General features: G+C 44.3%; 3 protein-coding genes across 6 annotated transcripts; 2 read left to right on the forward strand and 1 right to left on the reverse strand.

The window, feature by feature from the left end:
- Positions 1 to 6,337: 6,337 nt before the first annotated feature.
- Positions 6,338 to 14,297, reverse strand: LOC311109433 (inositol monophosphatase 1-like). Its single transcript, XM_084152325.1, has 9 exons — positions 14,231 to 14,297; positions 13,723 to 13,797; positions 12,532 to 12,665; positions 12,070 to 12,174; positions 11,726 to 11,771; positions 11,443 to 11,551; positions 10,917 to 11,025; positions 10,463 to 10,614; positions 6,338 to 8,733 (listed from the first exon to the last, which is right to left on the reverse strand). The coding sequence occupies exons 2-9, from the start codon at positions 13,783 to 13,785 to the stop codon at positions 8,615 to 8,617; spliced, it is 837 nt and encodes a 278-aa protein (XP_084008451.1). The 5' UTR covers positions 13,786 to 13,797; positions 14,231 to 14,297; the 3' UTR covers positions 6,338 to 8,614.
- Positions 14,298 to 24,103: 9,806 nt separating this feature from the next.
- On the forward strand, positions 24,104 to 44,451 carry LOC311109434 (uncharacterized protein). Of its 4 annotated transcripts, XM_084152327.1 has the most exons (18): positions 24,125 to 24,197; positions 24,389 to 24,610; positions 24,891 to 24,962; positions 25,115 to 25,345; positions 27,603 to 27,740; positions 27,980 to 28,216; positions 28,423 to 28,527; positions 28,922 to 29,173; positions 29,370 to 29,459; positions 32,651 to 32,875; positions 40,631 to 40,745; positions 40,833 to 40,856; positions 41,146 to 41,189; positions 41,285 to 41,524; positions 41,734 to 41,859; positions 43,543 to 43,791; positions 43,881 to 43,985; positions 44,160 to 44,451. In XM_084152327.1, exons 2-18 carry the CDS (start codon positions 24,602 to 24,604, stop codon positions 44,187 to 44,189), a joined length of 2,292 nt encoding a protein of 763 aa, XP_084008453.1. In that variant the 5' UTR covers positions 24,125 to 24,197; positions 24,389 to 24,601; the 3' UTR covers positions 44,190 to 44,451. The 4 variants fall into 4 exon arrangements, with proteins under 4 accessions (XP_084008452.1, XP_084008455.1, XP_084008453.1 ...); XM_084152326.1 differs by having other exon boundaries at positions 24,104 to 24,610; XM_084152329.1 differs by having other exon boundaries at positions 24,104 to 24,610; positions 25,124 to 25,345.
- A 7,782-nt stretch (positions 44,452 to 52,233) lies between these two features.
- Positions 52,234 to 70,929, forward strand: LOC311109148 (cyclin-dependent kinase 13-like). Its single transcript, XM_084151970.1, has 14 exons — positions 52,234 to 54,192; positions 62,095 to 62,670; positions 62,777 to 62,947; positions 63,104 to 63,243; positions 63,466 to 63,636; positions 63,836 to 64,025; positions 64,240 to 64,296; positions 64,922 to 65,023; positions 67,093 to 67,170; positions 67,841 to 67,957; positions 68,078 to 68,209; positions 68,359 to 68,558; positions 68,710 to 69,162; positions 69,358 to 70,929. The coding sequence occupies exons 1-14, from the start codon at positions 53,057 to 53,059 to the stop codon at positions 70,050 to 70,052; spliced, it is 4,218 nt and encodes a 1,405-aa protein (XP_084008096.1). The 5' UTR covers positions 52,234 to 53,056; the 3' UTR covers positions 70,053 to 70,929.
- Positions 70,930 to 144,179: the final 73,250 nt, after the last annotated feature.

A 144,179-nucleotide genomic window follows, 5' to 3' on the forward strand; every position in this document is an offset into this window, starting at 1 on the left:
TAGTCACTGGATGCTGTTATCCTCAAGTAAGGTGTACATTCTCGAGGAGGAGATATTAAGTAGCTGGCATGAGACAATGCATAGGAAAAGTACCAGAACCACCCCTGCACACATTTCCTCATAGGCAACCCATGATGGTTACCCATCTGAAAAAACAGCTCTCGTAAAAAGAAGACTTGCAACAACATGATGAGTAACGTGAGTAAGCTACTGAAAAAGGTATTGGTGGTATGGAAAATTAGGTAACACTTTACTATACTTAAAGCATCCAGGTATAATGAATTATGATGCAGTTATAATGCATTGGAAACCATGTCAAGAGCATCTACGATCCCTATATAATGTCTAGACTTCCACGCATAAGCCAGACACACCCAGACATGTAACCTGTCTTTTCAAAAGCGCTGTTAGATGGTACTGCTGGACGGTATGAAAAAACTAGGCTCCATTCTAAATGCAACATGCATGTTATTAAACCCAGTTGGAACTTACATCATATTACTATTTTATAATACATTACTTGGGGGATTCCATGTTCAGTTCAACTGACTTGAATTGAAATGGAATCAAACCCAACTTTGGTCCACACAGGTTTATGTATTATTTGTACCATTATGCTGTCTGTTTTCTGTATAAACCGTGGGATTTGTATGAATTGGACCCTAGGACGTTTTCTGCTTCCTCACTGTGTGCCAGTTACAATGTAAGACATTTTGTGTATTGTCTTTTGTGTGAACATCAATACATGTAAAGAAAAAATGATTGGTGCCAATAAAAAACAAATCCTCTCCATCATTCTCAATGTGCGGCGCTATTGTTATTGTTTGAGCAGGAACAGGCATGATCAGACCCAATAACTGTGAAGCAGATGGATTGTATAATTGAATTCTCGTGGCCTGTTTCTACAGTGAGGGGAAAAAAGTAATTGATCCCCTGCTGATTTTGTACGTTTGCCCACTGACAAAGAAATTATCAGTCTATAATTTTAATGGTAGGTTTATTTGAACAGTGAGAGACAGAATAACAACAACAAAATCCAGAAAAACGCATGTCAAATATGTTATAAATTGATTTGCATTTTAATTAGGGAAATAAGTATTTGACCCCCTCTCAATCAGAAAGATTTCTGGCTCCCAGGTGTCTTTTATACAGGTAACAAGCTGAGATTAGGAGCACACTCTTAAAGGGAGTGCTCCTAATCTCAGTTTGTTACCTGTATAAAAGACACCTGTCCACAGAAGCAATCAATCAGATTCCAAACTCTCCACCATGGCTAAGACCAAAAAGCTCTCCAAGAATGTCAGGGACAAGATTGTAGACCTACACAAGGCTGGAATGGGCCATCGCCAAGCAGCTTGGTGAGAACAGTTGGTGCGATTATTCGCAAATGGAAGAAACACAAATAACTGTCAATCTCCCTCGGCCTGGGGCTCCATGCAAGATCTCACCTCGTGGAGTTGCAATGATCATGAGAACGGTGAGGAATCAGCCCAGAACTACAAGGGAGGATCTTGTCAATGATCTCAAGGCAGCTGGGACCATAGTCACCAAGAAAACAATTGGTAACACACTACGCCGTGAAGGACTGAAATCCTGCAGCGCCCATAAGGGTCCCCCTGCTCAAGAAAGCACATATAAAAGGGCCGTCTGAAGTTTGCCAATGAACATATGAATGATTCAGAGGAGAACTGGGTGAAAGTGTTGTGGTCAGATGAGACCAAAATGGAGCTCTTTGGCATCAACTCAACTCGCCGTGTTTGGAGGAGGAGGAATGCTGCCTATGACCCCAAGAACACCATCCCCACCATCAAACATGGAGGTGGAAACATTATGCTTTGGGGGTGTTTTTCTGCTAAGGGGACAGGACAACTTCACCGCATCAAAGGGACGATGGACGGGGCCATGTACCGTCAAATCTTGGGTGAGAACCTCCTTCCCTCAGCCAGGGCACTGAAAATGGGTCGTGGATGGGTATTCCAGCATGACAATGACCCAAAACACACGGCCAAGGCAACAAAGAAGTGGCTCAAGAAGAAGCACATTAAGGTCCTGGAGTGGCCTAGCCAGTCTCCAGACCTTAATCCCATAGAAGATCTGTGGAGGGAGCTGAAGGTTCGAGTTGCTAAACGTCAGCCTCGAAACCTTAATGACTTGGAGAAGATCTGCAAAGAGGAGTGGAACAAAATCCCTCCTGAGATGTCTGCAAACCTGGTGGCCAACTACAAGAAACGTCTGACCTCTGTGATTGCCAACAAGGGTTTTGCCAAGTACTAAGTCATGTTTTGCAGAGGGGTCAAATACTTATTACCCTCATTAAAATGCAAATCAATGTATAACATTTTTGACATTCGTTTTTCTGGATTTTTTTGTTGTTATTCTGTCTCTCACTGTTCAAATAAACCTACCATTAAAATTACAGATTGATCATGTCTTTGTCAGTGGGCAAACGTACAAAATCAGCAGGGGATCAATTACTTTTTTCCCTCACTGTACAAGAGAGATACGGTGCAACCACTCCAGAAGTGAATGGGAAATAATTATCTCAGAAATCCCATAATCTAATGCCAAAAAGCCATGCAAGCAGTCTTTCATTCCTGCCCCCTTTGACCTCCACTCCTCTGCTATAGGTGCCACCTGAGTCATCACAGATGGCCCCTATAGCACAAAACTGTGGTACCATTTATTGCACAATAGTTCCACTAATTCCAGAGCATTAGGCTCTATTAAGTGAAAACTTGTGCAGTCATTCCATGCGGAGTACACAAAAAATCTCAGCTCTCATATTGAATCATTTATCCTGGAATGCCCTGCCTGGTGATGGAAAAACACAAACAAGGTGAAGCTCAAACAACTGAGTAAAGCCTGTATTCTTTCAATATCTAATTGCAACTGTGTGATAAACTATCTTCATGAATGCAAAATTATCTGTGCTGGTTGTCACACTAGTTGTGAAGAAACAATGACATTAATCCTCCATTAAAGGGGAAATCTGCAATTGATACATCCATTTTTTGACTTATAAATTAATTATAGCCAATGATTCTTGAATAATATAACTTACAAATGCTTCATGAACTTAGTTAAACTGTCTAACCCCATCAGAACCCAAAATATACAGTGGGGAAAAAAAAGTATTTAGTCAGCCACCAATTGTGCAAGTTCTCCCACTTAAAAAGATGAGAGGCCTGTAATTTTCATCATAGGTACACGTCAACTATGACAGACAAATTGAGGAAAAAAAATCCAGAAAATCACATAGTAGGATTTTTTATGAATTTATTTGCAAATTATGGTGGAAAATAAGTATTTGGTCACCTACAAACAAGCAAGATTTCTGGCTCTCACAGACCTGTAACTTCTTCTTTAAGAGGCTCCTCTGTCCTCCACTCGTTACCTGTATTAATGGCACCTGTTTGAACTTGTTATCAGTATAAAAGACACCTGTCCACAACCTCAAACAGTCACACTCCAAACTCCACTATGGCCAAGACCAAAGAGCTGTCAAAGGACACCAGAAACAAAATTGTAGACCTACACCAGGCTGGGAAGACTGAATCTGCAACAGGTAAGCAGCTTGGTTTGAAGAAATCAACTGTGGGAGCAATTATTAGGAAATGGAAGACATACAAGACCACTGATAATCTCCCTCGATCTGGGGCTCCACGCAAGATCTCACCCCATGGGGTCAAAATGATCACAAGAACAGTGAGCAAAAATCCCAGAACCACACAGGGGGACCTAGTGAATGACCTGCAGAGAGCTGGGACCAAAGTAACAAAGCCTACCATAAGTAACACACTACGCCGCCAGGGACTCAAATCCTGCAGTGCCAGACGTGTCCCCCTGCTTAAGCCAGTACATGTCCAGGCCCGTCTGAAGTTTGCTAGAGTGCATTTGGATGATCCAGAAGAGGATTGGGAGAATGTCATATGGTCAGATGAAACCAAAATAGAACTTTTTGGTAAATACTCAACTCGTCGTGTTTGGAGGACAAAGAATGCTGAGTTGCATCCAAAGAACACCATGCCTACTGTGAAGCATGGGGGTGGAAACATCATGCTTTGGGGCAGTTTTTCTGCAAAGGGACCAGGACGACTGATCCGTGTAAAGGAAAGAATGAATGGGGCCATGTATCGTTAGATTTTTAGTGAAAACCTCCTTCCATCAGCAAGGGCATTGAAGATGAAACGTGGCTGGGTCTTTCAGCATGACAATGATCCCAAACACACCGCCCGGGCAACGAAGGAGTGGCTTCGTAAGAAGCATTTCAAGGTCCTGGAGTGGCCTAGCCAGTCTCCAGATCTCAACCCCATAGAAAATCTTTGGAGGGAGTTGAAAGTCCGTGTTGCCCAGCGACAGCCCCAAAACATCACTGCTCTAGAGGAGATCTGCATGGAGGAATGGGCCAAAATATCAGCAACAGTGTGTGAAAACCTTGTGAAGACTTACAGAAAACGTTTGACCTGTGTCATTGCCTACAAAGGGTATATAACAAAGTATTGAGAAACTTTTGTTATTGACCAAATACTTATTTTCCACCATAATTTGCAAATAAATTCATAAAAAATCCTACAATGTGATTTTCTGGAATTTTTTTCCTCATTTTGTTTGTCATAGTTGACGTGTACCTATGATGAAAATTACAGGCCTCTCTCATCTTTTTAAGTGGGAGAACATGCACAATTGGTGGCTGACTAAATACTTTTTTCCCCACTGTAACCTTGGTTTACTCCTTTGTTTGTAAACAAAAATGTGGAAGGCTGAACTCCAGATTTCCCCTTTAAAGTAAATAAGCAATCTACATCACATTTTTACATTTTAGTAATTTAGCAGATGCTCTTATCCAGAGCGACTTACAGTTAGAGTGCATTCATTTTTCATACTGGCCCCCCGTTGGAAACGAACCCACAACCCTGGCGTTGCAAGCTTTACAATTATGGTATGTATTACTATGGTATATACATATACACTGAGTATACAAAACTTTTTCCATGACATAGACTGACGAGGTGAATCCAGGTGATCCCTTATTGATGTCACTAATTAAATCCTCTTCAATCCGTGTAGATGAAAGGGAGGAGACAGGTTAAAGAAGGATATTTAAGCCTTGAGACATGGATTTAGTATGTGTGCCATTCAGAGGGTGAATGGACAATACAAAATATTTAAGTGCCTTTAAACGGGGTATGGTAGTAGGTGCCAGGCGCACCGGTTTGTGTCAAGAACTGCAACGCTGCTTGGTTTTTCACGCTCAACAGTTTCCTGTGTGTATCAAGAATGGTCCACCACCCAAAGGACATCCAGCCAACTTGACACAACTGTGGGAAGCATTGGAGTCAACATGGGCCAGCATCCCTGTGGAACGCTTTCGACACCTTGTAGAGTCCATGCCCCGACTAATTGAGGCTGTTCTGAGGGCAAAAGGGGGGGAGGGGGGTGCAACTCAATATTAGGAACGTGTTCCTAATGTTTGGTATACTCAGTGTATATTTTTTTGTATTAGTAAGAGAGGGGATCACAAAATGGAATACCTGGATGTTTAGTAAAACCCAAACTTGTGAAAATAGCTGATGAAGCTCTTGAGGTTTGAAATGCTTGGTGTATTCGTTGTTGAATAGACTAGAGATTATAGCCTATAGCTTGTGTCAAGTAAAAACCCTACTAGGCCTAAATGAAGCTAAATGTAAACTGTTCAAATTCTAATTCTGAACATAAATGTACTTATTTTTAGAGAACATTTAGTAGGGCCCATGTTTAGACTGGTTCAGACACACAGCGTTGCCACACCTTGCATAACTCAAATGCCTGCATGTCAAAACACACATGCCCATCTCTCCTTTCTGCCATGCACAAAGAAGATATAATATTCACACCTACTGTTAGTGATATTAATGGTCTTTATAAAATAATGTATTGACACTTGATAAAACATTCCAAAATAATTAAATGTAAACCTACTTCAAAGAGCTTATTATCAAGACCTTTGAAACGTTCTATCCTCAGGTTGGCTGTAAAACTAATTGGTTTTAGCTATAAAGTCACAGGCGACAGTTCTGGCAGACAACGTGGTTCTTAGCCTTCCCCTGTGATAACTAACCATGGCTACAGATTCTCGTCTCTTGTGACTTTCCTGTTTGGGCATTGGCTTCTTTTAAATTACTGATTATGTGATGTGAAGATATTTTTTCCACCTCACAGTTATCACAGACAACAGCTACTATATAAGGCACAAAATAAATAAATCTATACACATCAGTTATTCATGAAGAAATGTGTGGCAATATCATTATTAGTATAGCAATGACTTCCCTCTTCACACATCCTAAGAAAACATTACTTCTCAAAACATGTCTTTATTTTGTCATTAAACCATACAAAGCTACGCTCATAGTAAGATATCTGCAATACTCTTTATGGCTTATAAGTTAACGTCAGGTAGCAAACCAACATGGTATGTTCTCTGGGAGTGAGGCTTCAATGTATGGTCACTCCAAATATAAGAGGTTGGTTAAATAATAAATGGGGGTAAAAAGTTATTGCGAAAGCTTGTGTTTACATTTACATTTACATTTTAGTCATTTAGCAGACGCTCTTATCCAGAGCGACTTACAGTTAGTGAATGCATACGTGTTTGTTTTTGTCATACTGCCCCCCCGTGGGAAACGAACCCACATCCCTGCCGGCCAAACCCTCCCCTACCTTGGACGACGCTGGACCAATTGTGCGCCGCCCATGGGTCTCCCGGTCGCGGCCAGCTGCGACAGAGCCTGGACTCGAACCAGGATCTCTAGTGGCACAGCTAGCACTGCGATGCAGTGCCTTAGACCACTGCGCCACTCGGGAGTTCAAAGTAAAACATTTATACCTATACTTGCAATAAATAAATATACCTCACAACACATAACATATACAGTATTTAGTACTGTAATAGAGTAGGAAAACAATTACAATTCAAATCTAAATAAATACAGATATTCCTATATATTTTGTGAAAAGTCAATAGATGTCTTTGTAACTCAAGATTCTAAAACAGTCAAGGAAGCTATATACTGATGAGGTTACTTAAATTATGCAACTTACACCACATGACCAAAAGTATGTGGACATATGTTGAACATCTCATTCCAAAGTCATGGGCATTAAAGGGGGGACCAACTCCATTAATATGGAGTTGGTCCCCCCTTTGATGCTATAACATCCTCCACTCTTCTGGGAAGGCTTTCCACTAGATGTTGGAACATTACTGCAGGGACATGCTTCCATTCAGCCACAAGAGCATTAGTGAGGTCGGGCACTGATGTTGGGCGATTAGGCCTGGCTCGCAGTCGGCGTTCCAATTAATCCCAAAGGTGTTCAATGGGGTTGAGGTCAGGGCTCTGTGCAGGCAGGTCAAGTTCTTCCACACTGATCTCGACAAACCATTTCTGTATGGACCCCACTTTGTGCACAGGGGCATTGTCATGCTGAAACAGGAAGCACAGAATCGTCTAGAAAGTCATTGTATGCTGTAGCATTAAGATTTCCCTTCACTGGAACTAAGGGGCTTAGCCCGAACCATGAAAAACAGCCCCAGACCATTATTTACAGTGGCACTATGCATTGGGGCAGGTAGCGTTCTCCTGGCATCTGCCAAACCCAGATTCGTCCATCGGACTGCCAGATGGTGAAGCATGATTCATCACTCCAGAGAACGCGTTTCCACTACTCCAGAGTCCAATGGTGGCGAGCTTTACACCACTCCAGCCGACACTTGGCATTGCGCATGGTGATCTTAGGCTTGTGTGCGGCTGCTCGGCCACGGAAACCCATGTCATGAAGCTCCCAACGAACAGTTATTGTGCTGACGTTGCTTCCAGAGGCAGTTTGGAACTCGGTAGTGAGTGTTGCAACCGAGGACAGATTATTTTGGCGAGCTACGCGCTTCAGCACTCGGCGGTCCCGTTCTGTGAGCTTGTGTGGCCTACCACTTCGCGGCTGAGCCGTTGATGCTCCTAGACGTTTCCACTTCACAATAACAGCACTTACAGTTGACCGGGGCAGCTCTAGCAGGGCAGAATTTTTACAAACTAACTTCTTGGAAAGATGGCATCCTATGACAGTGCCACGTTGAAAGTCACAGATCTTCAGTAAGGCCATTCTACTGCCAATGTTTCTCTATGGAGATTGCGTGGCTGTGTGCTTGATTTTAAACACCTGTCAGCAACGAGTGTGGCTGAAATAGCCGAATCCACTAATTTGAAGTGTTGTCCACATCCCTTTGGCCATGTAGTGTATCATTGAGACAGAAAATGGCTTGGTCTACAATGACCACATTTCCTAATCTTGTTCTCACTTAAATGCCCAAATAAAATGAGATGCAAGTCAAAGCCTTTGAGTGGCTAACAGTAAATTAAATTAATAAAGTTGGTCTTCATTGATAGGTTTTCGCAAATCCACTGAGGTGCATTCAGAGAAAGGTTAATACCACCAGTTTAACAGTTAAGACGCAGAGAGGATCCCGACCTGCCTTATCTAAACGTGTGTATGTGTGTGTGTGTGTGCACGTGCTTCCGGCTGTGTGTGCATGCATCTGCAGCCGTCCGTCTGTCCATCTGTGTGTGCGTGTGATGGTACTCTAGACCTCGGTGTCGTCCCTTCCTACGGGGAATTCTTTGATCACCTGGGAGAGGCGCTCTGCGATGGTTCTGCTGCTGGCAATGATCAGCCTCCTGGACATCAGGTCAAACGGACCTCCTGGGTAGGACAACAATAAAATAGACCCATGTTATAGCAAGTACCCAGTGTTACTCATTTTAACCTCATTGAGAACTTTAAGATGGTGAAATATAATTCCTAAGATCAATAAAATGATTTACTCATGACCTGGAGGCCTTGATCATGTACCATCTACAATGCACACCACTTCTTCAGAAGCCCGCCACTTCCTGGTAACAACTACAGTACCAGTCAAAGGTTTGGACACACCTACTCATTCAAGGGTTTTTCTTTATTTTGACTATTTTCTACATTGTAGAATAATAGTGAAGACATCAAAACTATCAAATAACACATATGGAATCATGTAGTAACCAAAAAAGTGTTAAACAAATCCAAATATATTTTAGATTCTTCAAATAGCCACCCTTGCCTTGATGACAGCTTTGCACATTCTTTGCATTCTCTCCACCAGCTTAATGAGGAAGTCACCTGGAATGCATTTCAATTAACAGGTATGCCATCTTAAAAGTTACAGAAGATAGCCCTATTTAGTAAAAGACCAAGTCCGTATTATGGCAAGAACCGCTCAAATAAGCAAAGAGAAACGACAGTCCATCATAAAGACATGAAGGTCAGTCAATACGGAACATTTGAAGAACTTTGAAAGTTTCTTCAAGTGCAGTCGCAAAAACCATCAAGCGCTATGATGAAACTGGCTCTCATGAGGACCGACACAGGAATGGAAGACCCAGAGTTACCTCTGCTGCAGAGGATAAGTTCATTAGAGTTACCAGCCTCAGAAAATGCAGCCCAAATAAATGCTTCACAGAGTTCAAGTAACAGACACATCTCAACATCAACTGTTCAGAGTTAACTGTGTTGATCAGGCCTTCATGGTCGAATTGCTGCAAAGAAACCACTACTAAATGACACCAATAATAAGAAGAGACTTGCTTGGGCCAAGAAACACGAGCAATGGACATTAGACCGGTGGAAATGTGTCCATTGGTCTGGAGTCCAAATTTGAGATTTTTGGTTCCAACCACTATGTCTTTGTGAGACGTGGTGTGGGTGAACGGATGATCTCTGCATGTGTACTTCCCACCGTAAAGCATGGAGGAGGAGGTGTTATCGTGTGGGTGCTTTGCTGGTGACACTGTCTGTGATTTATTTAGAATTCACCAGCATGACTACCACAGCATTCTGCAGCGATACGCCATCCCATCTGGTTTGGGCTTAGTGGGACTATCATTTGTTTTTCAACAGGACAATGACCCAACACACCTCCAGGCTGTGTAAGGGCTAATTTACCAAGAAGGAGAGTGATGAGTGCTGCATTAGATGACCTGGCCTCCACAATCCCCCGACCTCAACCCAATTGAGATGGTTTTGGATGAGTCGGACCGCAGAGTGAAGGAAAAGCAGCCAACAAGAGCTCAGCATATGCGGGAACTCCTTCAAGACTGTTGGAAAAGCATGCCAGCTGAAGCTGGTTGAGAGAATGCCAAGAGTTTGCAAAGCTGTCATCAAGGCAAAGGGTGGCTATTTGAAGAATCTCAAATATAAAATATATTTTCATTTGTTTAACACTTTTTTGGTTACTACATGATTCCATATGTGTTATTTCATAGTTTTGATGTCTTCACTATTATTCTACAATGTAAAAAATTGTAGAAATAAAGAAAACACTTGAATGAGTAGATGTGTCCAAACTTTTGACTGGTAGTGTATGTAGATAGCATCGCTGCAGTGCACAGTGATTCACCTGAGATGTCCATGATGACACCCCCAGCCTCTCTAATGATGGCAGCTCCTCCAGCCATATCCCAGCAGTGGATTCCCATGTGGTAGTAAGCATCAGCCGCTCCGCACGCCACCAGGCACATGTTGACCGCCGCACTCCCCGGCGAGCGGATGCTACGGTAGCAACATTTGCCTGTTAGCCTTATACATATCTAAACCACTGTAAGTCATCAAACAACATAATGTGTGGCTCAGTGGGTAGAGCATGGCACTTGCAATGCCATGGTCGTGCGTTCGATTCCCACTGTATGGATGCACTACTTACTGTAAGTCGCTTTGGATAAAAACGCCTGCTAAATGGCATATATTACTATATTAAACAGCTCTCTTTCTGTGGCCTCGTTGATGTTTGATGCATTATAAGCTCACAATATTGAGATGATGTTTAAACAGAGACTGTGGGAAGTAATGTTTACCCGTGTACAGGGATGGTGAGGATTGTCTCGATGTTGCCCATCATGGTTTTGAAGTGCTCTGGATCTTTCTTAAAGCCCATCTCTGTCAGGACCAAGGACTTGGTGATGTCTACACAGAGAGAGTGTCATGAGTCATGACCACTCATTGAATCCATTATACACAACAAACTAGCATAATGCTAACCAAACTAATTCTTATACAACAAAATGAGATACAATTAATCTGTATATCTTCCTAATGTTATCATGATCAATTGATTCCTAATAGCTGTTCTGACAGACCATTTTGAAGGCACAACGCTCAAATTAAGAGTAGTGATGATCTAGGATCAGTTTAACTAACCTTTTAGATCATAATGACGACGATTAAATGGACGGGGGGGGACCAGACCCTGGATCAACACTCCTACTCTAGAACGCTTTATGAATACCGGCCCTGATGTTTGGTGAATGACTCTACCTAGTGGATATTATCTCAACTGCAACACATGGGCTCAGCCAGACAGACAAAGGCTGTAAAACATACCTTCCTGCCCAGACACTTTGATGGGTTCTCCGTTACAGAATGACCCTTTCCCCTTCCGTGCTGTGTACATCTTGTCCTCTTGGCAGCTGTAGACAATGCCAAACTCTATCTGAGTCAAAGACATAGCAAAGAGAGAAGTTTGACTTAAAATGCAAAGTTGAATTTTCTACAAAGTCAAAACTTCTACTGCAGAAATAAGACAACAAAACCTACTGAATTCCTGCTACTCAGTTATTACTGTGTTGTAAATCTCATGACGTTGCCAAACACAGAAAACCTTTACCTCTTTCTTTACAGCAAAGCCAATCGACACAGACACAAAGGGGAATCTGACTTAAAAGAAAATAGAAAATGTGTTAAGGCATTAAATAAGTGAATTCCTAGAGGAACTAAGCAAATGAGAATCCATTTCTATTAAAACCCTTTTCTCCAACCCTTGAGGTTACTCCAGGAAAAATCTTGTTAAAAATAGCTATTTTAATATGGAGCTAACTATGGCAAAGAAAAATACTATTGATGTAGGAGGCTATAGCTTTTCTGGTTATGAGGACATTCGATGCTTTCTTCATATGTTAGGCTATATGATGGGGCATGTGTGCAATACAGAACTGTAACACCGTGCAGCACCTGTGGACAAAGTTGGTGGTCCCATCAATGGGGTCGATGATCCAGGTGGGATTATCAGTTAGGATGCTGGGTGCTCCCGCGGCTACAGACTCTTCACCTATAAAACTGGTGAAAGAAGAATTCAAGAGAAGATGTTGGATAATATCAGAAACAGAAGCACAGTACAGCACCTTTCAGGAGCTTAGGAACAAGACCTGGATCAAATGCAAATACTTTCAAATAATTGACATGTGCTTGATTTAGCTTGACCTGCATGCAAGGTGGGCATAATTTGCACTTTTGGGACTATTGAATTGGGTTCCATTATACCACACAAGCTAAATCAAGCGCAAGCATTTTATTTATGTATTTGATCCAAGTCAGCTGGGAACACTAAAGAAAAATACTATTTATCTCTAAAGCAGCAAATGATAAAGGTGAGTGGTGGTCCAGGCTTTGAGGCCCCGCAGTGAGCTACTGTACCTGTGTGTGGGGAACCTCTCCTTGATGGAGGAGATGATGACCTGCTCCACCTTCTGGTCGGTCTCAGTGACCAGGTCCACAGGAGAGCTCTTCTGCATGATTGAGATGTCCTTCTGCAACGCTTCTCGGATCATCTGACAGAGAGAGACGAGAGAGACATGAGAGAGAGAGTGTCAGCCAGCTAGTCTCAGGAGGGATTAAATAAGGATGATAATAATCACAATAATTGTTTGGATCTACATACAGTACAGTGCTCAAAGCGCTTTATATAGTAAGGCAGGAAACTCACCTCTTCCACCACCAATTTGTTGCACCCACTTGGGTGATGACAGATCATTGTTTCATTACTGTAATGTTTTCATTATAATGGTTTATATAAACACAACACCCTGATGAGAGTATGATAGCCCATTATGATAGACTACAAGGCATTGATAGACCATAAGGCAGGGTTCCCCAACTGGCGTCCCACGTGCAATTTTTTTTGGCCACACAAGTCTTCTGGGCAAAATAAAAAAGTTGAGGGAAAAAATGAAATTGTTGGACAGGAAGACCGTAAAAATCAGCAAATCAGCTCCAAGTGATTTTTTATTTAGGACATCTGTTCCAAAGTATTCCTACGCATAATAGTGCCTTCAGAGAGTATTCACACCCCTTTACTTTTTTCACATTTTGTTGTGTTACAGCCTGAATTTAAAATGGATTAAACTGAGATTTTGTTTGGTCACTTGCCTTCGTACAATACCCCATAACGTCATAGTGAAATTATGTTTTTCGAAATATTCACAAATTAATTGAAAATGAACCATTTTTTGGTTACCACATGAACCAGACAGTGATAAAGGTAACGTCCTCAACATAGGAATGACCAATATCAATATTCAGACTATGGTGTCACTGCACAAGAATAAAAAGGAAGGTTCTAAGTAACATCATACCAACGTTTGCAGTATATTTTATAGTTTTGATGTCTTCACTATTATTCTACAATGTAGAAAATAGTAAAAAATAAAGAAAAACCCTTGAATGAGTAGGTGTTCTAAAACTTTTGACCGGTAGTGTATGTTCTGGCCCCCTGACTATCCGCTCAAGAAAAAATCGGCCCGCGGCTGAATCTAGTTGATGATCCCTGCCATAACGTAATATTATTCACTGTGACCTAGCTAGTAGGGTATTATGCTGTTTTCTCACCTTCCCAGCCTCTTTGGTCACCTCAAGGCAGTGGTCCATGCATTCTTTCCAAGGGTCTGCCATGATGACAACAACCTAAACAAACAAGTAACAACACCCATATGAGAATTAAACAAAAACCAGGGCTGGGTTTCCAAAAGCATATTAGCACTAAAATCATATTCATTCCATTGAAACTAAATGGACAAAATATGTTCTTAGTGCTACGATGCTTTTCGGAAACCCAGCACTGGAGAATAATTTGCAAGATGTTCACAAATTGTTCTAGCTAAATAGAAACGGAGATAATCAATGTCGAACATTTTAGACGTAACCTAGCTAACGTTAGCTAGCCATAACCTAGCTAACGTTAGCTAGCCAGCTGACAGGCTATGAGGTGTTCCCGGCATTGATCACTAGCAAAATCAGCAAGGATTCACAACAGCTAGCTAGTGACCAGCTAACCACCCTATAAATTGTAACAATAATCGATTTGCCAGCAAAGACAGTTTGAAAACCGAATACTTACTGTATTGTTTCCCTTTTCTAATGTCTGCACTACTATTCTGCCAGCAGCACAAATTATGACATCTTTTTCGTATAGCAATGACAAAACCTTCAAAATAAAAGCCCACATTTGAACACATTGTAATATTCGCTGTTTAAAAGGATATTGCAATTTAATCAAGGGCCACTTTTATTTTGGCATCAAGAAAGGCAATTAGTAATTGATGAAAACGAATTTAAAGATTTGTTTAAAGATTTTTTTTAAACCAAAAATGAAAAAAATACAATGTTGACACTGGTATGTTGAGAATATTGGGATGTAGAGAAAAACTACTTTACTTCCTGTATCAGCTTAGTGGGATGGGAAATACTCAGTAGGCTCTCTACTAACCAGATAGGGGGCAGAGAAAAGCCAGCAGCAGGCCATGTAACACAGTCCACCTCAAAAACTTAACACATTTGGTTAGTAAAGACCCTACTGAGTATTTCCCGATCCCACTTAGCTGACACAGTTACAAAAAATGTCTCTCTACAACCCAATATGTATCCCATGTACAGTGTATTACAGTGTATTGCATTGGGGGCTATGGAGGGGTGGAAAAGGGGCCAGCAGCATGCTGTGTGACACAGTCCCCCTCAAAAAGTTAGTAGAGACCCTACTGAGGATTTTTCCACCCCAGGCATGTTGGCATTTATTGACATGAATCTTGCCCTGGTGGCAGCTCTGCTCAGTGGTCACTAGCTGTCACAGCCACAAAGTCCTTTTAAACCTAACCCTAACTGATTTGAAACCTAACCTTAACCACACTGCTAACCTTAAATTAAGATCAAAAAGCTCATTTTTGTTGTCATGAATTTTACGATATAGCCAATGTTGACTTTGCAGCTGATCTATCTAGCGGAAATCGCTTAGCTCTGCCTGCAGGGCAAGATTCATGACAACAACTGTCAACCTGTGGCTAGCGAGGGGGCGGAGTGAAAAAAAGCCAGCAGCAGGCCGTGCGACACAGTCCCCCTCAAAAAGTAACCATGTTTGGTTAGTAGAGACCTTACTGAGTATTTCCCACCCCAGTTTATATGAGATGGTAGTACAAATAAATCTCTACAACACAATAAGTATCCCATTTAGCAGTGGAGGTTGCTGAGGGGAGGACAGCTCATAATAATGGCTGGAACAGAGTAAATGGAATGGAATACCATTCCACCTATTACGCTCCAGCCATTACCACAAGCCCATCCTCCCCAATTAAAGGTGCCACCAACTTGTGGTCCTCTGTAGCTCAACTGGTAGAGCACAGCGCTTGTAACGCCAAGGTAGTGGGTTCGATCCCCGGGACCACCCATACACAAAAATGTATGCACGCATGACTGTAAGTCGCTTTGGATAAAAGCGTCTGCTAAATGGCATATTAATTAATTAATATTATTAATTATTAATTAACTTCCTGTGATATACAGTATATTGCATTGAGAGCTATGGTGGGAGCGGAGTAAGGTGCCAGCAGCACTATGTATAATGCCGCGTTCACGTGCTAGTCGGAAGTAGGAAACTCTGAAATTTCTGATTTGCTAACTCGTTGTAGAAAGATGATCCTGAGTTTCCCACTTGGAAAGTATCAGAATCATCCAATAGGAAGCTCTACGCAAATATCTTACTTTCATTTTAACTTGGAGGTTCCGAGTTTCCGATAGCATGTGAACACGGCATTAGACCTGTTGCCCACCAGAAGAGATCTAGTTTAATTCTACCGATTCTATTGAGTAATTACATTAATATATATTTAAATGTATTATTAAAGGGAAATTCCTTAAATATATTTCCATCGTCTTTGCAGGGTGACTCTTATTTTGAAGGAAAGAAAACCGTGTTTGCAATGCCAGCATAATGAGCTGCTGCCAGCAGAACGGGTAATGACTACAAAACGCAAAGCGAGAGCGTTTACTCCCCCGGAATCTGTCCACGAAAATAAGACCACGAAGCCAATGAGAGTGTCAATGAGTGTCAAATTTGGTCAACAAAAATGTTAATTGCTAATTTGCTACATGAGGCTTATTTTATCGAATATAAGTTGGCACGTGGCATTTCGGCAAAAAATAATAAAAACGTTATATTGGAGTTGTGCTGTTGTTTACAAGCGTATCTGCCCTCTCATTGGCTAGAAGGGTCCCATCTGATTCTGCCTGCCTTCCATGTATTTCCATTGTTAGAGCGTTCACGCGAATACCTTGTCAATATAATAGAAACTCTTTGATAATCCCACAGATAGAACAATGAGCCTGAGACAGACGTTTCGCCACATGTATAATTCTGAAGCATCCGTTTGGATTTTGGACAAAATTCAGCAAATTTTATCATCGGTGAAACATTTGATCTCAATACAGTTTTCTGTTCCCAAAAATACAATCTGTTATGAACAGATTGGACTAAGTTTTGTGGACTTTGTCCTTTGCCAAAGTTTTAAAAAATTATGTTGTTTGGAAGGAGTACAAGGGCGAATGTAGTTATTGCACACGTGCACTTCAGAGTAGACGTTTCCTAATTGAAATATGCAAATGTTGCTAGAACGAGCCAATACGAGAGATCACCATGATGTCACAATAGCAAGCAAATTTAGTTCTGGATGGAAAAAGTTGCGTTCTGTGCATGGTTGTGCTCTGTATTTGCAAATCAGTAATTGCATAATGACATTACAGTAAGGAGCCGGCATAATCGACTTTCCAACTAACATGAATCATTGTAAATGCACAGTGCTATTTCATGGTGTAATCTCGAAATTCACCGAGCAGATGGCGGTAGTGAGCCACTAGATCTATTCATTACCTGGCTATGTGAGGTTAGTCAGCCACGTCCAAAACTGTTAGTTCGCAATCAACGAGCAATATGATAGACCGTGCTTGTTCATTCATAGATAAAGGATATAAGTCAAGCAATAATATCGTCTGTTAAACAGAGGTTGTTATTTTCTGTGTACAACATTAACCAGAAAACTGTATTGAGATCAAATGTTTAATCGATGAGAAAATTAGCAGAATGTCGGCCAAAATCCATCTCGTTCCATTTTCTCCAACTGCCGGCCACTCGCCAAGCGGATGCTTCACAATTATACATCCGGTGAGATATCTGTCTCATTGTTCTATCTGTGTTTCCGATGCTCGCAACCCGGAACTACCAGAACGGCTTGATTTGGTTGCAGCTCCGTCACGTCATGCCATTGTTACGAACGTTCTCAAGCAGCCCTCCGTGGTGTCTGAAGTCGTGATAAAGCCAGTCATTCTGGACGGTGGCTAACGACTGTTTAGTCAAAATTACACTATAGTGCCTGGAAATACGATGACGTTGCTAAAATGGTCACATTTAGTAGGAAGGAACTTGGCAGCATTATCATGACGTCAAATGTACTTTAGACAGATGGCAATGTCATCAGCTAGCAAAGTTTGTCAAAAATAGCTAGCAATGCTAACGGTGTCCTCCCCTCAATCTTAGCTAACGTTATATTGCATCTAAAGTCAATCTGACGACGACAAAAGGTTTTGTACTAATTATTGTGTCATTGTATTTCCAAGCCACTGTAATGCACTTTTGATGAAAACTTCATCAGCGCTTATTGATGATGCATTGAGTAGAATGCTCATTCGGGCATCAGTCCAAAACGAACGTTCAAAACAAACAATATTGTGACGAAACATGCAACCCAATAATAGGATCTCGCTAGCTTGTGCTTGGCTCTGCCCACGTCCTTGCTTGTTCTGCCCACTCTGATTCATTTGCTCCCATTTGAAACTACAGGCTGTGGTCTGTCTTGGGTTAGTTATAAACAATCTTCGGTAATACTGTCTGCAATCAGAACCTGGCAAAACTGTTTAAGGGGAGGGACTACCTGGATAAAAGCCCACTATTGGTTCAATGGAATTATTGACAGTAAAAGCACCACTGAAGTGCCGAACCGTCATTCACAGCATGAATAAACTCCACCTACTAGGAAGTAGCTAAGCCTTCCTTACAATACCAGTGGCAGCAGAAGGAGCACATCAAGCTAAATACCAAATTAATGGTGTCTAATTGAGCAAAACAATTTTTTTTCTCCATGTTATGACTAAATCAAACATTGTTGCAGTGTCATATCTATATTTTATTACTCGAATTAAGGCCTGATTACTATTAAAATATGACTTATGTTTGTAAGAAGCCAGTCCCTCTCTCACCCCCAGTACTTGACTTGGACAGAAGCTCACCTGAGTCCAGTACCGGCACCTAAAATGTTCTGTTCCTCTAATAGAAAATGATCTCAAAAGTGTTGTGGAGCTCCTGCACCTAAATATAAACAGTACTGGCACCCAAAATGAGTACTATTTCAGTCCAAGTCAAGCACTGCTCACCAGGCTTGTCAGGTCAAGCTAAAATGTATAGCCCAATGACCACTCAAAACCCGCCCAAAAGGGCTGAAAACTAGGCTTTTCTTTTTCTTCTTTTTTTTACAGCAAGAGAGGAGTTGCCATATCTATACAATAAACCCTTTTTCCATAACGTTATCCAGCCAATTAAGAAGCAATATCATAGTAACTTGTAACGACGTTAAAAGCAAAATGTGGGTTTCCTCAAAATAAAATGTATTGCAAGCTATGACATGGCGTAATAAAGGAATTAGAATATGTGACAAGAGAAAATATTATTTTCCCTTATTAAACTCGCCAGATCATTTTCCATCAATGGATGTCGATTTAACTCGATTGACTGCTATGATTAAGCAATAAGGCACAAGGGGGTATGGTATATGGCCAATATACCACGGTTAAGGGCTGTTCTTATGCGCGACGCAACACGGAGTGCCTGGATACAGCCTTTAGCCGTGATATATTGGCTATTATAAACTGGTTACCAACGTATTTAGAACAGTAAAAAGTAATGTTTTGTCATAACTGTGGTATATGGTCTGGGTGGTTCGAACCCTGAATGCTGATTGGCTGACAGCCATGGTATATCAGACCGTATACCACGGGTATGACAAAACATTTATTTGTACTGCTCTAATTACGTTGGTAACCAGTTTATAATAGCAATAAGGCACCTCAGGGGTTTGTGGTATATGGCCAATATACCACGGCTAAGGGCTGTATCCAGGCACTCCGCTTTGCTTCGTCCCTAAGAATAATATCGTATCCTTATTCTAGTCCTCCTCTGTTCCTCTGGTGATGTAGAGGCTAACCCAGGCCCTGCAGCCCCCAGTATCACTCCTACTCCCCAGGAGCTATCATTTGTTGACTTCTGTAACCGTAAAAGTATTGGTTTTCTGCACATAAATATCGGAAGCCTCCTTCCTAAGTTTGAGTTATTCACTGCGTTAGCACACTCCGCCAACCCTGATGTTCTAGCAGTGTCTGAATCCTGGCTTAGGAAGGCCACCAAAAATTCTGAAATTTCCATCCCCAACTATAACATTTTCCGTCTAGATAGAACTGCCAAAGGGGGTGGAGTTGCAATCTACTGTAGAGATAGCCTGCAGAGCTCTATCATACTATCCAGGTCTGTGCCCAAACAGTTTGAGCTTCTACTTCTAAAAATCCACCTTTCCAGAAATAAATCTCTCACTGTTGCCGCTTGCTACAGACCCCCCTCAGCCCCCAGCTGTGCCCTGGACACCATATGTGAATTGATTGCCCCCCATCTATCCTCAGAGTTCGTACTGCTTGGTGACCTAAATTGGGATATGCTTAACACCCCGGCCATCCTACAATCTAAACTAGATGCCCTCAATCTCACACAAATTATCAACGAACCTACCAGGTACAACCCTAAATCCGTAAACATGGGTACCCTCATAGATATCATCCTGACTAACTTACCCTCTAAATACACCTCCGCTGTCTTCAACCAGGATCTCAGCGATCACTGCCTTATTGCCTGCGTCCGTAACGGGTCCGCGGTCAAACGACCACCCCTCATCACTGTCAAACGCTCCCAAAAACACTTCAGCGAGCAGGCCTTCCTAATTGACCTGGCCCAGGTATCCTGGATGGATATAGATCTCATTCCGTCAGTAGAGGATGCCTGGTTGTTCTTTAAAAGTAATTTCCTCTCAATCTTAAATAAACATGCCCCATTCAAAAAATACAGAACTAAGAACAGATATAGCCCCTGGTTCTCCTCAGACTTGACTGCCCTTGACCAGCACAAAAACATCCTGTGGCGTACTGCATTAGCATCAAATAGCCCCCGTGATATGCAACTTTTCAGGGAAGTTAGGAACCAATATACACAAGCAGTTAGGAAAGCAAAGGCTAACTTTTTCAAACAGAAATTTGCATCCTGTAGCACTAACTCCAAAAAGTTTTGGGACACTGTAAAGTCCATGGAAAATAAGAGCACTTCCTCCCAGCTGCCCACTGCACTGAGGCTAGGAAACACTATCACCACCGAAAAATCTACAATAATCGAGAATTTCAACAAGCATTTTGCTACGGCTGGCCATGCTTTCCACCTGGCTACCACTACCCCGGCCACCAGCTCTGCACCCTCCGCTGCAACTTGCCCATGCCTCCCCCGCTTCTCCTTCACACAAATCCAGACAGCTGATGTTCTAAAAGTGCTGCAAAATCTGGACCCCTACAAATCATCTGGGCTAGACAATCTGGACCCTTTCTTTCTAAAACTAGCCGCCGAAATTGTCGCAACCCCTATTACTAGCCTGTTCAACCTCTCTTTCGTAATGTCTGAGATCCCCAGAGATTGGAAAGCTGCCGCGGTCATCCCCCTCTTCAAAGGGGGTGACACTCTAGATCCAAACTGTTACAGACCCATATCCATCCTGCCCTGCCTTTCAAAAGTTTTTGAAAGCCAAGTCAACAAACAGATCACCGACCATTTCGAATCCCACCGTACCTTCTCCGCTATGCAATCCGGTTTCCGAGCTGGTCATGGGTGCACTTCAGCCACGCTCAAGGTCCTAAACGATATTATAACCGCGATCGATAATAGACAGTACTGTGCAGCCGTTTTCATTGACCTGGCCAAGGCTTTCGACTCTGTCAACCACCGCATTCTTATTGGCAGACTAAATAGCCTTGGTTTCTCAAATGACTGCCTCGCCTGGTTCACCAACTACTTCTCAGATAGAGTTCAATGTGTCAAATCGGAGGGCCTGTTGTCTGGACCTATGGCAGTCTCTATGGGGGTGCCACAGGGTTCAATTCTTGGGCCGACTCTTTTCTCGCTGCTGGTGATTCTCAGATCCACCTCTACGCATACGACACCATTTTGTATACATCTGGCCCTTCATTGGACACTGTGTTAACAAACCTCCAAACGAGCTTCAATTCCATACAACACTCCTTCAGTAGCCTCCAACTGCTTTTAAACACTAGTAAAACTAAATGCATGCTCTTCAACCGAACGCTGCTTGCACCCGCCCACCCGTCTAGAATCACTACTCTCGACGGGTCTGACCTAGAGTATGTGGACAACTACAAATATCTAGGTGTCTGGTTAGACTGTAAACTCTCCTTCCAGACTCACATTAAGAATCTCCAATCCAAAGTTAAATCTAGAATCGGTTTCCTATTTCGCAACAAAGCCTCCTTCACTCATGCTGCCAAACAAGCCCTCGTAAAACTGACTATCCTACCGATCCTTGACTTCGGCGATGTCATTTACAAAATAGCCTCCAACACTCTACTCAGCAAATTGGATGTTGTCTATCACAGTGCCATCCGTTTTGTCTCCAAAGCCCCATATAATACCCACCACTGTGACCTGTACGCTCTTGTTGGCTGGTCCTCACTACATATTCGTCGCCAAACCCACTGGCTCCAGGCCATCTATAAATCACTGCTAGGCAAATCCCCGCCTTATCTTAGCTCATTGGTCACCATAGCAACACCCACCCGTAGTCTGCGCTCCAGCGGGTATATCTCACTGGTCATCCCCAAAGCCAACACCTCCTTTGGCCGCAATTCCTTCCAGTTCTCTGCTGCCAATGACTGGAACAAATTGCAAAAATCTCTGAAGCTGGAGACACTTATCTCCCTCACTAACTTTAAGCATCAGTTGTCAGAGCACCTTACCGATCACTGCACCTGTACACAGCCCATCTGAAATTAGCCCGCCCAACTACCTCATCCCTATATTGTTATTTATTTTGCTCATTTGTACCCCAGTATCTCTATTTGCACATCATCTCTTGCACATCTATCATTCCAGTGTTAATACTAATTGTAATTATTTTGCACTATAGGCTATTTTATTGCCTTACCTCCATAACTTGCTAAATTTGCACACTGTATATTATATGTATTTCTGTTGTATTTTTGACTTTTTTGTTTTACCCCATATGTAACTCTGTTGTTTTTATCGCACTGCTTTGCTTTATCTTGGCCAGGTCGCAGTTGTAAATGAGAACTTGTTCTCAACTGGTTTACCTGGTTAAATAAAGGTGAAATAAAATAAAAAAATAAAAAAAATAATAATAATAAGAACAGCCCTTAGTCGTGGTATATTGGCCATATACCACACCCCCTCGGGCCTTATTGCTTAAATATACCACGGCTTTCAGCCAATCAGCATTCATGGCTCGAACCAGGTTTGTAAATGTAAATAAATCCCCTTTGTGCATGTGCATAACTATAGGTTAATCCGACAGGAGAGTTTGAGTGATGAAAGTTGGACAGAGGATCTCGAAATCTCTGAGCAAGAAACACTTGGATGAACATAAAAAACAATTGTTAGGCTATTTTCTGGCAATTGTGCTGTTATTATGTGCCAGATGTTAAGACTACAAACCGTTATAAATGGGCCATTTGCGAGATTGATTTGTCATTTCAATAGGCATAGGCTACAGACTCAAATCTGGGTTTATGATTCTAATAAAATGTTGCCATAGTTCGCTTGGATAAAGGCAGGTAGCCTATAGCCGCTGATAGGCCTACATCTCATTTCAGATAGTCTACAGTAGCCTAGGCAAGATGTCAACTGAACGATTTAGCAGCTTGCTTAGTTCAAATTAACAGACTAATTTATTCAACATGAATAGCGAGGCGATTTCGCAATAAGTGCTTGTTTCCCCAAGAATCTGCTGGAATAGGCTACTGAGGATGGGGTCATAATTTCAATCACTGAATTAAATATTAATAATGTGTATGAACTGGATATGCTGTCAACAACAGCCAATGTTCATTTTTTAAATTTTGTTTTACCTGTAGCCTAGACTGACTACTGTTACCGTCAATCTAATGCGTTCATAATAACACAAAGTTACAACAACAATAAACTGAAGTTATAGGCTATTTATTGAATTGCTTTGCCAGCTCCAGGTAGGCTACACAAGTGGCACACATTGATTTGCAATGACTCCAGTGATATTGTAATTTCAACATATTTATTGTGTCAAATGGTAGCCTACAATGGCATTTACATTAATAGGCTACTTGATGGCCAACAGAGGCAAATGTATAATTCTCCACATTTAGCCTAATGTCAGTATCATTTTCCCGATAAAAATAACCACGCAAGGGAGTTCCATAACTTCCATTTCAAATTTCCACTCAGGCAGCCCCCGAGACCCAAGAACTTCGATTGGTACCGTTTTCTTGAAGCAGTCAACATTAGAATGCAGTTTAAACCACCTCCAAGCAGATTTATGTAATGCGCTCTAGTGCATCCAAAGTCGTTTTCCAGTGCTTTGTCTCCATTATTTCTTGATGTGCATCAGTTCTAGAGTATTAATGTTTTATGGAAATAGCTGTCTCCATAATGACAATCTAAATAGCCTACTGACAACTGGTAAACATTTTTTGTCACAACATGGGCGCGTGTTGCTCTCTCTCCTCTAGCTCACGTGCCTCAGCCAATAACTGAATAAGCTCTCCCCCCTCTACGTAAGAAGGCCACTCCCCTCTAACGCTCACATTTCCAGAGAAATGAAACCAACAGCTGAGCTGAAACAGTAGCAGTAGGTTACACTGAGTCTTAGTAGTAAAATCAAAGATATTAATCTCTGGTATGTATCGAATTCGCTGTAGTAACGTGGCTGAAACTATAGATATTTTGAATCAAAAAAAGTTAAGTTGTCTAATCTGTGTGGGTTTACTGGATCTGAGGAGTATTCCCTGTGGACATAGTTACTGTAAAGTCTATACTGGTAACTGGGATCAGGATGACCAAAATGATCCCTACCACATCTGCCTTCAGTGCAGACAGACCTACACCCCAAGACCTGCACTATACACAAACACCAAGATTGATGAAGTGGTGGAAAAATGTGAAAAGACTAGACTGCAAGCTGATGACACTGGATCTGGAAACCTAGTCATATACTCCAAGTCATATACTGAGGAAATACTGAGGAAACATACTGAGGAGATACTCAGCAAACATATGCTGAGAAATCAGTAACTGGTCAGCATGAACAAGGTATGGATAATAACTCTTTCCTGTCTGCAGTGACTTAACTACATGGAATAGATGTAGAAAGAAATGTCTCTTATTACAAAATCGTAGCCTACTTTGTACAATGTACTTTGGATGTCATGTGAGTTCAGTGAAGATTACACAGGCCCCACCCATCTACCAGAGCAGGCAGAGACACAGTTCTAGAACAATCCAAGATTCAGGAGGAGTGTATATCAAACAGAGAATAATGTTCTAATACCACAGTATTATTGCCTCAATACCACTACGTGTTTGCCAACAGAGAAAGAGTGGGAACAAACCACACAAACAAGAAGCCCAGTCACCAGCTCCCTCTTCCAGCGGAAAGGACATGGTAAGTTCTGGCAAGTGTGTATGTACACAGTCGGTACATGTGTGTTCAGTAAACCCTCCTGATTGAATATTGCTGGTGATATCATGCTCACCTCTTTTAACTTGAATGTCTATATGTCACTGCCTCACCTGCCCCCAACTTATAACTTTAAGGAGTTTCAGGATCCAGAGCCAGGGAAGACACAGGAACTGTATGCCCAAATGGATGACCTCCTGGATAGGGTGACTCAAAACAACTTCCAGCAATCAATGAAGACAATGACTGAGTTCACCATTAACACAGAGGCCAGACTGAGGTCCATCACTGACCTCATATATGACAGGGCCATAGCACACCCTGCCAGCTCTGTGGTCTACGCCAACATGTGCCACTACCTCATGGCGGTAAGTCTGTATCTGTACAATTCTCCATCTGTCTGTATTTTGTCTGTCTCTCACAGAGGTGATTGCTATTTCTTTGTCAAATGCCAATGACCAGACATGGAGAACAGTTGGAAATCTTACAGACTTTGCCATAGACAGTGTAAACCCTTTGCACTGTCACAGTTGGTTAAAGGCAGTGTTCCCCAACTGGTGGGCCTTATATTTATAATTCAATTGTATTCATAAAATCTGTTTTCATTGTTGGGCACCAGACTGTAAAAACACCAGGAAATCAGCTCCAAGTGATTCATTTTGGATATCTGTTCAAGTATTCCCACGCATAATAGATACAGTGGGGAGAACAAGTATTTGATACACTGCCGATTTTGCAGGTTTTCCTACTTACAAAGCATGTAGAGGTCTGTAATTTTTATCATAGGTACACTTCAACTGTGAGAGACGAAATCTAAAACAAAAATCCAGAAAATCACATTGTATGATTTTTAAGTAATTAATTTGCATGACATAAGTATTTGATACATCAGAAAAGCAGAACTTAATATTTGGTACAGAAACCTTTGTTTGCAATTACAGAGATCATACGTTTCCTGTAGGTCTTGACCAGGTTTGCACACACTGCAGCAGGGATTTTGGCCCACTCCTCCATACAGTCCTTCTCCAGATCCTTCAGGTTTCGGGGCTGTCGCTGGGTAATACGGACTCTCAGCTCCCTCCAAAGATTTTCTATTGGGTTCAGGTCTGGAGACTGGCTAGGCCACTCCAGCACCTTGAGATGCTTCTTACAGAGCCACTCCTTAGTTGCCCTGGCTGTGTGTTTCGGGTCGTTGTCATGCTGGAAGACCCAGCCACGACCCATCTTCAATGCTCTTACTGAGGGAAGGAGGTTGTTGGCCAAGATCTCGCGATACATGGCCCCATCCATCCTCCCCTCAATAAGGTGCAGTCGTCCTGTCCCCTTTGCAGAAAAGCATCCCCAAAGAATGATGTTTCCACCTCCATGCTTCACGGTTGGGATGGTGTTCTTGGGGTTGTACTCATCCTTCTTCTTCCTCCAAACACGGCGAGTGGAGTTTAGACCAAAAAGCTATATTTTTGTCTCATCAGACCACATGACCTTCTCCCATTCCTCCTCTGGATCATCCAGATGGTCATTGGCAAACTTCAGACGGGCCTGGACATGCGCTGGCTTGAGCAGGGGGACCTTACGTGCGCTGCAGGATTTTAATCCATGACATGGATTGTCCTGTTGTCCTGTAGCCCATCCCAGCCTTGTGCAGGTCTACAATTTTATCCCTGATGTCCTTACACAGCTATCTGGTCTTGGCCATTGTGGAGAGGTTGGAGTCTGTTTGATTGAGTGTGTGGACAGGTGTCTTTTATACAGGTAACGAGTTCAAACAGGTGCAGTTAATACAGGTAATGAGTGGAGAACAGGAGGGCTTCTTAAAGAAAAACTAACAGGTCTGTGAGAGCCGGAATTCTTACTGGTTGGTAGGTGATCAAATACTTATGTCATGCAATAAAATGCAAATTAATTACTTAAAAATCATACAATGTGATTTTCTGGATTTTTGTTTTAGATTCCGTCTCTCACAGTTGAAGTGTACCTATGATAAAAATTACAGACCTCTACATGCTTTGTAAGTAGGAAAACCTGCAAAATCGGCAGTGTATCAAATACTTGTTCTCCCTACTGTACATAAGATCATATAGAAATGTAAACAAGGTTTGAAATTAAAGTTTTAGTCAGGCTTCTTTCGGTCATTTTGCAGTGTACTAATTATTTGTAATTATGTTCCGGCCCCCCGACCATCCGCTCAAGAAAAAACATCAGCCCGCAGCTGAATCTAATTGATGATCCCTGGTCTAGGCGGTCGGGCATAGGCAAGGACTCAAAGGCACAGGAGCCAGGTGCAAACAAAGGGGCTTTTAGTAAAAAAAGGCTAATTAAATCCTGGCTCTTAGACTTTACATTTAGGGGGGGAAAGCATGACGTCCACAGGCCTAACCTATAGCGCAAACCGTAAAAGTCTCGGACATTCCGCTCTACCCAGCAGTGAGAGCTGCACACCTTTATGTCTTTAGGCAGTCAATTAGAGGGAAGCCACACCCTCGTAAAGGGAACAATGCTCTGGAGCTTGTTCCCCTAGACAACATTCCTCGTGCTGGCTAGGCTTGGCCCTGCTGCACTACACCCACCATTGAGTATTTACCCCTCCCCCCCCCCCCCCCACCCCCCCATATCTTACACCTGTAGCTCAAAGTACCCACAGCCGTAACAGGAGTGACACAAAATTTCCGCAAGCTGCTTCTGAACCGAGTCAAGACAGACTTTGAGAACATGGGGAGGGACAATCATGAAATCTTGCATAAGGAGATGGACACCATCACCAAGGTAGCACGTTCATCTCTTTAGACACAATGCCCATTACATTATAGAACAACACTTTGAGAAATTCTGATCTGATCTAAATTATATTCATTCCTCTGCATTTTACTGATTATTTAATGCATTGTTGATCATGTGCCCTAAACTTGCATGGTGTTCTTCCCCTGAATTGGTCATTGGAAAAAGTTTTCTTATCTAACTAGTCACAAATTGTATAGTTTAATTTGTTTACTGATTCCTTCCAGGAGGAGGACCGCCAGAAACTGAGGGAAGAGCTGGAGGAGGTCAAGGCCAAGGGGCGGAGGCAGTCTCTAGGCAACATCCAGTTCATGTGTGAGTTGTACAGGTTGAAGATGATTACGGAGGCCATCATGCACGATGCCATCGTAAAGCTGCTGAAAAACCACGACGAGGATTCAATGGAGTGTTTGTGCACCTTACTCTCCACCATCGGCAAGGAATTGGACTTTGAGGAGGCCAGGGTACAGCATTGTCTCTCTCTCTGTCCGTCCTCCCGTCTGTCTGTTTAATTTTTATTTTATTTGTTTTTTTTAATCCATGACATCAAAATCAGTGGCATTGCACGAGTACCTTTTTCTTATCCAAAATTATCTGATAGGTTAATCCAATAGATTCAAATCTATAAATCAGTCAAAAGCATTCACTTGGACTGTCTACACTTCCACAGCCCAGAATGGATCAGTACTACAACCAGATTGAGAAGATCTTGACGAATAGGACAACCTCCCCCAGAATCACAAGCATGCTGCAAGATGTGTTGGATCTCCGAAAGGTATGACCAGTTATTCTTATTACCTCTTTTAACATCCATATCTAACCTCTTCTACCTCTTAACATCCATATCTAACCTCTTCTACCTCTTCACATCCATATCTAACCTCTTCTACCTCTTAACATCCATATCTAACCTCTTCTACCTCTTAACATCCATATCTAACCTCTTCTACCTCTTAACATCCATATCTAACCTCTTCTACCTCTTAACATCCATATCTAACCTTTTGGTTGTCTCTTTTTTTGCTCTATGCTCTAAAGCCGTAGTATGTAGTTTATATGCGTCAATTGTATGAATTACTGTTCTGTAAATTCTATAATATTTATTTTATTTAATATTAGTGATGTCATGTTTTGTGTGTGGTGGGGGGGTGTATGCCTTTTCTCTCTAGACAGAAATAACCCAGCTTGCTGAAAAGATGGAGAAGACCAGACTGCAAGCTGACGATTACACTGGACCTGTAGACACTGAACCTTTTCTGCGTCCTCACTATAAGTCATCAGCCATGAAGAAACAGGAGCTGGTCAGCATATCTACACCACTACAGGAGAATGTATGTCCTCATCATGATGATAAACTGAAAGCTGAAGACCATGAGACAGACTCTGCAGGAGGGGCTGCAGCAGGGAGGGCTACCAAAAAGGTATTAATGGAATACCATTATAAGCTAAGGATAAGAGGTACATAGAAATGTTGCAGGCTTTACCCATCAGCTTGTGTAGACCAATACATATTTCAACCTGAATCAAGATCATGCTGATGTGTGTATCACAAAGGGATATGTTTTGATCCACTGTGTGATGCCAATTACAACTGTCTATGTTTGTCTACACAAAAAGGCGAGTGTGCCCTTAAAAACATGCCAGCAGATAATCCAGGAGAGAGAGGAGGAGCTACAGAAACTGAGACAGGAAGTGGAGTCTCTGAAGGTGAGACATCAGGGGTGTATTCATTAGTCGGATTCCATTGCAAAATGTTTAGTCTGCAACGAAAACAAGAGTTTCTATTGGACAAAATTCAGGACCGCCGGAAAACGTGTGACAAGACAGGATTTGCCGCAGCACTTTTCAATCAGGTGTGTCTTTTTAATTAGTTTAGTAAAACATACTGAAGCAAAGCGTTTCTTTCGATTTGCCTTGTGATTTGTCAACTCACGCACAATTTCTCTGTCCTCCACATCGGAGTGCTGCTGCAGGCTCTTTGCATGTCTTGACCAATCAGATTCACAGAAATCGCAGGTCGCGCAGACCGGGCACAACACAAAAAGCTCAAGGCGCGCTCTCCACTTTCCTCTGGTATTTATTTAGCAACCTGATAACACATCACTCCCGAAAGACACAAGCAAAAACTCTTACATAAGTGTGGCAGCCTATACACTTAAACATTAGCGATCTGACATGCTGTATTGTATGGAAACGAGACAATTTTTCAGTCTGATCAACTAAGCTACTAACAACAGCAGCTGCGTAGTCTAACCTATTATGTGCCCTGTCCCTCTGGCCAGGGTAAACAAATCAGTAAAGTTGTGTATTTATTGCCCATTTGTTTGTGAGAATGTGAATGGGATCAGATTTGGTTTATATTCAAACTTGCGCTGTCTACGCTACCTAGAATTATTCAATGCAAAATTATTAACTGTAATTAATCAATAAACACAATAGCTGACAGACTGAGTTCATTTTTAATTAGGCCTACAGTTGCATAGAGCAGGACTATATGATGCAAACATGTGTAAAGCAAGCTCAGCCCTGTGAGTTATATATGTTGCTTACTCTGTGTATAGGAAACCCCCCTAGTCCTTCTTTATAAAATATAAACTACAAGGTTGCTACAGTTTGACAGGGTTTTCATCCTCCCAAAGGCCAGGAGTTTTTCCAGAAGTTTTTTAAAACCATGTGTCCTGATTAGAAAAACTCTGGTCCCATCATAGCCCATATTAAACCTTTTTACAACAGATGAATCACGTCATACTGTATAAGGTCCGGCGTTTTACCTGGTTAGGTTACCAGATCAGGAAAAACTATGGTGCCACCTCTGGGACAAATCCATGTACAGTTCCAGTCAAATGTTTGGGCACACCTACTCATTCCAGGGATTTTCTTTATTTTTACTATTTTCTACATTGTAGAAAAATAGTGAAGACATCAAAACTATGAAATAACACATTTGGAATCATGTAGTAACCCAAAAAGTTTTAAACAAATAATAATATATTTGAGATTTGAGATTCTATAAAGTAGCCACCCTTTGCCTTGATGACAGCTTTGCACACTCTTGGCATTATCTCAACCAGCTTCATGAGGTAGTCACCTGGAATGCATTTCAATTAACAGGTGTGCCTTCTTAAAAGTTAATTTGTGGAATTTTTCTTTCCTTCTTAATGCGTTTGAGCCAATCAGTTGTGTTGTGACAAGGTAGGGGGGGTATACAGAAGACAGCCCTATTTGGTAAAAGACCAAGTCCATATTATGGCAAGAACAGCTTAAATAAGCAAAGAGAAACGACAGTCCATCATTACTTTAAGACATGAAGGTCAGTCAATCTGGAAAATTTCAAGAACTTTGAAAGTTTCTTCAAGTGCAGTCTCAAAAACCATCAAGCGCTATGATGAAACTGGCTCTCATGAGGACCGGCACAGGAAAGGAAGACCCAAAGTTACCTCTGCTGTAGAGGATAAGTTCATTAGAGTTAAATGCACCTCAGATTGGAGCCCAAATAAATGCTTCAGAGTTTAAGTAATAGACACATCTTAGCATCAACTGTTCAGAGGAGACTGTGTGAATCAGGCCTTCATGGTTGAATTACTGCAAAGAAACAACTACTAAAGGACACCAATAGGAAGAAGAGACTTGCTTGGGCCAAGAAACCAGTGGACATCTGTCCTTTGGTCTGATGAGTCCAAATTTAAGATTTGTGGTTCCAACCGTAGGTGAACGAATGATCTCCGCAAGTGTGTTTCCCACCGTGAAGCATGGAGGAGGAGGAGGTGTGATGGTGTGGGGTTGCTTTTTGTTGGTGACACTGTCAGTGATTTATTTAGAATTCAAGGCACACTTAACCAGCATGGCTACCACCGCATTCTGCAGCGATATGCCATCCCATCTGGTTTGGGCTTAGTGGGACTATCATTTCTTTTTCAACAGGACAATGACCCAAAACACACCTCCAGGCTGTGTAAGGGCTATTTGACCAAGGAGAGTAATGGAGTGCTGCATCAGATGACCTGGCCTCCACAATCACCCAATCTCAACCCAATTGAGATGGTTTGGGATGAGTTAGACCGCAGAGTGAAGGAAAAACAGCCAACAAGTGCTCAGCATATGTGGGAACTCCTTCAAGACTGTTGAAAAAGCATTCCACATGAAGCTGATTGAGAGAATGCCAAGAGTGTTCAAAGCTGTCATCAAGGCAAAGTGTGGCTACTTTGAAGAATGTCAAATATATAAAATATATTTTGATTTGTTTAACACTTTTTTTGGTTACTACTGGATTCCATATGTGTTATTTCATAGTTTTGATGTCTTCACTATTATTCTACAATGTAGAAAATAGTAAAAATAAAAACCCTTGAATGAGTAGGTGTGTCCAAACTTTTGACTGGTACTGTAGGTCTTTCCCTGTGTGGTTCCATTTTATTTGGTTCCTAGAGTAAACGGTTTCCATTGCAAAACATTTTGCAATGGAATCCGATTAATGAATACACACCAGTTGACTAATGAGCTGTTTTAGGCCTCATCTATGGGTGAATCTCTTTTTTTGTGGTTGCTTGATTCCTCTCTCCTCACCTCCTTCTCAAAATGTATTGGTGGAGAAGATCTGCGGTTCCTCCCCTCGGACCTTCTCCTCCAATGAGGAATCAAGCAAATACAATTTATATTAATCCCATGCTCCTTTATTCTCCACCGTTCTCCCAAAGTGTGCAGTTGCACACTCCCCGTCATGGATTTAACAATGATGGATTTAACTCCCTCTAGCCAATGCAGTTCATTTCTTATAATCATGACAGGGAGTGTGCAAGTCCATACTTTGGGAGAAGTGAGGCGTGACATAGCAGATGCTTACCTAACTTTCTGAGACAAACCCCTCGAAACGGATGACTCTCTCTCTTCTCTTCTGACAGTGTTTATCTCAGGCTACACTGGAGGACGGTGAGAGGTTCTTCACCAAATTGATTGAAACAAGGTGCTCAGAGGTGAGAGAGCGGATCCAAGCAAAAGAGAAGGAGATGGTGCGTGAGGCTGAGGGACTCATACAGACGCTTGAGCAGGAGCTTGATGAGCTGAAGAGGACTGAAACGGAGGGTAGGCAGCTTCCACACATAGAGGACTTCCCCCATTTCCTCCAGGTAAGATCAATGGCTCTCTAATAGTGTTACAAGTGTTCAGAAGACAGATTAAACACTGATATTAAGAAGTGAACATGTTTGAACCAAAAGCAATTACCTTTCTGTATTGGTAGTCATACATATCATTCTATACATAAGTATTCACCCCCTTGGATTATTTTGTAGTTTATTTTCATATATGTATATGGGTGATTCTACAGAAGTGGCGTAAATTACAGTCCCACCCCCAAAAAGCGATACAAAAATAAATAGAAATAAGTTAAGTCTTCAAACTTGGGACATTTATTTACATAATGATATGTTCTAATACAATTCAAGGCATTAACAAACATATATTGTTAAATGAATATTGTACAAAGTTATTATTTATACACCTATTTATACCGAGGTGGCTGTCCCAAACCCTGACTCCTAAACTTCAAGTTAGAAAATTAAGCAATTCATGTTTAGTTTTTTCACTATTATTTCAAAAGAACATCTTGCTTTGTTCTATTTTTTTTATATCTTTCTCTAAAAAATGCTGTCACCTTTTGATGTCACTACCGAAACACACATATTAAAAGACTGTAGAATGAATGTGCTTTAAGTCACACCCCTACAAATATCACCAGGTGATGGGATCACAATCCTCTCCAGCATGACCACATGGTGAGTTGTCTGTCTCCAAACATTGTGGAAAAAATGAGTGAGCAAGTTGGTAAATCTTCATGTATTTTTAAGAAGTGTCACTACCAAACATCCTAACATATCAAGAAATATGTATGGTTTTGGGACTAAAATATAAAGTATGTTTGCTGGGATCTGTCCAAATGAAAGATGGCCAGCCATATGTTGACTATGGGGATTCTTTAAAGGCCAAAATAAGTTGAAAGTGTTCAAAATGAAACAATTAACACTGTGTGTGTGTGTGTGAATTGTTTCATTATGGACACTTTTGACATATATATATATATATATATATATATATACATATATACATATATACATATATATATATATATACATATATATATATATACATACATATATACATATATACATATATATATATATATATACATACATATATATATATATATATATATATATATATATATATATATATATATATATATATATATATATATATATATATATATATATATATATATATATATATATATATATATATATATGTGTATATATATATATATATATGTGTATATATATATGTGTGTGTGTGCAAACTTCAGGAGAAAGTGTAAAGTATTGAGATTCATAGCCAGCAGGGGGGCTCCAACCCTCCAAGATCCCAAACATTGACATCTAATTGGCCAAAACATGGATGTCTATAATGTGCTATACTGTACTGTATTCTACAGTACTGTGCTCTACTTAAGTGATAATGCCCGAGAAGCTAGTGTTGGAGGACATATTGGCACGGGTGTTGTTAGTCGAGGGCCGGCAAACCGTGCAAATATATCCTCCGAACACCGGCTTCGAGGGGATTATCACTTTTATACAACGGGTTACCAACATATTCAAATAATGTATTCAAATAATGATTGACATGTTTTCATTAAAAACGTTATTTTGATAAATGTATTCATACTATTTAATCCTTCCACAAGATATAGTTCCGACACAAATCTAGGGTTGCTAGAGACATGACCCAGTTGTTCAGTCTTTTTGTTCCTTTGCCATACTGGCTGGCAACGTTCTTATCCCTTGCTTGCTAGCTAGCCAACTACGGCTAATTTACAGTCACGTCAAAAAGTTCAGCCAGAATAACAGCAAAGTAGCTGCATTTGCATTTGTTTAAGCTGTTTTCTAGTTACATTTATTTGGATACATCCATAACAATGACCTAATGGGGCGCGATTTCGCCTGGAATAGAAAATGAGCTCACTCGTCAGGACACTGTTGTTCAGAGGAGCTAGCCAACAACTCAGCTACAGTAACACAATCACTTCAAACTGAAGCTGGAAAGACTGCAAATTAGCTGCGTTTCGTTTTTACCTTTTTTCAATTGATATTTTTTTTGTATATATCCATAAAAATGATGCCAGCTGATTCATGATTTCGACCAGCTGAGAAACGCTGCCTGTCTGTCTGTCTCGTCCCGACTCCTGACACGTTCATTACTATGGGACAGCAGGAGATCGAATTGGAATATTGTTACAATGTTGCAAATGTCAGAGAGACAGACAGCAAGGTTTATACAAATCTCCACTGTTGAAAACTAAATGTTAGTCTAAAAGAAATGTGAGATAATGTCTAGATGCTTTTTATAGTGGAGATCAAGTTTATAAGTTGCCTGGCTGGCCTGATGAGACAGTGGATTGCGCAGTCAGATGGAACAGAGTAAATAGGCATTTTAACGTCATAGATTTAGCCCGTGGCAACTTGTGGAATAGACACTGGCTGGAATGCGGTTTTAACCAATCAGCATTCAGGATTAGACCCACCCGTTGTATAATGTACCCTAATCTACTGTACTATGCTCTACTATACTGTGCTATACTGTACTCAAGTTTAAAAGTTGACTTGAGTTTCTTACAATTGAAGAAAGGGCCCATGGACTCTTGATCTAGTGGTCTTAAGACCACTCAAGACCACAAATTCGGTCTTTAAAGAGCGACTGCCTCTAAAAAGAATCTTCGCGTTTTGAAAATGGCGTTTGTAGCATCGATATGAGCAGTACTGACTGGCTGAGTAGTAGTGCGGGTGGATTTCTTTCAAATTTCAACAGACATGCATCACATTTAGTAGCCTGGTATAACCAGCATGATAATAGCTATTTTCCAATTCAATTGATTTCTCTAAACTCTGAATAGAATAGGAATGGAGTTATAGGCCTACTCAGGCTGGTTAGGCATGTTATTGCAATAGGCCTACCATAGGCTATAGGCCTAAAAAGGACTGAAGACAGAATCAGATCATTTGGTTCCATTTCAACATATTTATTAGTGAAACCAAAGTGCTGTCACATCCATAAATTAAAATCACCAAATATACTAGTAAACGGCAAAACTTTTCAAATGTTAACATCAAAAGACTGTTGCACAGAAAAACATGGACAGTCAGGTGCAGCGTAAATTCAGAAAGTGGACTGCTGGATAGTGACATAATAAACTAAAGCACTGATCATTGGGAACAAGATCAGAATGACTACTTAGGAAAAGAAGGCTTGATCCAAAATAGGAAGCCTACAAAACCCCAAAATTCAAAATGTTAAACTCAAAAGGCCTGACCTGTCACGATCGTCGTAATGAGCGGACCAAGGCGCAGCGTGATATGCGTACATCTTTTAATGAGTACTTTAACACAATACAACAAAACGAAACGTGAAGTCCTCGGTCATAAACACAAACCTACACGGAACAAGATCCCACAAAAGACAAGTGCACAATAGGCTGCCTAAGTATTGTTCCCAATCAGAGACAACGAGCCACAGCTGTCTCTAATTGGGAACCACCCCGGCCAACATAGAAACACATAAACTAGAACAAGAACATAAAAACGAAACATAGAACCTAACACCCAGAAACTAACACATAGAAACTAACACCCTGGCTCAACATATAAAAGTCCCCAGAGCCAGTGACAGTACCCCCCCCCCCCAAAGGCGCAGACTGCGACCGCGCCAACTAAACCCAACAGGGGAGGGGCCGGGTGGGCATTCCGCCTCGGAGGCGGATCCGGCTCCGGGCGTGACCACCACCCTCTAACTAACCCCCCGTAGCGCCCCTGGTCTGGTCCCGCTGGCTGGAGCTGGACTGGACATCGGTGGAGCGGATTGCTTAGGCTCTGGTGTGGAGCAGCTGACCGGTACCTGACCAGGCACCGGTGAAACAGGCATGGGCTGTGCCGGACTGACGACGCGCACCACAGGCTTGGTGCGGGGAGCAGGAATGGGCCGGACCGCGCTGACGACGCGCACCACTGGCTTGGTGCGGGGAACAGGAACGGGCCGGACCGGGCTGGCGACGCGCACCACTGGCTTGGTGCGAGGGGCAGGAACAGGCCGGGCCGGGCTGGCGACGCGCACCACTAACTTAGTGCGGGGAGCAGGAACGGGTTAGGCCGTACTGGTAACACGCACCACTAACTTAGTGCGGGGAGCAGGAACGGGTTGGGCCGTACTGGGAACACGCACCACTAACTTAGTGCGGGGAGCAGGAACGGGTCGGGCCGGACTGGGAACACGCACCACTAACTTAGTGCAGGGAGCAGGAACGGGTTGGGCCGTACTGGGAACACGCACCACTAAATTAGTGCGGGGAGCAGGAACGGGCCTGACCGTACTGGGAACACACACCACTGGCCTTGTGCGGGAAGCAGGAATGGGTCGGGGCGTACTGGGAACACGCACCACTAACTTAGTGCGGGGATCAGGAACGGGCCGGACCGGACTGGTGACACACACCACTTGCTTGGTGCGAGGAGCGGGACTGGGTTTCCTCATAAACCTCCGCTCCCTCTGCTGCCTACTCAGTTCCTCTCGCCGTGCCTCTACACTCTCCTTCTCCCTCAACGCCTCCTGTAGCTCCTCCCTCTGACCATTTAACTCCTGCTCCCTCATGACCAATAGCCCCCGTAACCTGGTGGCCTCCTCTCCTATTCTGCAGATACGCCCTGTAGCTGCCTCCTGCTGCCCCGTCGTCCACGCCGTGTGCCCCCCCCAAAAAATGTCTTGGGGTTGCCTCTCGCCTGTCCGACGACGGCCCGGTTGGCGCCGCTTCTCCTCTCCTGCCTGGGCATCCTCCCTCATCGCCCTCCGGTAGCGGACGGCCTCCTCCTCTGTGATTTTCCCCCAACCGAGGAGGACATCTACCAGAGTCACCTCATGTTCCATACCCGGCGTTTGCTCCTGAACACGCTGCTTGGTCCTGTTTTGGTGGGATCTTCTGTCACGATATGCGTAATGAGCGGACCAAGGCGCAGCGTGATATGCGTACATCTTATATTTATTAACTAGTACACACGAACAAAACAACAAAACGATACGTGAAGTCCAAGGTTAAACACCAAAAAACAAACCTAACACGGAACAAGATCCCACCAAAGACAAGTGCACAATAGGCTGCCTAAGTATGGTTCCCAATCAGAGACAACGAGCCACAGCTGTCTCTAATTGGGAACCACCCCGGCCAACATAGAAACACATAAACTAGAACAAGAACATAAAAACGAAACATAGAACCTAACACCCAGAAACTAACACATAGAAACTAACACCCTGGCTCAACATATAAAAGTCCCCAGAGCCAGGGCGTGACATGACCGGATTAACACGACATCATATCCCATATCCCAGAGTGCTCGACACAATTAAAAATGATTAGGCTATACAATTTAACGCAATCCCGACCATAAAGACAATAGCCTATTGCAGGGAAAAGCTTAACTATTATGCCATGCCCGTTGAATAACCAAAAAATAGGCCACCTAATTAAATGTTCTCCATAGTCAAAAAAATTATAAAACAATCGGGACAAATAAACATTAACGTTTTTAATTTAATGATTGATAATTATTTAGATTGTCTTTTCACAGCAAAAACCAAGCCATGAGGTCGAAGGAATTGTCCTTAGAGATCCGAGACAGGATTGTGTCGAGGCACAGATCTGGGGAATGGTACCCAAACATTTCTGCAGCATTGAAGGTCCCCGGGAACACAGTGCCCTCCATCATTCTTAAATGGAAGAAGTTTGGAACCACCAAGACTCTTCCTAGAGCTGGCCGCCTGGCCAAGCTGAGCAATCGGGGGAGAAGGGCCTTGGTCAGGGAGGTGACCAAGAACCCGATGGTCACTCTGACAGAGCTCCAGAGTAGAGATGAGAGAATCTTCCAGAAGGACAACCATCTCTGCAGCTCTCCACCAATCAGGCCTTTATGGTAGAGTGGCCAGACGGAAGCCACTCCTCAGTAAAAGGCACATGACAGCCCGCTTGGAGTTTGCCAAAAGGCACCTAAAGACTCTCAGACCATGAGAAACAAGATTATCTGGTCTGATGAAACCAAGATTGAAATCTTTGGCCTGAATGCCAAGCGTCACATCTTGCGGAAACCTGGCACCATCCCTACAGTGAAGCATGGTGGTGGCAGCATCATGCTGTGGGGATATTTTTCAGCGGCAGGGACTGGGAGACTAGTCTGGATCGAAGGGAAATATGAACGGAGCAAAGTACAGAGAGATCCTTGATGAAACCTGACAACCTGACAACGCAAGAGTGGCTTCGGTACAAGTCTCTGAGTGGCCCAGCCAGAGCCCGGACTTGAAGCCGATCGAACATTTCTGGAAAGACCTGAAAATAGCTGTGCAGCGACACTCCCCATCCAACCTGACAGAGCTTGAGAGGATCTGCAGAGAAGAATGGGAGAAACTCCCCAATACAGGTGTGCCAAGCTTGTAGCGTCATACACAAGAAGACTCAAGGCTGTAATCACTGCCAAAGGTGCTTCAATAAAGTACTGAGTAAAGGGTCTGAATACTTACGTAAATGTTATATTTCATATATGTATTTTGAATAAATTTGCAAACATTTCTAAACCTGTTTTTGCTTTGATATTATGAGGTATTGTGTTTAGATTGAGCGGGGGGATAAAAAACGATTTAATACATTTTAAAAGAAGGCTGTAATGTAACAAAGTGGAAAAAGTGAAGGTGTCTGATTTTATTTTCCAAATGCACTGTATATCTGCTTGAAAATCTATGGCAAGACTTGAAAATGGCTGTCCAGCACTGATCAACAACTAACTTTACAGAGCTTGAAGAATTGTCAAAGGAATACCCTGTGGAAGTGACACGTCATTTTCCAGGAAGTAGATTTGTAGTTTTTGAACTTTTATGGCTTTTTTATGGTTTTCAATGGGGAAAATACTTAGCACAATGGTCTTATGCGCAAAAACTTAATAAAAGGCATCTGGCAGAAATAAATTCATCCACAAACACATTCCTAATTTTGAGTTGCACCCACTTTTTCCCTCAGTTCTTGACACAAACCGGTGCGCCTGGCACCTACTACCGTACCCCATTCAAAGGCACTTAAATGTTTTGTCTTGCCCATTCACCCTCTGAATGGCACACCTACACAATCCATGTCTCAATTGTCTCGAGGCTTAAAAATCCTTCTTCAACCTGTCTCCTCCCCTTCATCTACACTGATTGATAGGGATTTAACAGGTAACATTAATAAGCTTTAACCTGGAATCACCTGGTCAGTCCATGTCATGGAAAGAACAGGTGCTCCTAATGTTTTGTACACTCAGTGTATATCTTAAATCACTACTTTTTCGTGAATTGATATGATGATGATGATGTAATCGTCAAGCCCATTCAAAAGATTAGGGGACAGCACCCTTCCGATTAGGGGACAGCACCCTTATGACGTAGGACGACGTCACTTGCACATCTTATAATGAGAAAATATTGCACAATCGAGCTGTGCAAAGCTCTTAGAGAATTACCAAGAAAGACTCCCAGCTGTAACTGCTACCAAAGTGTGTGTGGGGGGGTGTTTGTTGTTGAAATGTTTAGAATTGTTCTTCTACTATGGAACGTCATTTACAAAGTGACAATTTATATCAATTTTACCCCCACTTTGAATCACAAATGGTGAATACTTATGATGGGCACTTTGGTGTCACTATAACTATTTATATGGACACCTGTTGGTTTGTCTTTTACCATTTCGTCAGTGTATTTACTGTCTTTCGGAATTGGATTTGTACGGTTTTTGATTTCCTGAATGTTTATTTTTCTGTCTGTAGAAATTGCCCAGCATCACAGAGGCTTTTGGAGAAGTGAAGAGGATGTATGCCACTAAAATGCAAAAGCTATTTGAGAATACCTCCAAGAGACAATTTAAGACGTTTTATGCAATAGGTACTCATTAAGGATTATAGCCGGACTATTTGTTTTAGCATATGCCAGATTCCTTCAGACATTTATTTTAGTAATTCTTTTTTACAGTTGAAGACATGCTGGAACCATACAGTAAGCATTACCATTACAGCACAATTGGCCCGAGGTAAAGTATCTCAGTGGTTGTCGCCCGCCACTTTTTGGGGTCAACAGCTGTGGAATGGAGCTGGAGAAATGTAACCACTCTCAAACTCTTAGCCGGAGCTATGGATGACGAGGACTGACCATCCATGATCAATATTATAGTTTTTAAACATTTTTTGAAGCTATGTGTTTATTATGACATTATTTATTCTCTCTCTCTCTGTTTCTCTCTCTTTCTTTCTTTCTCTCTTTCTCTGTTTCTCTCTCTCTCTCTCAGCCATCACTTCTCTTGACAGACAGGCAGTGGAAGAAAAGGACTTGGTAAGATCTGTATGTATACGTGTGTTTAGTAATAATCTCCTGGTTGTATGTTGTTGGCTTACTTCCTCACCTGCCCCCTAACTTATGACTTGAAGGAGGACGTTGTGGACCTAGATACAGTGAAGACCGAGGAAATGTATGCACAAATGGATGACATCCTGGACAGGCTGACTCCTAAGAACTACCATCAGTCGATGAAGGTAGTGAGTGCATTCACCATTGACACAGAGGACAAACTCAAGGGCTTTATTGACCGTATATATGAGAAGGCCATCGAATACCCTACCTACGCTGACGTCTATGCCAAGGTGTGCCATCATCACCAACTCATGGGGGTAAGTCTACATGTTAAAGTTTGTCTATTTCTCACCATCTCAATCCCAGAGGTAATCCCATATTTTTGTAAAAAATGACAATTCTCATAATTTTTTTGTATTTTCTTTTTCTTGTCGCTCTCGCTCTCTCGCTTGTTCTCTCTATGACCCAATAACTACAACCCATCAACCTCCAATGAGTTTTTCCTCCCACATATCCTGCCTTTCAGCTTAAAGTACCCGGCGTAACAGTAAATTTCCGCAAGCTGCTGCTGAACCGATGCCAGAAGGGCTTTGAGAAAAAGAATAGTAATGTCTTAAAGGAAAAGCAGAGGGAACTGGACGCCATCACTGAGGTAGACCAACACAGACCAACATTTTATCTCTGAGATGTTAAAATTACTTGAACTTGATCTATACTGAACAAAAATATATATGCAGCATGCAACAATTTCAAAGATTTTACTGAGTTACAGTTCATATAAGGAATTCAGTCAATTGAAATAAATAAATTAAGCCCAAATCTATGGATTCCACATGACTGGGAATACTATACCTTACTGGTCACAGATACCTTTAAAAAAAAAGTATGGGCATGGATCAGAAAACCAGTCAGTATCTGGTGTGACCACCATTTGCCTCATGCAGCGCGACACATCTCCTTCGCATAGAGTTGATCAGGCTGTTGATTGTGGCCTGTGGAAGGTTGTCCCACTCCTCTTCAATGGCTCTGCGAAGTTGCTGGATAGTCGCGTGAACAGGAACATGCTGTCGTACACGTCGATGCAGAGCATCCCAAACATGCTCAGTGGGTGACATGTCTGAGTATGCAGGCCATGGAAGAACTGGGACATTTTCAGCTTCCAGGAATTGTGTACAGATCCTTGCGACATGTGGGTGTGCATTATCATGCTGAAACATGAGGTGATGGCGGTGGATGAATGGCACGACAATGGTCCTCAGGATCTCGTCAAGGTATCTCTTTGCATTCAAATTGCCATCAATAAAATGCAATTGTGTTCTTTGTCCTTAGCTTATGCCTGCTCATACCATAACCCCACCGCCACCATGGGGCACTCTGTTCACAGCGTGACATCAGCAAACCTCTCACCCACACAACGCCATACACGTGGTTTGCGGTTGTGAGGCCAGTGGGACATACTGCCAAATTCTTTCAAACGATGGCTTATGGTGGAGAAATTAACATTACATTTTCTGGCAACAGCTCTGGTGGACATTCCTGCAGTCAGCATGCCAATTGTACACTCCCTCAACTTGAGACATCTGTGGCATTGTGTTATTCTGTGGCATTGTGACATTTTAGAGTGTCCTTTTATTGTCCCCAGCACAAGGTGCACCTATGTGATGATCATGCTGTTTAATCAGCTTCTTGATATTCCAAGCCGTTCAGGTGGATGGATTATTTTTAACAGGGATGTAAACAAATTTGTGCACAACATTTGACATAAGCTTTTTGTGCATATAGAACATTTCTGGGATCTTTTATTTCAGCTCATGAAATATGGGACCAAAACTTTACATGTTGCATTTTATATTTTTGTTCAGTATACATTACATGAACATAATTTATCCTCATGATGCCTTATGCTTTCTAAACAATTGTAATTGATTAAAGGGATAGTTTGGGGAAGTAGGGCTTCATTGCCAAAATCCCAGAGTCAGATGAACTTGTGGATACCATTTCTATGTCTCTGTGTTCAGTTTGAAGGAAGTTGCTAAGTAGCTAGTTAGAATTGGCTTGTGAAACTACCTCTAACTTCCTTCATACTGGATGCAGAGACATACAAATGGTATCCACAAGCTCATCTGAATCTGGGGAAGTAGATAGGGGGCTTCATGACCACAATCCTGAACTGTCCCTTTTGGTTGCACAGCTGTTAACTTTACATTGAGGTATTTATTCCCTTCAACTGATTATTGTAACGCTTGTAACAACTCACTAACTTGTACCTTGTTTAGTCCGATGCAATTTTGATTAGTTCAAGGCAGGCTCACCAAATGTCCCTGATTCCTTCCAGAAGAAGGACCGACAGCAACTGAGGGAGGAGCTGGAGGAGGCCAAGGGGCAGCGGGAGTTGTTAGGCAACATCAAGTTCATGTGCGAGTTGTTCAAGTTAAAGATGATTACGGAGGCCATCATGCACAACTGCATTGTAAAGCTACTAAAGAATGGTGATGATGGCTCACTGGAAGGTCTGTGCACATTACTCTTCACCATCGGCAAGGACTTAGAGGAGGACTTAGAGGAGGATTCTCAGGAGGCCGAGGTGCAACTACATGTCGTCTGTCTCTGTCTATCTGTTTGTCTTTCTGATTTATCAATGTGATCACTAATAGCCAGTCTATACTTCCACAGACCAGAATGGATCAGTACTACAGGCAGATTGGGGTGATCGTTAAGAGAAAGAGGACATCCCCCAGAATCCACTACATGCTGTGTGATGCGGTGGACCTCAGAGGGGTATGACACATATTAATGTCAATTGACCTTCAACTGCTGTTTTTGGTTGTCTCTTTGTGTCTCTGTCTGTCTCAGATATCCTTTAATCTTATAGGACTGATATTAGATTGTTTATATTATATTGTCATTTTTGTTAATGTCTGATGTAATGTTTTACACTCTTTCTCTCTCTAGCTCAATTTGGAGAAAAAGAGAGACAATTGAAGCCAAGAACCAGATGTTTTCTATGATGTTATATGATGTTCAATGATGTCCCGTGTAGAGCATTGCGCTTGCAACGCCAGGGTTGTGGGTTCGATTCCCAAGGGGGACCAGTATAAAAATGTATGGAGTCAATACTGTAAGTCGCTCTGGATAAGAGCGTCTTCTAAATTACTTAATTGTCTAATTTGATCGGCGTGTGTGTTTTAACATTTACAATTATATTGATGGTTCATAATAAATCCTGTTGTTTTTTTCCCCCTGCAAATTTCTGTCCACTTTATTTGTTTAATAATATGTAAATATAGTGAGAGACTGGAGTTGAGTTGATGTGATGTGATTGAAGGAGTGGTGTGGGAAACCCCACCGTAACTCACACAAATATCGACTGCTGATACCATCCACTGGCCACTAAGTGACACTGCACCCACAAACTATGGTAAGGGGCCTTCCCCAGAGTCCTTCCTTGTGTGTTGAGACTGTTGTAATGACAGAACAAGGAGTCATGCAGGGCTGCCATCCGTCTGTGTTTAGCTGGAAAAGGCTTGGTTTATTCACCTTAGCCCAGCTGTATGAGTTGGGAAAGGGCTGTGTCTTTCTTGGGAGACCAGCCCCTCAGGCTTAATAGTGGGCCCGGGAGGAGGGTGGATGTCCACAGTGCACAAACCCAGGACACTGCTACTGTCCAGGGAGAGAAATGGACACCACTCATACAGACATCCAGATGTTGTGGAGCTAACTCTGTTCATCATCAGATCAATGTTTGTGTCCCTCCATATGCAGTAGTAAGCACTAATTGGTCTTTGTTTTTTTTACTGTAAATGTTTATCGAATGTGTAGTTTCACATGACTACTGATTTATTGCCCATGTTATTGTTTCCTGTTGACTTATTCTAATCTGAGATTTGGTGTTGTGTTGGTGAGTTTGAACTGTACTTCATCAGCGATAAGAAAAGGGATAATGATGATTGGCTACTAACAAATGTGTAGGCCAATGATGATTGGCATATGCGTAAGTCATGAGCAAAGTAGAGTGTCTTAATCTGAGTGTGTGTGTGCTTGACAGACTGTCAATCTGCTGTAAACAACTGCAAGACCGCCACCTTCATTTCTCTACCATAAGCCGCCTCCAACGTCGTTTTAGAGAATTTGCCAGTACGTCCACCCGGCCTCACAACCGCAGACCACATGTATACACAAGACTTTGAGATCTGAATTATTGATCTGAAATGTCAACAGTGAAGAGGCGACTCCGGAATGTTGACCTTCTAGGCAGAGTCGCAAAGAAAAAGCCAATAAAAAGAAAAGATTAAGATGGGCAGTCTGAGATATGGCTTTTTCTTTGCAACTCTGCCTAGAAGGTCAGCATCCCGGAGTCGCCTCTTCACTGTTGAGACTGGTGTTTTGCGGGTACTATTTAATGGAGGCGCCTGTTTCTCAAACTAGACACTAATGTATTTGTTCTCTTGCGCAGTTGTGCACTGGGGCCTCCCACTCCTCTTTCTATTCTGGTTAGAGCCAGTTTGCGCTGTTCTGTGAAGGGAGTAGTACACAGCGTTGTACGAGATCTTCAGTTTCTTGGCAATTTCTCGCATGGAATAGCCTTCATTTCTCAGAACAAGAGTAGACTGATGAGTTTCAGAAGAAAGTTATTTGTTTCTGGCCATTTTGAGCCTGTAATCGAACCAACAATTGCTGATGCTCCAGATACTCAACTAGGCCAGTTTTATTGCTTCTTTAATCAGCACAACAGTTTTCAGCTGTGCTAACATAATTGCAAAAGGGTTTTCTAATGATCAATTAGCCTTTTAAAATGATAAACTTGGATTAGCAAACACAACGTGTCATTGGAACACAGGACTGATGGTTGCTGATAATGGGCCTCTGTACGCCTTTGTATATATTCCATAAAAAATCAGCCGTTTCCAGCTACAATAGCCATTTACAACATTAACAATGTCTACACTGTATTTCTGATCGATTTGATATTATTTTAATGGCACATTTTTTTTGCTTTTCTTTAGAAAACAAGGTAATTTCTAAGTGACCCCAAACTTTTGAACGGTAGTGTACACTCACTCACTCTACACTCTTACACATTCACATACACTACATACCCACGCACACATAACACAAACATACACGCATACTGACACAACACAAACACTTTTGCACTCATCGTATGTTGCTGCTACTCTGTTCTTTAATAAGAGTAAAATAATGTCTATCCTGATGCCTAGTTACATACTGTATGTACATGAAGACAGGGTAAAGTAACTCAAATTCCTCGTACCCCTGCACATTGATATGGTATTGGTACTCCCTGCATATAGTATACATGTAGCTCGAGTCTTGTGTATTTTATTTCGTTTTACTATATATGTACACTACCAGTCAAAAGTTTTAGAACATCTACTCATTCAAGGGTTTTTCTTTATTTTTACTATTTTCTACATTGTAGAAAAACAGTGAAGACATCAAAACTATGAAATAACACATATGGAATTATGTAGTAACCAAAAAGGTGTTAAACAAATCAAAATATATTGAATTTTTGAGATTCTTCAAATAGCCACCCTTTGCCTTGATGGCAGCTTTGCACGATCTTGGCATTCTCTCAACCAGCTTCACCTGGAATGCATTTCCAACAGTCTTGAAAGAGTTCCTACATACAGTTGAAGTCGGAAGTTTACATACACCTTAGCCAAATACATTTAAACTCAGTTTTTCACAATTCCTGACATTTAATCCTAGTAAAAATTCCCTGTTTTAGGTCAGTTAGGATCACCACTTTATTTTAAGAATGTGAAATGTCAGAATAATAGTAGAGAGAATGATTTATTTCAGCTTTTATTTATTTCATCACATTCCCAGTGGGTCAGAAGTTTACATACACTCAATTAGTATTTGGTAGCATTGCCTTTAAATTGTTTAACTTGGGTCAAACATTTTGGGTAGCCTTCCACAAGCTTCCCACAATAAGTCGGGTGAATTTTGGCCCATTCCTCCTGACAGAGCTGGTGTAACTGAGTCAGGTTTGTAGGCCTCCTTGCTCGCACACGCTTTTTCAGTTCTGCCCACACATTTTCTATAGGATTGAGGTCAGGGCTTTGTGATGGCCACTCCAATACCTTGACTTTGTTGTCCTTAAGCCATTTTGCCACAACTTTGGAAGTATGCTTGGGGTCATTGTCCATTTGGAAGACCCATTTGCGACCAAGCTTTAACTTCCTGACTGACGTCTTGAGATGTTGCTTTAATATATCCACATAATTTTCCTTCCTCATGATGCCATCTATTTTGTGAAGTGCACCAGTCCCTGCTGCAGCAAAGCACCCCCACAGCATGATGCTGCCACCCCCGTGCTTCACGGTTGGGATGGTGTTCTTCGGCTTGCAAGCCACCACCTTTTTCCTCCAAACATAACGATGGTCATTATGGCCAAACAGTTCTATTTTTGTTTCATCAGACCAGTGGACATTTCTCCAAAAAGTACGATCTTTGTCCCCATGTGCAGTTGCAAACTGTAGTCTGGCTTTTTTATGGCAGTTTTGGAGCAGTGGCTTCTTCCTTGCTTAGCGGCCGTTCAGGTTATGTCGATTATAGGACTCGTTTTACTGTGGATATAGATACTTTTGTACCTGTTTCCTCCAGCATCTTCACAAGGTCCTTTGCTGTTGTTCTGGGATTGATTTGCACTTTTCGCTCCAAAGTACATTCATCTCTAGGAGACAGAACGTGTCTCCGTCCTGAGCGGTATGACTGCTGCGTGGTCCCATGGTGTTTATACTTGCATACTATTGTTTGTACAGATGAACGTGGTACCTTCAGGCATTTGGAAATTGCTCCCAATGATGAACCATACTTGTGGAGGTCTACCAGTTTTTTCTGAGGTCTTGGCTGATTTCTTTTGATTTTCCCATGATGTCAAGCAAAGAGGCACTGAGTTTGAAGGTAGGCCTTGAAATACATCCACAGTTACACCTCCAATTGACTCAAATGATGTCAATTAGCCTATCAGAAGCTTCAAAAGCCATGTAATTTATTTAGAATTCAAGGCACACTTAACCAGCATGGCTACCACCGCATTCTGCAGCGATAGTCCCACTAAGCCTAAACCAGATGGGATGGCATATCATTTGTTTTTCAACAGGACAATGACCCAAAACACACCTCCAGGCTGTGTAAGGGCTATTTGACCAAGGAGAGTGATGGAGTGCTGCATCAGATGACCTGGGCTCCACAATCCCCCGACCTCAACCAAATTGAGATGGTTTGGGATGAGTCGGACCGCAGAGTGAAGGAAAAGCAGCCAACAAGTGCTCAGCATATGTGGGAACTCCTTCAAGACAGTTGGAAAAGCATTACAGGTGAAGCTGGTTGAGAGACTTCCTTGATGACAGCTTTGAACCCTCTTGGCAAAGGGTGGCTATTTGAAGAATCTCAAATACAATATATTTTCATTTGTTTAACACTTTTTTGGTTACTACATGATTCCATATGTGTTATTTCAAAGTTTTGATGTCTTCACTATTATTCTACAATGTAGAAAATAGTAAAAATAATGAAAAACCCTGGAATGAGGATGTGTTCTAAAACTTTTGACCGGTAGTATGTATATATATATATATATATATATATTAGCTCTGCATCGTTGGGAAAGGCTCGAAAGGAACCATTTCACGGTAAAGTCTACACCCAATGTATTTGGTGCATGTGACAAATACAGTTTTATTTTGATTTGAAATCAACCTTTATTCTGAGATTTGATTTACATTGCAATAACAGAACAATCGGTGCAACACAGCTGTAAATTGACTATTGAATATTTTATTTAAATGTAATATTCACAGTAGAAATTGCAAACTAAACTGTCCCATTAATGGCACACATTCTCCTTCCGACATTTGTTTTTGCTGAAGTCAATTCATGCAGTGCTTAGTGGTGTAATCTTGTCCAGTGAGGAGTAATCATTGTAGCCTAGCTAGTCCTAAAACAGCCCCTACTCCCCCGCGCCTAGCCCCCTGATACTCAAATGTTGACCCAGGTGCCAAAATCGGATCGTGACAACCTTTTATGTGGCCCCTGATGCTCATTTGCTTACATAAAACTGTTCAAGTATTATAAACAACATGGACATGAAGGTCACCTATGTTTTTCCCATTGACATGTAGGCAATGTTGTCTCCCCATCACACATTCAAAGTGTTATTAACCCTTACCCTGTGACCACTTCTTGGTGCATTCTTGTTAGGGGTTGTAACTTGTTATGGCCTGGCTATAGGCGATATAAAGTAACAAAATCAGTTATTTGGAATAAGAAATTACTTCAATCTTTAGTCAGAACGGTTTACAAATAGTAAAAGATTTAGAGGGAGTACAGCTATAACCAGAAGTACAACTATAACCAGAAGTGACTTTTTCATAGCAGGTTAGGAGAATTTACACAGCAGGTTAGGAGAATTAACGTGGCAGGTTAGGAGGCTTAGGTTAAGGTTATAGGAAAAGGGTTAGGGTTAGGGTCAAATGCTCTACTAACTTGCTATGAAAAGTAACTTCCGGTTGTTGCTGTCCGTTAACCTGTGTGCCAGGGGTTTCCTTTGGCAGTGACGTAACCACTGATCTGGATTATGCACATCATTGGATGTAACAGTGGAATAGTAGACCAGTGGGATTCGCTGTTGAGCGCTACATCCCGAGGGGTTCATGCTGATTGTATGGAGATTGTGACAGCTGGTTAAATGGCGTCCCTTGAGAAGGCAAGAACAAGATGTATGTCAGGAGAAGTGCAGTATTATCATAAGGAGACGTATACTTGGAATACGGAGGAGGAATGGAGGGAAAAAGAGAGGCAGAGGAGGTCTAAAAGAGAGAGGGAAGAAGAGGGTGAGCTTGAGTTGGTTAAAAATGGCCGAAAAAGGGAGATGGTTTGTTAAAGAAGAATGGTAGAAAGTGTAAGCAGAGTGAACTGAAGACTGGAGGAGAAATGGAAGTGAATGAGGGTGAAGTATCGGAGGTGGTAGTGTGTGGTGAAGTGCTCGGAGCCAGAGGCTTGCACAGAGGGTCAGGATAAAGATGAGTCTGTGACAGTAGGTGTGAAGTTTGGGGAAAAAGTGGACCCTTGCCTTTTGGCTGATCCATTTGTGGTTTCAGGGTGGGTGGGTGAAAACAAAGTTGGGTGCTGTGGAATCGGTGAGGGATAATTGTTTGTGTTTCTGCTGGTCAGAGGGAGCAGGCGCTCCGTGTTAAACTAATGGGGGCAAGAGAAGGAGTGATTTCTGGGGTAGCGGTAAATGCAAAAGTTGACCAACTGAAGGGGAAGATTCCCGGTGTTTGTGAAGCTCGTTGTTTGCTGCGAAGCAGAATGGGTGGCGTGAGTGGTGAAACAGAAGAGTCGTTGTCTGTTCTTTTGAGTTTTGATGTTGAGTCTTTGCCCGACAAAGTGATGTTAGTTATTCTGTACTAGCTTTTGTACCAAATACATTACTTTGTTACAGGTGTCAAGCTTATGGGCATGTGGCAGCAGTGTGTAGGAGGAAGGTTCCTAGGTGTGAGCCCCGTGTAGCTCAGTTGGTAGAGCATGGCGCTTGCAACGCCAGGGTTGTGGGTTCGTTTCCCACGGGGGGCCAGTATGAAAAAATGTATGCACTCACTAACTGTAAGTCGCTCTGGATAAGAGCGTCTGCTAAATGACTAAAATGTAAATGTGTGCAGAAGGGCATGAGAGAAAGGAATGTGTAGCATTGGGGAAAGTAGTGGTATGTGCTAATTGTAGGGGTGCCCATGGGGCTGGGGATCAGAAATTTCCCGTGCGAGAGAGGCAGGTTGAGGTTTCCAGGGTTAGAGAAGTGCAGAAGTTGTCATAAGCTGAGGCAGTTAAGAAAGTAGAGGAAGATGGGTCAAGGGGGAGGGATCCTGAGAGGAGTGGTGTGTTTGTAGATTTTTTATTTTTTTATTTCACCTTTATTTAACCAGGTAAGCCAGTTGAGAACAGGTTCTCATTTACAACTGCGACCTGGCAGATCTGTACCAGTACAGAGGGATAAACCAACAAGTGATATACTGTGTTTCAGTAAGATTAGATTTTTAGCATTTATAGCAATGGTTATCAACTGTACCGCAGGGATGGAATGTAAGTCGCAGAAAATTGAGGTTGTAGTGGCAGCTGCAGAGAGGTATTTGGGTGTGCGCAGTGTTGCGAGTTTTCAGACCACTCTAGCGACACGTTTTCAAAAAAGCGACTAGCGACAAATCTAGCGACTTTTTCTGGTGTTATTAGAGACTTTTGGAGACTCTGACGTGAAAGCACGTATCGTTCTTACTCTTCTCAACGAGCAGCGGGTGCTGCCCACCCCCGTCCCAAAGCACTCACAGGCGGCCCAGTCCTCGCGCAGCAGTACCTCCCAGCTGCAGTCAGAGCAGGAGATGTTCACCCCTTCGCGTCCAGACTGAAAATTAATCGCGCATGCGGGAAGCCGCTGATGTAAATGTAGGGTGTTCAGGGCAGGATGTAAATGTAGGGTGTGTTTTACCCACTTTTTGACTCTCCCACGACGTTATTCCTCTCTCCTACAGCGTCCATCACAATTACATGCACATGGCCAATTATGCATATTAGGTGATGACATCATTTAGCGACTTCTAGCGACTTTTAGGACAGCCAATAGCTACTTTCCTTACTGAGGAGTTGGCAACACTGGCTGTGAAAGACTTGACGTCAGAAGAGTTACAGGGTGTGTTAAGCGGTGGTGTCCCATCCTTTCAGGTTGTTGGCCTGAGGTAGGACTAAATAGATTTAAATAGTGGAGTAGGGTGGTGGTATTTTTATGATTATTATTATTTAATTTTTTGTGAGTATAGTGTTAGGTGGTAGGGTATTTGTTTATTTTATTTTTTATTTATTTTTTATTCAAGCAAAGTATAAGGGAGTTGTACTCCAGGCTACAAGGTGGCGGTAATGCAACATGTATTGGATGCCAACCGCCGTTAAACCTCATGAAAGAAGAAGTAGTAGGCCTTCTTCAATTTGAAAGCTGGAGGGCCCGGCAATCTAACGTTAGCTAGTTGAACTATGTTCGGTGCATATTGGTTATAAAATATAACAAATAAAACTCTAAATATAATATTTTTATTTATCTAAATTTGTGATAATACGGCTTTCCGCTAAAATACGTAAACTGTCCGTGGATTTTTTAATTGTTTTGTTTTATTTAATCTGCCCTTAGTTTATTTGAACTCCCAAGGAGAAAGAAAGCTAGCATAGTTTGCGTGCGTGCTAACTACTTCCTTGTTCGTCCAAACTGGATTGTTATGGCAAGCGTAAAGACATGTCATTACTAAAAAGTGAAATGTTATTTTTCTTATTTTCAGCACTTTGGGAATATATTTTTTAAGCCGATGTGAGCTGCTATTTTCTTCAAGAGACATTTCCTTTCGAACAGGAGACATTGGGCCTGCTACGCTCCGTATGGAATGGAATGCAATTACGAGACATTGCCTAGCTAGCTACAGTTGCTAGCTAGCGAGTTAGCCCCGGCTAACTTGGCTAGCTAGCTAGTTGGCACATCTTTTGAATCACACAGTCCGGGATTATAATGATTGATTTTCATTTGTCATATTATTAAACTAATTTCATCAAGGGAAACATTGGATGATGGATTTTTTGGTGATGACGAATGCGATGGATTATCGTTTGTAATAGCTCACTGCTGTTTACTGTGTCACACGGTGGCAGTGTGACTTGCTAGCTAATTTAACTTGCTAGTTTGCTAGCTAGCCAATTTGTAGCAAATGTTTTGTTTTGTGTACCAAGAAACATAACACTGAAGACAACCAATATTACCAAAAGTATATATCACATCTTTTTGATAAATGCCTAACTCGGAGGTACTTCGCGAGAGTCGGGGAAGAAGCCCATCGGCACAGAGAAATGCCAGACCGGAGCGGCGCAGTAACGTTAGACCTGGAAGCTGTGCTACTCTGCAGCAAGAGAAACACCGGGAGAAGAGGCGGTCGTCGGCATCTAGGCGAAAGAAACACAGTCACGCCAGGGAGAAAGAACCATGGCATATGACAGGTGAACGGAGAAGCATTCTCGAAAGAGAAGGTGAACCTCGGACTTCGGTGGAATATGACGACGTAAGTTCCCAATCAGAACGCTTTTCTGGGAGCCCTTCACCTAAACCAGATCCGCATGGTCGGCTTTCGGCCGATCGATTTAGCAAAATTGAGTTTACCGACATCAACGGACCGATATCCCCAGAGAGAAGGTCTCGAAGAGACCGTGATATACTGCATCTCAGGAAGGATGACCAAACCAGTGGTTCATCCGAGAGGAATAGACAAAAGAAGGAACCGAAAAGAAAGGAACGCCAGAGCCGTGAGAGGGACTCTTTGAAATCTCGTGGCGGAAGTAGCCTGAGTGCCACCAAAAACAACCGAGATGGTTTGAGAAACAGTGACAGTAACGGCAAGAAGACCTCTACAACATTGCCACCCATGTCTTTGGATAAAAGGGAGTCTAATCGCCACAAAAGTAAGTCACGGTCTGAAAAGGAGCCCCTGTCTGCATACAGGGATGTACCACAATCATACCAAGATGACCGTGAAGAACTCAGGGCCTCCAGAAGAAGTCCTGGTTTCAAGGCAGAAAGTCCACATGGGACATCTTATTCATATGGATACCAGTCTCCTAGTGGTAGTTATAATAACCAGTTTATATCTAGAAGAAGTCCCAGTTATGGGAAGAAAAGGCTGTCCCCTAGTTCGACATACAACAGCCGAGATGCTGAGGTCTATAGCGCCTACAACATTTCAAAGTCGCCCCGTTCATACTCAAGCAACAAAAGAAAGCGGTCTCCAACGAGCCCATTCAACTGGCGCGGGTCTCCAACCTATGGCCGACATAGTCCATTCGAACAGGGAGAACTAGTCTCAAGTCCCTATGGTACCCATCGGCGATCACGAAGTCCATACCGAAAGTCACTCAGCCCAAGTCCAGACATAAGGTAAGCAATCAATCAGATGGTACTGTACCTGTATTAAAGTCAAGGATAATGCGCCTGGTATAATTTCAGGTGTCAATTTTCTTAACTACCTGACTGTCTGATTTGGACCAGTGTTTTAGCTACTCTTGTGTGATCATGTTCAATATTGTGTTTTATGCCCTTTGAGTGCGGAGTTCAGAACGTGCCGTAAGCTCACTCCACAGCTAGCTTGAAATGTTGCAAATGGAGCCATCCAATCGGTACCCTTTGGGTGGCTCAACCCATTGGATTGTTGTCGTCTCCTGAGTGGCGCAGTGGTCTAAGGCACTGCATCTCAGTGCTAACTGTGCCACTAGAGATCCTGGTTCGAATCCAGGCTCTGTCGCAGCCGGCCGCGACCGGGAGACTCATGGGCGGCGCACAATTGGCCCAGCGTCGTCCAGGGTAGGGGAGGGAATGGCCGGCAGGGATGTAGCTCAGTTGATAGAGCATGGCGTTTGCAACGCCAGGGTTGTGGGTTCGATTCCCACGGGGGGCCAGTATAAAAAATATATATATATATGTATTCACTAACTGTAAGTCGCTCTGGATAAGAGCGTCTGCTAAATGACTAAAATGTAATGTAATGTAAAATGTAAGGAGGGCAGTTACATGTGTTGCGAAGCAGAGCATCACTGGTTCGAGCCTAGTATGGGCAGTCGGACAGTGGAGGAGGCAAAGCTGTTAGCAGCACACTGACCTCCATTACACATACTGCCTCATTATGCAAATATGATCACACAGAAGGCCTTAGTTTGGAAGAGAGGCCATCTCCTTTTCAAAATACAAGACTGCTCAAGACAGCAGAACGCTCACAACAGATGGCCTACGAAGTGTTGAATAAACTTGGCACATGAAAGAATGGAAACGGTGACATTAACAGCATGCACATTTGGCTTATCAATAGTAAGGAAGTGCATGACTGGTACTCTCAGTCATGGGGCCACGAGGTGCTTCAAATGCTGCCTGCCATTGTATCAGTACCCAAATTTACAAGTGCAATGTATCTAGATACCCATATTCCATACATTCTGACGTTTCGTGCTGACTATATCCGCAGGAGCCACTGGGAGACACCAGAGTTTAGTCAACCAAAGCAAAGGATTTTTAAAGTTATGCAACATGAGCTTGAAGGGATTAAATGGGAATGGTTACAAAGTTAATATTTTGAATCAGCCATTTTCATATTTTTATTTACAAAAGTTTCAATGGTTGAAATAAGGCTACACATTGGACTACGCGTGGCACCTCAAGGCTCCAGACTGCGACCATTTAGTCGCATTTTGCCACCCTTTGACTTGGCTGTGCGAGTTACATTTTTAATTGGTTGCATCAGTGCGAGCTGCACATTGTTTCGAGTGAGGTGACCATATACAAACACTTGCATCTTTCATAGCGAGCTAGTGAGGGATGGCGAGGTGGGGAGGAGCACAGTCAGTGTGGGAAATTAACTATTTGGTCCACCAGGCAGCTACTGTGGCAGGTAGATGTAAAAAAAAAAAAAAAAAAAGAATAATCTACCAGCCGCAAAAAAAAATGTGCAGCCCTAATTTGTCTCTCTCCATATTTACACCAAAAAATAATTATTAATAAAACGGATGAGCATGCTTTCTAATGTTTCTACAACAGGAAATGTATTACTAGTAAGAAGTAATGGGGTATCTTGCTTAATTTCATTTGTGACCTGTGCCTTTTAACCAATGTATAACTGATAAACAGTTCTACAACTGACCATCAAGAATCAACAAAGTGCCTGCCCTGCCACAGAATGCAGAGTGATATGGCGTATTATTTATTTTAAACTGGGTGGTTCGAGCCCTGAATGCTGTTTGACTGAAAGCCGTGGTATATGAGACCTTATACCACGGGTAGGACAAAATATTTATGTCAGACTGTGATGTCTTCACAGCAGAGTATGTGAGCAGAGTTGTGCCGTCGGAAATCCTGCTCATTGTTCATGGAGTGCTCCAGCAGTCCACTCTTTTCCAACCGCTCAGCTAAAAACTGCTCCATGCTCACAGGGGAAAAATTGCCACTCCAAATTCGCTCTATTCATTAAAATCACAATTTAACCAACACCAATCTTTTTCTGACTACCTGGATCTACCAAGTATTGAAACCAAACCATGAAAAGTATTTTAATAAACATGAAAAGGTGAATGTAAGAAGCGCTCATCATTTCAAATAGGCTAGATGTTTTTTTTGTTTTTTTTTATAGGAAGGCCTAAAGGTTTTTAGGCAAAATAACCCAATTAAAACAGAAAGCTCCTTGAAAGGGGGAATATGCACACTTTTAAGAGATCAGATTTTTAGTTTATAAATACTTTGCTGCAGTGACACACTTAGGAACAAGGTGGGTAGCAAACTTTCTTTTAGCATGTGCAGGTAGTAAGTACACACCATCATGCTTTCAGGATACTTGTCTTTTCAGATTCCACAATGATTCTTTAGTTGTGGACACATCACTGCACTCTCTCTCTTGCTCTTGGTCAGTGGTGGAAAAAGTAGCCAATTGTCATACTTGAGTAAAAGTAAAGATACCTTAATAGAAAATGACTCAAGGAAAAGTGACAGCCACCCAGTAAAAAACTACTTGAGTAAAAGTCTAAAAGTATTTGGTTTAAAATATACTTGAGTATCAAAAGTAGAAGTATAAATCATTTCAAATTCCGTTATATAAAGCAAACCAGATAGCATAATTTTCTTGTTTTTGATTTACTTACAGATAGACAGGGGCATGCTCCAACACTCAGACATAATTTACAAACGAAGCATGTGTTGAGTCCGCCAGATCAGAGGCAGTAGGGATGACCAGGGATGTTCTCTTTTAAATGTGTGAATTAGATACCTTTCCTGTCCTGCTAACCATTTTAAAATGGAACGAGTACTTTTGGGTGTCATGGAAAATTGAGTAAAAAGTACATTTTCTTTAGGAATTTGGGGAATTAAAAGTTGTCAGAAATATAAATAGTGAACTACAGATACCCCAAAAACTATGTAAGTAGTACTTTCAGATATTATTACTTGAGTACTTTATCAGTTTCTTCATGAAAATATTTAGCAAACTCCATGACAGTAGCTAAAGCAAAGGGCTAAAGCAGCACAGAAGTAGACTAAAAATGTATGCTGGGCCGGGTATGCCCTGAGCTCGTGAAGTGAGCGAAATTGGAGCAGGCGAGAAGGCCGATGCTCCAGCCTTTGGGAATCTCACGCCGCGCTCCAGTCAAATTGGGCACGCTCCTTGCTCCGCTCCGCTCACATACTCTGCTTCCTAGCAGCAAGACAGTTGCAGCAAACTCAAACTAACATTGAAAAACAACCTATCATTTGAACAAAACAATGTAACTGGCCAAGAAACACGAGGACAAAAACATACTTTAGTAGCCTTTCTTGTCAATTCGACCAACTTCTACATTTACTTTGCGGGTACTATTTAATGAAGCTGCCAGTTGAGGACCTGTGAGGAGTCTGTTTCTCAAACTAGACACTCTAATGTATTTGTCCTCTTGCTCAGTTGTGCACTGGGGTCTCCCACTCCTCTTTCTATTCTGGTTAGAGCCAGTTGGCGCTGTTCTGTGAAGGGGGTAGTACACAGTGTTGTACGAGATCTTCAGTTTCTTGGCAATTTCTCACATGGAATAACCTTCATTTCTCAGAACAAGAATAGACTGACGAGTTTCAGAAGAAAGTTATTTGTTTCTGGCCATTTTGAGCCTGTAATCGAACCCACAATTGCTGATGCTCCGGATACTCAACTAGTCTCAAGAAGGCCAGTTGTATTGCTTCTTTAATCAGCACAACCGTTTTCAGCTGTGCTAACATAATTGCAAAAGGGTTTTCTAATGATCAATTAGCCTTTTAAAATGATAAACTTGGATTAGCAAACACAACGTGCCATTGAAACACAGGACTGATGGTTGCTGATAATGGCTGTCTGTACGCCTATGTAGATATTCATTGAAAAATCAGCCGTTTCCAGCTACAATAGCCATTTACAACATTAACAGTGCATTCAGTATGTAAATAAGGTATCTGTATTTTTTATTTTTAATACATTTGCAAAGACTTCTAAAAACCTGTTCGCTTTGTCATTATGGGGTATTGTATGTAGATTGATGAGAAAATAATATTTTAATCCATTTTAGAATATGGCTGTAACGTTTAAAAAAAAAAAAAAGTGGGAAAAGTGCAGGGGTCTGAATACTTTCCGAATGCACTGTATACTCTTCTTTAAAGTGAACTCTGGGGAGAGAAAATTAGCAAAATATCTGTTCTTTGTATTCACACTGCCCTTGCCTTTGAATGAAGTCCTCTTTGCATTCACATTGCTATGTTTAGAAAGGAACCAAGCTCTTTTTCCAACATTCACTCAATGCACTGTGGGTTTTTACAAAGTGCAGGACAAGCAAGCCATTCCATCAGAATGTGTTATCGGACAACTAGTGCATTCAGAAAGTATTCAGACCCCTTCACCTTTTCCACATTTTGTTACGTTACAGCCTTATTCTAAAATTGATTCAATTGTTGTTTTTTACATCAATCTCCACACATTACCCCATAATGACAAAGCAAAAACAGTTTTGTAGATTTTTTTGCAAATGTATAAAAAAATAATGATATCTGAAAATCACATTTACATAAGTATTTAGACCCTTTGCTCAGTGCTTTGTTGAAGCACCTTTGGTGGCGATTACAGCCTTGAGTCTTCTTGGGTATGACGCTACAAGCTTGGCACACCAGGATTTGGGGAGTTTCTCGCATTCTTCTCTGCAGATCTTCTCAATGTCTGTCAGGTTAGATGGGGAGCGTCGCTGCACAGTTATTTTCAGGTCTCTTCAGAGATGTTCGATCGGGTTCAAGTGCGGGCTCTGGCTGGGCCACTCGAGGACATTCAGAGACTTGTCCCGAAGCCTCTCCTGCATTGTGTTGGCTGTGTGCTTAGGGTAGTTGTCCTGTTGGAAGGTGAACCTACGCCCCAGTCTGAGGTCCTGAGCGCTCTGGAGTAGGTTTTCATCAAGGATCTCTCTGTACTTTGCTCCGTTCATCTTTCCCTCGATCCTGACAAGTCTCCCAGTCCCTGCCGCTGTAAAACATCCCCACAGCATGATGCTGCCACCACCATGCTTCACCGTAGGGATGGTGCCAGGTGTCCTCCATACGTCACGCTTGGCTTTAAGGCCAAAGAGTTAAATCTTGGTTTCATCAGACCAGATCATCTTGTTTCTTATGGTCTGAGAGTCCTTTAGGTGCCTTTTGGCAAACTCCAAGCGGGCTGTCTTGTGCCTTTTACTGAGAAGTGGCTTCCGTCTGGCCACTCTACCAAAAAGGCATGATTGGTGGAGTGCTGCAGAGATGGTTGTCCCATCTCCACAGAGGAACTCTGGAGTTCTGTCAGAGTGACCATCGGGTTCTTGGTCACCTCTCTGACCAATGCCCTTCTCCCCCGATTGCTCAATTTGGCCGGGCGGCCAGCTCTAGGAAGAGTTTTGGTGGAGGCCAGTGTGTTCTTGGGGACCTTCAATGCTGTAACTCAACATTATCCTGTCTCTGAGCTCTACGGACAATTCCTTCGAACTCATGGCTTGGTTTTTGCTCTGACATGCACTGTCAACTGTGGGACCTTATATAGACAGGTGTGTGCCTTTCCAAATCATGTCAAATCAATTGAATTTAACACCGGTGGACTCCAATGAAGTTGTAGAAACATCTCAAGGATGATCAATTAAAACAGGATGCACCTGAGCTCAATTTCGAGTCTCATAGCAAAGGGTCTGAATACTTATGTAAATAAGGTATTTCTGTTTATTTTTTATTGTATAGATTTGCTAACATTTCTAGACCTGTTTTCGCTTTGTCATTATTGGGTATTGTGTGTAGATTGAGGAAACAAAATAATTTAATCCATTTTAGAATAAGGCTGTAACGTAACAAAGTGGAAAAAGTCAAGGGGTCTGAACACTTTCCGAATGCACTGTACCTAATTACATTTTGGAAGCTAATAGATTGCATTTATTTAAAAGATGAGGCATAATAATTAAGGTAACTTTACACCTTTGCCCCTGCCATAACCCCTCACGTTGGTGCCACGAGAGAAGATGTGTAGGTTCGCGTAAAAACGTGTGCTGCTTTTGGATATTAATTAGCAATTGTCAAGGATGCACAGAAATGCCAAAATAAAATTAAAAAAGATTATTGGTTTGTCCATCTTGAGACTCAGGAGCCACTTCCTCAAAATAGTCTGAATTAATCAAACTCATCTGGCATTCATTTTGACGTTGTTGTTGAGATAAAAAAAAAAAAAATGCTTCTCTCATTGAATGACAACAAACACTTCATTAACCCTTAGCCTACAATTACCGCAGCCCCGTGGAAATCGATTTAACGTAATAAAAACATCCCCATCAAAATCCGTCTGTTTAAGATCAAGATCTGTTTTTTGCATGGGATGCATTTCAATCCATCACATCCGCTGAAATCGCCCTTCCGCATCTACGGTGAAAGTTAGCAGAGCTAGAGCGGTGTTTGTCAGACCAAGAGACAGCCCGAAAATCGGTCTTCTCACAAAAAGGTCTGTAGCATCCGAACGGTTTGGCCTACAAACTATTAAGCTGAGACTCTCACTCTCACGGTGGTGTTCTCCGTTTTTCTCTAGGACGCCCACAAGCCTCACTTGTCTGAAGGTGCCCGGTACCAGTAAAAAAAATAAAAATAATGGAAGTGTATACACTACCAGTCAAACGTTTGGACACACCTACTCATTCAAGGGTTTTTCTTTATTTTTACTATTTTTTACATTGTAGAATAATTGTGAAGACATCAAAACTATGAAATAACACATATGGAATCATGTAGTAACCAAAGAAGTGTTAAACAAATCAAAATATATTTTATATTTGAGATTCTTCAAAGTAGCCACCCATTGCCTTGACAGCTTTGTACACTCTTGGCATTCTCTCAACCAGCTTCATGAGGTAGTCACCTGGAATGCATTTCGATTAATAGGTGTGCCTTCTTTAAAGTTAATTTGTGGAATTTCTTTCCTTCTTTATGCATTTGAGCCAATCAGTTGTGTTGTGACAAGGTAGGGAGAGGTATACAGAAGATAGCCCTTTTTGGTAAAAGACCAAGTCCATATTATGGCAAGAACAGCTCAAAGAAGCAAAGTGAAACCACAGTCCATCATGAAGATATGAAGGTCAGTCAATACGGAACATTTCAAGAACTTTGAAAGTATCTTCAAGTGCAGTCGCAAAAACCATAAAGCGCTATGATGAAACTGGCTCTCATGAGGACCGCCACAGGAATGGAAGACCCAGAGTTACCTCTGCTGCAGAGGATAAGTTCATTAGTTACCAGCCTCAGAAAATGCAGCCCAAATAAATGCTTCACAGAGTTCGTCACAGACACATCTCAACATCAACTGTTCAGAGGGGACTGTGTGAATCAGGCCTTCAGGGTCGAATTGCTGCAAAAAAAACATATGTTAGCTTAGAATCTATGTCATCACGCACAGCATTTTATCCGCAACAAGTCAATTTGATGAAAACGCATCTCTGGTGGGAAAATGCGCATATTGTCTTTTACGCTGATTTAAAATACATATATATATATATATATATATATATATATATATATATATATATATATATATGCATATATCTGTGGCCAATTGGATGGAAACCTATATTTGTGAAACACATTACTACAACTGTTTTACTAGATTGTGATTAAGGTTGTAATGATGCCTTTAATGGCACTGAATATGTAAATTGCCATTACAGTAGTCTGCTAGAATAGCACTAGGTAGACATTATGCACCTTTTAAATGAGAACTTTTCTCCTGTGATAAAGATTCATCATACAACCTGTCTCTCCTTTCTCCAGGCGATCTGGCAAGTCTCGAAGCAGGAGCCCGTATTCCGCCTTGAGGCACTCCCGCTCGCGCCACCGCCGCTCTCGCAGTCGGCCCTCCAGCCTCTCCCCCAGCACCCTGACCTTCAAGAGCAGCCTAGCGGCCGAGCTCAGCAAGCAGAAGAAGGCAAAAGCTGCCGAGGCAGCAGCCCGGGCCAAGAGCTCCAGCAACGCCTCCACTCCCACCAAGGGTCCCTCTGCAGGCTCCCACCAGCCCAGCCCCAAGGCCAACCACGTCACCAAGAAGGGCTGGCCCCCTTCCCCTCCGCCCCCCGAGAAGGGTCCCAGGACCCCTGTGTCGAGCCAGCCCCAGTCCCCCACAGACAGGACCTCCAAGAGGAGCACAGAGCCCCCTCAGCCCAGCAGGGACAGAGAGCGGGATAGAGATGGTAAGGGGAAGGATGACCCCTCGGTGCAACGGGACAAGAGGAAAGCACCAGCATCCGGACAGGGTAAAGAGAAGGAGCGAGTAGCTGCTCCGACCGCCTCTACACTGACATCTCTACACCTGCCCCCGCACGTCCTCCAGCACTTAGATGGAGCGGACAGGTAAAGGGAATGTAATAGAATGGAGCTTTTCTTATCATTTTTATCACTCCCCCTCTCTGTACTGTTCCATAGCCTAACTTTTCATTCTCTTCTCTCCCCTGTGCAGCTTGAAGGACATCTTACCGTCGCTCTCAGGGAAGAAGCCAGCAGAGCGTCAGAAGGCCCACCACCTCCTTACCGAACTGCCCCTTCCTCCTGAGCTCCCCGGAGGCGGCGCCTCCTCCCCCCACAGCCCGTACAACGAGAAGAAGACCACCGCGCTTCACCGCCGGCCCAAGTATGTCTGGGCCCCTTGGCCTTCCGTGTCTGCTCTGTGGAATCATTATACTCACCTTACATCTTCCATGTCCTATGCTCCTTGAGTCTCTACTGCCTGGTGTTGACCACCACTGCTTGACCTAATCTCTTGTTGGTTTGTTTGTCTGTCTCCCAGGATCTGCGGCCCACGTTTTGGGGAGATCAAGGAGACTGAGATAGACTGGGGGAAACGGTGCGTGGACAAGTTTGAGATCATCGGCATCACGGGAGAGGGCACCTACGGCCAGGTGTACAAGGCAAAAGACAAAGACACAGGTGAGGACCACTGAATGCTTACTTCGCTCAACATTTCATGTAGATCATATGGCGTAGCCTACTTTCCTTGTAGCTCATATTATAATTATTATTTTACTATCAACATTTGAAAGGGAAAACTCACTCTACTCAAAATGGAAGTCTCTCTATGCCCAGTGTATCTATGTATGAACATGTCTTTTATAATATACTCTGCCTTTTATCTCTATCCCCATGGTATAGCTGAGATGGTGGCCTTGAAGAAGGTGCGTCTGGACAACGAGAAGGAGGGCTTCCCTATCACCGCCATCAGGGAGATCAAGATCCTCCGGCAGCTCAACCACAAAAGCATCATCAACATGAAGGAGATAGTCACCGACAAGGAGGATGCCCTGGACTTCAAGAATGACAAAGGTCCATATGACAAACCCACTGTATTACCATGTCCACACTCCATTCCCTACATAGTGCACTACTTTTGACCAGAACCCTATGGGACCTGGTCAAAAGTAGTGCACTGTAGGGAAAAGCATTTGGGATGCTGCCCATGTGTCTGCTTTATGTTAGTCCATGCATCCGTTTCCCTTCTATATGATCCATCCTCCTCCTACAGGTGCATTCTACCTGGTGTTTGAGTACATGGACCACGACCTGATGGGCCTCCTGGAGTCGGGCCTGGTCCACTTCAACGAGAGCCACATCAAGTCCTTCATGAGGCAGCTGCTGGAGGGCCTCCACTACTGCCACAAAAAGAACTTCCTGCACAGGGACATCAAGTGCTCCAACATCCTGCTCAATAACAAGTGAGTGCTCCTCAGGATAGCTAGCCTGCTGGTCCCAGATCTGTCGGTGCTGTCTTGTCCGCTCCTATGATCATTGTCACGCCAAAGCATAAGCAGATCTGTGGCCAGGCTAGAGAATAGCCAACGTCAAAGAGAACCTATTTCTATACACTGCGGTGTCTGACAGAAAGGGTTTGGAAGTCAAGTTAAAGCAGTGTTCTGTTCTCTCTGCCAGGGGTCAAATAAAGCTGGCAGATTTTGGACTGGCTCGACTTTATAACTCTGAGGAGAGGTAAGTGTCCCGATATGACTTACAGTTGATTACTGCCCGTAGTTATTGCCTTTTCAGATGTATTACTGTATATATGTTTCATCAAGCGTATTGGTCTCAACTGTGTTTTGTTGTGGATTACCGTATTTTCCGCACTATAAGGCGCACTGGACTATAAGCCGCAGGTGTTTTAATGTTTAATTACCATATGTAAGGGTTCGTGCACAGAGGGGATTGTCGGGAAAGAGACAAACTGTCTCGCTCTCGTAATGTCTGTCTGTCTTGCTCTCGTTCTGTCTCGTTCTGTCTCTCGTACCACTCTCGGTTCCACTTTTACTTTTGCGCCCTACCTGTCTCACTCTTTTCCGGCCTCCAGCTTTTCCTGCTGGAGCCCACCGCTTAAAGGTGGGGGGCGCGGACCGGTCATAGAGCCCATAGAGTTAAAGTTGGTGGACTGTAACCTGTAAAATCCATAGATTTAGGAGGTCTTCTAGTGGCCGTTAGCTGTAAAAATCCATAGATTAGCCGCACCGTTATATAAGCCGCAGGGTCGAAAAATGGGGAAAAAGGCGCGGCTTATAGTCTGAAAATTACGGTATATTATTGACACTGATGTATTTGTCATTTTTCTGTCCCCGTCTTATAGCCGACCGTACACCAACAAGGTGATCACCCTGTGGTATAGACCCCCTGAGCTTTTGCTGGGGGAGGAGAGGTACACACCTGCCATTGACGTGTGGAGCTGCGGGTAAGAGACACATACAGTGGGGAGAACAAGTATTTGATACACTGCCGATTTTGCAGGTTTTCCTACTTACAAAGCTTATAGAGGTCTGTAATTTTTATCATAGGTACACTTCAACTGTGAGAGACGGAATCTAAAACAAAAATCCAGAAAATCACATTGTATGATTTTTAAGTAATTAATTTGCATTTTATTGCACGACATAAGTATTTGATACATCAGAAAAGCAGAACTTAATATTTGGTACAGAAACCTTTGTTTGCAATTACAGAGATCATACGTTTCCTGTAGGTCTTGACCAGGTTTGCACACACTGCAGCAGGGATTTTGGCCCACTCCTCCATACAGACCTTCTCCAGATCCTTCAGGTTTCGGGGCTGTCGCTGGGCAATACGGACTTTCAGCTCCCTCCAAAGATTTTCCATTGGGTTCAGGTCTGGAGACTGGCTAGGCCACTCCAGGACATTACATTACATTACATTAACGTCATTTAGCAGACGCTCTTATCCAGAGCGACTTACATTATTTTTTATTATTTTTTCATACCCCCTGTGGGAATCGAACCCACAACCCTGGCGTTGCAAACACCATGCTCTATCAACTGAGCTACATCCCTGCCGGCCATTCCCTCCCCTACCCTGGACGACGCTGGGCCAATTGTGCGCCGCCCCATGGGTCTCCCGGTCACGGCCGGCTATGACAGAGCCTGGATTCGAACCAGGATCTCTAGTGGCACAGCTAGCACTGCGATGCAGTGCCTTAGACCACTGCGCCACTCAGGACCTTGAGATGCTTCTTACGGAGCCACTCCTTAGTTGCCCTGGCTGTGTGTTTCGGGTCGTTGTCATGCTGGAAGACCCAGCCACGACCCATCTTCAATGCTCTTACTGAGGGAAGGAGGTTGTTGGCCAAGATCTCGCGATACATGGCCCAATCCATCCTCCCCTCAATACGGTGCAGTCGTCCTGTCCCCTTTGCAGAAAAGCATCCACAAAGAATGTTTCCACCTCCATGCTTCACAGTTGGGATGGTGTTCTTGGGGTTGTACTCATCCTTTTTCTTCCTCCAAACACGGCGAGTGGAGTTTAGACCGAAAAGCTCTATTTTTGTCTCATCAGACCACATGACCTTCTCCCATTCCTCCTCTGGATCATCCAGATGGTCATTGACAAACTTCAGATGGGCCTGGACATGCGCTGGCTTGAGCAGGGGGACCTTGCGTGCGCTGCAGGATTTTAATCCATGACGGCATAGTGTGTTACTAATGGTTTTCTTTGAGACTGTGGTCCCAGCTCTCTTCAGGTCATTGACCAGGTGCTGCCGTGTAGTTCTGGGCTGATCCCTCACCTTCCTCATGATCATTGATGCCCCACGAGGTGAGATCTTGCATGGAGCCCCAGACCGAGAGTGATTGACCGTCATCTTGAACGTCTTCCATTTTCTAATAATTGCGCCAACAGTTGTTGCCTTCTCACCAAGCTGCTTGCTTATTGTCCTGTAGCCCATCCCAGCCTTGTGCAGGTCTACAATTTTACCCCTGATGTCCTTACACAGCTCTCTGGTCTTGGCCATTGTGGAGAGGTTGGAGTCTGTTTGATTGAGTGTGTGGACAGGTGTCTTTTATACAGGTAACGAGTTCAAACAGGTGCAGTTAATACAGGTAATGAGTGGAGAACAGGAGGGCTTCTTAAAGAAAAACTAACAGGTCTGTGAGAGCCGGAATTCTTACTGGTTGGTAGGTGATCAAATACTTATGTCATGCAATAAAATGCAAATTAATTACTTAAAAATCATACAATGTGATTTTCTGGATTTTTGTTTTAGATTCCATCTCTCACAGTTGAAGTGTACCTATGATAAAAAATTACAGACCTCTACATGCTTTGTAAGTAGGAAAACCTGCAAAATCGGCAGTGTATCAAATACTTGTTCTCCCCACTGTACATTGAGTTGACATTTGATGTGGTGTTTCACTGGCTGATGAGATTCATGATTCTTGAACCAAGGACAGATGATGGTCATGGTTCTATAAAGAGGATCATGCATTCACCCTGTTTTTGTCTGAAATCCAGATGCATTCTGGGGGAGCTGTTCACAAAGAAGCCCATTTTCCAAGCCAACCAGGAGCTTGCCCAGTTAGAGCTGATCAGGTACGTTGTGGTCAGAGGAAAAGGGTACTATAAATCCGTCATTGTCTTATCCTCAGTATTCCTTTAAAGATTCACTATTAAGAAATTGCTCTGTCATTTCCTGCTTGCTAAAATTCTAATAATTCGCCAAATTTCAGTTTGTGACAAAAAAAGCAAATATAGTCCCTGGAGAGCTACCGTCCTGTAGGTTTTTGGCCCAACCCTAATCTAGTGCACCTAACTCTAATAACTAGCTGGTTGATAAAGCTGAATCAGGTTAGTTACAACTGGGGTTGGAGCGAAAACCTACAGGAGGGTAGCTCTCCAAGAACAGGGTTGGAGAGCCCTGGTATAGAGAATCATTATACCATCTAAACCGCTGTGAAATATTGTAATTTCAGCTGTTTGAAGCTGGTGTACAAAACTGATAGTAAAAGACGCAAAAACAACTTTAAAACGAGAAGCATAGAAATGGCACACATAGAACAGATCTACCGCTTCTTAGACTTGCTTTCAATGAGTGACAGATCTATAACTCACATTTCCATGTGAATTGTGTCAGGTCGCCCAAAAAGTTAAGATATTGCAGCTTTAACTGTCTGAAAGACTTTCAGCTATCTCGTTTGACAGTCTTCCTGATAGGACACGATATTCAACTCTAGCCCAAACTGATGGCTTCTCTCCCTTCCAGTCGTATCTGTGGCAGCCCCTGCCCCGCCGTGTGGCCAGACGTCATCAAGCTGCCCTACTTCAACACCATGAAACCAAAGAAACAGTACCGCCGGCGGTTACGAGAGGAGTATGCTTTGTGAGTCCATCAGCTTGTTTGAATTCAGTAATTGGGGCTCATCATTGGAGTATGAAAATAATACATAGCATTATCCTTTGGCTGTGTTTGACTAACCACTTGGTCTTTCTCTCTGGTCAGTATTCCACCCTCAGCCCTGGACCTGTTTGACAACATGATGTCCCTGGACCCCAGTAAGCGCTGCGCGGCTGAGGCGGCACTAAGCAGTGAATTCCTCAGAGACGTGGACCCAACCAAGATGCCCCCACCAGAGTATGTTTGGCAAAAGACGTTTCACCTCCAGTGTCTGTGATCCATCACTGTAGAATATATATTTTTCATGATCCACACTTTGCTCGGCTTGTTACTTTATTACCCTCAACATTTTGTCTCCTGTCCTCCTCCCCATCGCTCTTCTCCAGTCTCCCCCTGTGGCAGGACTGCCACGAGTTGTGGAGTAAGAAGCGGCGGAGACAGAAGCAAATGCCAGAGGAGCTGTCTGCCCTCAAGGCCCCCCGTAAGGAGCTGGGGCTGGGAGACGACAGTCGTAGCAACACCCCCCAGGGCTTCCCTCTGCCCGGGGGGCTCAAAGCCCAGCCTGTGGCTGCCTCGGCCCTGCTGGGTGAGTGAATGGGTCTCTAGTCTAGTACCGCAACGTCACCCCACCATACTTGCCTCATGCCTTGTCAATTACACACTAACAACAACTTGGAGTGAATTAAGAGTTACTTTTTAGTAAATCACGTTTTTCATATTTCCTTTGTCTCCCGTAGACCCAAAAGGTCCCAACTGCCAGCTGACCCAGGAACAGCTGGCGGTCCTCTTCAAGCTGCTTGGCCAGTCCAAGAGCGCTGTCAACCCGGCCCAGATCGCTACAGTCAACTCTGAGACACTGCAGCAGCTCTCCAAGGTCCTGCCACCAGCGCCCTCCGACTCCAACCGGCCCCCGGAGCTACCCCCTCCGCCCAAGCCCCCTCAGCTGGGTGGAGTGCCCCCCATGCCCAAGCCCCCATCACCTCCTCCGTCGTCGGTTTCGCAGGGGAAGCCTGAAGGTGAAGCGTCGGCAGCCACCCAGACGGCGGTCACCATGCTGCTGGCCCAGCTCCTCCAGGCCCATCAGAGGCAAGAGGCCGGGGAGGAGGCAGACGGCAGCAACCCACCAGCAGGAGGGCCTCGGCCACCCCCTGAGCCCAAGCAGCTCCCAGAGCCCATCCCTGTCTCACCAGGTAACTACACTCATATAGAGAATATAGTGATGTATTTATAACCACATTTCTGCTAGTATTCCACTGTTGTTACCATCCAGTAGGCTTATCTGTCTCTAATTTCTATACACAATGAATTTAATGTTGGATAGAACTCCAACTAGAACTATCCCTTTGTATTGAACTAACATCATGTCTTGTGGTTTTCCCCCTTAGTGTCCGAGGGGAGTGGAGTTTCTTCCAGACCCATCCTACCCCCTGACCAGAGACCCCCTGAACCACCAGAGCCCCCTCCCCGCAGCGAGGACCTGGACTACCGGCAGAAGATGGAGCCCAAGACCGGCCACCTGCCACCCATGCCGACCTCAGGTGGGGCCGGTGAGGGAGGAAGGCTCCCGGAGCAAGTCTACTCACCACACCCCGGCGCAGAAGGACCGGGCTATGGCGGTGACTACAGCCGCCCACCCCCTCCACCCTTCCCTCCTGCAGGTTTTGGCGACAGCTACATGGGCCACATGCTGGGGGGTGGCCTGCCCCCCCACGCCCTAAGGGAGGTGTTCAGCAGCAGCGCTCCAACCCCCGGCTCGTCCTCGGCTGCCGGTTCCCTGGCCCCCTCGCTCCAGGAGCCCTACCCTTTAGGCACAGGGGGAGGTAGAGGTGGCAGTAGCATGGTGTTCAGCGGGGACAAAGACCACCGTTTTGAGTACAATCACAGCCCCTCCTTGCCTGGGGAAGGGCAGCTCAACCCCACCAGCATCCATCTCTACAACCATGCCACCCCTCCCCCGCCCATCCCACCTCCGGGCCAGTCCTGGGGCTCACCTTCCCAGGCCGGGGCCCCACCTATGCCCCTCGGCTTCAACCCACATGTGAACTCAGCAACCATCCGAGGACGAGGCCTCCCCTTCTGATTGGCTGTGGCATAGTGAACGGGGTGGGGTGTGACGATGGAAACGCCCCAGACTTGAGGACTCAAAAGGAACTGAGCCCAAACCCTCTCAGGCTAGACCAGAAGTATCTAGAAATGCGCACTTGATTTGTAATAATTTAAAAAATCTGTGTCAAGCATTGTATTCCTACTTTATCTGGAATGTGGGTTATGTTGCAGAAGGAGGGGGGTTGAATAGAGGGGGCTTTTCTTGCTCATACCATTTTGTACTGTTTTTTTTTTTTGTAATCTATTCTACTGCTGTCTTTTAAATTAAACTTGTACCTTTTTTGAGTACATTTACCAGGCTAGGTATGCGTTTTAAATATGTACCTTAGCTTTTCTTTAATTACTCCTGAGCAGACTATTATTAATATGTTTTTGAACTACTGACTAAAGTAGGCGAGAACAATTTAGGTATGAAATTAATGAAGTGCTATATCTGCACAATTATTTAAAAAAATGTTTTGGTCAAGAATATGTTGAAACCAGGAAGGCTCAGTTGATCGGGCTCCTCTGGGAGATTGAACTTTTCAACAAAAACAAGCCCAAATTTTGTCATATCCACAAGTACAGTGAAATGCTTAACTTGCAAGCTCTACCCAACAGTGAAGTGGATCATTGGTTCCAGAAAGACTGGCAGATCTTGGGTGACTGCAGTAAAACTGATAGGTACTGCATTACTTGATGGAGGAAGGCTGTGTTCACCTTAAATTCCACAAGCCCTCATGACTTTCAAATGGCAATTGGCAATGTAAAACAAACCCAAGTTCAAAAAGGAGACAAGCAACAATGTCTTTTTGTACTAAAATGTTATTTTTCTTCTTTGGCAAATGTTTATTAAAGAAATGCCAACAATGCTTTCTTTGAGTGTCCTTTTTTGATGAACGACAGTCATAAAGTATCATCAGAGTTTCTAAACCCAGAGGTGCAACATCGCAAGACTTAAGTGAACGCTTGCGAAACAGACCAGGCCGTGAATATTATTCCCAGTCTAAATGCACAACCTAGATTTGAGTCAATGTATTCAATAGTTTAACAGATTGTCACTTTCACAAGGTTGTAGTAAACAGACATTTTCATTTTCGTAAACTTTTATATCGAATGAGTGCCTTTGATTTGACAGCCTGCACATGTGCAGTTCGGTGCGAGACGACCATTAGACCTGATGACTGGTTTCTATGTATGAGCTTAGCTAGCCAACATCTCCAATAGAAATCCCAGATCACACTTGTAGGCGATGTCATGGCGAAGTAGTTTTAGCCTGTCTTCATACTGTACTGTTTGTTATCATACCTGAACATATTAACCACTGGAGGACAGTGTAAGTCAACCAACTACTGAACAAAAATGTGACAATAGTCTGAAAAACAGACAATTTAAAACATTTTTATAAATTCATAGCCTACTAGAAAATAAAAACTGATGAGGGACAGTGATAGATGCTTGTTTGTTTGAATTTGTCTATACAATACTATTTTTGGTTGGAAGTTTTGCTGCCAAAAGAAGGCATGGATGAATGAGAAGGAGATGAAGGCAGGAACCACCTGGAATGAAGTCAAGAAAACCACCCAGGACAGAGTTCACTGGAGATGCACCGTCAAGACTTTGGTAAAAATGTCTACAAATCCAAGGCTAATGGACTGTGTGAGAAATAAATACTCATTAAACACAACTGTGACTTTAGTTGTGTTTAATGACTAAATGCAGGTAGTATTGATGTTGCTGCCTCTTGTGCAGGTGCTATAGCAACAGGGCAGAATCTATTGTTGTTGCCACCCCCAGGGCAGTTACTATAGCATAAGGGCAGATTACTACTCATGTTGCTGCCTCTGGGGCAGGTACTGTAGCAGAAGGGCAGATACTATTGATGAACTCAAACTGTCTTATAATTTTTTGTATGAACTGTTTGACATTGTGGCCATTGTTACAGTGACTATTGTCAGGCAGTGACTACCCAGCATTTTTCCATTTATTGAATGAAAGGTGATATTTTTGAAAATGATTAAAGTTATGATTATAATTTTTTTAAGATATAGCATCTATATTGAATCGCTAGGAAGATAGGCAATTCTGCCCTACAAAGAAAATAACTAATACTTTTATCACATGTAAAATAAATACATGGCTAGGGAAATTACCTGTCTGTCTGTCTGTCTGTCTGTGACTTTTTCCCCACAGCCCCCGAAAACTTGGCGAGTGGGTTCGGGGACAACCCGCGAGAACCCGGCCTAGAGTAAACAGAGTGCGTCTCGGGCCCCGACCTCTGACTTCCATACGACTCTGGTTTCTCTTCATTTTACTAAAGACTTCCGTGGAGAGGAACACATTTACGAGTTCAACGTATTTTTGGAGGGCCTTTGCTTCTGGCAGAGCCCGATATCTTGTTTCAAGAGAAATCAACAGAGACTGAGGTGCCTCAAAGCTCGCAGAGTCGAAGGTCATGGCCGGAGGGCAGGATCATCAGTCAGCCAGAGGGGCTGGACTGCGCAATACTTTGCAGTTCGTATGGAAGAACAAGGGCAAGCAGATTGGGAATCGAGAATGGTTCATCAGGACGGTGATCATTGAAGGTTTAAGGGTGGACCCAGGGCATGTTTACTGCCTCCAGCGGAACGCAGCTGCAGAGGGGTATGATCTTTCACTGAACAGCCAGGCCTTGTACAGGCGGTGTATGGATATTTGCAAAGAGAAGGCAACGAGCGAGCCTTTTTCGAATTTCCAGGTTTTCCCCTTGTGCCGGTTGGATTTGAAGATCATAACTGTGCACATGTACAATCCCTATGTGGGTGATGACAGCATCGGTGCTTTTCTAGGCCGGTTTGGGAAAGTGAGTCCCGGAGTACGATATCTAAGGGATGGGTACGGGATATGGTCGGGAAGGAGGCAGTTCCGGGTCGTACTGAACAGGGATTCGGAAGGAGTCGATAAGCTGGTTCACCCACCAGCCTATTTCTCCATTGGTGCGGACCGGAGGTACCTGTTTTATTCAGGCCAGCCAAGTTTTTGCAGACACTGCCGCAGCTTTGGCCACTTGGCCACGGGGTGCACCCTGCTGAAGTGCAGAAACTGCGGGAAGCCAGGTCATGGGGCAGCCAACTGCAGGGAGGCCCGAGTCTGCAATGGCTGTGGGAAGCAGGGTCACATTTTCAAAGATTGCCCAAAGAGACAACGGACCTATGCGGATGCAGCCGGCGATGGCCTCGTGGTAGATGCTGCGAACTCTCCTCTACGGCCAATAGAGGAGGTTCTCAAGGAAATTAGAGCGGTCGCAGATGAGATGGGAAAAGCTCCAGGGGGAAGTGCAGCAGAGGAGGTCCAGACGACGGAGACCTTGGAGGAGATGGAGTTGCTGACGGGCGCCTGGAAGGATAGTCCGCTGAGCGAGATGTCAGACGACTCTGCTACACCCACCCGTTCGCGGAAGATGAGGTCGAGTTCGGCTGGCGGGGCAACTGGATCAGCATCTTCAGGCAATGAGCAGTCAAGTTTGGAGTATAAGGGGAAAAGGAGTAAGAGGAGGAGGGTCACTGACAGGGGGTTGGTGGAAGAACACAGGAGGCCATCGGTGGCCGTCTCCAACTGGTTTGCAGTACTGAACCCTGATACCGGGGATGAAGGGTCGGAGGTAGGGGTCGAGATCCAGGATCCAGGGTCATTGAAGGCTCCTGCACTGGAGGTCTCTGAAGCCTCGATAGGGAGCACTGGAGATAAGGTCCAAGAGTCCTGTTTGGGTCTGGCAGTTTCCGGGAAGGGCGCCTCAGGGGTGGACACCGATACTGAGGAGGCTTCGATGGAATGTGCACAGGTGTTGTCCGGGGGAGACTGTTCTTCCAGCTCTGGGGAGGGATCGCTGGTCTGTGGACAGGTACCAACCCGTGTAGACTCATCTTCCAGTCCTGAACGCTCGTTTGTGGCGCCGGGCACGCCGAACAGTGACCTCTATCTGGAAGAGGTGAGTGGTTTGGGGAGGGGGAAGTATACGGGCCGTGGATGATCTTGGGTTTTTTTCTTTCTTTTGTATGGCCCTGTTTACAGCTGTGACAGTGAATGTCAGGGGGTTAAGGGATGTGGGGAAGAGAGGAGGAGTGTTTCAGTACCTTTCCTGCGTCTATTTTCAGGTCTGTTTTTTACAAGAGGTTCATTTAATGGACATGGGGGATGTTTCTGTTTTTTCAAGAGAGTGGGTAAAGGGAGAATCCAGATGGGGGATAGGGGGGGTGCACTCCTCTGGGGTGGGGATCCTGTTTGGAGATAGGGAGTTTTGTGTGGGGGGTTGTTTTTCCGTCATACAGGGGAGGGTTTTAGTGGTTGATGCCGACTGGAGGGTGGCGAGGTTTCGCTTTATTAATGTTTATGCACCTGCTGAACCTCGGGGTAGGAAAGAGTTATTTTTGGCCCTGACAGATGTTTTTGTTACTAACCGAACTGTGGTGCTGGGGGGGGATTTCAATGTCTCTTTTGAAGGTACTGGGGATTTTAGCCTACCTTATTTGGTGTCTGTTGTTAAGAATTTTTCTTTTAGAGATTCTTTCAGAGTCATCAACCCCACGGGGGAGGGTATGACATGGGCAAACTCAAGGGGTTCACGTAGCCGAATTGACTTTATGTTTTTACCTGCATCTGTGCCAGTCTCGAGAGTCACCGTTTCTCCTGTCTGGTTTTCTGACCATTGCCAAGTACAGGTGGTGTTCTCGGTTGAGGCGCCTATATTTGGGAGAGGGTTTTGGAAATTAAACGTAAACATTTTGGGGGATTTTTCTTTCAGGGAGGCTTTTAAATCCCATTATGAGATATGGGGTGACCTCAAGCCCTATTTTGGTTCTTTAGTCGAATGGTGGGAGTGCGTAAAGCGCAATGTGCGCACACTGGCCATTTCTCACTGTGTTGCTAAGGCTCGGGCTGACAGGGGAGTTTTTCGGCAGCTTCAGGGGGAACTGGCGGCCTTGGTGGCAGCTGAGAACAATGGTGAGGGGAGGGATGTGGAGAGGATGGAGGTTTTAAAAAGTAAGTTGGGGCTGTATTTTCAGGGGAAGGCCAGGGATTTTCTCTTCAGGTGTCAAAGGGGTAAGTTTGAGTTTGGGGAGGCGAGTAGTTCATATTTTTTTAAACAGGTTAAAGCTGCTCGGGCCAAAGCAGTAATTGCCCAGCTGCGAACAGAAGGGGGCGGAATGGTCTCTGACCCTAGTGGGATGGTGGAAGCAGCGTCCGCATTCTACCGAGAATCCTTTAGGGAGATGGACATAGACGGTTCGAAAGAGAGTGTCTTTTTGGGTTTTTTGAGGAGGAAGGTTCCCCCGGAGGCAGTCGTTGATCTAGACCGCCCTTTTGAGCTGACGGAGGTTGAGGCTGCTTTGCGGGCTTTACCTACCAACAAGGTGCCAGGTTTTGATGGGATTCCTCTGGAGTTTTGTTACCTTTTGGGAGGTTTTGGGGAGAGATTTTCTTTCTGTAGTTAATGCAGTGTTTGATTCAGGGCTTTTAGGGTCTTCAATGAGGGAGGGGGTCTTGACGCTGTTATTTAAGAAAGGGGAAAGGGATAACCTGGGGAATTATAGGCCCATTACACTATTGTGTGCAGACTATAAGGTGGTAGCCCGGGTTTTAGCGGGCCGCCTCAGGAAGGTTCTGCCCCATGTCATACATGAGGATCAGACATGTGGGGTGGAGGGGAGGTCCATTCACTGGAACCTGAGTCTGGTGAGGGACTGTATTGCTTGGGCCCAGGACAGAGGGGTGCACCTCATGTTGGTGGGCTTAGACATGGAAAAAGCGTTTGATAAGGTGCACCATGGGTTCCTTTTTTCAGTTTTGGAAAGGATGGGGTTTGGGGCAGGGTTTTTGAGGTGGGTGGGGATTTTATATACGGCAGTGGGAAGTAGGGTTTTAGTTAATGGGCATGTAGGGGAGGTGGTCCCTCAGCAGACTGGGGTACGTCAAGGCTGCCCATTGTCACCACTGCTTTATGTGTTGTACATTGAGCCTCTGGCAGCAGCTTTCCGGGCGGACACACGTATTTTGGGCCTCCGCCTACCGGGTGGTGGCTCTTCAGAGGTCAAGATCTCCCAGTATGCGGATGACATGACTTTGTTTCTGACGTCCGAGGGGAGTGTTGCCAGGGTGGTGGAGGTCCTGGGGGAGTTCGGACAGGCGTCGGGGGCTAGGGTCAACCTGGGGAAATCCTCAGTTAAGTTTTTTGGGCCGTGGGCAGGGAGACAGGAAGGCCTCAGTGGTCTCTCGCTCTGCTCGGGGCCGATGAGGGTCCTGGGAGTGGATTTTGAGGTGGCAGGTAGTGAGGGCATCAATTGGGGACAGAGGATTGCAAAAGTACGCACCCGGGTGGGCCTTTGGAAAGCTCGTCGGCTCTCTATGAGTGGACGGGTTCTTGTCATTAAAGCAGACATTCTTCCGTCCTTGGTTTATTTGGCCTATGTTTTTCCTGTGCCTCCTCGTTACAGGAAGGGCCTAGTGCGAATAATTTTTTCCTTTGTTTGGGGGGGCTACGAATATGTAAAAAGGGATTGGATGGTGCAATCAGTGGAGGAGGGGGGAAGGGGTGTTCCTGACCTCCCTCTTAAGTTGGACACTATTTTCTTTTCTTCGATATGTAAAAGTTTGGTCAGCCCTTGTAGCCACGGTTTCAAGGTTTTTCTTTTGTTTTGGCTATCCTTCCCACTGCGAAGGTTGGTAGCCTGGGACAACTCCCGCCCTAAGGCGGAGACCCTCCCAGCTCATTTCCAACATGCGGTTAAGTGGAGCAGAAGGCACACTGAGTGCCTGGAGGGTCTGCTCTGCATGGACCACAGGGCTTTATACAGGACCTTGGTGGCTAAGCGGGGTCCTGTCGGTATCTATGGGGTGGGACCAGTGGTATGGAAGGCGATTCAGCAGAAGGGTCTACCTAACAGGTTGAAAGATCTAAACTGGTTGTGTCTGCATAGGCGTTTGCCCGTTAGGGAAGTCCTTCAAGGGTTAAGGTATGCCCAAGGGAGGGGTGTGAAGGCGAGGAGACGCTCCGTCATGCATTTTGGGAGTGCTCCTTTGCCCGGAGGGTGTGGAGGGAACTGGGTTCTTGGTTTCAGGTGAGGGGGATTTCATCTTTTGAAGCAGTTACGTTGGGGTTGGGTTTGGGCATCAGCAGCGGGAGGGGGTCTTTTTTAATTTGGCTCCTGATCTCTTTGGGGAAGGCAGCTCTGTGGGATTCAAGGGGGGTTTTGATTAAGTCCAATATGGACTGGGGAGTAGGTGGAGTGGTGAGTAGGGTTAGAGCTGACCTGAGAAAGAGGTTTGATTTTGATGTGGACAAATATGGTTTCCATGCCTCTAAGGAGAGATGGAAACCTCTTTATCAGTAAAGGACAGTTTGTTAAAAGGTTCTGTTTTCAAGATTGGGCCTATTTGTATTTATGTTTATTGTTTTTTTTTTTCATGACTCGTTATTGTGCGGGTTTGGGTTGGCATTGTCTTGTAATTTCAAGCGTTTTGTACAAGGCTTTTAGTGTGTAAGATGAGTGGTTTTGTTTAATAATAAAAAATAAAAAAAATCTGTTCTTATCAGTTTAATATCTGATACGTCCCCCATTGGGGGACTACATATTAAATTGATTTTTCGAACAGGGAGTCGGAAATGGGGCTTGCTCCGTCCGCTCCACGCATCGACCCGGTATTGCAGTACCTCCGGGAACGGTGCAACACTTTCCTCCCATTGTCAATGAAAACAACTACACGGAGGTAGGTAAAACAGCCAGCAGAAGAAGAGAGGTTAAAAAAAAGAAAAAGAAAAAAAAAAATCCAAACTGAAAGAAGGGCGAAGCGCTTTTCGTGTGGTCCAGCGTTTTCCCTCCAAAGTGTTGCACCGTTCCCGGAGGTACTGCAATACCGGGTCGATGCGTGGAGCGGACGGAGCAAGCCCCATTTCCGACTCCCTGTTCGAAAAATCCATTTAATATGTAGTCCCCCAATGGGGGACGTATCAGATATTAAACTGATAAGAACAGATTTTTCTTTTGGAAAAGTTTTTATTATACATTTCCTTTAAAACAGCTCACATTTGCAATACATTTACACACATAAAAACGGCATCAAGTGCATAAAAACCAGCATTACAATTAAATTTAAAAAGGTACATGTTGTTTATTTAAAACAATAAAACAATCCTATATAAAAGTACCTATTCTTGTAAAAGCCGATTACTAAAAGCCATTTAAAATGTGCATAAATGTTTTAACAAAGTAAAAACAATTTTAAGACATAAAAAGCCTGTCAAAAAGTCACTTTGTTAAAAAAGCTGTCTTCGGTCCTTTGTACAGAAACGGGGTGAGTCCTTATCAAAAAAGCCTCCTCCTGCTCTTCCTGAAACGACTCCGTACCCGTCCGTCGGGGCCCAGAGGAGACTCCTCCCCTAGGCGCATCGCCCTAGGCACCGCAGCGCTGTCAGGCCGTGGCCGCCGGGACCTTGGGTGTTGTGGGGGACCCTTCGCCTGGGGTCGAGGCCCCCTGTCGTTCGTACCACCCCAGGGCTTCCGTGGCTACCAAAGCCACTGCCTGGGGGGTGGTCTCTACCTGTTTCCCCACCAGCAGGTTGCGGGAGGACCACAGTGCATCCTTCAGACACGTGAGGGTGGGCCAGAGTTGTGTGAAGGCCTTTGTTGTAATAGGCCTTCGGCCCACCCCATACAGCACGAGCTGGGGCGTTAGGTCCTCCCCTGCTGGCAGGCGTGGGGAGATCAGGGGGCCTGCTTCCTTCCACAGGTCCCGTGCGGCTCTGCACTCCCAGAGCAAGTGCCTCACCGACTCTTCTTGGCCGCAGCCTGGTCGGGGGCACGCGGATGTCCTCGCCATGCCCCGGGAGTGCATAACGGCCCTGACCGGGAGGATCTCGTGGGCGACCATCCAGGACAGGTCACGGTGCCGATTCAGCAGAGCAGGATGGGCCACGTTGCGCCAAACCGTTGAGGGCTCGCCTATAGCAAGCCCGCGCACTGGACACACCGGTTCCCGTTCCTGCACAAGAGAGAGAAGAGAGCGGTGTTTAGTTAAAACAGTGACAGGCTCCTTTTCCAGTTTAAAATGTCTTAAAAACGTTCTGAGCTGTACATAGTGTGTGGGGAGCAGGAAAGAGACTGGGGCTCGCAGGTCGACTGGGATCAGCCTCAGAGACCTGAGGTAAGATCCCAGCCAGAACCGTGCGAGGGCCTGGGTCTTGTTGTTGACCGGGGAGGTGGCAAGAGTAAGATGTAACGCCGTATAGCGGCTGCCCAGGAACAAGTAGAGGTCAGGCAAGCCTTTCCCCCCCTTGAACCTGGGCCTCTTCACCACCTCCCTCCTCAGCCTCTCCCACTTGCTTCCCCACAGAAAATAAAACAACATCCGGTCCAGAGCTAATAATGTTTTCCTAGGGGGAATAAAAACAGAACTGATTAGTAAAAGGACAGGTAAAATCACAGCCTTTATGATTAAAACCTTGCCCTCAAAAGTCAGCTGTCTCAGTCCCCAAAACCCTAGTCTCTGTCTTACTGTCCCTAACGTCCCGGTCCAATTCCCACTACCACCTCCCTCTCTGTCAAATTTAACCCCTAGAACTCTAATGTCAGTCATTTTTACTGTCAGTGGTAGTCCTGTCAAGTCTGAGTCTGCCCACGGTCCGAAAAATTGGGCCTCCGTCTTGTCTCTGTTCAGTCTCGCCCCAGAGGCTCGTCCGTACCAGTCAGTCCTGTCCAGAGTCCTGTCAACAGATAAAAGGTCAGTGCATAAAATGTTGACGTCGTCCATGTAAAAGACGCACTTGGCGGTCATCCCCCCACTCCCCGGGATACCCACCCCACTGATCCGTTGGTCCCTTCTCAAGACCTGTGCCAGTGGTTCTATGCAGGCCACAAACAGGAGGGGAGATAATGGACATCCCTGACGGACGCCGCAGTGTACTCCCACTGCTCTTGACAAATGCCCATTTACAAGGATTCTGCTGGTGATGTCCCCATACAGCAATCCCACCCAAGCTAGAAACCTTTCAGGGAACCCCATTTTTTGCAGTACCTTGAAGAGGTACTGGTGCGAGACCCGATCAAAAGCTTTCTCAAAGTCTAAATTTAGGACTATAAGCCGCATGTTTCTGTCTCTCGCATAACAGATGGCATCTCTGATCAGTACTAGGCTGTCCGTGATCTTCCTTCCCGGAATGGCACAGGCTTGATCCGGGTGGATCACCTCCCCTAAAACAGAAGACTTTACTAAGGTTTTAACACTCAGAATAAGTTTGCAGTCAAAGTTTAAAAGGGTGATCGGTCGCCAGTTCCTAAGGTCCGTCCTGTCATTCTTCTTATGTAAAAGTGTCACAATCCCTACTCTAAAACTGTCAGGTAGTCTGTCGAGTTGTTCAAAGTCAGTAAAAACAGTCAGAAGTTCGTCGGCTAAAACATCCCAAAAGGTCAGATAAAACTCCAAAGGGAGGCCGTCCTCCCCCGGTGATTTACCCCTCTTAAAATGTCTTAGTCCTTTGTCGAGTTCTGTCGTTGTTAAGTCTTTTATTAAGTCGTCTGTGTTGGGTAAAATCCTGTCAATGTATGATAAAACGTCCCCCATGGTTTCCTCACACACTTCTTTTTCCCCAAACAGTTCCCCATAAAAATCCTCGACTACTTCTATAATTCCCTCTGTGTCTGTTTTTAAAAACCTATCTTTATGGCCGTATTGTGCTCAATCTGACAATATATTTAAATTGTAACTAGCCCAAACGGTTAAATTTGTCGCGCACACTTTGAAAGATCATTAAATACAATATACAATAATACACCTAGATGTGTACAAACCTTTGCGCCAATTTGATTACCGCATTGCCCAACTTGTAAATGAACAATCTCTCTCATTTTGTTAATGGATAAGATTAACCTATCGTCAATGACTTCCTTCTTCGATTGGTAACCATTTTCAAACATTTATTACATACATCTTTAAAACCGAACAATTCCCCATAAAAACCCTCGACTACTTCTTTTATTCCCTCTGTGTCTGTTTTTAAAACCCCATCTTTATCTTTTAAACCTGTCATTATCCAGCCTTACTAACTATCTTTTAAAAAAAGTACCTAGTGCACTTCTCCCCCTCTTCTAATTCCCTTTCCTTGCTTCTTAAAATAACCCCCTTGCTCTTCTGTTCTGCTAAAAAATGCCATTTCTTTCTTTACTTCTTTGATGTCTTCGTTAAAATCAAGGCCTTGTTGGTTTAGGTTAAAATAACGCTCCAGTCACTTCTGCAGTCCCAACATGCGTCTATCTTTTTCCTTACTTTTTCTCTTTCCTATCTCTCTAAAGAAGGTCCTCGTCTTACCCTTCACCATTTCCCACCACTGTGCTCGTGTATCAAAAAAGTCCTGTAGCGTCTGCCACTGGCTGAACTGCTCCCTGTACTGGCTAACTACTCTATCATCTTCTAAAAGGGAGCAGTTCAGTTTCCAGGGCCCTCTTCCTACAGTCACACCCGAAGTTAGTGAAAGGGTGCACGTCAGCATTACGTGATCTGAGAAGAAAGCAGGGGTTATTCTAGCATCAGTTGGCGGGCAGTCACGGGTAAACAGATAGTCAATGCGAGAGGCTCTGGTGCCGTCACCACTGGTCCAGGTGAAGCCCTCCTCTCTTGGATGCAGGGTTTTAAAACAGTCAGTTAGTTTAAAATCCCTGCACAACCCTTGCAATAAAACCCTAGACCTATCTACCTTAAAATCTTCTCCCGCTCCTCTCCTGTCTGCTCTACTTAAAACAGTTAAAATCCCCACCCACCACTGGAGGATCCCTCCCCAGGATGTGGTACTGCAGGTCTTCTAAAAGTGTGCAACGGTCGTGTTTGTTATTAAAACCATATACATTTAGCACGTTAAAATCCCTCCCCATAAAAGTACAGTTGGCTAAAAAGGGGTTATTTTTCAGATCCTTTCTCTCCCTACGGGGTAAGGGAGAGGAGGTTAAAACAGGGTTTAAAAATGATTCCTGGTTTGGAGAGTTGGATGGGAAGACCCTGGACTCATCCTCCCCCTGGGAGCTCTCCCACTCCAATTTGCCCTTTTTTTCCTCACCCTGTTCAGGGTCGGAGAGCTCCTCTGCGTTTCTCTTCCGTATGGGAAGGTGTTCGCCCAGGGTCTCTCCCCCCTCTCCTGCACCTTCCTCGCTTGACAGTGTCGTTTCGTTGTCATCATATTGTCAGACCCACTTGGGGAGCTCTCTCTCTCCAGAGCATTCTCTCGGCCCTTTCTCCTTCAGGGGTCGCTTCAGTCTGGGGCAGGGTGGTTTGGGGGGGGGGGGGGGTTCCTCCCCTCCCCCCACTGCGCCTTCCGCGCCCTCCACCTCTACCACCACCACCACCTCCACTACCGCCACTACTGCCACCTTGGCAACTGCCACTTTCTCCTTCTGGCGCTCGTAAGACCGGTCCGCAGCCGCCGCCTCCATCCGGCCAAGCCTAACCTTATTGGCCCAGGAGGAGGGGCAGCTGCGGATGAGGTGGGACCGCTCGCCACAGAGGTTGCATGACCTTCCATTCGTGCAATCCTCGTAGCGGTGGCCCACCTCCCGGCACTTCATGCAGACCACCTTATCGCAGGCTTCTGCTAGGTGGCCATGCTCGGCACAGCTTAGGCTGGTCCTGGTAGTGAACATGGCCCCTGTTCTCTCCAAGGACTATGGTGGATGGGATGGCTTTCAACCCACCATAGCCCCCGGGATCCTCCCTCTGCTGGACAGTGACCCTCCAGGCCCCTGTCCAGATCCCATCGGGATTCTTCACCTGGGTCAGGGGCCCTTTCACGTTGTTGTACCGTTTCATTATACATACGGACAATAACGGTTTTAATGCTATTGTCCGTCAGCTTGATCATCTCAAACATAGCTGCTAGAGATCCCTGGGTGTTCTGGGCATTCTGGAGTTTCCCCCAGAACTCCCTTTGGAAGCTGGCGCAACATCGAAGCAGTTCACCTGCGCAGGTATAAAATTGAGTTCCTTTTGGAGGATAAGGGTGACACAGAAAAAAAAAAAGAATACTCACTATCTAGACAATATTGAGGGGTGAGGAGGCTAGCTGGCCTCACCAGCAGGCCAGGCTATGCTAACCAGCTAGCTGGCCGGCCAGCCAGCAAAATGCCCCCCCAAGTGGCAACAAAAAGCAACAAACAAAAACCAAGACAAGGGAAAATTCAGGGGATGGAAAAAAAACTATTGGACGAGTATGGATGGGTTAACGGGGACTACAAAAACCAACAAACAATGCCTGCCAAGCCTGAGGGGCGAGGAGGCTAGCAGGCCAGTCAAGCTAAAGCTAACAGGCCGGCTAGCCAGCAAGCCAACCCAGCTAGCAAACACTACACAAAAAGAAACAAGGGGGTTAAAACTAAGGATACAAGAGGATGGGGAAACAAGGAAAACAAACAATAAGAAAAAAAAAGTAAGTAAAGTATAAAAGGTACAAAACAACAAAAAACCACAAACTAACACAAAAAATATAGACAAATAAATTAAGGGGCTCTTTACTCACCCTACAGGTGCTGACCAGCCCTAGCCCCCCTTTCCATCGCTCTATGGTGGCATGGTGACCCCACTTCCTCTCCTCCCTCCTTATCCTCCCTCTCAAATCTCCCTCCACTCTCCTCACTTCCCTCCACCCCACAGTTTGCCCCCGACTTTACCAAACTTTGCCTAACATCCCACAGCCCTTGTTTAAGAAGGCTGATCAGCCACAACAAAAAACGTTCCCTACTTACCCCTCCTGCTCTCCCTATTCCTCTCTCCACCCTCGCCCATGTTAAAACAAAATCCCCCTTAACTCTACCTAGTAAACACTGCCCTGGCCCACACTACTCCTGCGAAAGCACAGTCCCAGTACATGTGGCGTATCGTCTCCTCCCCAACGCAAGTTGGTCTCGGACACTGAGGGGATCGTGCCAAACTATGCCGGTACGATGGATCTTACCAGCAAGCACTTGTGGAGGCTTAACCAATTTAGATCCTTGAGGCGGTTGTCCAAACCCCGCACCTGTATGTTCTCCCAGACCACAGCAGGGGTACCCACCACAGGGGCCGCACAAACGCTACGTCTAACCTCCTCGTACAGGTGTCTGTGATCCAAACCTACTCGGGCGACTTCAACCTCGGGATGCGCACGCAGCCACTTCACCGCATGGCTGAAGTGCCACGGCAGCTGTTCAGCCCGAGGACCCGTGTTGGACCACACCATTACGCTTCTCGCCTGGTACGAGAAAAACACCCGCAGAAAATAACCGGAGGGATGAATCACCGGATTAGCGAGCTCATTCAACAAAAACGAAACAAAAATAGAGTCCAGCTTGAGTGGGAAATGTGGGACTCCCCTCCCACCCTCCCCGATGGTTGAGAGCATGCGAGCCCTGGCGACATACTCATACCTGCCCCCCCACATGAACTGAAACAAGCCATACTAGCCCCCTCATGCTCGCTGGCAATGGATAAATGTATGCCAAATACAGAAGGGAAGGCAGTACATCCACCTTCAGGACCTTGCCAAAGAAAGACAAATATCTTGCCTTCCACATTGCCAGCTTCCTCTGCACCACAGCAACCCTCATGTTCCAGTTCAGTGTCGCAGTCGGAGGTCTCAAAGTATATATGTATATGGATTATATACACAGTATATTTAATGCTATTACATATATTAATTTACCTGAATTTTTTCTGTTGGATATAGGCCTACCCCTGAGTCATATTGACATGCAGCATGTTTAGCGCATTGAGACAGACCGTCTATCTGTTTGCGCTCTAAGCTAGTTGTCCGCGAAAATATTTGATGAAGATCAAAGCCAAATCATGCCTCAACTGCTTTTTAGAAAAGCAGTTGCTTATCAGGAATATGATGTGCCGAGGACCATGGCAATAGAAGTGCGGTTATAAGGCCATGCGGGTAATAATATAATAATATGCCATTTAGCAGACGCTTTTATCCAAAGCGACTTACAGTCATGCGTGCATACATTTTTGTGTATGGTTGGTCCCGGGGATCGTACCCACTACCTTGGCTTTACAAGCGCCGTGCTCTACCAGCTGAGCTACAGAGGACCACAAATAATGGGTAATGGGTATAGGGGTTGAAAGGCCACATATAGGCTGTTGAATGTTAATATTGTAAATTTTTTGAGCTTCTAGAAGCATCAATATCGATGTAACAACGTTTCTATAAGCATTTCTATACATACACTTGTTTTCTGCCATTAACCTTTATACAACACCAGGAAACCTTTGTAAGAGGTCAGGTCTGGTCATGGAATGTTTTTTGTAGCTCAGTCTTATGGCTTGGCACAAATAATATTTTACATTAATCAGACATAATTATGCAATCCCATACCCCTGGTGGCCATGGGGTGCTCAATAGCGCTACCCACAGTCTACTTTTTCACAACCTTTGATGATTCTTTAATCAAGAATAGATTAACATAGCCTAATGTTATTTGACGTTAGGGGTAACTCCAGGGGTACAGCAGGCCTAAAAAAAAGGGGGAGAGAGCAGCCAGCCTCCACAGGGTCTGCCTGCTCTTCCCCCCTGTGAGACAGTTTGACTCACCCACCTATTCACTTGTGCCTTTTCCCTGTGGCCCAAATGACTTCCATGCAGGCCCACATTGACCTTTGTGACCTCTGGAACTACAGGCCTCTAGTTCCACACTCCCTGCCTAGTAAAACCCTCTCTCACTGGGCCTGAGAGTACAGCTTACTCCCTGTAACTCCAGAGGTACAGCAGATATAATAATATGCTTACATTCCGGGTTTTTATCCGGGGTTTTTTTTGAGAGCACAGACATCCAGGCCTTTAGGCCTGCACTCCCTGCCCAGTCACAAACCGTTACTCTCATTTGAAAAATGTTGAAATGCTACGTGGAAATTCTGTGGAGAAGTTTTTCCCAGCATTTCAACCTCCCTCGTCCCTGACCCAACAGCATAATGCAAGGAGAATGACATGCTATATAGAAACATTGATTTGGAGAATGGCGTGTTATATATGAACATTCATTTGGAAGACAATTGCCCACCCAAGGTGTTGTCGCCTAGGCCATTGCTCTGATGTTTGAGGCTCATCTAGCTAAGGGATTTCACATGTCTGTGTGTGGTTTTCACAAGCTGTTAGGGTTAGATAGTAAGTTTTATGTCCAGAAGTCTGAAATTAATATATTTCCAGAATATGGTTGGGGGACATAGAAAGAGCAACATATTTGAAGATCAGCAGGCTCTGACGTTTTTTGGGCTAAAATATAGACATCAAGAAAGGTCTCAGGACAAGGCCCAAAATGAAGCCTGACCTACATTTGAGGTGCTTTTGGGTGAGAGCATTAGAATCGTTGAGGCTAGAAACACAATTCAACCACAGGAACACTCCTAAGGTCCTCCCGATCTGTGCAAGCCTACCTTTGACCATGTGGAATTAACCCTTAACAGTGAAAAGAGGGTGCATTTAGGGTCATTTTCCATAGAAATACATTGCCTGCTGCCCTAACTTCAACCTGATGCCTATGTGGGTTATGATTGCCATATCAAACTGTCTTCTATGACTATAAGGATTACCTGTGTTGATTTTAAGCTTCCTGGAGCAACCGGAAGTGTTAAGATTGACCTTAAACGTGGTTTTGATTTCACTCCCTGCAGTTAGTGAAAAACACTGCATTCAACCCTCTGGAAATTAATCAGTTCTTCTCGTATAGACCTGCAACAGGGTTCTGTAAAAGCGTGTCCCAATGGTACCCAAATGTTCTATAATAATATAATAATAATATGCCATTTAGCAGACGCTTTTATCCAAAGTGACTTACAGTCATGCGTGCATACATTTTTGTGTATGGGTGGTCCCAGGGATTGAACCCACTTCCCATCTGAGCTGCAGAGGTATTGTGAGGTGTGAAGTGGTATGGGGGTTAGCAACTCATTTGCTTATGTGTAAATCTACCCTAAATGGAATATTTTAATGTGGAATGGGGTTGGGTCAATCTGATTGTATATATACTGACCAAGGCAACAGTATATACTCCACTTGTCACGGTTTCGGCCGAGGCTTCTCCTCCTCCTTGTTCGGGCAGGCTTCGGTGGTCGTCGTCTCCGGAGTACTAGCTGCCACCGTTCTATGTTTCGATGTTTGTTTGGTTTGGTCTGTTTGTACACCCGTTCATTGTTAGTGTTAATTATGTGTCCTATAAGTTCTCTTGGATTTTGTCATGTGTTGTGTGTAATTGTTTCTTATGTCAGCAAGGGCTGCTAGTACTTCTCTCTCTCGTGTTTGTTTGGAGAGAGTGTCCGCACAGTGTGCGCATTTTGTTTTGTATTTTGAGCTGTACTCAGTGTGCGTAAAGTTCGCTTGCCTTCCGGCTTGGATTTAGCCGTGTGTCTTGTTTTCGTGTCTTCACTAAAGACTGTTGAACGAAGCCTCTGTTGTCCTGCGCTTGATTCCACACCACATCCACGCTCGAACCTGACATAATTACACACCGATCTCCATGGAATCAGCAGGAGCAGCCTCTGCCGCCGAGGTAATCGAGGAGCGCCTTCGTGGACAGGAGGACAGAATCAACCGGATCAGGAACGCTCTCGATGGAGTGATGAATACCCTCCGTAGATGGGAGACCAGCGGGTTACCCAAGCCTCCACCTACCACACCACCACCATCGGTCAGTCCACCTGTCCAACCTCCGGAACCCAGTGGGATTCGGCTCTCGCTCCCGAGGGCGTATGATGGCACCGCTGCCGGGTGTCAGGGTTTCCTTTTACAAGTCGAACTCTACCTAGCCACCGTACACCCGGTGCCCTCGGGACACGAGAGCGTTTCCGCCCTCATCTCCTGTCTCACCGGCAAGGCGTTGAAGTGTGCCAACGGCAAATGGAGGAGGATAGACGCCGCAACGATCACATATGCGGAGTTCTCCCGCCGCTTCCGGGCTGTGTTCGACCATCCACCGGAGGGGAAAGCGGCGGGGGAGCGTCTATTCTACCTCCGGCAGGGGATGAGGAGCGCCCAAGAGTTTGCACTGGAGTTCCGGACTCTAGCGGCAGATGCAGGGTGGAATGAGCGGGCCCTCATAGACCACTTCCGCTGCAGCCTCCGGGAGGACGTCCGTAGAGAGTTGGCTTGCAGGGACACCACTCTCACGTTTGACCAATTGGTTGACATGGCCATTCGTCTAGACACCCTGCTGGCCACCCGCGGACGTCCTGGGTGGGGGTCGCCCATTCCACCCTCCACCACCTCCGAGCCGAGTCCTATGGAGCTCGGGGGGGCTGGCGCTAGAGAACGGAGGAGAAGGAGTCCGAGGGGGGCCGTCCCCTGCACCAACTGTGGCCGTGGAGGACACACTGCGGCTAGGTGCTGGGGAGGGTCTCCAGGGGGACGAGACGGCAGGCCACGCACTGGGGAGTCCTTCCAGGTGAGTAGGCGCCCCACTTACCCAGAGCTCTCTGTCGTGCACCTAACCATACCTGTTTGTTTTTCACAGGTTGCACCTCGTTCCCAGCATAAGGCGCTAGTAGATTCAGGCGCAGCTGGGAATTTTGTAGATCGAACATTTTGTATAGAGTTAGGGATTCCTCTCCTTCCTGTTAAAAATCCCTTCCCTGTACATGCCCTAGATAGCCGTCCGTTGGGATCGGGGTTAATTAGGGAGGTCACAGCGCCACTTAGGATGGAGACGCAGGGGGGTCATGAGGAGACGATTCAGCTATATCTGATCGACTCTCCTGCGTATCCGGTGGTGCTGGGGCTTCCCTGGTTGATTACTCATGATCCCACTATTTCGTGGCGAGAGAGGGCTCTTAAGGGGTGGTCTGCCCAGTGTGTGGGGCTATGTCTGGGTGTTTCCGTGGGGGCGACCTCGGTGGAGAGTCCAAACCAAGTGCCCGCAATGCACGTTCCCCCCGAGTATGAGGATTTAGCACTCGTGTTTAGCAAGGCGAGGGCGGCGCGATTGCCACCTCATAGACAGGGGGATTGTGCGATAGACCTCCAGGCAGGAGCTGCGCTCCCGCGGAGCCATGTGTATCCTTTGTTGCAAGAGGAGAAGAGGGCGATGGAGACATACATAGCCGAGTCTCTGAGACAGGGATACATACGGCCCTCCACTTCCCCTGCGTCCTCAAGCTTCTTTTTTGTGAAGAAAAAAGATGGAGGTTTGCGCCTGTGTATTGATTACCGCGGTCTCAATCAGATTACTGTGAAATACAGTTATCCACTCCCTCTGATTGCGACTATGACGGAGTCATTACACGGGGCACGGTTCTTCACAAAATTGGACCTCAGGAGCGCCTACAACTTGGTGCGCATTAGGGAGGGCGATGAATGGAAGACAGCATTTAGTACCACCTCGGGTCATTACGAGTATCTCGTCATGCCATACGGGTTAATGAATGCTCCGTCAGTCTTCCAATCCTTTGTGGATGAGATTTTCCGGGACATGCAGGGGCAGGGAGTGGTCGTGTACATAGACGATATTCTGGTGTACAGTTCTACCCGAGCCGAGCATGTAGCCCTGGTGCGCCGAGTGTTGAGGAGGCTGTTGGAGCACGACCTGTATGTCAAGGCAGAGAAATGTCTGTTCTTCCAGGAGTCTGTCTCCTTTTTGGGTTATCAGTTGTCCACGTCAGGGGTGAAGATGGAGGTTGACCGTACGATGTACGTTCCTGCTTGGTCGGGAGAGGTTGTGTTTTCTCTAGCAGGAGGTAAGCAGGAGGTAAGCTTGGCTTCTTATATGGTGTTGAGTAAAGCTTAAACCATGTATTTAGATCGTAGGTAGGTAGTTGTAGTTAGGTACTGTAGGTAGTTTATTTAGGTAGTTATTTAGGTAGTTATTGTAGGTTTCCGTAGGTAATTATTGTAGGTAAGTATTGTTTACGGCGGAGCCCGGCGAAGCACGAGGCTAGCTAGCTAGCGGGTAGCTACTGGTAACGTTTAGCAACGGTGGAGAGTTGTTTCCAATGTTAATGTGCTAGCTAGCCAACGTTTAATTTTTGCTGCGTTATGAAAGGAACTAGACACGGACACGAATTATCTGTTTAGTGTGTTAACACACTATTGGTAGTTTGTTGTAACCAAGTATTGGTGCTAAACTGTGTGTTATTGGATGCTAGCATGCTAGTTAGCTATGGCGTCATAGTTAGGCATCGTGGGCTGTTGTGGGTAGTTACTGTAGGTTAGCATTGTTTTTCGGCGGTGCCGGGTGTAGCACGAAGCTAGCTAGCTAGCCGTTCTTCAAACAAAGTCAACACAGTAGCCATTGCTAGCTAGCCAACACGACCAGCTAACTGTACTGTAGTAGCTAAATACAATATACTTGTGCTAGCTAGCCAACGTTTAATTATTGCTGCGTTATGAAAGGAACTAGACACGGACACGAATGATCTGTTTAGTGTGTTAACACACTATTGGTAGTTTGTTGTAACCAAGTATTGGTGCTAAACTGTGTGTTATTGGATGCTAGCATGCTAGTTAGCTATGGTGTCATAGTTAGGCATCGTGGGCTGTTGTGGGTAGCTACTGTAGGTTGGCATTGTTTTCGGCGGTGCCGGGTGTAGCACGAAGCTAGCTAGCTAGCCGTTTTTTCGAACAGAGTCAACACAGTAGCCATTGTGTGCTGTACTGTGGCAGCTAAATACAATATATTTGTGCTAGCTAGCCAACGTTTAATTATTGCTGCGTTATGAAAGGAACTAGACACGGACACGAATTATCTGCTTAGTGTGTTAACACACTATTGGTGGTTTGTTGTGACCAAGTGTTGGTGCTAAACTGTGTGTTATTGGATGCTAGCATGCTAGTTAGCTATGGTGTCATAGTTAGCTAGCTGAATAAAGTGGGTTGAGTCTATTCCTTTAAACATTGAACCGCTGTGGTTCACAACAATTCTGATTTCTAAAAGGTGGAAGTTGGGAGAGTTTTTGTTCGGGTGGTTCAGTGAAACAATTATAGTTTCTGAGGTGGAAGTTTTGGTGAGGGAGGCCCTGCTCTCTCCTCTCCCAGATGTTTAGTTCATTTCATTCCGATCTCCTCTGCATTATTGTAGCCATTTGCTACAGCCTGTCAACTATGCCTCTGCCTATCCCTGTTCTCTCCTCTCTGCACAGGCTACACAAACGCCTCACACCGCGTGGCTGCTGCCTCTCTAACCTGGTGGTCCCTGCACGCACCCCACACCTGGAGTTCCAGGTCTCAGGCAGCCTCTGGAACTGCCGTTCTCCTGCCAACAAAGCTGACTTCATCCCAGCCTATGCTAACCTCCAGTCCCTCGACTTCCTGGCGCTGACGGAAACATGGATTACCACTGAAAACACTGCTACTCCTACTGCTCTCTCCTCGTCTGACCATGTGTTCTCGCATACCCCGAGAGCATCTGGTCAGAGGGGTGGTGGCACAGGAATCCTCATCTCTCCCAAGTGGACATTCTCAATTTTTCCCCTAACCCATCTGTCTATCTCCTCATTTGAATTCCATGCTGTCACAGTCACTAGCCCATTTAAGCTTAATATCCTTGTCATCTATCGCCCTCCAGGTTCCCTTGGAGAGTTCATCAATGAGCTTGACGCCTTGATAAGTTCCTTTCCTGAGGATGGCTCACCCCTCACAGTTTTGGGGGATTTCAACCTCCCTATGTCCACATTTGACTCATTTCTCTCTGCCTCCTTCTTTCCACTCCTCTCCTCTTTTGACCTCACCCTCTCACCGTCCCCCCCTACTCACAAGGCAGGCAATACGCTTGACCTCATCTTTACTAGATGCTGCTCTTCTACTAATCTCACTGCAACTCCCCTCCATGTCTCCGACCACTACTTTGTTTCCTTTTCTCTCTCGCTCTCCTCCAACACTACTCACTCTGCTCCTACACAGATGGTAATGCGCCGCCGCAACCTTCGCTCTCTCTCTCCCACTACTCTCTCCTCTTCCATCCTATCATCTCTTCCCTCTGCTCAATCCTTCTCCCTCCAATCTCCTGATTCTGCCTCCTCAACCCTCCTCTCCTCCCTTTCTGCATCCTTTGACTCTCTGTGTCCCCTATCCTCCCGGCCGGCTCGGTCCTCCCCTCCAGCTCCGTGGCTTGATGACTCATTGCGAGCTCACAGAACAGAGCTCCGGGCAGCGGAGCGGAAATGGAAGAAAACTAAACTCCCTGCCGACCTGGCATCTTTTCACTCCCTCCTCTCTACATTTTCTTCATCTGTTTCTGCTGCTAAGGCCACTTTCTACCACTCTAAATTCCAAGCATCTGTCTCTAACCCTAGGAAGCTCTTTGCCACATTTTCCTCCCTGCTGAATCCTCCCCCCCCCCCCTCCTTTCTCTCTGTGGATGACTTCGTCAACCACTTTGAAAAGAAGGTTGACGACATCCGATCCTCGTTTGTTAAGTCTAATGTCACTGCTGGTCCTACTCACACTGCCCTACCCTATGCTTTGACTTCTTTCTCCCCTCTCTCTCCAGATAAAATCCTGCGACTTGTGACTGCAGGCCGCCCAACAACCTGCCCGCTTGACCCCATCCCCTCCTCTCTTCTCCAGACCATCTCCGGTGACCTTCTCCCCTACCTCACCTCGCTGATCAACTCATCCTTGACCGCTGGCCATGTCCCTTCCGTCTTCAAGAGAGCGAGAGTTGCTCCCCTTCTCAAAAAACCAACACTCGATCCCACTGATGTCAACAACTACAGACCAGTATCCCTTCTTTCTTTTCTTTCCAAAACTATTGAGCGTGCCGTCTTTAGCCAACTCTCTTGCTATCTCTCTCAGAATGACCTTCTTGATCCAAACCAGTCAGGTTTCAGGACTGGTCATTCAACTGAGACTGCTCTTCTCTGTGTCACGGAGGCTCTCCGCACTGCTAAAGCTAACTCTCTTTCCTCTGCTCTTGTCCTTCTAGACCTGTCTGCTGCCTTTGATACTGTGAACCATCAGATCCTCCTCTCCACCCTCTCCGAGCTGGGCATCTCCGGCGCGGCTCACTCCTGGATTGCGTCCTACCTGACCGGTCGCTCCTACCAAGTGGCGTGGCGAGAAGCTGTCTCCGCACCACGTGCTCTCACCACTGGTGTCCCCCAGGGCTCAGTTCTAGGCCCTCTCCTTTTCTCCCTATACACCAAGTCACTTGGCTCTGTCATATCCTCACATGGCCTCTCCTATCATTGCTACGCTGACGATACACAACTAATCTTCTCCTTTCCCCCTTCTGATAACCAGGTGGCGAATCGCATCTCTGCATGTCTGGCCGACATATCAGTATGGATGACGGATCACCACCTCAAGCTGAACCCTGGCAAGACGGAGCTGCTCTTCCTCCCGGGGAAGGACTGCCCGTTCCATGATCTCGCCATCACGGTTGACAACTCCGTTGTGTCCTCCTCCCAGAGTGCGAAGAGCCTTGGCGTGACCCTGGACAACACCCTGTCGTTCTCCGCTAACATCAAGGCGGTGACCCGCTCCTGCAGGTTCATGCTCTACAACATTTGGAGAGTACGACCCTGCCTTACACAGGAAGCGGCACAGGTCCTAATCCAGGCACTTGTCATCTCCCGTCTGGATTACTGCAACTCGCTGTTGGCTGGCCTCGCTGCCTGTGCCATTAAACCCCTACAACTCATCCAGAATGCCGCAGCCCGTCTGGTGTTCAACCTTCCCAAGTTCTCTCACGTCACCCCCCTCCTCCGCACACTCCACTGGCTTCCAGTTGAAGCTCGCATCCGTTACAAGACCATGGTGCTTGCCTATGGAGCAGTGAGGGGAACGGCACCTCTGTACCTTCGGGCTCTGATCAGTCCCTACACCCAAACGAGGGCATTGCGTTCATCCACCTCTGGCCTGCTGGCTCCCCTTCCTCTGCGGAAGCATAGCTCCCGCTCAGCCCAGTCAAAACTGTTCGCTGCTCTGGCACCCCAATGGTGGAACAAGCTCCCTCACGACGCCAGGACAGCGGAGTCACTCACCACCTTCCGGAGACATTTGAAACCCCACCTCTTTAAGGAATACCTGGGATAGGATAAAGTAATCCTTCTACCCCCCCCCCCCAAAAAAAAATTTGTAAAGTGGTTATCCCACTGGCTATAGGGTGAATGCACCAATTTGTGAGTCGCTCTGGATAAGAGCGTCTGCTAAATGACGTAAATGTGCCCTTGAGCAAGGCACTTAACCCTAATTGCTCCTGTAAGTCGCTCTGGATAAGAGCGTCTGCTAAATGACTAAAATGTAAATGTAAAAATGTAATTGGCAAACCCCAACCACGATTAAAGAGGTGCAGCAGTTCTTGGGCTTTGCGAATTACTACCGGAGGTTTATCCTGGGTTTTGGACAGGTGGCAGCTCCCATAACGTCCCTTCTGAAGGGGGGTCCGGTGCGCTTGCGGTGGTCAGCTGAGGCGGACAGGGCTTTTGGGAGACTGAAGGACCTGTTTACTTCGGCTCCGGTGCTGGCGCATCCGGATCCCGCTTTACCATTCCAAGTGGAGGTGGACGCGTCAGAAGCCGGTATCGGGGCCGTTCTCTCGCAACGGTCCGGCACGCCACCTAAACTCCGCCCCTGTGCTTTTTACTCGAAAAAGCTCAGTCCGGCGGAGTGAAATTATGACGTAGGGGACAGGGAGCTGTTAGCCGTGGTACAGGCCCTAAAGGTGTGGAGGCATTGGCTTGAGGGGGCTCAACACCCTTTTCTCATTTTGACTGACCACCGTAACCTGGAATACATTCGGGCAGCTAGGAGACTAAATCCTCGCCAGGCTCGGTGGACTATGTTTCTAGCCCGGTTCGTGTATAAGATCACTTACATCCCTGGGTCCCAGAACGGAAAGGCAGACGCCCTGTCTCGGCGGTATGACACAGAGGAGAGGTCCGTTGAGCCCACTCCCATACTACCGAAGTCTTGTCTGGTGGCACCGGTGGTGTGGGAGGTCGATGCTGAAATCGAGCGGGCGTTACGTTCCGACCCTAGCCCTCCACAGGTTCCGGTGGGTCGGATGTACGTTCCGCTCGAGGTTCGGGATCGACTCATTTATTGGGCTCACACGTCACCCTCCTCTGGGCATCCAGGTATTGGCCGGACAGTGCACTGCCTTAGCACGAAGTACTGGTGGCCAACGTTAGCCAGGGATGTGAGGGTTTATGTCTCCTCCTGCTCGGTGTGTGCCCAGTGTAAGGCGCCTAGACACTTGCCCAGGGGAAAGTTACAACCCCTGCCTGTTCAACAACGACCCTGGTCTCACCTCTCGGTGGATTTTGTTACAGACCTTCCCCCCTCACAGGGGAATACCACCATCCTGGTCGTTGTGGATCGGTTCTCGAAGGCCTGTCGTCTCCTTCCCATGCCGGGTCTCCCTACTGCCCTACAGACCGCTGAGGCACTATTCACCCATGTCTTCCGTCATTACGGGGTACCCGAGGATATAGTGTCTGATCGAGGCCCCCAGTTTACCTCCAGAGTCTGGAGAGCGTTCATGGAGCGCTTGGGGGTTTCGGTGAGCCTTACCTCGGGGTACCACCCGGAGAGCAATGGGCAGGTCGAACGTGTAAACCAGGATGTGGGTAGGTTTCTGAGGTCGTATTGCCAGGGCCGGCCGGAGGAGTGGGCGAGGTATGTTCCCTGGGCCGAGATGGCACAGAACTCTCTCCGCCACTCCTCCACTAAACTAACTCCGTTCCAGTGTGTGTTAGGGTACCAGCCGGCTCTGCACCTTGGCATCAGAGCCAGATTGAGGCCCCTGCGGTGGATGAGTGGGTGCGGCACTCGGAGGAGACGTGGAACGCTGCACACGTCCATCTGCAGCGGGCCATCCGTCGACATAAGACGAGCGCCGATCTCCACCGCAGTGAGGGGCCGGTGTACGCACCGGGAGATCGAGTCTGGCTCTCGACCAGAAACCTGCCCCTCCGCCTGCCCTGCCGGAAGCTGGGTCGGCGGTTTGTGGGGCATTTTAAAGTCCTGAGGAGGTTGAACGAGGTGTGTTACAGGTTACAACTGCCTATTGATTACAAGAATATTAACCCCTCGTTCCATGTGTCTCTCCTTAGGCCGGTGGTAGCTGGTCCACTCCAGGACTATGAGATAGAAGAGACTCCTCCGTCCCCGCTGGACATCGAGGGGGCTCCGGCGTACACTGTTCAGTCCATCCTGGATTCGAGATGCCGGATGGGGGGTCTCCAATATCTCGTGGAGTGGGAGGGGTACGGCCCGGAGGAGCAGTGCTGGGTGCCGAGGAGGGACATCTTAGACCCGTCTCTTCTGACCGAGTTCCATCGTGGTCATCCCACGCGCCCTGCTCCGCGTCCTCCTGGTCGTCCTCTAGGCCGGGGTCGGCGCACGGCTGGAGCCGCGCGTCGGGGGGGTACTGTCTCGGCTTCGGCCGAGGCTGCTCCTCCTCCTTGTTCGGGCAGGCTTCGGCGGTCGTCGTCTCTGGAGTACTAGCTGCCACCGTTCTATGTTTCGATGTTTGTTTGGTTTGGTCTGTTTGTACACCTGTTCATTGTTAGTGTTAATTATGTGTCCTATAAGTTCTCTTGGGTTTTGTCATGTGTTGTGTGTAATTGTTTCTTATGTCAGCAAGGGCTGCTAGTACTTCTCTCTCTCGTGTTTGTTTGGAGAGAGTGTCCGCACAGTGTGCGCATTTTGTTTTGTATTTTGAGCTGTACTCAGTGTGCGTAAAGTTCGCTTGCCTTCCGGCTTGGATTTAGCCGTGTGTCTTGTTTTCGTGTCTTCACTAAAGACTGTTGAACGAAGCCTCTGTTGTCCTGCGCTTGATTCCACACCACATCCACGCTCGAACCTGACACCACTTCAGAAAAGAGAATTCAACTGAGAGCAATGACAACACTCTTTCCTTCTGGGAGCTGATATTTTGGATTATTGCTTTTTTCCTTATTCTGCAGAGATTTCTTTGCGATTGTCTTATTACTTCCTTCATTTTCTAGCAGGATGGCATCTGCAAATGCAACTGGTTCAGGGTAATTTATCTCTTTAATTATTCAATGTATATTATTGTTAGTATGGTGCTGTTATTAATGTTAGTTGTAGGCCCAAAATGAAGCCTGACCTAAATTTGAGGTGCTTTTGGTTGAGAGCATTAGAACTGTTGAGGCTATTTTTATTTATTTATTTACTTTTTGTCATTTAGCAGACGCTCTTATCCAGAGCGACTTACAGGAGCAATTAGGGTTAAGTGCCTTGCTCAAGGGCACACCGACAGATTTTTCACCTAGTTGGCTTAGAACCAGTGACCTTTCGGTTACTGGCACAATGCTCTTAACCACTAAGCTACCTGCCGCCCAGAAACACAATTCAACCACAGTAACGTTGCTGTTTATTAATGTTAGTAGTAGCTCTGCTAGCACTAGTAATAATAGGTGTGTAAGTATTGACATACTGCTAGTAACTTCATTACATGTACTTATTGTGCATTTACTGTCTTACAGAAAACAAAGAAGGATCCCTCTTGTCTGCAGATTTTGCTTGAAGAACCAGGACAACATCTCTCTACACCTCAGCAGAGTGTGCATGAAGTTAAAAACAAAACAAGAGATTGTTCAAGAAGTCGCCGCTGCCCGAGATTCCATGATAGAGCATCTTTGCAAAGGCAGGATCTTTGACTACAGCTTACTCAGCTGTATCGTTATACAACAAGACACACTCCGACTCCTGATCCAGAAGCTTGAAGAAACTGGTCATATTGTTAAGAACAAGCCAGAAGTCAAACAAGCACCTGTGTAAGCTATTTCTTACACTGATAAAATAATATATATGCAAGTTACATCGTATTTTAACTCATTTTAACTGTCGTCCAATTATATTTGATTGTAATATAATATAATTGTTTTTGTTTATCTGTATGATATTTCAGCCAAGTGGAAGTGGCTCATGTGTTGGCACCAATTGAAGATGCAGATGTAGATGCAGAATCAGACATCAACATGGAGGATGACCAGTCTGCCTTGTACCAACCGTAAGTAAATACACATATAAATAATCTCATAAACAACTACTACACATAAGCATTTCCAAGACTGCCTGAATGACTTACAGAAGTCCATGAGCAAGCAGGTGTCTCAGGAAATTACTGGCAAATGGTATATATTTAAAACTGATACTCATGGAAATTAAGTTAATATTTTAAGTGTGTATTGTTGTCATTCTTCAAATCATTAATGTATTATTGTTTTTCTGCAGGTACACACAGATGGTGACTGTTGCAAAGACACCAAAAGAATGTTTGGCAATCTTGGAGGTGGCCAAGAAAGACTTTCTGGGTGTCATTGGGAAGGCCATGAGTGAAGAATCTTTGGACGAAAATGAACAACTGTACTACCTGGAGTCTCTGCTCATGCTGAAACATCTCCAAAGTGCTGGAGTTGTAAATAATATGACCGTAAGTTAACTAATGTCATATAATTGCTATAATGTTGAATCGTATTAGCTTTTTTGGCATATGTTTAATTGATATGTCACATTTCCTATTGTAGCTGAACGAATGGCTCTCAAGGAAGGCGCACATCTTGCTAAATGGTGAGAAATGGACTGTCTTCAGTGTTAAGCAACACAAGACAGGGACACAGCAGGTGGCAACCGTTTCGTTAGATGAGGAGGAAGATGCAGTAAGTATATTTACCACAATCTGGTTATTGTGAATGAGATTGATTTAATACAAACCTGGTAAATATGTTTTTTTTGTCTACATTTTCAGTGGTTGGATACGTACTACCGACACGTTCGACCAGCTTTTCTTCAAAACTGTGATGACGTGGAAGAAGATTAGAGATTCTTCATTTCCACAGCTGGAAGAGCCATCTACAATCCTTCCAATTACCTACAAAGGTTTCATGCCAAGTAAGTAGAACACTGTTAAGAACAACGCTGTTTTTTATCATTACACAATGCTTTTATGACAGTACAGTTTTCTAAAACCAAAACAGTTTTTTCTTGTTCTTTCATCAGATACAAACTCCCCAACATCACCAGCCAGGTAGCAAGGCGAATTTTTGAGACATACCAAAGCCAACTTCACAGACCAAGAGAAGGCACTTGTTGCTGACTACTTGGCCCATACAACTGCTACAGCTGACAGGCACTACCGCATGAAGACACCAGTCAATGCCTGCATGGGAATGAAGCTGATCTCCAAAGTTGCCATGTCCAGTGAATCTGAGTAAGTATTTACACTCGTTATATAAATGACCCTTTACAATGTCTTGTAAAGTTGTTACATATGGCTAATACGTTTTTGTTATTTTCCCTTTTTCAAGTAGTGAGACTGCAGGCCCCTCCTCCGCAAGCACAAGTTATGGAAGAGGAACATTGTCCAGCAGCCAAAGGTTGGATGAGGCACAGGCCTTGAACGTCTTCTACCAAAACTTCCCTGTCACAATTGATGGACAATCAATCAAGAAGAAGGACAGACTACTGATTGCAGGAAGGCATGAGAGATACTGTTATGACAAGTGGAGAAACCAGCAAAAGAAAATGAGACGGAATTATGTGATCGGTAAGATGCAGCTAAAATACAATAGACTGAATACAATTTTTACATATTAGGTATTACGAGAATGTACTTTATTTAGTCACATAACTACGACTGTAAGTAATCCTGGATAAGGGCTTCCGCTATTGAATAAATGAAATTAATAATAACACATTTATTTTTGTCTTTGCATTGTTACAGCTCACTTCCCCAGAAGAGAACCCACTGCCAGAAAAGTAGAGATATACATTAAACGGCAGAACTGGGAGAAGAACAAAGTGAAGGTGGAGGATGTCCTTCGTTACTGGCAACCTTCAAGCAACACTGACACAAAAAAAGACATCAACGCAATTATGAAGCTGGTGAAGTCCCAGAAGTGGAAAGGACTGTACATTTCCAGTGACCCTGTCAAAGGAAGAAAGGTCATGACAACACGGAAATTTGCTAAAGGGGAAGTCGTCTGTGACTACCACGGTCTCCCACTCTCAGGGAAGCAGGGGAAAGAACTTTTGGCAGCAACAGATGAAGACGAGATGGGGTACCTATATTTCTACAAGGATGTATCAGAGAAAACGTGCTGCATAGATGCCAAGACTGTGCCCTGCCCTTGCCACCCAGAGAAGGACACAATTGGACGGAGGATCAACCACTCCAGAAAGAGAAGCAACATAAAGGGTCAGCTTCAGCAACTTGAAGAGGATGGCAAAGTGTGGAACGTTATCCTTTTCATTGCCCAACGAGACATTCCGGTGCAGGAAGAACTGTTATTTGACTATGGGGTGTAAAGAAAATATTTTGGTGGAGAAGGAGAAGATTTGGAATGGCTTGACAGCTAGGCCAGTCAGCATGAAATCAACAATAACTGATGGGACTCAAAAATATCCTTAAACCCCTTTTTAAAATGTAAATCTGTAATTTTGGTAATATATTTAGCCATGCATGTTCAACTTAAAATGTCCGTTTTGGGTATCCTGCACTTTAAAATAAACAACACATTTAAAGAAAACCTGCAAATTGTTTTTCTTTTCACCCTTGTCTATTCAACACACTTTTGGCAGATGCCATCTTGCTAAAAAAAGTCTCAGGTGTTGTTGCCTAGGCCATTGCTCTAATGTTTGAGGCTCCTCAAGCTGAGGAATTTCACACCTCTGTGTGGGGGTTTCACAAGCTATTAGGGTTAGAGAGGAAGTATTATGTGCAGTAGTCAGAATTGCTTCTATATAACAAGACATTCTCCCAAGAACTGTCTGATACAGTTGCCCCCCAGGAGACCAGCTACACCCTCATCCAGGTTGAACACCTGATATCCCCCACCACCCAGGAGACCAGCTACACCCGGATCCCCAACCTGGTTGAACCCCCGCTAACCCCCACCGCCCAGGAGACCAGCTACACCCAAACCGAACCAAAGAAGACTGGGATAAAGTCCTGTCACCCTGTCACCCTAAAAAAATTCCAACCCACTGAGCATGACACAAACAACCCCTTCCAACCACGACCAAGGAAGAGGAAATATGACTACATGCGAAAAGGTAAATCAGTATCTAACTTATATTGTTTATTAATAAATCGTAATGCTGTCAATAACTTCAATTATGTTTTTTAATAAATTAATACAACAATTCCAGTGATTGATGGTCCCCTACTTTTCGGGAGGCAGGCATATTATACACTCTTAGAAAAAAGGGTTCCAAAAGGGTTCTTCAGCTGACCCCATAGTAGAACCCTTTTTGGTTCCAGGTAGAACACTATTGGGTTCCATGTATAACCCTTTGTCTTAAGGGTTCTACCTGGAACAAAAAAGGGTTCTCCTATGGGGACAGCCAAATAACAATTTCTAAGAGCGTAGTCTAAGGCTAGGCATAGATGTAAAGTGAATAATGCAAATGACTGGCACACTAACTTCATTAATGTTCTGATGGGTGGTGATTAAATAAATGTATTTATGGTTTCAGTGCATCCGGGGCAAATGATTTTCCCTATTCTCGAAATTCTTGCCAATAGAACTTCAGAGGAGGTAAATCATCTGCAGTACATTGAAATTCCTGTGACTGTATTTACAGGCTAATCCTAGTGCAACACCAATTGTAGTTAACTTGCAGTACATAGACCTTGTTAAAGTGGCAACATGTAACCAAATTCACATAGAAATGTGAGTTACAGATCTTTCATTCTACTTGAAAGCAAGTCTAAGAAGCAGTAGATCTGTTCAACAGTGTGCGTTATTTCTATGTTTCCCGTTCTTAAGTTTTGTTTTAGAGTCTTTTACTTTGGTTTTGTACAGCAGCTTCAAACAGCTGACATTAGCAACCATGACATTGTGGAGAGATTTCTGCATAGTGCAGCTTTAAAAAAAAAAAAGTATATATGGGTGATTCTTTAACTATGGTACTTTTCTTGTCCCTGGATGAAATAATAAAAACTAAAAAACATTTCTTCTTTTTTGTTTTTGTCATACTTACTCCACCCTAAGGGGAACTTATAAAAAATGTATCATGGCTCAATCATTCTTTTTATTATATAATATGAGGCCTTTTATGCATGGTTTTTACTGTTTTCCCTCTGTCCCTAAGCCAGACTTTGTATCTTCAACCTCGCTTAATTCTAAATTAAATATTTAAATAATGTAGATTTCAAGTACAAATGATAAAATACCATTTATTTCAATTCTACATATTATATATTGTGATACATATTCACATTTTCCTATATTTTTCATAAATAGAACCCTTGTCCCTTGGGGTCACTGTCATTTCCACCACCCTGTACAAAATAGAATCCTGGGATCAGTGTTTTAGGTTTGTATATTTAGTAACCATAGCAACAGAAACTCCACAGTGGAACACATGGCTGGATGAAATGGTGTCCTCTACAGGGGGTAATGAAAAGAAGAAAAATCAAGGTAAATATGAGTAAAACTGAGAGTATGTTTATTGGTCGTCATTTCCAAACAGCTCATATTTCACATGGACGTAAAAATAACTGGATACATTTAATTTAATAATGTGTAATTTGTGTATATTTAATGCTAACTCTAAAACTAATATTAGCAGGCTAACATAGCATGAGATTTTAGAGGGAAAGTGGGGAAATGTCATTTCCACCACAGTCATTTCCACCACAGTGTTCATTGTGGTGGTAAAGACAGGTTGTGGTGGAAATGACATTGTTCGTGCTAAACAGCAAATTATTTGGGCTATAATACTGATACTAAATTCAAAAACAGTTTTAACAATATTACAATATTGTTGGTAAATAAGAGAACAATAGATAAGTAGGTTTGACATGATGTCTTGGCTCTTTCTTTAAGATGGCAAGCAATACCACAGCACAGAGGTCAAGATCATACAGAGAAAGAATAAAATCAGATCCACTTAAATATGCAGAGTCCCTCAAGAAGGACAGAGAAAGATACCTGAAGAAAAAGCAACAAGGTGTTGTTAAATCTGTGACAGAAATGCCGAAAAGAGAACAACGAAAAATGAGAAGACAGTGGCGAATTTCTCAACGAAACAGACGTAGGAAATGGAAAATGGTCTCAGCAGTGAATAGTTTCATGGCACATACAACACCACCACCATCACCAGACAACATGAGTGTTAATGCAGAAGACATCCCTGAAACACCTCAGCTGTGTGAGCTTACACCAGAGAGAACTCCACAGAGGAAAAGAGGGAGAAAAAAGGTTGCGAAGGCAAAAGCAAAGGTGTACAGAGATCTTAATGACATTAAACAAAAGCTTGAGGATGCCCTCAGAAAAGTTGAAAAATACAAAAAAAGTTCAAGCACACTTACCAGCACATCTCAACCCATCATAGACCTGCATGAGGGACTGATTGGAAGTTGGTGTGTGGTACGGTATGATGGGGATCCTTACCCTGGCATTATACAGGATGTGGACCCTGAGGGTTGTGCTCTGGTGAGAACCATGAGTCATATTGGCAAAAACAAGTTATTCTGGCCTATGAGAGACGATGTTATTTGGTACCGGCCAGAAGATGTGATCAGGCTGGTCCCAGAGCCTCAACCAGTAACAAAGAGGCATGTGATGGTGGAGCCAACAGTTTGGAAAGAAATATGCTCTGTTCTTGACCATGAAACATAACTGAACCTCTGGCCCATATGCAAGTTTGACAGATACAGTATTTAGCAAATACAATGTCTATTTAGTCAGATTCAACTTGTTATTCCACATGATTACGTTTGACAGTACATGGATTTACAATATAACACACATGACAGTAATGTTTAAGTACAGAGTGTTTGCTCTGGTTCAGCATAGGCATATAAGTTTTCAATTTCAAAATATATTGGCTATTTTATCTGTTATTCAACTGGTTATATTAAGGTTATGTTAAGGTAATGATGACATAAAGGGTTTGCTCTAGTTTGTACTAGTTTGCTCTAGTTCAGCATGTAGAAAACAGTGAAGAAATGATTTGCTGATTTTTAACACAAATTCATGTTTTTTCATTTTTTGGATTGTTTTTAATTTAAAAATATTGGTGATATGTTTTTGTTCACAAATGCTGTTGCTTATTGATTTGCTCTGGTTCACCACATAGAGCAGTAGAAAAATTGTTTTTAATTGGAAGTTGCCTATCTGTCATTTCCGCCACGCCATGTCATTTCCACCACAACACATATTTTAAAGTAAAACATAAAAAACATACAATCAAACCAACTATATTCAGTGGTGTTGATAATTGTGCAGTTAGGGCTAAGATTTGTGTATACACTTTGAGAAATATATGATTTTGAGCTATGATAAGAAAATGAAATGTTCCATTGACCTAGTTTTAGGTGTTTTTTAGTGTAAACATTGTAAAATCTTTACAGTTACATTTCTGAAAAAAATAATAAATTACAAATTTGAACAGATATGTGTGTGCTATTTAATCAAATATATTTATAACAGAAGATATTTCATTATTTTCTCTTAAAAATACATGTTTTGTTATGTGATGGAAATGACCGTTTTCTTGGACTGTCAGATAAAAATGGCAAAAAATATATATTAGTAAATACAAATCATCACAGCCAACTTCAGGGAAGGTTTCCAGACAGATTGAGAAACCAACTGATACTAAAAAATTGTTTGTAGAAATGTTTTTATTTTCTGAAACTGTCTAGCTCAAAGAGTACCATAGTTGAAGAATTACCCATATATATTTCTTGCATAATAAAGGATCAGGAGCAGAAAGTGAGATGGAAACCATGCTCTGGATGGTGTGTTTACTTCAACTAATCTCCTAGAAAGAATTGAGAATATACTGTACACTCAATACCATATGTATTTTGACAGTGAAGCTAAAATGTACAATTTTAATCTAAACTCCAGGATTTTGAATTTGAGATAAAATGTTTCATATGAGGCGATAGTACAGAAGGTCACCTTTTTACAATTTTGAAAAGAAAGCACTTTATGCATATAGTCCCCCCCAATTGAAGAAGCCATAAGTATTTTGACAAATTCACTTATAGTGTATTAAAGTTATAGTACATTAAACCTTTTATTTAAAAAACTAAATTCTGGAGTATAGATCCATATTTCACATTTTAGCTTCACTGTCCAAATACATATGGTTTTGGTTGTACCTTGGTATTGGATCTAACGTTACAGTGCCTTGCAAAAGTAGTCATACCCCTTGGAAACGCCTTTGACAGCGATAACAGCTGTAAGTCTTCTCAGGTAAGTCTCTTAGAGCTTAACACCAGGATTGTGCAATATTAGCCCATTATTCGTTCCATAATTCTTCAAGCTAGGTCAATATGTTGGGGATCATGGCTAGACAGCAATTTTAAAGTCTTGCAATAGATTTCCAATCAGATTTAAGTCCAAACTTTAACTTGGCAACTCAAGAACATTCTCTGTCTTCTTGCTAAGCAACTCCAGTGTAGATTTGTCATTGTGTTGTAGGTTATTGTCATGCTGAAAGGTGAATTCCTCTCCCAATGTCTGGTGTAAAGCAGACTGAACCAGATTTTTCTTTAGCATTTTGTCTGTGCTTAGCTCCATCCCGTTTCTTTTCATCCTGAAAAACTCCACACTTTTTAATGATGTCAAGCATACCCATACCATGATGCAGCCAGCACCAAACTTGAAAATACGGAGTTAGTTACTCAGTGATGTGTTGTGTTGGTTTTGACCCAAACATCATAAGGTTTTGCATTTAGACAAAAAAGTATATTCCTTTGCAGTTAATTTTTTTCAGTATTAACTTTAGTGCATACAAGATACATATTTTGGATTTGAGGTATTATGTGTATTTGTATTCTTTTTTTTACTGTCATTTAAGTCATTATTGTGGTGTCACTACAATGATGTTAATCCATCCTCAGTTTTTCTACCATTGCAGCCTGTAACTGTTTTAAAATCACCAATGGCCTCATGGTAACACCCCTGAGCAATTTCATTCATGTCCTGCAGCTCAGTTCAGAAGGATGACTATCTTTGATGTGTCTTGGTGGTTTAATACATAATCCACACCATAATTATTAACTTGATCATACTTAAAGAGATATGCAATGTCTGATTTGTTATTGTTACCCATCTACCAATCACTGCTCTTTTTTATGAGGCTTTCGAAAAGCTACCTGGTCTTTGTAGTTGAATCTGAGCTTGAAATTCAATAATTGACTGAGGGACCTTACAGATGTTGTATGTATGGGGGACAGAGGTATGGGTAGTCATTCAAATATAATGTCAACCCCTATTGAGTCCATATAACATATTATGTGATTTGTTAAGCCAAATGTAACTTGTGAAATAATTTAGGCATGCCTAAACAAAGGGGCTGAAATACTTATGTAACGACTATTTTAGTTCTCAAATGTTGAATTAGTCTTCATAAAAAAATCTAAATGTTCATCCACTTTGACATTAGAGTACACAATTTTGAGTTGATTGTTGACGAAAAATCTAAATGAAATCAATTTCAATCCAACTTTGTAACACAATAAAATGTGGAGAAATCCAAGGGGTATGAATACTTTTGCAAGGCACTTTATGTAGTTGAAATAATATATATTTGAGGGGAGAAGGTGCTCGACCAACGGGAGACAAGGTGCAACCAAAAATCATAAAACCGTTTGAAAAGAATAGGTGCAACCCTTGCTCACGATTAAATATTGAATGATTTATTTTCTATTTCTGCTTAAAAACATGACATTCCTTTTTATGTTTTCTTTCTTGTCTTACAGTGGCAAGAAATGGGACGATGACTGGATCAAGGCCGAGGACCGGTTTTCTCCAGTTTAACCTCTACTTTATGCACAAATGTCTTCCTCACTCTCCCTTCACATTTATCACTGTCAATCATAAATGGTTGGCTAGATTCGTCATGATTTCCCATTGAAACGTTCATGGAGCATCAGCATGCCAACCATTTGATCTCAATCAGTTTCATGAGAATATGCATTTAGAGCTTCTTGATATACAGTGAGCTACAAAAGTATTGCAACTGTGACACATTTTTTGTTGTTTTGGCTCTGTACTCCAGCACTTTTGATTTGAAATGATACAAGGTTAACTATGAGGTTAAAGTCAGCCTGCCATCTTTAATTTGAGGGTATTTTCATCCATATCTGGTGAACCGTTTAGAAAACACTTTTTGTGCATAGTCCCCCCATTTTAGGGGACCAAAAGTATTGTGATAAATTCACTTTATATGTGTATTAAAGTAGTCAGAAGTTGAGTATTTTTGTATTTTATGTTTGAATTGATTCATTTTACTATGTTACTAAATATGTACGTTTAATTCCACTCTCTGTCCATTCTTGACCTTTCGCTTCTGCCTATTCTATAACACAATGCACATAGCTAATTATCTTATGGAGTAGATACAACAATATTTACTGTATAGACTGTTAATTTGCAAGTTATCTAGTCAATGGGCTCCAGATCAAACGTGTTGGTCTTTCAGCCAAAGCACCCCATACAGAAGCAATAATTTGATATAATAAAGAACAAACAAAAATCAGGCTATATGAATCAGACAGTACTAGGACAGATGGTTGAAAATCACAGATTTTATCGTGATTTGACTGTTTACAGTAGGCAGAAATCATCTTGTGGTCTTCCTATTTGTTGTTAGTGACACTCTCCAGTCAACACTGCCGTGGTTCTGAACTCGCCACGGCATTCCTTGCATTTCTACCGCACTAGCTAGCAGTAGCTGTCTGTGGTCCTGGAATAAAACGTTGGCTCACTATTAGAAAAGGCACACGGGTTAATATACATAGTTCCTCATTTTACCTGTGCCTTTTCCAATATAGTTAAGCTACAACATTAAGTCTCAGATGCATTCGTTCCAAACATAAAGGTCACTCTTGTTTCCTTCTGTCTTTCTACTTTAACAATGTTAGTTCAATGGACAAAAGTACAGGATCCTTTCTTTCCAAATATATATTTTTGGCATTTAGCAGACGCTCTTATCCAGAGCGACAGCACACATTTTTTTGTATTATTATTTTTATATACTGTCCCCCCTTGGGAAGCGAACCCACAACCATGGCGTTGCAAAAACCATGCTCTACCAACTGAGCTACATCCCTGCCGGCCATTCCCTCCCCTACACTGGGCCAATTGTGCGCCGCCGCATGTGTGTGCCGGTCACGGCCAGCTACAACAGAGCCTGGATTTGAACCAGGATCTCTAGTGGCACAGCTAGCACTGCGATGCAGTGCCTTAGACCACTGCGCCACTCGGGAGACAAATTCCACCCTACTCCTTGGAAAGTGGACTACTTATAACCAGATGCCTAAGCACATAGTACAATGTTGATATATTAGTTATGAGCAGTGGATTGGGCTGATCAACTTTAGTACTTAGTGAATGTCTTATGAGTAATGAGAAAATAATAATCAAAAGTAATGAAAATGTTGCATTTTGGACGACTGACCTTGATCTTCGCAATTCATATCTGAGTTTATTATAGGCCTATAGGCTAGGCGTAGCTAGGCTATATATTAAAATACATAGGCCTACATGTATATCAACATATCTTATTTTTTGTTATATATATATATATATATATATATATATATATATGGATTATATACACAGTATATTTAATGCTATTACATATATTAATTTACCTGAATTTTTTCTGTTGGATATAGGCCTACCCCTGAGTCATATTGACATGCAGCATGTTTAGCACATTGAGACAGACCGTCTATCTGTTTGCGCTCTAAGCTAGTTGTCCGCGAAAATATTTGATGAAGATCAAAGCCAAATCATGCCTCAACTGCTTTTTAGAAAAGCAGTTGCTTATCAGGAATATGATGTGCCGAGGACCATGGCAATAGAAGTGCGGTTATAAGGCCATGCGGGTAATAATATAATAATATGCCATTTAGCAGACGCTTTTATCCAAAGCGACTTACAGTCATGCGTGCATACATTTTTGTGTAAGGTTGGTCCCGGGGATCGTACCCACTACCTTGGCTTTACAAGCGCCGTGCTCTACCAGCTGAGCTACAGAGGACCACAAATAATGGGTAATGGGTATAGGGGTTGAAAGGCCACATATCGGCTGTTGAATGTTAATATTGTCAATTTTTTGAGCTTCTTGAAGCATCAATATCGATGTAACAACGTTTCTATAAGCATTTCTATACATACACTTGTTTTCTGCCATTAACCTTTTACAAAGGTTTCCTGGTGTTGTATAGAGGTCAGGTCTGGTCATGGAATGTTTTTTGTAGCTCAGTCTTATGGCTTGGCACAAATAATATTTTACATTAATCAGAAATAATTATGCAATCCCATACCCCTGGTGGCCATGGGGTGCTCAATAGCGCTACCCACAGTCTACTTTTTCACAAACTTGGATGATTCTTTAATCAAGAATAGATTAACATAGCCTAATGTTATTTGACGTTAGGGGTAACTCCAGGGGTACAGCAGATATAATAATATGCTTACATTCCGGGTTTTTATCCGGGTTTTTTTTTGAGAGCACAGACATCCAGGCCTTTAGGCCTGCACTCCCTGCCCAGTCACAAACCGTTACTCTCATTTGAAAAATGTTGAAATGCTACGTGGAAATTCTGTGGAGAAGTTTTTCCCAGCATTTCAACCTCCCTCGTCCCTGACCCAACAGCATAATGCAAGGAGAATGACATGCTATATAGAAACATTGATTTGGAGAATGGCGTGTTATATATGAACATTCATTTGGAAGACAATTGCCCACCCAAGGTGTTGTCGCCTAGGCCATTGCTCTGATGTTTGAGGCTCATCTAGCTAAGGGATTTCACATGTCTGTGTGTGGTTTTCACAAGCTGTTAGGGTTAGATAGTAAGTTTTATGTCCAGAAGTCTGAAATTAATATATTTCCAGAATATGGTTGGGGGACATAGAAAGAGCAACATATTTGAAGATCAGCAGGCTCTGACGTTTTTTGGGCTAAAATATAGACATCAAGAAAGGTCTCAGGACAAGGCCCAAAATGAAGCCTGACCTACATTTGAGGTGCTTTTGGGTGAGAGCATTAGAATCGTTGAGGCTAGAAACACAATTCAACCACAGGAACACTCCTAAGGTCCTCCCGATCTGTGCAAGCCTACCTTTGACCATGTGGAATTAACCCTTAACAGTGAAAAGAGGGTGCATTTAGGGTCATTTTCCATAGAAATACATTGCCTGCTGCCCTAACTTCAACCTGATGCCTATGTGGGTTATGATTGCCATATCAAACTGTCTTCTATGACTATAAGGATTACCTGTGTTGATTTTAAGCTTCCTGGAGCAACCGGAAGTGTTAAGATTGACCTTAAACGTGGTTTTGATTTCACTCCCTGCAGTTAGTGAAAAACACTGCATTCAACCCTCTGGAAATTAATCAGTTCTTCTCGTATAGACCTGCAACAGGGTTCTGTAAAAGCGTGTCCCAATGGTACCCAAATGTTCTATAATAATATAATAATAATATGCCATTTAGCAGACGCTTTTATCCAAAGTGACTTACAGTCATGCGTGCATACATTTTTGTGTATGGGTGGTCCCAGGGATTGAACCCACTTCCCATCTGAGCTGCAGAGGTATTGTGAGGTGTGAAGTGGTATGGGGGTTAGCAACTCATTTGCTTATGTGTAAATCTACCCTAAATGGAATATTTTAATGTGGAATGGGGTTGGGTCAATCTGATTGTATATATACTGACCAAGGCAACAGTATATACTCCACTTGTCACGGTTTCGGCCGAGGCTTCTCCTCCTCCTTGTTCGGGCAGGCTTCGGTGGTCGTCGTCTCCGGAGTACTAGCTGCCACCGTTCTATGTTTCGATGTTTGTTTGGTTTGGTCTGTTTGTACACCTGTTCATTGTTAGTGTTAATTATGTGTCCTATAAGTTCTCTTGGGTTTTGTCATGTGTTGTGTGTAATTGTTTCTTATGTCAGCAAGGGCTGCTAGTACTTCTCTCTCTCGTGTTTGTTTGGAGAGAGTGTCCGCACAGTGTGCGCATTTTGTTTTGTATTTTGAGCTGTACTCAGTGTGCGTAAAGTTCGCTTGCCTTCCGGCTTGGATTTAGCCGTGTGTCTTGTTTTCGTGTCTTCACTAAAGACTGTTGAACGAAGCCTCTGTTGTCCTGCGCTTTATTCCACACCACATCCACGCTCGAACCTGACATAATTACACACCGATCTCCATGGAATCAGCAGGAGCAGCCTCTGCCGCCGAGGTAATCGAGGAGCGCCTTCGTGGACAGGAGGACAGAATCAACCGGATCGGGAACGCTCTCGATGGAGTGATGAATACCCTCCGTAGATGGGAGACCAGCGGGTTACCCAAGCCTCCACCTACCACACCACCACCATCGGTCAGTCCACCTGTCCAACCTCCGGAACCCAGTGGGATTCGGCTCTCGCTCCCGAGGGCGTATGATGGCACCGCTGCCGGGTGTCAGGGTTTCCTTTTACAAGTCGAACTCTACCTAGCCACCGTACACCCGGTGCCCTCGGGACACGAGAGCGTTTCCGCCCTCATCTCCTGTCTCACCGGCAAGGCGTTGAAGTGTGCCAACGGCAAATGGAGGAGGATAGACGCCGCAACGATCACATATGCGGAGTTCTCCCGCCGCTTCCGGGCTGTGTTCGACCATCCACCGGAGGGGAAAGCGGCGGGGGAGCGTCTATTCTACCTCCGGCAGGGGATGAGGAGCGCCCAAGAGTTTGCACTGGAGTTCCGGACTCTAGCGGCAGATGCAGGGTGGAATGAGCGGGCCCTCATAGACCACTTCCGCTGCAGCCTCCGGGAGGACGTCCGTAGAGAGTTGGCTTGCAGGGACACCACTCTCACGTTTGACCAATTGGTTGACATGGCCATTCGTCTAGACACCCTGCTGGCCACCCGCGGACGTCCTGGGTGGGGGTCGCCCATTCCACCCTCCACCACCTCCGAGCCGAGTCCTATGGAGCTCGGGGGGGCTGGCGCTAGAGAACGGAGGAGAAGGAGTCCGAGGGGGGCCGTCCCCTGCACCAACTGTGGCCGTGGAGGACACACTGCGGCTAGGTGCTGGGGAGGGTCTCCAGGGGGACGAGACGGCAGGCCACGCACTGGGGAGTCCTTCCAGGTGAGTAGGCGCCCCACTTACCCAGAGCTCTCTGTCGTGCACCTAACCATACCTGTTTGTTTTTCACAGGTTGCACCTCGTTCCCAGCATAAGGCGCTAGTAGATTCAGGCGCAGCTGGGAATTTTGTAGATCGAACATTTTGTATAGAGTTAGGGATTCCTCTCCTTCCTGTTAAAAATCCCTTCCCTGTACATGCCCTAGATAGCCGTCCGTTGGGATCGGGGTTAATTAGGGAGGTCACAGCGCCACTTAGGATGGAGACGCAGGGGGGTCATGAGGAGACGATTCAGCTATATCTGATCGACTCTCCTGCGTATCCGGTGGTGCTGGGGCTTCCCTGGTTGATTACTCATGATCCCACTATTTCGTGGCGAGAGAGGGCTCTTAAGGGGTGGTCTGCCCAGTGTGTGGGGCTATGTCTGGGTGTTTCCGTGGGGGCGACCTCGGTGGAGAGTCCAAACCAAGTGCCCGCAATGCACGTTCCCCCCGAGTATGAGGATTTAGCACTCGTGTTTAGCAAGGCGAGGGCGGCGCGATTGCCACCTCATAGACAGGGGGATTGTGCGATAGACCTCCAGGCAGGAGCTGCGCTCCCGCGGAGCCATGTGTATCCTTTGTTGCAAGAGGAGAAGAGGGCGATGGAGACATACATAGCCGAGTCTCTGAGACAGGGCTACATACGGCCCTCCACTTCCCCTGCGTCCTCAAGCTTCTTTTTTGTGAAGAAAAAAGATGGAGGTTTGCGCCTGTGTATTGATTACCGCGGTCTCAATCAGATTACTGTGAAATACAGTTATCCACTCCCTCTGATTGCGACTATGACGGAGTCATTACACGGGGCACGGTTCTTCACAAAATTGGACCTCAGGAGCGCCTACAACTTGGTGCGCATTAGGGAGGGCGATGAATGGAAGACAGCATTTAGTACCACCTCGGGTCATTACGAGTATCTCGTCATGCCATACGGGTTAATGAATGCTCCGTCAGTCTTCCAATCCTTTGTGGATGAGATTTTCCGGGACATGCAGGGGCAGGGAGTGGTCGTGTACATAGACGATATTCTGGTGTACAGTTCTACCCGAGCCGAGCATGTAGCCCTGGTGCGCCGAGTGTTGAGGAGGCTGTTGGAGCACGACCTGTATGTCAAGGCAGAGAAATGTCTGTTCTTCCAGGAGTCTGTCTCCTTTTTGGGTTATCAGTTGTCCGCGTCAGGGGTGAAGATGGAGGTTGACCGTACGATGTACGTTCCTGCTTGGTCGGGAGAGGTTGTGTTTTCTCTAGCAGGAGGTAAGCAGGAGGTAAGCTTGGCTTCTTATATGGTGTTGAGTAAAGCTTAAACCATGTATTTAGATCGTAGGTAGGTAGTTGTAGTTAGGTACTGTAGGTAGTTTATTTAGGTAGTTATTTAGGTAGTTATTGTAGGTTTCCGTAGGTAATTATTGTAGGTAAGTATTGTTTACGGCGGAGCCCGGCGAAGCACGAGGCTAGCTAGCTAGCGGGTAGCTACTGGTAACGTTTAGCAACGGTGGAGAGTTGTTTCCAATGTTAATGTGCTAGCTAGCCAACGTTTAATTTTTGCTGCGTTATGAAAGGAACTAGACACGGACACGAATTATCTGTTTAGTGTGTTAACACACTATTGGTAGTTTGTTGTAACCAAGTATTGGTGCTAAACTGTGTGTTATTGGATGCTAGCATGCTAGTTAGCTATGGCGTCATAGTTAGGCATCGTGGGCTGTTGTGGGTAGTTACTGTAGGTTAGCATTGTTTTTCGGCGGTGCCGGGTGTAGCACGAAGCTAGCTAGCTAGCCGTTCTTCAAACAAAGTCAACACAGTAGCCATTGCTAGCTAGCCAACACGACCAGCTAACTGTACTGTAGTAGCTAAATACAATATACTTGTGCTAGCTAGCCAACGTTTAATTATTGCTGCGTTATGAAAGGAACTAGACACGGACACGAATGATCTGTTTAGTGTGTTAACACACTATTGGTAGTTTGTTGTAACCAAGTATTGGTGCTAAACTGTGTGTTATTGGATGCTAGCATGCTAGTTAGCTATGGTGTCATAGTTAGGCATCGTGGGCTGTTGTGGGTAGCTACTGTAGGTTGGCATTGTTTTCGGCGGTGCCGGGTGTAGCACGAAGCTAGCTAGCTAGCCGTTTTTTCGAACAGAGTCAACACAGTAGCCATTGTGTGCTGTACTGTGGCAGCTAAATACAATATATTTGTGCTAGCTAGCCAACGTTTAATTATTGCTGCGTTATGAAAGGAACTAGACACGGACACAAATTATCTGCTTAGTGTGTTAACACACTATTGGTGGTTTGTTGTGACCAAGTGTTGGTGCTAAACTGTGTGTTATTGGATGCTAGCATGCTAGTTAGCTATGGTGTCATAGTTAGCTAGCTGAATAAAGTGGGTTGAGTCTATTCCTTTAAACATTGAACCGCTGTGGTTCACAACAATTCTGATTTCTAAAAGGTGGAAGTTGGGAGAGTTTTTGTTCGGGTGGTTCAGTGAAACAATTATAGTTTCTGAGGTGGAAGTTTTGGTGAGGGAGGCCCTGCTCTCTCCTCTCCCAGATGTTTAGTTCATTTCATTCTGATCTCCTCTGCATTATTGTATCCATTTGCTACAGCCTGTCAACTATGCCTCTGCCTATCCCTGTTCTCTCCTCTCTGCACAGGCTACACAAACGCCTCACACCGCGTGGCTGCTGCCTCTCTAACCTGGTGGTCCCTGCACGCACCCCACACCTGGAGTTCCAGGTCTCAGGCAGCCTCTGGAACTGCCGTTCTCCTGCCAACAAAGCTGACTTCATCCCAGCCTATGCTAACCTCCAGTCCCTCGACTTCCTGGCGCTGACGGAAACATGGATTACCACTGAAAACACTGCTACTCCTACTGCTCTCTCCTCGTCTGACCATGTGTTCTCGCATACCCCGAGAGCATCTGGTCAGAGGGGTGGTGGCACAGGAATCCTCATCTCTCCCAAGTGGACATTCTCAATTTTTCCCCTAACCCATCTGTCTATCTCCTCATTTGAATTCCATGCTGTCACAGTCACTAGCCCATTTAAGCTTAATATCCTTGTCATCTATCGCCCTCCAGGTTCCCTTGGAGAGTTCATCAATGAGCTTGACGCCTTGATAAGTTCCTTTCCTGAGGATGGCTCACCCCTCACAGTTTTGGGGGATTTCAACCTCCCTATGTCCACATTTGACTCATTTCTCTCTGCCTCCTTCTTTCCACTCCTCTCCTCTTTTGACCTCACCCTCTCACCGTCCCCCCCTACTCACAAGGCAGGCAATACGCTTGACCTCATCTTTACTAGATGCTGCTCTTCTACTAATCTCACTGCAACTCCCCTCCATGTCTCCGACCACTACTTTGTTTCCTTTTCTCTCTCGCTCTCCTCCAACACTACTCACTCTGCTCCTACACAGATGGTAATGCGCCGCCGCAACCTTCGCTCTCTCTCTCCCACTACTCTCTCCTCTTCCATCCTATCATCTCTTCCCTCTGCTCAATCCTTCTCCCTCCAATCTCCTGATTCTGCCTCCTCAACCCTCCTCTCCTCCCTTTCTGCATCCTTTGACTCTCTGTGTCCCCTATCCTCCCGGCCGGCTCGGTCCTCCCCTCCAGCTCCGTGGCTTGATGACTCATTGCGAGCTCACAGAACAGAGCTCCGGGCAGCGGAGCGGAAATGGAAGAAAACTAAACTCCCTGCCGACCTGGCATCTTTTCACTCCCTCCTCTCTACATTTTCTTCATCTGTTTCTGCTGCTAAGGCCACTTTCTACCACTCTAAATTCCAAGCATCTGTCTCTAACCCTAGGAAGCTCTTTGCCACATTTTCCTCCCTGCTGAATCCTCCCCCCCCCCCCCCTCTCTCTCTGTGGATGACTTCGTCAACCACTTTGAAAAGAAGGTTGACGACATCCGATCCTCGTTTGTTAAGTCTAATGTCACTGCTGGTCCTACTCACACTGCCCTACCCTATGCTTTGACTTCTTTCTCCCCTCTCTCTCCAGATAAAATCCTGCGACTTGTGACTGCAGGCCGCCCAACAACCTGCCCGCTTGACCCCATCCCCTCCTCTCTTCTCCAGACCATCTCCGGTGACCTTCTCCCCTACCTCACCTCGCTGATCAACTCATCCTTGACCGCTGGCCATGTCCCTTCCGTCTTCAAGAGAGCGAGAGTTGCTCCCCTTCTCAAAAAACCAACACTCGATCCCACTGATGTCAACAACTACAGACCAGTATCCCTTCTTTCTTTTCTTTCCAAAACTATTGAGCGTGCCGTCTTTAGCCAACTCTCTTGCTATCTCTCTCAGAATGACCTTCTTGATCCAAACCAGTCAGGTTTCAGGACTGGTCATTCAACTGAGACTGCTCTTCTCTGTGTCACGGAGGCTCTCCGCACTGCTAAAGCTAACTCTCTCTCCTCTGCTCTTGTCCTTCTAGACCTGTCTGCTGCCTTTGATACTGTGAACCATCAGATCCTCCTCTCCACCCTCTCCGAGCTGGGCATCTCCGGCGCGGCTCACTCCTGGATTGCGTCCTACCTGACCGGTCGCTCCTACCAAGTGGCGTGGCGAGAAGCTGTCTCCGCACCACGTGCTCTCACCACTGGTGTCCCCCAGGGCTCAGTTCTAGGCCCTCTCCTTTTCTCCCTATACACCAAGTCACTTGGCTCTGTCATATCCTCACATGGCCTCTCCTATCATTGCTACGCTGACGATACACAACTAATCTTCTCCTTTCCCCCTTCTGATAACCAGGTGGCGAATCGCATCTCTGCATGTCTGGCCGACATATCAGTATGGATGACGGATCACCACCTCAAGCTGAACCCTGGCAAGACGGAGCTGCTCTTCCTCCCGGGGAAGGACTGCCCGTTCCATGATCTCGCCATCACGGTTGACAACTCCGTTGTGTCCTCCTCCCAGAGTGCGAAGAGCCTTGGCGTGACCCTGGACAACACCCTGTCGTTCTCCGCTAACATCAAGGCGGTGACCCGCTCCTGCAGGTTCATGCTCTACAACATTTGGAGAGTACGACCCTGCCTTACACAGGAAGCGGCACAGGTCCTAATCCAGGCACTTGTCATCTCCCGTCTGGATTACTGCAACTCGCTGTTGGCTGGCCTCCCTGCCTGTGCCATTAAACCCCTACAACTCATCCAGAATGCCGCAGCCCGTCTGGTGTTCAACCTTCCCAAGTTCTCTCACGTCACCCCCCTCCTCCGCACACTCCACTGGCTTCCAGTTGAAGCTCGCATCCGTTACAAGACCATGGTGCTTGCCTATGGAGCAGTGAGGGGAACGGCACCTCTGTACCTTCGGGCTCTGATCAGTCCCTACACCCAAACGAGGGCATTGCGTTCATCCACCTCTGGCCTGCTGGCTCCCCTTCCTCTGCGGAAGCATAGCTCCCGCTCAGCCCAGTCAAAACTGTTCGCTGCTCTGGCACCCCAATGGTGGAACAAGCTCCCTCACGATGCCAGGACAGCGGAGTCACTCACCACCTTCCGGAGACATTTGAAACCCCACCTCTTTAAGGAATACCTGGGATAGGATAAAGTAATCCTTCTACCCCCCCCCCCCAAAAAAAAATTTGTAAAGTGGTTATCCCACTGGCTATAGGGTGAATGCACCAATTTGTGAGTCGCTCTGGATAAGAGCGTCTGCTAAATGACGTAAATGTGCCCTTGAGCAAGGCACTTAACCCTAATTGCTCCTGTAAGTCGCTCTGGATAAGAGCGTCTGCTAAATGACTAAAATGTAAATGTAAAAATGTAATTGGCAAACCCCAACCACGATTAAAGAGGTGCAGCAGTTCTTGGGCTTTGCGAATTACTACCGGAGGTTTATCCTGGGTTTTGGACAGGTGGCAGCTCCCATAACGTCCCTTCTGAAGGGGGGTCCGGTGCGCTTGCGGTGGTCAGCTGAGGCGGACAGGGCTTTTGGGAGACTGAAGGACCTGTTTACTTCGGCTCCGGTGCTGGCGCATCCGGATCCCGCTTTACCATTCCAAGTGGAGGTGGACGCGTCAGAAGCCGGTATCGGGGCCGTTCTCTCGCAACGGTCCGGCACGCCACCTAAACTCCGCCCCTGTGCTTTTTACTCGAAAAAGCTCAGTCCGGCGGAGTGAAATTATGACGTAGGGGACAGGGAGCTGTTAGCCGTGGTACAGGCCCTAAAGGTGTGGAGGCATTGGCTTGAGGGGGCTCAACACCCTTTTCTCATTTTGACTGACCACCGTAACCTGGAATACATTCGGGCAGCTAGGAGACTAAATCCTCGCCAGGCTCGGTGGACTATGTTTCTAGCCCGGTTCGTGTATAAGATCACTTACATCCCTGGGTCCCAGAACGGAAAGGCAGACGCCCTGTCTCGGCGGTATGACACAGAGGAGAGGTCCGTTGAGCCCACTCCCATACTACCGAAGTCTTGTCTGGTGGCACCGGTGGTGTGGGAGGTCGATGCTGAAATCGAGCGGGCGTTACGTTCCGACCCTAGCCCTCCACAGGTTCCGGTGGGTCGGATGTACGTTCCGCTTGAGGTTCGGGATCGACTCATTTATTGGGCTCACACGTCACCCTCCTCTGGGCATCCAGGTATTGGCCGGACAGTGCACTGCCTTAGCACGAAGTACTGGTGGCCAACGTTAGCCAGGGATGTGAGGGTTTATGTCTCCTCCTGCTCGGTGTGTGCCCAGTGTAAGGCGCCTAGACACTTGCCCAGGGGAAAGTTACAACCCCTGCCTGTTCAACAACGACCCTGGTCTCACCTCTCGGTGGATTTTGTTACAGACCTTCCCCCCTCACAGGGGAATACCACCATCCTGGTCGTTGTGGATCGGTTCTCGAAGGCCTGTCGTCTCCTTCCCATGCCGGGTCTCCCTACTGCCCTACAGACCGCTGAGGCACTATTCACCCATGTCTTCCGTCATTACGGGGTACCCGAGGATATAGTGTCTGATCGAGGCCCCCAGTTTACCTCCAGAGTCTGGAGAGCGTTCATGGAGCGCTTGGGGGTTTCGGTGAGCCTTACCTCGGGGTACCACCCGGAGAGCAATGGGCAGGTCGAACGTGTAAACCAGGATGTGGGTAGGTTTCTGAGGTCGTATTGCCAGGGCCGGCCGGAGGAGTGGGCGAGGTATGTTCCCTGGGCCGAGATGGCACAGAACTCTCTCCGCCACTCCTCCACTAAACTAACTCCGTTCCAGTGTGTGTTAGGGTACCAGCCGGCTCTGCACCTTGGCATCAGAGCCAGATTGAGGCCCCTGCGGTGGATGAGTGGGTGCGGCACTCGGAGGAGACGTGGAACGCTGCACACGTCCATCTGCAGCGGGCCATCCGTCGACATAAGACGAGCGCCGATCTCCACCGCAGTGAGGGGCCGGTGTACGCACCGGGAGATCGAGTCTGGCTCTCGACCAGAAACCTGCCCCTCCGCCTGCCCTGCCGGAAGCTGGGTCGGCGGTTTGTGGGGCATTTTAAAGTCCTGAGGAGGTTGAACGAGGTGTGTTACAGGTTACAACTGCCTATTGATTACAAGAATATTAACCCCTCGTTCCATGTGTCTCTCCTTAGGCCGGTGGTAGCTGGTCCACTCCAGGACTATGAGATAGAAGAGACTCCTCCGTCCCCGCTGGACATCGAGGGGGCTCCGGCGTACACTGTTCAGTCCATCCTGGATTCGAGATGCCGGATGGGGGGTCTCCAATATCTCGTGGAGTGGGAGGGGTACGGCCCGGAGGAGCAGTGCTGGGTGCCGAGGAGGGACATCTTAGACCCGTCTCTTCTGACCGAGTTCCATCGTGGTCATCCCACGCGCCCTGCTCCGCGTCCTCCTGGTCGTCCTCTAGGCCGGGGTCGGCGCACGGCTGGAGCCGCGCGTCGGGGGGGTACTGTCTCGGCTTCGGCCGAGGCTGCTCCTCCTCCTTGTTCGGGCAGGCTTCGGCGGTCGTCGTCTCTGGAGTACTAGCTGCCACCGTTCTATGTTTCGATGTTTGTTTGGTTTGGTCTGTTTGTACACCTGTTCATTGTTAGTGTTAATTATGTGTCCTATAAGTTCTCTTGGGTTTTGTCATGTGTTGTGTGTAATTGTTTCTTATGTCAGCAAGGGCTGCTAGTACTTCTCTCTCTCGTGTTTGTTTGGAGAGAGTGTCCGCACAGTGTGCGCATTTTGTTTTGTATTTTGAGCTGTACTCAGTGTGCGTAAAGTTCGCTTGCCTTCCGGCTTGGATTTAGCCGTGTGTCTTGTTTTCGTGTCTTCACTAAAGACTGTTGAACGAAGCCTCTGTTGTCCTGCGCTTGATTCCACACCACATCCACGCTCGAACCTGACACCACTTCAGAAAAGAGAATTCAACTGAGAGCAATGACAACACTCTTTCCTTCTGGGAGCTGATATTTTGGATTATTGCTTTTTTCCTTATTCTGCAGAGATTTCTTTGCGATTGTCTTATTACTTCCTTCATTTTCTAGCAGGATGGCATCTGCAAATGCAACTGGTTCAGGGTAATTTATCTCTTTAATTATTCAATGTATATTATTGTTAGTATGGTGCTGTTATTAATGTTAGTTGTAGGCCCAAAATGAAGCCTGACCTAAATTTGAGGTGCTTTTGGTTGAGAGCATTAGAACTGTTGAGGCTATTTTTATTTATTTATTTACTTTTTGTCATTTAGCAGACGCTCTTATCCAGAGCGACTTACAGGAGCAATTAGGGTTAAGTGCCTTGCTCAAGGGCACACCGACAGATTTTTCACCTAGTTGGCTTAGAACCAGTGACCTTTCGGTTACTGGCACAATGCTCTTAACCACTAAGCTACCTGCCGCCCAGAAACACAATTCAACCACAGTAACGTTGCTGTTTATTAATGTTAGTAGTAGCTCTGCTAGCACTAGTAATAATAGGTGTGTAAGTATTGACATACTGCTAGTAACTTCATTACATGTACTTATTGTGCATTTACTGTCTTACAGAAAACAAAGAAGGATCCCTCTTGTCTGCAGATTTTGCTTGAAGAACCAGGACAACATCTCTCTACACCTCAGCAGAGTGTGCATGAAGTTAAAAACAAAACAAGAGATTGTTCAAGAAGTCGCCGCTGCCCGAGATTCCATGATAGAGCATCTTTGCAAAGGCAGGATCTTTGACTACAGCTTACTCAGCTGTATCGTTATACAACAAGACACACTCCGACTCCTGATCCAGAAGCTTGAAGAAACTGGTCATATTGTTAAGAACAAGCCAGAAGTCAAACAAGCACCTGTGTAAGCTATTTCTTACACTGATAAAATTATATATATGCAAGTTACATCGTATTTTAACTCATTTTAACTGTCGTCCAATTATATTTGATTGTAATATAATTGTTTTTGTTTATCTGTATGATATTTCAGCCAAGTGGAAGTGGCTCATGTGTTGGCACCAATTGAAGATGCAGATGTAGATGCAGAATCAGACATCAACATGGAGGATGACCAGTCTGCCTTGTACCAACCGTAAGTAAATACACATATAAATAATCTCATAAACAACTACTACACATAAGCATTTCCAAGACTGCCTGAATGACTTACAGAAGTCCATGAGCAAGCAGGTGTCTCAGGAAATTACTGGCAAATGGTATATATTTAAAACTGATACTCATGGAAATTAAGTTAATATTTTAAGTGTGTATTGTTGTCATTCTTCAAATCATTAATGTATTATTGTTTTTCTGCAGGTACACACAGATGGTGACTGTTGCAAAGACACCAAAAGAATGTTTGGCAATCTTGGAGGTGGCCAAGAAAGACTTTCTGGGTGTCATTGGGAAGGCCATGAGTGAAGAATCTTTGGACGAAAATGAACAACTGTACTACCTGGAGTCTCTGCTCATGCTGAAACATCTCCAAAGTGCTGGAGTTGTAAATAATATGACCGTAAGTTAACTAATGTCATATAATTGCTATAATGTTGAATCGTATTAGCTTTTTTGGCATATGTTTAATTGATATGTCACATTTCCTATTGTAGCTGAACGAATGGCTCTCAAGGAAGGCGCACATCTTGCTAAATGGTGAGAAATGGACTGTCTTCAGTGTTAAGCAACACAAGACAGGGACACAGCAGGTGGCAACCGTTTCGTTAGATGAGGAGGAAGATGCAGTAAGTATATTTACCACAATCTGGTTATTGTGAATGAGATTGATTTAATACAAACCTGGTAAATATGTTTTTTTTGTCTACATTTTCAGTGGTTGGATACGTACTACCGACACGTTCGACCAGCTTTTCTTCAAAACTGTGATGACGTGGAAGAAGATTAGAGATTCTTCATTTCCACAGCTGGAAGAGCCATCTACAATCCTTCCAATTACCTACAAAGGTTTCATGCCAAGTAAGTAGAACACTGTTAAGAACAACGCTGTTTTTTATCATTACACAATGCTTTTATGACAGTACAGTTTTCTAAAACCAAAACAGTTTTTTCTTGTTCTTTCATCAGATACAAACTCCCCAACATCACCAGCCAGGTAGCAAGGCGAATTTTTGAGACATACCAAAGCCAACTTCACAGACCAAGAGAAGGCACTTGTTGCTGACTACTTGGCCCATACAACTGCTACAGCTGACAGGCACTACCGCATGAAGACACCAGTCAATGCCTGCATGGGAATGAAGCTGATCTCCAAAGTTGCCATGTCCAGTGAATCTGAGTAAGTATTCACACTCGTTATATAAATGACCCTTTACAATGTCTTGTAAAGTTGTTACATATGGCTAATACGTTTTTGTTATTTTCCCTTTTTCAAGTAGTGAGACTGCAGGCCCCTCCTCCGCAAGCACAAGTTATGGAAGAGGAACATTGTCCAGCAGCCAAAGGTTGGATGAGGCACAGGCCTTGAACGTCTTCTACCAAAACTTCCCTGTCACAATTGATGGACAATCAATCAAGAAGAAGGACAGACTACTGATTGCAGGAAGGCATGAGAGATACTGTTATGACAAGTGGAGAAACCAGAAAAAGAAAATGAGACAGAATTATGTGATCGGTAAGATGCAGCTAAAATACAATTGACTGAATACAATTTTTACATATTAGGTATTACGAGAATGTACTTTATTTAGTCACATAACTACGACTGTAAGTAATCCTGGATAAGGGCTTCCGCTATTGAATAAATGAAATTAATAATAACACATTTATTTTTGTCTTTGCATTGTTACAGCTCACTTCCCCAGAAGAGAACCCACTGCCAGAAAAGTAGAGATATACATTAAACGGCAGAACTGGGAGAAGAACAAAGTGAAGGTGGAGGATGTCCTTCGTTACTGGCAACCTTCAAGCAACACTGACACAAAAAAAGACATCAACGCAATTATGAAGCTGGTGAAGTCCCAGAAGTGGAAAGGACTGTACATTTCCAGTGACCCTGTCAAAGGAAGAAAGGTCATGACAACACGGAAATTTGCTAAAGGGGAAGTAGTCTGTGACTACCACGGTCTCCCACTCTCAGGGAAGCAGGGGAAAGAACTTTTGGCAGCAACAGATGAAGACGAGATGGGGTACCTATATTTCTACAAGGATGTATCAGAGAAAACGTGCTGCATAGATGCCAAGACTGTGCCCTGCCCTTGCCACCCAGAGAAGGACACAATTGGACGGAGGATCAACCACTCCAGAAAGAGAAGCAACATAAAGGGTCAGCTTCAGCAACTTGAAGAGGATGGCAAAGTGTGGAACGTTATCCTTTTCATTGCCCAACGAGACATTCCGGTGCAGGAAGAACTGTTATTTGACTATGGGGTGTAAAGAAAATATTTTGGTGGAGAAGGAGAAGATTTGGAATGGCTTGACAGCTAGGCCAGTCAGCATGAAATCAACAATAACTGATGGGACTCAAAAATATCCTTAAACCCCTTTTTAAAATGTAAATCTGTAATTTTGGTAATATATTTAGCCATGCATGTTCAACTTAAAATGTCCGTTTTGGGTATCCTGCACTTTAAAATAAACAACACATTTAAAGAAAACCTGCAAATTGTTTTTCTTTTCACCCTTGTCTATTCAACACACTTTTGGCAGATGCCATCTTGCTAAAAAAAGTCTCAGGTGTTGTTGCCTAGGCCATTGCTCTAATGTTTGAGGCTCCTCAAGCTGAGGAATTTCACACCTCTGTGTGGGGGTTTCACAAGCTATTAGGGTTAGAGAGGAAGTATTATGTGCAGTAGTCAGAATTGCTTCTATATAACAAGACATTCTCCCAAGAACTGTCTGATACAGTTGCCCCCCAGGAGACCAGCTACACCCTCATCCAGGTTGAACACCTGATATCCCCCACCACCCAGGAGACCAGCTACACCCGGATCCCCAACCTGGTTGAACCCCCGCTAACCCCCACCGCCCAGGAGACCAGCTACACCCAAACCGAACCAAAGAAGACTGGGATAAAGTCCTGTCACCCTGTCACCCTAAAAAAATTCCAACCCACTGAGCATGACACAAACAACCCCTTCCAACCACGACCAAGGAAGAGGAAATATGACTACATGCGAAAAGGTAAATCAGTATCTAACTTATATTGTTTATTAATAAATCGTAATGCTGTCAATAACTTCAATTATGTTTTTTAATAAATTAATACAACAATTCCAGTGATTGATGGTCCCCTACTTTTCGGGAGGCAGGCATATTATACACTCTTAGAAAAAAGGGTTCCAAAAGGGTTCTTCAGCTGACCCCATAGTAGAACCCTTTTTGGTTCCAGGTAGAACACTATTGGGTTCCATGTATAACCCTTTGTCTTAAGGGTTCTACCTGGAACAAAAAAGGGTTCTCCTATGGGGACAGCCAAATAACAATTTCTAAGAGCGTAGTCTAAGGCTAGGAATAGATGTAAAATGAATTATGCAAATGACTGGCACACTAACTTCATTAATGTTCTGATGGGTGGTGATTAAATAAATGTATTTATGGTTTCAGTGCATCCGGGGCAAATGATTTTCCCTATTCTCGAAATTCTTGCCAATAGAACTTCAGAGGAGGTAAATCATCTGCAGTACATTGAAATTCCTGTGACTGTATTTACAGGCTAATCCTAGTGCAACACCAATTGTAGTTAACTTGCAGTACATAGACCTTGTAGTTAAAGTGGCAACATGTAACCAAATTCACATAGAAATGTGAGTTACAGATCTTTCATTCTACTTGAAAGCAAGTCTAAGAAGCAGTAGATCTGTTCAACAGTGTGCGTTATTTCTATGTTTCCCGTTCTTAAGTTTTGTTTTAGAGTCTTTTACTTTGGTTTTGTACAGCAGCTTCAAACAGCTGACATTAGCAACCATGACATTGTGGAGAGATTTCTGCATAGTGCAGCTTAAAAAAAAAGAAAGTATATATGGGTGATTCTTTAACTATGGTACTTTTCTTGTCCCTGGATGAAATAATAAAAACTAAAAAACATTTCTTCTTTTTTGTTTTTGTCATACTTACTCCACCCTAAGGGGAACTTATAAAAAATGTATCATGGCTCAATCATTCTTTTTATTATATAATATGAGGCCTTTTATGCATGGTTTTTACTGTTTTCCCTCTGTCCCTAAGCCAGACTTTGTATCTTCAACCTCGCTTAATTCTAAATTAAATATTTAAATAATGTAGATTTCAAGTACAAATGATAAAATACAATTTATTTCAATTCTACATATTATATATTGTGATACATATTCACATTTTCCTATATTTTTCATAAATAGAACCCTTGTCCCTTGGGGTCACTGTCATTTCCACCACCCTGTACAAAATAGAATCCTGGGATCAGTGTTTTAGGTTTGTATATTTAGTAACCATAGCAACAGAAACTCCACAGTGGAACACATGGCTGGATGAAATGGTGTCCTCTACAGGGGGTAATGAAAAGAAGAAAAATCAAGGTAAATATGAGTAAAACTGAGAGTATGTTTATTGGTCGTCATTTCCAAACAGCTCATATTTCACATGGACGTAAAAATAACTGGATACATTTAATTTAATAATGTGTAATTTGTGTATATTTAATGCTAACTCTAAAACTAATATTAGCAGGCTAACATAGCATGAGATTTTAGAGGGAAAGTGGGGAAATGTCATTTCCACCACAGTCATTTCCACCACAGTGTTCATTGTGGTGGTAAAGACAGGTTGTGGTGGAAATGACATTGTTCGTGCTAAACAGCAAATTATTTGGGCTATAATACTGATACTAAATTCAAAAACAGTTTTAACAATATTACAATATTGTTGGTAAATAAGAGAACAATAGATAAGTAGGTTTGACATGATGTCTTGGCTCTGTCTTTAAGATGGCAAGCAATACCACAGCACAGAGGTCAAGATCATACAGAGAAAGAATAAAATCAGATCCACTTAAATATGCAGAGTCCCTCAAGAAGGACAGAGAAAGATACCTGAAGAAAAAGCAACAAGGTGTTGTTAAATCTGTGACAGAAATGCCGAAAAGAGAACAACGAAAAATGAGAAGACAGTGGCGAATTTCTCAACGAAACAGACGTAGGAAATGGAAAATGGTCTCAGCAGTGAATAGTTTCATGGCACATACAACACCACCACCATCACCAGACAACATGAGTGTTAATGCAGAAGACATCCCTGAAACACCTCAGCTGTGTGAGCTTACACCAGAGAGAACTCCACAGAGGAAAAGAGGGAGAAAAAAGGTTGCGAAGGCAAAAGCAAAGGTGTACAGAGATCTTAATGACATTAAACAAAAGCTTGAGGATGCCCTCAGAAAAGTTGAAAAATACAAAAAAAGTTCAAGCACACTTACCAGCACATCTCAACCCATCATAGACCTGCATGAGGGACTGATTGGAAGTTGGTGTGTGGTACGGTATGATGGGGATCCTTACCCTGGCATTATACAGGATGTGGACCCTGAGGGTTGTGCTCTGGTGAGAACCATGAGTCATATTGGCAAAAACAAGTTATTCTGGCCTATGAGAGACGATGTTATTTGGTACCGGCCAGAAGATGTGATCAGGCTGGTCCCAGAGCCTCAACCAGTAACAAAGAGGCATGTGATGGTGGAGCCAACAGTTTGGAAAGAAATATGCTCTGTTCTTGACCATGAAACATAACTGAACCTCTGGCCCATATGCAAGTTTGACAGATACAGTATTTAGCAAATACAATGTCTATTTAGTCAGATTCAACTTGTTATTCCACATGATTACGTTTGACAGTACATGGATTTACAATATAACACACATGACAGTAATGTTTAAGTACAGAGTGTTTGCTCTGGTTCAGCATAGGCATATAAGTTTTCAATTTCAAAATATATTGGCTATTTTATCTGTTATTCAACTGGTTATATTAAGGTTATGTTAAGGTAATGATGACATAAAGGGTTTGCTCTAGTTTGTACTAGTTTGCTCTAGTTCAGCATGTAGAAAACAGTGAAGAAATGATTTGCTGATTTTTAACACAAATTCATGTTTTTTCATTTTTTGGATTGTTTTTAATTTAAAAATATTGGTGATATGTTTTTGTTCACAAATGCTGTTGCTTATTGATTTGCTCTGGTTCACCACATAGAGCAGTAGAAAAATTGTTTTTAATTGGAAGTTGCCTATCTGTCATTTCCGCCACGCCATGTCATTTCCACCACAACACATATTTTAAAGTAAAACATAAAAAACATACAATCAAACCAACTATATTCAGTGGTGTTGATAATTGTGCAGTTAGGGCTAAGATTTGTGTATACACTTTGAGAAATATATGATTTTGAGCTATGATAAGAAAATGAAATGTTCCATTGACCTAGTTTTAGGTGTTTTTTAGTGTAAACATTGTAAAATCTTTACAGTTACATTTCTGAAAAAAATAATAAATTACAAATTTGAACAGATATGTGTGTGCTATTTAATCAAATATATTTATAACAGAAGATATTTCATTATTTTCTCTTAAAAATACATGTTTTGTTATGTGATGGAAATGACCGTTTTCTTGGACTGTCAGATAAAAATGGCAAAAAATATATATTAGTAAATACAAATCATCACAGCCAACTTCAGGGAAGGTTTCCAGACAGATTGAGAAACCAACTGATACTAAAAAATTGTTTGTAGAAATGTTTTTATTTTCTGAAACTGTCTAGCTCAAAGAGTACCATAGTTGAAGAATTACCCATATATATTTCTTGCATAATAAAGGATCAGGAGCAGAAAGTGAGATGGAAACCATGCTCTGGATGGTGTGTTTACTTCAACTAATCTCCTAGAAAGAATTGAGAATATACTGTACACTCAATACCATATGTATTTTGACAGTGAAGCTAAAATGTACAATTTTAATCTAAACTCCAGGATTTTGAATTTGAGATAAAATGTTTCATATGAGGCGATAGTACAGAAGGTCACCTTTTTACAATTTTGAAAAGAAAGCACTTTATGCATATAGTCCCCCCCAATTGAAGAAGCCATAAGTATTTTGACAAATTCACTTATAGTGTATTAAAGTTATAGTACATTAAACCTTTTATTTAAAAAACTAAATTCTGGAGTATAGATCCATATTTCACATTTTAGCTTCACTGTCCAAATACATATGGTTTTGGTTGTACCTTGGTATTGGATCTAACGTTACAGTGCCTTGCAAAAGTAGTCATACCCCTTGGAAACGCCTTTGACAGCGATAACAGCTGTAAGTCTTCTCAGGTAAGTCTCTTAGAGCTTAACACCAGGATTGTGCAATATTAGCCCATTATTCGTTCCATAATTCTTCAAGCTAGGTCAATATGTTGGGGATCATGGCTAGACAGCAATTTTAAAGTCTTGCAATAGATTTCCAATCAGATTTAAGTCCAAACTTTAACTTGGCAACTCAAGAACATTCTCTGTCTTCTTGCTAAGCAACTCCAGTGTAGATTTGTCATTGTGTTGTAGGTTATTGTCATGCTGAAAGGTGAATTCCTCTCCCAATGTCTGGTGTAAAGCAGACTGAACCAGATTTTTCTTTAGCATTTTGTCTGTGCTTAGCTCCATCCCGTTTCTTTTCATCCTGAAAAACTCCACACTTTTTAATGATGTCAAGCATACCCATACCATGATGCAGCCAGCACCAAACTTGAAAATACGGAGTTAGTTACTCAGTGATGTGTTGTGTTGGTTTTGACCCAAACATCATAAGGTTTTGCATTTAGACAAAAAAGTATATTCCTTTGCAGTTAATTTTTTTCAGTATTAACTTTAGTGCCTTGTTTTTGCATACAAGATACATATTTTGGATTTGAGGTATTATGTGTATTTCTATTCTTTTTTTTACTGTCATTTAAGTCATTATTGTGGTGTCACTACAATGATGTTAATCCATTCTCAGTTTTTCTACCATTGCAGCCTGTAACTGTTTTAAAATCACCAATGGCCTCATGGTAACACCCCTGAGCAATTTCATTCATGTCCTGCAGCTCAGTTCAGAAGGATGACTATCTTTGATGTGTCTTGGTGGTTTAATACATAATCCACACCATAATTATTAACTTGATCATACTTAAAGAGATATGCAATGTCTGATTTGTTATTGTTACCCATCTACCAATCACTGCTCTTTTTTATGAGGCTTTCGAAAAGCTACCTGGTCTTTGTAGTTGAATCTGAGCTTGAAATTCAATAATTGACTGAGGGACCTTACAGATGTTGTATGTATGGGGGACAGAGGTATGGGTAGTCATTCAAATATAATGTCAACCCCTATTGAGTCCATATAACATATTATGTGATTTGTTAAGCCAAATGTAACTTGTGAAATAATTTAGGCATGCCTAAACAAAGGGGCTGAAATACTTATGTAACGACTATTTTAGTTCTCAAATGTTGAATTAGTCTTCATAAAAAAATCAAAATGTTCATCCACTTTGACATTAGAGTACACAATTTTGAGTTGATTGTTGACGAAAAATCTAAATGAAATCAATTTCAATCCAACTTTGTAACACAATAAAATGTGGAGAAATCCAAGGGGTATGAATACTTTTGCAAGGCACTTTATGTAGTTGAAATAATATATATTTGAGGGGAGAAGGTGCTCGACCAACGGGAGACAAGGTGCAACCAAAAATCATAAAACCGTTTGAAAAGAATAGGTGCAACCCTTGCTCACGATTAAATATTGAATGATTTATTTTCTATTTCTGCTTAAAAACATGACATTCCTTTTTATGTTTTCTTTCTTGTCTTACAGTGGCAAGAAATGGGACGATGACTGGATCAAGGCCGAGGACCGGTTTTCTCCAGTTTAACCTCTACTTTATGCACAAATGTCTTCCTCACTCTCCCTTCACATTTATCACTGTCAATCATAAATGGTTGGCTAGATTCGTCATGATTTCCCATTGAAACGTTCATGGAGCATCAGCATGCCAACCATTTGATCTCAATCAGTTTCATGAGAATATGCATTTAGAGCTTCTTGATATACAGTGAGCTACAAAAGTATTGCAACTGTGACACATTTTTTGTTGTTTTGGCTCTGTACTCCAGCACTTTTGATTTGAAATGATACAAGGTTAACTATGAGGTTAAAGTCAGCCTGCCATCTTTAATTTGAGGGTATTTTCATCCATATCTGGTGAACCGTTTAGAAAACACTTTTTGTGCATAGTCCCCCCATTTTAGGGGACCAAAAGTATTGTGATAAATTCACTTTATATGTGTATTAAAGTAGTCAGAAGTTGAGTATTTTTGTATTTTATGTTTGAATTGATTCATTTTACTATGTTACTAAATATGTACGTTTAATTCCACTCTCTGTCCATTCTTGACCTTTCGCTTCTGCCTATTCTATAACACAATGCACATAGCTAATTATCTTATGGAGTAGATACAACAATATTTACTGTATAGACTGTTAATTTGCAAGTTATCTAGTCAATGGGCTCCAGATCAAACGTGTTGGTCTTTCAGCCAAAGCACCCCATACAGAAGCAATAATTTGATATAATAAAGAACAAACAAAAATCAGGCTATATGAATCAGACAGTACTAGGACAGATGGTTGAAAATCACAGATTTTATCGTGATTTGACTGTTTACAGTAGGCAGAAATCATCTTGTGGTCTTCCTATTTGTTGTTAGTGACACTCTCCAGTCTCCACTGCCGTGGTTCTGAACTCGCCACGGCATTCCTTGCATTTCTACCGCACTAGCTAGCAGTAGCTGTCTGTGGTCCTGGAATAAAACGTTGGCTCACTATTAGAAAAGGCACACGGGTTAATATACATAGTTCCTCATTTTACCTGTGCCTTTTCCAATATAGTTAAGCTACAACATTAAGTCTCAGATGCATTCGTTCCAAACATAAAGGTCACTCTTGTTTCCTTCTGTCTTTCTACTTTAACAATGTTAGTTCAATGGACAAAAGTACAGGATCCTTTCTTTCCAAATATATATTTTTGGCATTTAGCAGACGCTCTTATCCAGAGCGACAGCACACATTTTTTTGTATTATTATTTTTATATACTGTCCCCCCTTGGGAAGCGAACCCACAACCATGGCGTTGCAAAAACCATGCTCTACCAACTGAGCTACATCCCTGCCGGCCATTCCCTCCCCTACACTGGGCCAATTGTGCGCCGCCGCATGTGTGTGCCGGTCACGGCCAGCTACAACAGAGCCTGGATTTGAACCAGGATCTCTAGTGGCACAGCTAGCACTGCGATGCAGTGCCTTAGACCACTGCGCCACTCGGGAGACAAATTCCACCCTACTCCTTGGAAAGTGGACTACTTATAACCAGATGCCTAAGCACATAGTACAATGTTGATATATTAGTTATGAGCAGTGGATTGGGCTGATCAACTTTAGTACTTAGTGAATGTCTTATGAGTAATGAGAAAATAATAATCAAAAGTAATGAAAATGTTGCATTTTGGACGACTGACCTTGATCTTCGCAATTCATATCTGAGTTTATTATAGGCCTATAGGCTAGGCGTAGCTAGGCTATATATTAAAATACATAGGCCTACATGTATATCAACATATCTTATTTTTTGTTATATATATATATATATATATATATATATATATATGGATTATATACACAGTATATTTAATGCTATTACATATATTAATTTACCTGAATTTTTTCTGTTGGATATAGGCCTACCCCTGAGTCATATTGACATGCAGCATGTTTAGCACATTGAGACAGACCGTCTATCTGTTTGCGCTCTAAGCTAGTTGTCCGCGAAAATATTTGATGAAGATCAAAGCCAAATCATGCCTCAACTGCTTTTTAGAAAAGCAGTTGCTTATCAGGAATATGATGTGCCGAGGACCATGGCAATAGAAGTGTGGTTATAAGGCCATGCGGGTAATAATGAGTGGCGCAGTGGTCTAAGGCACTGCATCGCAGTGCTAACTGTGCCACTAGAGATCCTGGTTCGAATCCAGGCTCTGTCGCAGCCGGCCGCGACCGGGAGACTCATGGGCGGCGCACAATTGGCCCAGCGTCGTCCAGGGTAGGGGAGGGAATGGCCGGCAGGGATGTAGCTCAGTTGATAGAGTATGGCGTTTGCAACGCCAGGGTTGTGGGTTTGATTCCCACGGGGGGCCAGTATAAAAAAAAATATGTATGCACTAACTGTAAGTCGCTCTGGATAAGAGCGTCTGCTAAATGACTTAAATGTAAAATGTAAATAATATAATAATATGCCATTTAGCAGACGCTTTTATCCAAAGCGACTTACAGTCATGCGTGCATACATTTTTGTGTATGGTTGGTCCCGGGGATCGTACCCACTACCTTGGCTTTACAAGCGCCGTGCTCTACCAGCTGAGCTACAGAGGACCACAAATAATGGGTAATGGGTATAGGGGTTGAAAGGCCACATATCGGCTGTTGAATGTTAATATTGTCAATTTTTTGAGCTTCTTGAAGCATCAATATCGATGTAACAACGTTTCTATAAGCATTTCTATACATACACTTGTTTTCTGCCATTAACCTTTTACAAAGGTTTCCTGGTGTTGTATAGAGGTCAGGTCTGGTCATGGAATGTTTTTTGTAGCTCAGTCTTATGGCTTGGCACAAATAATATTTTACATTAATCAGAAATAATTATGCAATCCCATACCCCTGGTGGCCATGGGGTGCTCAATAGCGCTACCCACAGTCTACTTTTTCACAACCTTTGATGATTCTTTAATCAAGAATAGATTAACATAGCCTAATGTTATTTGATGTTAGGGGTAACTCCAGGGGTACAGCAGGCCTAAAAAAAAGGGGGAGAGAGCAGCCAGCCTCCACAGGGTCTGCCTTCTCTTCCCCCCTGTGAGACAGTTTGACTCACCCACCTATTCACTTGTGCCTTTTCCCTGTGGCCCTAATGACTTCCATGCAGGCCCACATTGACCTTTGTGACCTCTGGAACTACAGGCCTCTAGTTCCACACTCCCTGCCTAGTAAAACCCTCTCTCACTGGGCCTGAGAGTACAGCTTACTCCCTGTAACTCCAGAGGTACAGCAGATATAATAATATGCTTACATTCCGGGTTTTTATCCGGGTTTTTTTTTGAGAGCACAGACATCCAGGCCTTTAGGCCTGCACTCCCTGCCCAGTCACAAACCGTTACTCTCATTTGAAAAATGTTGAAATGCTACGTGGAAATTCTGTGGAGAAGTTTTTCCCAGCATTTCAACCTCCCTCGTCCCTGACCCAACAGCATAATGCAAGGAGAATGACATGTTATATAGAAACATTGATTTGGAGAATGGCGTGTTATATATGAACATTCATTTGGAAGACAATTGCTCACCCAAGGTGTTGTCGCCTAGGCCATTGCTCTGATGTTTGAGGCTCATCTAGCTAAGGGATTTCACATGTATGTGTGTGGTTTTCACAAGCTGTTAGGGTTAGATAGTAAGTTTTATGTCCAGAAGTCTGAAATTAATATATTTCCAGATTATGGTTGGGGGGCATATAAAGAGCAACATATTTGAAGATCAGCAGGCTCTGACGTTTTTTGAACTAAAATATAGACATCAAGAAAGGTCTCAGGACAAGGCCCAAAATGAAGCCTGACCTACATTTGAGGTGCTTTTGGGTGAGAGCATTAGAATCGTTGAGGCTAGAAACACAATTCAACCACAGGAACACTCCTAAGGTCCTCCCGATCTGTGCAAGCCTACCTTTGACCATGTGGAATTAACCCTTAACAGTGAAAAGAGGGTGCATTTAGGGTCATTTTCCATAGAAATACATTGCCTGCTGACCTAACTTCAACCTGATGCCTATGTGGGTTATGATTGCCATATCAAACTGTCTTCTATGACTATAAGGATTACCTGTGTTGATTTTAAGCTTCCTGGAGCAACCGGAAGTGTTAAGATTGACCTTAAACGTGGTTTTGATTTCACTCCCTGCAGTTAGTGAAAAACACTGCATTCAACCCTCTGGAAATTATTCAGTTCTTCACGTATAGACCTGCAACAGGGTTCTGTAAAAGCGTGTCCCAATGGTATCCAAATGTTCTATAATAATATAATAATAAGCCATTTAGCAGACGCTTTTATCCAAAGTGACTTACAGTCATGCGTGCATACATTTTTGTGTATGGGTGGTCCCAGGGATTGAACCCACTACCCATCTGAGCTGCAGAGGTATTGTGAGGTGTGAAGTGGTATGGGGGTTAGCAACTCATTTGCTTATGTGTAAATCTACCCTGAATGGAATATTTTAATGTGGAATGGGGTTGGGTCAATCTGATTGTATATATACTGACCAAGGCAACAGTATATACTCCACTTGTCACGGTTTCGGCCGAGGCTGCTCCTCCTCCTTGTTCGGGCAGGCTTCGGCAGTCGTCGTCTCCGGAGTACTAGCTGCCACCGTTCTATGTTTCGATGTTTGTTTGGTTTGGTCTGTTTGTACACCTGTTCATTGTTAGTGTTAATTATGTGTCCTATAAGTTCTCTTGGGTTTTGTCATGTGTTGTGTGTAATTGTTTCTTATGTCAGCAAGGGCTGCTAGTACTTCTCTCTCTCGTGTTTGTTTGGAGAGAGTGTCCGCACAGTGTACGCATTTTGTTTTGTATTTTGAGCTGTACTCAGTGTGCGTAAAGTTCGCTTGCCTTCCGGCTTGGATTTAGCCGTGTGTCTTGTTTTCGTGTCTTCACTAAAGACTGTTGAACGAAGCCTCTGTTGTCCTGCGCTTGATTCCACACCACATCCACGCTCGAACCTGACAGAATTACACACCGATCTCCATGGAATCAGCAGGAGCAGCCTCTGTCGCCGAGGTAATCGAGGAGCGCCTTCGTGGACAGGAGGACAGAATCAACCGGATCGGGAACGCTCTCGATGGAGTGATGAATACCCTCCGTAGATGGGAGACCAGCGGGGTACCCAAGCCTCCACCTACCACACCACCACCATCGGTCAGTCCACCTGTCCAACCTCCGGAACCCATGGGATTCGGCTCTCGCTCCCGAGGGCGTATGATGGCACCGCTGCCGGGTGTCAGGGTTTCCTTTTACCTGTCGAACTCTACCTAGCCACCGTACACCCGGTGCCCTCGGGACACGAGAGCGTTTCCGCCCTCATCTCCTGTCTCACCGGCAAGGCGTTGGAGTGTGCCAACGGCGAATGGAGGAGGATAGACGCCGCAACGATCACATATGCGGAGTTCTCCCGCCGCTTCCGGGCTGTGTTCGACCATCCACTGGAGGGGAAAGCGGCGGGGGAGCGTCTATTCTACCTCCGGCAGGGGATGAGGAGCGCCCAAGAGTTTGCACTGGAGTTCCGGACTCTAGCGGCAGATGCAGGGTGGAATGAGCGGGCCCTCATAGACCACTTCCGCTGCAGCCTCCGGGAGGACGTCCGTAGAGAGTTGGCTTGCAGGGTCACCACTCTCACGTTTGACCAATTGGTTGACATGGCCATTCGTCTAGACACCCTGCTGGCCACCCGCGGACGTCCTGGGTGGGGGTCGCCCATTCCACCCTCCAGCACCTCCGAGCCGAGTCCTATGGAGCTCGGGGGGGGCTGGCGCTAGAGAACGGAGGAGAAGGAGTCCGAGGGGGGCCGTCCCCTGCACCAACTGTGGCCGTGGAGGACACACTGCGGCTAGGTGCTGGGGAGGGTCTCCAGGGGGACGAGACGGCAGGCCACGCACTGGGGAGTCCTTCCAGGTGAGTAGGCGCCCCACTTACCCAGAGCTCTCTGTCGTGCACCTAACCATACCTGTTTGTTTTTCACAGGTTGCACCTCGTTCCCAGCATAAGGCGCTAGTAGATTCAGGTGCAGCTGGGAATTTTGTAGATCGAACATTTTGTATAGAGTTAGGGATTCCTCTCCTTCCTGTTAAATATCCCTTCCCTGTACATGCCCTAGATAGCCGTCCGTTGGGATCGGGGTTGATTAGGGAGGTCACAGCGCCACTTAGGATGGAGACGCAGGGGGGTCATGAGGAGACGATTCAGCTATATCTGATTGACTCTCCTGCGTATCCGGTGGTGCTGGGGCTTCCCTGGTTGATTACTCATGATCCCACTATTTCGTGGCGAGAGAGGGCTCTTAAGGGGTGGTCTGCCCAGTGTGTGGGGCTATGTCTGGGTGTTTCCGTGGGGGCGACCTCGGTGGAGAGTCCAAACCAAGTGCCCGCAATGCACGTTCCCCCCGAGTATGAGGATTTAGCACTCGTGTTTAGCAAGGCGAGGGCGGCGCGATTGCCACCTCATAGACAGGGGGATTGTGCGATAGACCTCCAGGCAGGAGCTGCGCTCCCACGGAGCCATGTGTATCCTTTGTCGCAAGAGGAGAAGAGGGCGATGGAGACATACATAGCCGAGTCTCTGAGACAGGGATACATAAGGCCCTCCACTTCCCCTGCGTCCTCAAGCTTCTTTTTTGTGAAGAAAAAAGATGGAGGTTTGCGCCTGTGTATTGATTACCGCGGTCTCAATCAGATTACTGTGAAATACAGTTATCCACTCCCTCTGATTGCGACTATGACGGAGTCATTACACGGGGCACGGTTCTTCACAAAATTGGACCTCAGGAGCGCCTACAACTTGGTGCGCATTAGGGAGGGCGATGAATGGAAGACAGCATTTAGTACCACCTCGGGTCATTACGAGTATCTCGTCATGCCATACGGGTTAATGAATGCTCCGTCAGTCTTCCAATCCTTTGTGGATGAGATTTTCCGGGACATGCAGGGGCAGGGAGTGGTCGTGTACATAGACGATATTCTGGTGTACAGTTCTACCCGAGCCGAGCATGTAGCCCTGGTGCGCCGAGTGTTGAGGAGGCTGTTGGAGCACGACCTGTATGTCAAGGCAGAGAAATGTCTGTTCTTCCAGGAGTCGGTCTCCTTTTTGGGTTATCAGTTGTCCGCGTCAGGGGTGAAAATGGAGGTTGACCGTGTGTCAGCCGTGTGTAATTGGCAAACCCCAACCACGGTTAAAGAGGTGCAGCAGTTCTTGGGCTCTGCGAATTACTACCGGAGGTTTATCCGGGGTTTTGGACAGGTGGCAGCTCCCATAACGTCCCTTCTGAAGGGGGTCCGGTGCGCTTGCGGTGGTCAGCTGAGGCGGACAGGGCTTTTGGGAGACTGAAGGACCTGTTTACTTCGGCTCCGGTGCTGGCGCATCCGGATCCCGCTTTACCATTCCAAGTGGAGGTGGACGCGTCAGAAGCCGGTATCGGGGCCGTTCTCTCGCAACGGTCCGGCACGCCACCTAAACTCCGCCCCTGTGCTTTTTACTCGAAAAAGCTCAGTCCGGCGGAGTGAAATTATGACGTAGGGGACAGGGAGCTGTTAGACGTGGTACAGGCCCTAAAGGTGTGGAGGCATTGGCTTGAGGGGGCTCAACACCCTTTTCTCATTTTGACTGACCACCGTAACCTGGAATACATTCGGGCAGCTAGGAGACTAAATCCTCGCCAGGCTCGGTGGACTATGTTTCTAGCCCGGTTCGTGTATAAGATCACTTACATCCCTGGGTCCCAGAACGGAAAGGCAGACGCCCTGTCTCGGCGGTATGACACAGAGGAGAGGTCCGTTGAGCCCACTCCCATACTACCGAAGTCTTGTCTGGTGGCACCGGTGGTGTGGGAGGTCGATGCTGAAATCGAGCGGGCGTTACGTTCCGACCCTAGCCCTCCACAGGTTCCGGTTGGTCGGACGTACGTTCCGCTCGAGGTTCGGGATTGACTCATTTATTGGGCTCACACGTCACCCTCCTCTGGGCATCCAGGTATTGGCCGGACAGTGCACTGCCTTAGCACGAAGTACTGGTGGCCAACGTTAGCCAGGGATGTGAGGGTTTATGTCTCCTCCTGCTCGGTGTGTGCCCAGTGTAAGGCGCCCAGACACTTGCCCAGGGGAAAGTTACAACCCCTGCCCGTTCCACAACGACCCTGGTCTCACCTCTCGGTGGATTTTGTTACAGACCTTCCCCCCTCACAGGGGAATACCACCATCCTGGTCGTTGTGGATCGGTTCTCGAAGGCCTGTCGTCTCCTTCCCAAGCCGGGTCTCCCTAATGCCCTACAGACCGCTGAGGCACTATTCACCCATGTCTTCCGTCATTACGGGGTACCCGAGGATATAGTGTCTGATCGAGGCCCCCAGTTTACCTCCAGAGTCTGGAGAGCGTTCATGGAGCGCTTGGGGGTTTCGGTGAGCCTTACCTCGGGGTACCACCCGGAGAGCAATGGGCAGGTCGAACGTGTAAACCAGGATGTGGGTAGGTTTCTGAGGTCGTATTGCCAGGGCTGGCCGGAGGAGTGGGTGAGGTATGTTCCCTGGGACGAGATGGCACAGAACTCTCTCTGCCACTCCTCCACTAAACTAACTCCGTTCCAGTGTGTGTTAGGGTACCAGCCGGCTCTGGCACCTTGGCATCAGAGCCAGATCGAGGCACCTGCGGTGGATGAGTGGGTGCGGCGCTCGGAGGAGACGTGGAACGCTGCACACGTCCATCTGCAGCGGGCCATCCGTCGACATAAGACGAGCGCCGATCTCCACCGCAGTGAGGGGCCGGTGTACGCACCGGGAGATCGAGTCTGGCTCTTGACCAGAAACCTGCCCCTCCGCCTGCCCTGCCTGAAGCTGGGTCGGCGGTTTGTGGGGCATTTTAAAGTCCTGAGGAGGTTGAACGAGGTGTGTTACAGGTTACAACTGCCTATTGATTACAAGAATATTAACCCCTCGTTCCATGTGTCTCTCCTCAGGCCGGTGGTAGCTGGTCCACTCCAGGACTATGAGATAGAAGAGACTCCTCCGTCCCCGCTGGACATCGAGGGGGCTCCGGCGTACACTGTTCGGTCCATCCTGGATTCGAGACGCCGGATGGGGGGTCTCCAATATCTCGTGGAGTGGGAGGGGTACTGCCCGGAGGAGCGGTGCTGGGTGCCGAGGAGGGACATCTTAGACCCGTCTCTTCTGACCGAGTTCCATCGTGGTCATCCCACGCGCCCTGCTCCGCGTCCTCCTGGTCGTCCTCTAGGCCGGGGTCGGCAAGGGGGGGGGGGGGTACTGTCACGGTTTCGGCCGAGGCTGCTCCTCCTCCTTGTTCGGGCAGGCTTCGGTGGTCGTCGTCTCCGGAGTACTAGCTGCCACCGTTCTATGTTTCGATGTTTGTTTGGTTTGGTCTGTTTGTACACCTGTTCATTGTTAGTGTTAATTATGTGTCCTATAAGTTCTCTTGGGTTTTGTCATGTGTTGTGTGTAATTGTTTCTTATGTCAGCAAGGGCTGCTAGTACTTCTCTCTCTCGTGTTTGTTTGGAGAGAGTGTCCGCACAGTGTGCGCATTTTGTTTTGTATTTTTAGCGGTACTCAGTGTGCGTAAAGTTCGCTTGCCTTCCGGCTTGGATTTAGCCGTGTGTCTTGTTTTCGTGTCTTCACTAAAGACTGTTGAACGAAGCCTCTGTTGTCCTGCGCTTGATTCCACACCACATCCACGCACGAACCTGACACCACTTCAGAAAAGAGAATTCAACTGAGAGCAATGACAACACTCTTTCCTTCTGGGAGCTGATATTTTGGATTATTGCTTTTTTCCTTATTCTGCAGAGATTTCTTTGTGATTGTCTTATTACTTCCTTCATGTTCTAGCAAGATGGCATCTGCAAATGCAACTGGTTCAGGGTAATTTATCTCTTTAATTATTCAATGTATATTATTGTTAGTATGTTGCTGTTATTAATGTTAGTAGTAGGCCCAAAATGAAGCCTGACCTAAATTTGAGGTGCTTTTGGTTGAGAGCATTAGAACTGTTGAGGCTATTTTATTTATTTATTTATTTTTTGTCATTTAGCAGACGCTCTTATCCAGAGCGACTTACAGGAGCAATTAGGGTTAAGTGCCTTGCTCAAGGGCACACCGACAGATTTTTCACCTAGTTGGCTTAGAACCAGTGACCTTTCGGTTACTGGCACAATGCTCTTAACCACTAAGCTACCTGCCGCCCAGAAACACAATTCAACCACAGTAACGTTGCTGTTATTAATGTTAGTAGTAGCTCTGCTAGCACTAGTAATAATAGGTGTGTAAGTATTGACATACTGCTAGTAACTTCATTACATGTACTTATTCTGTCTTACAGAAAACAAAGAAGGATCCCTCTTGTCTGCAGATTTTGCTTGAAGAACCAGGACAACATCTCTCTACACCTCAGCAGAGTGTGCATGAAGTTAAAAACAAAACAATAGATTGTTCAAGAAGTCGCCGCTGCCCGAGATTCCATGATAGAGCATCTTTGCAAAGGCAGGATCTTTGACTACTGCTTACTCAGCTGTATCGTTATACAACAAGACAGTCTCCGACTCCTGATCCAGAAGCTTGAAGAAACTGGTCATATTGTTAAGAACAAGCCAGAAGTCAAACAAGCACCTGTGTAAGCTATTTCTTACACTGATAAAATAATATATATGCAAGTTACATCGTATTTTAACTCATTTTAACTGTCGTCCAATTATGTTTGATTGTAATATAATATAATTGTTTTTGTTTATCTGTATGATATTTCAGCCAAGTGGAAGTGGCTCATGTGTTGGCACCAATTGAAGATGCAGATGTAGATGCAGAATCAGACATCAACATGGAGGATGACCAGTCTGCCTTGTACCAACCATAAGTAAATACACATATAAATAATCTCATAAACAACTACTACACATAAGCATTTCCAAGACTGCCTGAATGACTTACAGAAGTCCATGAGCAAGCAGGTGTCTCAGGAAATTACTGGCAAATGGTATATATTTAAAACTGATCCTCATGGAAATGAAGTTAATATTTTAAGTGTGGATTGTTGTCATTCTTCAAATCATTAATGTATTATTGTTTTTCTGCAGGTACACACAGATGGTGACTGTTGCAAAGACACCAAAAGAATGTTTGGCAATCTTGGAGGTGGCCAGGAAATACTTTCTGGGTGTCATTGGGAAGGCCATGAGTGAAGAATCTTTGGACGAAAATGAACAACTGTACTACCTGGAGTCTCTGCTCATGCTGAAACATCTCCAAAGTGCTGGAGTTGTAAATAATATGACCGTAAGTTAACTAATGTCATATAATTGCTATAATGTTGAATCGTATTTGCTTTTTTGGCATATGTTTAATTGATATGTCACATTTCCTATTGTAGCTGAACGAATGGCTCTCAAGGAAGGCGCACATCTTGCCAAATGGTGAGAAATGGACTGTCATCAGTGTTAAGCAACACAAGACAGGGACACAGCAGGTGGCAACCGTTTCGTTAGATTAGGAGGAAGATGCAATAAGTATATTTACCACAATCTGGTTATTGTGAATGAGATTGATTTAATACAAACCTGGTAAATATGTTTTTTTTGTCTACATTTTCAGTGGTTGGATACGTACTACCGACACGTTCGACCAGCTTTTCTTCAAAACTGTGATGACGTGGAAGAAGATTAGAGATTCTTCATTTCCACAGCTGGAAGAGCCATCTACAATCCTTCCAATGACCTACAAAGGTTTCATGCCAAGTAAGTAGAACACTGTTAAGAACAACACTGTTTTTTATCATTACACAATACTTTTATGACAGTACAGTTTTCTAAAACCAAAACAGTTTTTTCTTGTTCTTTCATCAGATACAAACTCCCCAACATCACCAGCCAGGTAGCAAGGCGAATTTTTGAGACACATACCAAAGCCAACTTCACAGACCAAGAGAAGGCACTTGTTGCTGACTACTTGGCCCATACAACTGCTATAGCTGACAGGCACTACCGCATGAAGACACCAGTCAATGCCTGCATGGGAATGAAGCTGATCTCCAAAGTTGCCATGTCCAGTGAATCTGAGTAAGTATTTACACTCGTTATATAAATGACCCTTTACAATGTCTTGTAAAGTTGTTACATATGGCTAACACGTTTTGTTATTTTTCCATTTTCAAGTAGTGAGACTGCAGGCCCCTCCTCCGCAAGCACAAGTTATGGAAGAGGAACATTGTCCAGCAGCCAAAAGTTGGATGAGGCACAGGCCTTGAACCTCTTCTACCATAGCTTCCCTGTCACAATTGATGGGCAATCAATCAAGAAGAAGGACAGACTACTGATTGCAGGAAGGCATGAGAGATACTGTTATGACAAGTGGAGAAACCAGCAAAAGAAAATGAGACGGAATTATGTGATCGGTAAGATGCAGCTAAAATACAATAGACTGAATACAATTTTAACATATTAGGTATTACGAGAATGTACTTTATTTAGTCACATAACTACGACTGTAAGTAATCCTGGATAAGGGCTTCTGCTATTGAATAAATGAAATTCATAATAACACATTTATTTTTGTCTTTGCATTGTTACAGCTCACTTCCCCAGAAGAGAACCCACTGCCAGAAAAGTAGAGATATACATTAAACGGCAGAACTGGGAGAAGAACAAAGTGAAGGTGGAGGATGTCCTTCGTTACTGGCAACCTTCAATCAACAATGACACAAAATAAGACATCAATGCAATTATGAAGCTGGTGAAGTCCCAGAAGTGGAAAGGACTGTACATTTCCGTCGTCGGGTAAGCTCGGCGTCGGGTAAGCTTGGCTTTACACATAGCTTGGGCTTTGTCGAGTAAGGCTTAAACTATGTATTTAGATTGTAGTTAGGTATTGTAGGTAGTTATTGTGGGTTGTTGTATGTAATTATTGTAGGTTAGTATTGTATTCGGCTGTGCCCAGCGTAGCCCAGCGTAGCACGAAGCTAGCTAGCTAACCCACCACCGGGACTAGCTGGCGATTAGCTATTAGCAACGGTATAGTTATTTCACGCCTGAGAGTGCCTGTAATTACGCCAGCTGGCTGCCTACAATAATTACATACAATAATTGCCTACCATTCAGCTGTTTCCTAACCTCATTGTCTGAACCATAAATGTTAGGTAGCAAGTGGCTACTGTGCTTGAAATATTAGCTAGCTTGTTGCTACCTGGATAGCTACTAGTAAACAATAGCTGGAACGACCGTGCGAACAGACGCGAACTGGCTGAGTCAATTCAGTGGCTAGCTTTGCACTTGGCTAGCTAACAGTAGCTGCTAGGGGTAAGTCATAACCTACATTTGTGTTTTGTTTTTTTACATATTGATAGCCTGAGTCGTTCAAGGAATTTGGGACATGGGTGACTAGTTAACGTTAGTTTGGCTCTCTCTGTGTGTTCGTGCCGTGAAAGGAGGGGTTCTTCTTTGTCTGAAAGCAATGGCTAGCTAGTTTGCTAACTATTCTAGCTAACTAACTGGCTGAATAAGTTGACGACGGACTCGGTCAAGCTGTCGGAACTAACCCACAACGTTAGACACGGACACGAACGATCTGCTTGCGTGTTGATACACTGGTGGTTTGTTGTGGCAGAGTATTGGCGCTAAACCGTGTTGCTGGAGTCCGGCTGGCTGTGGCGTCATATGACTTGATGCCCGATCGATTTTCACGGAATAATACTGCACCTAGTTAGCTAGCTGAATAAACTGAGTTAGTCTATTCCTAGAAACATTGAACCGCTGTAGTTTACAACAATTATAGTTTCT

The sequence above is a fragment of the Coregonus lavaretus genome, assembly GCF_964263955.1.
Source record: "Coregonus lavaretus genome assembly, chromosome: 34".
NCBI lineage: Eukaryota > Metazoa > Chordata > Actinopteri > Salmoniformes > Salmonidae > Coregonus > Coregonus lavaretus.

What these genes read in the sequence shown, in the direction of transcription:
- LOC311109434 (XM_084152326.1), top strand. An exon ending in TGGACTTTGAGGAGGCCAGG is followed by an intron (nt 28,217 to 28,422) that starts GTACAGCATTGT and finishes ACACTTCCACAG; the next exon opens with CCCAGAATGGATCAGTACTA. An exon ending in ATGTGTTGGATCTCCGAAAG is followed by an intron (nt 28,528 to 28,921) that starts GTATGACCAGTT and finishes TTTTCTCTCTAG; the next exon opens with ACAGAAATAACCCAGCTTGC.
- LOC311109433 (XM_084152325.1), bottom strand. Translation starts at nt 13,785, where the DNA reads ATGGCAGACCCTTGGAAAGAATGCATGGACCACTGCCTTGAGGTGACC. An exon ending in GAGAGGTTCCCCACACACAG is followed by an intron (nt 12,175 to 12,531) that starts GTACAGTAGCTC and finishes TTCTTTCACCAG; the next exon opens with TTTTATAGGTGAAGAGTCTG. An exon ending in CAAAGTGTCTGGGCAGGAAG is followed by an intron (nt 11,026 to 11,442) that starts GTATGTTTTACA and finishes CTCTCTGTGTAG; the next exon opens with ACATCACCAAGTCCTTGGTC.
- LOC311109148 (XM_084151970.1), top strand. Translation starts at nt 53,057, where the DNA reads ATGCCTAACTCGGAGGTACTTCGCGAGAGTCGGGGAAGAAGCCCATCG. An exon ending in GGCAAAAGACAAAGACACAG is followed by an intron (nt 63,244 to 63,465) that starts GTGAGGACCACT and finishes CCCATGGTATAG; the next exon opens with CTGAGATGGTGGCCTTGAAG. An exon ending in ACCAAGATGCCCCCACCAGA is followed by an intron (nt 68,210 to 68,358) that starts GTATGTTTGGCA and finishes GCTCTTCTCCAG; the next exon opens with TCTCCCCCTGTGGCAGGACT.